Raw genomic sequence first — 121,896 nt, forward strand, 5'->3', positions numbered from 1 at the left:
GTAAGTTAAAGAAACTAAAAAATCAATGAAATAAAATAGTAGTGTGCATGTGACCTAGAGAGCCAGAGAGAGCATGGCTAAAGATAAAATAAGAGTGGACAGATCACGGACGATTACAAGTCTAATAAAAGTATGAACTTAATGGACAATAAAAGGGTATGTCTTTTTAAAATTTTAAGTGGGAGAGAAAAAGATAAAATTTACATTCAAAAAGGACACTCTGGCTACAACATGGAGGCTTGGGTTGGAGAGGTGGTGGACTGGGAACAGAGAGACCCGTTTGGAATCTATTTGAAGTAAACTAGTCAAGAGATCTTGGTGGCAGTATCATGTTGCAGTATTTTGAGAGGGACTTTTGAGAGACAAGATAATGGCAGTGGGGAGCTTGCAGGTAAGGAGGATGTCCTGGCTGGTCTTTCCAGTGGGTGGGGATGCCATTGAGTATAAACTAGGGAACACGGGGAAGGAGCAGGTGTCAAGGAAATGGTGAGGAACTGAGTCGTGGACACAAGGAGTTTAGGTTTCTCATCACGAAACTTTGCATCACATCCTGCTACAGGACATGCAGGTGTAGAGGTCCAGGAAGCCTCTGGATATGGGACTGGAGCCAAGGAGAAATATGTGAGCTAAAGATGTGGGGTAAGCAAGATGTAACTGAAGATGCGGAAGCGAGGCAGATTATGCAGCAAGGTAGTGTAGGGTGAGAAGAAGAAAGGCCCAGGGCAAAACCCTGAGGAGGGGAAAGCCGACACTGAAGGACTGGCAGGAGAAGAAGTACCAGCAAAGAATATCGGAAAGAGCATCTTGAGAAATGGGAGACGCAGAATGTTTTAGAAGACAAAAAATGGGGACTATTTCAAGAAAAAACAAAGCAGTTAAAAGCTGCTCGGAGATTAAGTGAGATAAGGACCTCAGGCTTGAGTGGCATTTAGCAACAAGCATATCACTAGGACTTGCTGAGAATAATTTCAATAAGGAAATAGAAAGGATGGAGGGAGAAAAGTGGGGGAGTGAAGGCCACACCTCTTAGGAATTTGTCCTGGAAGGAGAGGAGGGAGGAGGCAATTGTTGAGGAGAGATGTGAAACTGCGGAAGGGTTTTGAATGTTAAAGATGCAAGCATGTGAGTATCCTTAAAAGTGAAGAAAAGGCCCTGACTGGTGTGGCTCAGTTGACTGGGCAGCTATCCACAAAGCAAAAGGTTGCAGTTCGATGACCCATCGGGGCACATGCCTGGCCTGCAGGTTCGGTCCCTGGGTGGGGTGCGCAGGAGAAGCAACGGATCGATGTTTCTCTCTCTCTCCCTCCCTTCCCCTTTCTCTAAAACTAAATAAATAAAATATTTTATTTATAAATAAATAAATAAACAAACAAATAAATAAATGTGAAGGGAAGGAGACAATGTGGGGAAAGAGGGTAATAAACGGAATATGGCACAGGAAATGAACGCGATCCTGCATGCTGCTGGGCCACCCCGTGTGTTTCCCCATTGATGGTCTCTCGTGTGTTCCTAGTAGCCCTTTCAAACTGTTCTACTCTCCCAAAATTCTTGACCCCCCTACCCCGCCTCATTATCAACGANAACAAACAAACAAACAAATAAATAAATGTGAAGGGAAGGAGACAATGTGGGGAAAGAGGGTAATAAACGGAATATGGCACAGGAAATGAACGCGATCCTGCATGCTGCTGGGCCACCCCGTGTGTTTCCCCATTGATGGTCTCTCGTGTGTTCCTAGTAGCCCTTTCAAACTGTTCTACTCTCCCAAAATTCTTGACCCCCCTACCCCGCCTCATTATCAACGAGAAGTAGTTCTTCAAACTTCATCAAGAAAACAGAGCTATCAGGCCACAGCTCTCTGGACTTTCCGTATCCACACCCATGTTTCCTTCCTTTCGTCCCCATAGGTTGAAAGAGGTTCTCCAACTACTATTGAGGGCTATTGCCCCACTTGCCTCCTCCCTCATCCATTCACTTAACAGTTCACGTAGCCCCTGCTTTGTGCCACGTATGTACGTGAGACACAAAGTGGGAGACGTAGTCTTCCCCCTGAGAAGTTCAGCGCCTGTTGTTGAGAAAAATAGGTATTTTATTGTTTACTATAAAATAAATAATATTTCTAGTGCTGTGGTAGCAGTGTGAAGAGAATCCTGCATGGCCCCAAGGGGCTCTTTGAGGCTCTCAGATAGGAAATCCTGGTGTCTCCTAAACGTCCAAAGCCTAGGCCTTCTCAATTCACCAGTGCCAAACAGTCCCGGAGTGCCACGGTGGCCCCACAGAGAAACACCACATAGCATGGCAAAAGAAAACAAACACCCGCATTTTTGAGGTGCATTCGACTTAATGGAACAAAACTTTCTACTTTGAAATACAAATGCATTCAGTATATTTTCTTTAAGTGCTAAATAAACAAATCTCCCTATTCAATTTCAAGTGTTGTTATTTATTTCTCGGTAGCAGATCTTAATTGCCATGTGCCAAGAACAAGATTGTGGAACAATACAGGAAAATCCTCAACGTATATTCAGGCTTCCCTTGCTAAACACGATAGACAATATAATTACCAGCATATTGTGATTAATGTGCATTCATGTATGAATAACCGAAATGTATGAAATATTCAATTCGTATCTGTTAAAACATAACATTTGATATATGTAGTTTCCAATGGCTTCTCTCTCAACAATGAACAGTCACCACCTGGCCATCATCTATAAGACACAAGGACCCCTCCCCAAACACCCCATAGAATGAAACTCACTCTAGAGAATGAGATCAGTCGCTAAAACAGAAGGAAGGGACTGTGTGGCAGAGGTTATCACAGGCCCTCCAGTATCACTATTTTCCTCATCGTTTTTTAGTACTAGAAAACTCACTGAGTTTTAGCTGGGCGTTCAGCCATTCAGAGATTTTGCTTTGCAGATTCCCTGGAAAGTAGGTGTGGTTATGTGATGATGTTCTGGCCAATGGGATGAGGAACCTCTGGGAAGTTTCTTAAAGGGAAGCCGGTTGCCCCTGATTCCCTCTTTCCCCATTCCCTGGCGCTGGGAAGAGGATCTGACGCTTCTGTCCTGGCTTTGACTGTGTGGCTCAGGACCACAGTCCAAGGACAGGCAGAGCCACAGGGTGGAAGAGCCCAGTGACTACGAAAACTTCTAGAGAATGGCCAGCACCTAACCTGTGTCTAGAGAAAGCACCTGAGACCGGCCAGCAACTGAGTGTGACACTCACCCACAGCATGCCAGGCTTGTGAGTTCCTGCTACACTCAATGCCAGAGAAGCAGCTCATGATTTTCACCAGGTGTTTAAGGGAGAAGAAGGACCAGGTAAAGGGGGACTTCACCCATTGCTGCCATGCTCCAGCAGGCCATCGGCACAGACCGAAATCCAGCAGTGAAGGATTTTGCAAACAAAAACTACACAGAGCAGTTAAGGGGGAAAAGCCCTCTGTGCATGGAATGGTCAGCAATGGGCTACTATGTGTTCTAAGAGTCATTAGCATTGCACTCTCACACATGGCCACAGCTTGATATTTTTCCCAGCAGCATCCTCCACATTCTTTGCTATTATCCACTGAATGTTATACTAAATACATATTGAAATATAATTTTTTCTGAAACAAAGCTTCTGTTGCTAAATTGATCTGCCCAAACCTTTTCATTTTGTATGAGTTGAGGTTCGTCGTGGATTATAAACCCAATAAACAAGCATCCTTTTGTTGCCTCATTGACAATTACACAATATCTCTTCTCTCTTACCTACTGAGTTTTATGGAAACTATTTCAACAGAGTAGACATTTATCATCACAAGAGAAACTCCCATTTAGACATTAACTACCTTAGCTTTATTAGAAACTCATTTTCTGCAGATGTCCAGGCATGATTTGCTCCTCTTTATCAGGAAATAAATAATATCAGGTAATAGCTTCCTGTAGCAGAGGTTACATCTTTATTATACCCAGGGAAATAGATATCAACCAGGCAGAGAATAGCCAGATGGCTTACTCTTCTTATCAATAAAATTTAATTTTCACTAAGCCAATTCTAACCAAGCTTATTTCTAAATAGGAAGCAGACATTTAAGGTTCTTACAAGAAGCAGCAAATATGCCATTCACGAGAGTCTCAAATTAGCACTAACACAGATCCCGAGCCAGAAACCAAGGCGTCTTCCTCGGCACTAACCCAGTAATTCATTAAGTCCTGTTGGTTCTAACCCATATTATCACTCAAGTGTGTCTGCTCTTCGTGTGTCCAGCAACACCCCATGATTTAGTCCCCTCACCTCATACCCGGTCCACGGAAACAACTAAGTCGTGCCTGTCCCACCCTTCTTCATCCTCGCCATCACAACGGTCTTTCAATGAACAGGAATCTAAACAACAAAACAAACAAGCAAGCAAAATATGACCAATGACGCTCAAATACGGAACGGGCTTACAGGGTCCAGAGGGGAGAGGGGAGAGAATCACAGGGGAAAAGGGGATGGACTCACATGAACAAGTATAAAGGACACATGGACAATAACTAAGTTGGGGGGCGGAAATGGGAGGGAGGTGGGGAGCACTGGGGGGGGCAGGGCTAGGAATATAAGACAGAAAACTCTACTTGAACAAGAATTAAATTTTAAAAAAACACAATGGTCTTTCAAAATAGAAGCTCATCCGGTGTAGGATAGAACAAAATGTCGAAACACGATTTTACATTCTGCTGGATGGCTCCCTGGCTGGGTTTCCTGCCTCAGTGGCGGCTCCCTGCCCTCTCTATTTGTTACCTCTGAATCCTGAGTTCCGTTTACATGCCGACTACATGTCGTCCCCTCACATGAACAAAGTTCGCGTCACCTCTGTTTCCTTGCAAACCTCATCCATTTGCTGGAACGCCCTTCCCTCTGCCCTCCTAATTCCGCTTTATCCCAAAGTGAGTAGATAACTGCTATTGTCCTTCACACAGTCTTCCTAATGAAGATTTTCCTGGTCCATTAAGACAAAACTCGGGACCTTTCTTATATGTGTCCCCAGCACCTGAGTGAATTTTGATAAACTTTACTGACAATCAGCAACACTGTTGATATCAACTGGTTAGTCTGATGGGATCCTGCACAGATGATACATTTTGGGGGGGAGGGTGTTATAGGGCACAATTGTTACTCTGATTTCTGATTCAGAAACACATACCCCAAGCCCACTGAATCTAACAAACTCACCAGTATTGCTAAGTGCATCTATTAGGAACTGTAATACACTGCTCCTATCAAGCAACAGAAATAACAAAGGCTTTAAAAAATAGATGGTTATTGCTTTCTCACAGAAAGAAGACTCAAAAGACAGTCAGTCCCAGGCTGGAATGGCAGCAAATTTCCGTTTAGCTCCTCCACCATCTTCAGTGTGCGACTTCCACTCCCAAAGCTGCAAAATATCTCTGGGTGTCCAGACATGCCACCTGCATTCCAAATGAGGAAGAGGCGAAAGGGAAGGGGTCAGGGGGGACTCTCCCTGATGCCTTACCTTCCCTTCTGCTTATAGCACAGGGTGACCCCTGTACATGCGCACAAAAAGCATCGCAAAAGGGAGTCTTTTAGTTGAGCACGCTGGCGCCTCCAAGAACATCTCATCTAGAAAGAGGGGAAAAGCAGATCGTGGGTTTAAATAAGCTAGCACTTTATTCCACATTCAGAGTAGTTTTATAATCTATTCTTTAAGGAAATCATTGTTATGCTTCATAAATTCAAATTTCATGTAATCTAAATAGCAATTGTTTGGCAAAAAATCACAGCAGGAACTTTTAAAGCAGCACACTTCAAGTATGAAAGAGGCATAAAAAATTCAAATCACATACAGTCTTTCAGGCACACATCTCTTGTGCAGAAGAAGCACTATGCCCTCACGCAGAGAACTCACTTATTCACTCCTGTGGTGTCCATCATGAACTATTAATGAGCAACATTAAATATATTACCTTGTTTGCACCTCACTTTTTGAAGCGGGATGATTATTCCCACTTTGGAGATTAACACACGGAGGCACGTGGGAGTTCAGTGGTGTTGCTGGGGATGGCACCGGCATGGGCACCCGGGCCTGTCGAATGCCCTATGCTCTGTGCTACAGCTTCTGCACAAGTCCCCCCTCCACTCGGACTAATGATTCAGCCCAAGAACAGAATTTTCCTCTTACTGTGTTTGCAGTATTAAGGTTGAAGTGTATGTGTATGAATAACTGCAATGTGTGAAACATTCAAATGGTATCATTTTAAATATGACTGAGCCCATGCTGGTTTATCCTTAATGGAAAATATCAGGCATTTTATGTGTTTAAGCATTTAAGCACATGATGAGTAATTTAATTAGGTCACTCAGGGTCGTTAGGCTAGAAGGGTCTGGGCGGATCATCTAAAATCACTTTCCTCATTTTGAAAGGAGAAAACCATACTAAGTTAATTCGTGAGAGTCACATACCCAAGGCGTTCCACTGCCCTGGAGAGAGCCAGCCTCTAGCCCTTATTATTTCTAGGTTCTCTTCTCCTGCAGCATCCTTCAGCCTTCTCTTCCCCAAATCTTACAGCCAGAGGTCTTTACTGCATAGGTCTATTTTATTGGGTAGATATTAAGTCAGAGGTTTGTGCCTGATTCCAAAGTCTGGCTTAAACTCCATGGCTTCCTTAAGGCACTTCATGGTTTTCCTAATGAGGAGAGTCCTTTTGAATTTTACTAATTCTCTCTGCTTGTGTCCCATTCTGGATTATAAACCCTTTCAGGACTTACTTTTATAGCTTCCAAACCTGTAGTTTACTACTTTGTCTATACTAGGTGTTCGACATGTATTTAATAAATGAATGAGCAATCTAATAGTTCATAAGTGTTTCTTCAATTTAGGTATTTTCATCAAAACGTGTGTTGCCCCAGATTTGAATATAAATGAAACTGTGCTCATCCCTCTGCATCAGTACTTTCCACATTGGACTGTTTTTTTTTCTATTTACCCACTTAGAGTATCCTCCAGTAGGCCTCAAGGTCTGCACGAATAGGCTTTTTTACCTTTGCTCCCGTCCCTTCCCCAGCGCCATGTCTGATCTAGAGCCGACACTCAAGCACCCAATAAATGGCAGATCAATAAATGATCCTCCCCCTCCATTTCACAGAACCCATCAGATTCTTGCAGTTTTGATCCAAGTCTTTCAGAAGCATGAACCCACCAGAAGCAAACAACTCAGTTATTGCATTCTTTCAAAGAAATTGTTGTAGAATATGTGAGAACATCAAGTGGGCAGACACACACCATGTCGTAGAAAAAATGTAAGTGTGGTTGCTAAGAAGAAAGAATACAAGGATGAAGTCTTTAAAGCTATCTCATTGACTATTCCTGCAACAGTCCTGACTCCCAATCACAACACTTCAACGGAATACAACAAGAAGCAGCCGTTGCTCATGTCTCTGGGATGGTTGATTGGGCAACTCTGCTGATTTTGGCTGGGCTTGGCGGGGTAGTTCTCCTGGGCCCAGTTGCACACTCTCACGTGTAGAAAGGAGCACATCGATGGATGGGGGTCAGCTGGCATTCAGCTGACATAGAATGTCCTTGGCTGCAATGACTGGGCTAATTTGCCTCTGTCCCAAGTGTTTCTAATCACCCATCAGGCTAGGACAGACACTCTCTCGGCGTGAAGAGGGTAGGAATGAGAATAAGCCCAATGGCACAAGTGCTTTCGAGCCTGTAGTTACGTCACGCTTTCCAACAGTTCATTGGCCACAGCAAGTTTCAGGGTGAGCCCCATGCCACCTTGCTCCCGTGCAGGGCTGACAGGCACTGGCGCTGCTTCAGAGTGTGGAGACCCTGTCTCCGAGGAGGGTGTCACCAGGAAGTCCTCCTGTTCTCTCCGGGTCCTGGAAGCCTTGCCTCCTAAGAGGCAATTCCTGGGCTTCAGGAATCAGTGTATTTTGACAAGATATTTTTTTAATATCAATACTAATGAAATAAGGTTTCCTATAAGTAAGAGCACATTAAAGCAAGACCCTTGGGAAATGAAACCCAGTTCAGTGGCGGCTGCCCAGGTAGGGGTTCCACCTAGAGGGACCCACTCAAATCGGTTAGAGTGTGATTGTCAGAACACAGAAAGTCACCCTAGAACCTCACGCAGGCTGACATTTGATTCGGATGCTCTGGATTTTGACAGTTCTCTCTTTTCTGGCAACTCCTGTTCAGCCCCCTTTTAGATGGGGTAAGTACTACGATTACTAACACTACAAATAATAAGAACGATAGAGAAGCATGTAGTTACCACTTATTTGTGCTTGCTGAGTATGGCAGGTGAAATAATGATCCCCAGTCCCACTTCCAAAGATGTCCTAATCCTTGGAAACCATAAATGTTCAGAAACCATTGCTGCCTTACGATGACACAGGAGAATTAAGGCTACAGGCAGAATTAAGGTTTCTAATCAACTGACTTTGAAATAGGAAGATTATCCTGGATTATCTGCTAGGGCACGACATAACCACAAAGGTCCTCAAAAGCAGTAGAAGGAGGCAGAAAAGTCCTCATCAGAGTGGTGAGATGGGAAAAAGACACACCAGCCATGGCAGGCTTTAAAGACGGGGGGAAGGGGTTCCGGGAGCCAAGGGGCGCAGGCACCTCTAGAAGCTGGAAAAGGCAGGAAGGAGGGCAGCCTGCCAACACCTTGCTTTTTATCTTGAGACCTACCGGGACTTCTGACTTCCAGCACCATAAGTTAATAAGTATATCTTCTACAACATCAACTTTACGGTGATTTGTTGCAGCAACAATAGGGAACTAGTACACTGTGCCAAGCTTTGGGCAAAGTATTTTATGTCCAATTATCTCTAATCCTGACAAACCATGCAAGAAAAGCATACTCACCCCATTTATACAAGTGAAGAAACTGAGGCTCTAGATGTAAAAGGGCCTGCCAAGGTGCCAGTTAGTAAAATGAGGGGCTGAAATGCAATCCAGGTCTGTTTGGTTGCAAAACCCTTATCTCTTCTCTAGTCAAGACCGACCGTGTGAAATCAAACCCCGAACAACCTCAGCTCCTTGTCCAGATAAGCGTTAGTTACTCGGACTCCACCGTTAGACTGGCTCCAGAGAAACAGAACAACACACACACACACACAGTCAATTACCATTTAAAAATAGCTCCCTGTCCAAACGACCAAATTAAAGTATGATTTTAGCCTAATTGGTCCTCATCTATTCACTATGTAGGATTCTCCCCACGAAAGTGTAGAGCGAGCGGGGCAAGGGGCAACTTGTGAATGGAGCCTAAAAGCTTGGCGGAAAGCCCTTTGACTCAGTGAGCAAGCTAAGTGCTTTGGTCTGGGAAATTTACTATGGTTGGGTTTGAAATGCTTTTTGTTTTCACTTTTATCATTAATTACTGCGGATAGTGCTTTTTCTTGATATTTTATAATTAATTACCAAATATTGCTAGTAGCCGGCAACTTTTCATACATTGCTTAAACACACGGAGATAAGAAATCAGAACCGTAACTGGAGTGTGTGTTCATGGATTACTAAAATACTCACATAAGGATTACACGCTAATTCAACTACCGCAAAAAAAATTACACTGAAGAGCTTATTATATACTATTCCTTCCCTTTTTGAGAAACACTTTAGCAGAAGCCTAGCATGGTTACCATGGCAACTATAATGCAAAATTGTCAGTAACTTTATGAATTGCAAATTCCTCTAAGGGTGTTGGAGATTTTTTTTCTACTTCCATTTTTAACCATCTCATATGCATTATTCTAGCAATATGTTAAACAAGGTTTTTGAGAACTCATGCATCATTCTGAAACAAGCTATGTTTTAAACTCTCAAATTCCATCATTTTAACAAGATCAGACTAAACAGGGAACACCCGATTTACTGAATTTTAAATTGTCCATTGTTTTAAAGTGAGTTCTTAACACATTTACCACCTGCACCTTTTCAGAAGAAGAGCCAGTGAGTCGAATAAATGAAATCACTGTTTTCTTCATCATTGTCGGAATCTCTCTGAGAATGAAGAAAGGGAGTCGCCCCAGGTTAAAAAGCAAACCAAACCAAACCCCTCAATCCCACAATGTGGTGTTTTCTCCAAGTGACTTCCACTGCATTTGCAAAAAGCCTTTGGTCGAATGAAGGGTCGATTTTCAGTGTTTTCCTTTCTCAACCCCGTCGTTTCTCACTATCACATTAGAGCATGACAATGAGCCAGAGGAGGTCCCTGCTAACCAGTTTCCCCAGCACAGATGGTGCGCCTTGGGAGGCTAGGAACTGGCAAGGTGGCCCAAACTATCCTGCGACCATGTGAGTGCCTTTTAACTTACAAGTGCTTATAAAAAGAGGTGGGTTTACCCTAATAATCCCAACTGGTTCGGGTTCGAGCATGGCCATTTTCTAGCTAGGTGATTTTGGATGTGTCACTCATGCTCCGTGGGCTTCAACTCTCTCATCTAATAAAACAGGGATCTTTATTATTGCCCATCCATTTCACAAGTCTGTTGCAAGGGTCACATGAGACAATGCATTGGCAAGTTACTTTGTCCTATTAAAATAGTACTATCAAGTCTTCTGAAAGTTTCTTTCGGGTTATCAATACTAAGAATTTCTAAAATATGAATATTCGATATTTTCAGGATTTGGTATCAAGAAGACAGGTGCTAATTCATGGTTGGTGTGTCTCGGGGTTTAGAAAATAAATTGAAATAAAGACAAGAACAAACAGAGTAGAATTGAACCTTATTTTATAAAGGAAGACCTAAATTATTGCCTTCGCTCAGTTTCTAGTTGGGGAGACCTATGTATTCGCAGAACTGCACAGCGAACAGCTGCATTCGAAACCCGTCTCTACGGCAAGTGTCCATCTGTGTATGCTTCCCGAGCTCAGGGAGCAAGAGCGTTTTGAGAAGACATGAGAGTCTCCTGGTTTGTTCTTCTCTGTGCTGTTTCATAGCAAATTCCTGAAGTCAGAGGATCAATAGCTGTTTTTCTGTCCTTGGACAGTAGCCTCAACAAAGATGTAAGCATGGCAGGAGCCCCGATTGACATAAAATGATCACGTGCAGAATAATCAAAGAAGGATGGCGGAGAAGCTTCGAAAGGCCGAAACCCTGCTCGGTTTCCAACTCCTTTCTGTTTGTTCATTTATTCCTTTATTTGTGCGCTCAGCGAACATTTACTGAGAGCCAACTCTACTCTGCTCAGAAAAATACAAGAAAGCATCAGGCATGTTTTCACTCATGGAGAGCTCTCTGATTTACTGGAGGGGGATTACACACCCCTCCTGTCTAGTCCTAACTGCTTCTAAGGGCTGTGGGAACACAGAAATGGCTAAGACTGACCATACACGGGGCAGCCACAGCCCAGGGAGTGTGTTGTTTGAGCTGCACTGATTAGGAGCTTTCCAGATGGAGAAGAGGTGGCAGGAACTGGGCCGAGTAGACAGCACCAGGAAAGGATCAGCGTGATGAGACTGGAATGTTGGTGATGGGCTCCAAATGAGCACAGCCTGCCAAGAATGGGGACTAATGACCAAAGAATCTGGAGAAGTAGGTTCAAGGTTCAACTCACCAAGATGCCGTGAGTATACAAGCAATGAGGAGACCTGAACATGTTCAATGAGGGAGAAGATCTGGTTTTTATGCAGGCCCCTTAAAGAGTAGCAGAGTCAACCAAAACAAGTGGTCAAAGTCACTGACACGTCCAACACAGCAGACCTGAAACCCTGTGCCTTCAAGGGCATGGGACACCTGCAAGAGGAAGGCAGAATCCACCCGACTCCACAACTTCCTGAAGAGTGAGGAGAAGCTGGAAAATTATCAGCATTACCTCAGAAGGTGAGCGCACAGATTACATGGTGTTTCTACCTTCCCCGGCTTGGCCATAATACAAAAATGTGGTCGATTCCCTTCACTCTGAGTAACTCACACCAGATGCTGATGCCCCCATACTCTTCCACAGCTTCAGCCCCCCCAGATCATTTCTTTCCAGAGGTCAGGCATATGGAGCTCATTAAATCCCATAAGCCAGCATCTTAACTGTGTAAAACTTTATGTTTGCAGTGCAATTTAACGTTGAACTTGATTTACGAAGCACTGCGTATTTTTAGTCGTGGGATGACAGACGGCTCCTCTGTGAGCATAAAATATGGTTTGGGGCAATAAGGAGGACCTTTGACCAGAAGCTGGAATTGGAAATCTGGGCTTATGCTGATCATTTGTAAAGAGCCTCACATCTTAGAGAGGGTCTATCTGACCACCCTGTTCTACAGATGAGGAAACCAAGACCCAGAGAGTTAAATGAGAGGCTGGAAATTGGGACCCCTGGTGTTCAGTCCAATGACCTTTCTTCTCTTTCCCCTTTCTCCCTGAAGTTCAAAACACAAAAAAAGAAAAAAGAAAATAGAAAATAAAGAAAGAGAAAGGGGCCTTTCTTATACAGATGAAATCCCTTCGAACGTGAAAAAAATCACCCATGTATCATGTACTGGCACCTTTATCTCCCAGCAGAAAAATGAGAGAAAAATTTATGACATTTGTTTGAAAATTGTTTGTCGTCTGTTTGATTAGTATAAACTTACATAATATATCATACATGGCTCTGGGATCAGATCCGAAAGATTGAATAACTTGTTCAAAGTCACGTGGCGAGGACGTGTAAGTCGTTGGGGCTCCTCCATCTGTAAAATGGGCGCACTGGTATGTAACTCAAAGCTGGGGTTTTACTTAACTAACTGTTGAGAGAAATGCTTAAAAGAAAGGGGCTATTATCATATTTTAGGTATTTGGATTTGGAATCTATTAAAAATAGATTCCCTGGGGGACTCACCATGTATTTTTTCTCACAATGATATCATTGTTCAAAATATGTAGTGCATTTTTCTCTGGGAACTGCCTTCAGACCTGGTTTTTACATCTGAGGAGAAAATTATCCCCTGTGCCTCTCGTTTGTCCAGAAAGGGTGTGACTGAGTGTTATCAATTTCACCACTGTTAGCCATGAAGCACTTTTGTCCATACTTGGAAACAAAGACAAAAGTCCAAGTGTTGCCATGACCGAGGATATTTAAAAGAATTTGCTTCCTGTGTCAGGGGGGACACATTTTCTACTTGCTGGGTCCGGCCCAGAAACCTCGGGAAAGTCCTAAGTCACAGACCCAAACTCAGTTCCAGAGTTGAGAAGACAGAAAACAGGGGCATTGATGACGCAAGGTCAGCCCTTGGGAGGCTAGAATTTTCCGGAAGTTTTGAGAGAGAAATACTGCCTCCCAGAAAAAATTACACATGGACTCTCACAGGCAGAAAAGACCACTGTAGTGCTGGTGATGTTTAATTCTCATTCGGTGTGAGGGCTGGAAGGAGAAGGCTTGTGAGAGCCCTGAATGCTTGTGCCCTCGAAAGCAAAGCAGCCTGCGAAAAAACACAAGAGGAGCCCTGGGCCATTCCTAGCCCATTCTCACAGGAAACAAGGATTAATTTATCCCCTCCCTGGTCCCCTTGCCCCTAAGCCACACACACACACACACACACACACACACACACACACACAGAGTAGCCCCCCTGCTCCCGAAAATTTCAATCTGGGGTTAGCATCTTGCCTGAAACAAATGTGCACCTCAAACGTGCCCACTCTTCTCTTTGTTATCGTTATAACGCTATCATTACAATGCTGGTTAATCATAAATGAAACAATAAACAACCGAAAGCCTCCTTTCCCCGGGGAGCATGAGTAATTGCAGATGAACGCACCTTGTTTGGGCCCCTCACCGTGTAACGTTATACGCTATTATAAGCAGTACTGGAGGATGTTTTATTGTGAGAGATAATTTTTCTAATTGTCATGCTTATTCCCTTCAGATTCCAACCTGATCCTGAAGGCCCGACCAAGTCACCTAGAGGGAGTTTGCAGCTCTTGCCTGCAGTAATAATCCTAAAGTGAAAATGAGAAACCAAGCGGAACAGGGCAGGGATGTTTCTTTACCAGCTGCTGGGAGCGAAGGAGCGAGGGAAAGAAATCCCGGGGCTCCTCTGACAACGTAGCCCGAAGGTGGAGGCTTTTTCCCTCCGGGGGAAGCGCAGTAGGCTGGAAGCAGCTGGATTTTGTTCTCTCGCCCGCCCACCAGCCCTCACGCGGCCAGGATCTCCCAGGGATATACTGGAGCATTTGGGGACCCCGCTGGGCTATTAGAATAGCCTCGTATCAAGTATTAAAAAGTCTATCTACTGATACATTCTTGAAACAGTCGTCTCTCACCCAGTGTAAGGGTCACTTCTCTGGGCTCAGTCTCTTCTTTGGCTGTTGGTCTACCTTGTCCTTCTTGTCACTCATTCCCTGTGCTTGGTCTGGTGCTGTGGGGCCAGGATGGAGGGGCAGGGCAAGGGGTAAAGAGGACAGGTCTATTCACCAGTGACCTTGTATTCTGTGAAGGTGCCTTTTGTGTATAGGATGTGCAAATACTGGCTCCTTCTCACACGAAGGACCTATGGGGGTTCATAAGAGACCCCCAACTACTCACCCCCCTTCCACTAGCTGAACCTCTGACACCAGTGTCTCCGGCCCCCCCGCAGTCCTCCCCCACCCCACACAATGCACTCTCAGGCTGCCTGAGAAGACCCCACATGGCGTCTTTTTGCAGGTTTGATAGGAGCAAGTCCTCTAAGGCAGTGCCTTTCAGGATGGCTCAAACTTGCCCCCTTCTTTGTCATCCACTTAATCCACAAGAGACCTTGTGTGTCCCTGCCCTCGCCTCCGCGGTGAAGCCCAGCAGCCTGCAGCCCCCTTGCTCTGCCCTCTAGTTTCGCTCTGCTGCCAGCAGCAGCCCTAGGAAGCCTCCTGCCTTTGGGTTGTTCCAGGCGAGAGTCAGGATATGGTCTCCAGGCCCCAAATGTTCAAACAGTTCACATCAAGCTCTCAAAACACTTCTGAGTTGAGGTTTCTGAGTGTTGTCCCTCCATGAATTGTGGTGCTAGTCTCTGAGTGAACAATGACTCCAATCCAGCAGACCACCCTGCCTCTCCGCCCAGGGATGAAGCTACCCCCTACCCTTCCTCCATACACTGCCCTGCGTGGCAGGTGGCTCTAACTAGAATTTCAGATCATGTTTTTCTTGAGACTGTATCAGCCTTTGACTCGACTAAAAATTTCAAGCATAGCATCCTTCTCCGTCATCATTTTAGGCAATCTGTGGAGATAAATTTATGATTTCATATCTATAGCACATTCAGTATGGATTTTAAGGTTAATTTGAATATAAAATTCTCACATGTACAAGTTTATACTCATAAACAGTATTTCCACAATACTTGAGTCAAAGATGGTTCCCATATATACAGCAAAATTCTCTGATGAATTCAACTTAATCCTGAAAACTTTATCAACCGCCCATAGTGTATGGTACCGAATACATTCACAAATTCTTATGAAATGAATGAGTAGGTGGATGGATGGATAGATGGAGGAATGAGATATTTTTAAAGCACCGAATTTAGGAAGGGAGCGTGGAATTGGAGATGGAGTTGGCTTCTTGTTCTCCAATATAATAGTTGGGAACTTGGAAAATGCCATTTAACCTCTTTGTATCTCAATTTCCTCATCTGTAAATAGATCTAATAATCCCTGAGACCTGCTGTGAGCACCAGTCGAAGTCATCTTGGAACTCTGTCGCTACCTGCAGAGCAGAGAGGCGTGAGTGGGGTGGGGGCGGACACATTGCCCTGAACAATCTCCACATTTCTGTGACTCACATTCACGACCTGTAAAATGGACACTGAAGGGCTTTTCTCCAGTTTCCTTGGAAGGCAGTGCACACAGGGCATATAGGGGTCATCTGATTTCAAGCAGCAGACCTAACCAGCTGTGCAATCGTGGACCAGTCATGAAAATCTCTGTGCTACAGATGATCATGACTTCATAGGGTGATTGTGAGAATCAGATGTCTGAAAGTAGGGCACTGCCTAGGACACAGACAACAGTACTCAGACTGTACTATCATTAGAGTCAACAGTGTCCTGTGAGTGTCCAGGGGAAAGTACCGTGGGGTTACCTCTCCCTTTATTGCCTAGATGCGGTCATTTCTGAATAAGCTTAGTTGCTATGGTTACCTTCCAAAGACACCACATTTGAAAATGTGTTGGGAGATGGGGATTGATGGCAGGAGGCTTTAGTGGAGGACACAAAGCAACTTCGGCAAGTGAGACATTTTAATACATGTGAACTCTTTCCCTTGGAAACCAACGTCACATTTTTGCCAAAATGGAAATGAACTCAGGACGTGGAGTTTCAGAAGCTCCGCGTTTGGCCAGCCTCCTCCCCCCATCACCAGGACCTCAAAGACAGGTACACCTGGCCCTGCACCAGCTCCTGAGCGTCTCAGTTTCCTCCCGCAGGAGGATCTGGCCATCTGAAGGATGTCGGTTGCCAGACAGAATTCATCAGATTCACTTCCCAGATGCTATCGCTTCTGATGCCGAAAGAAAAATAGGTTGCCCAGAAATTGAGGTTGGAAAGGACGAATGTAGCTGAGAAATGCACAGTGACACACAAAACAATAAAGGACTATTCTTGTTAAACTCATTAGCATATATATTTGACTCTTCCAGGCGCCCTTACATCCCTCAAATCCCATTCTCAGTCCCTGGAGGGGCCAGCACTAATGTCCCAGGCTAAACTGTCCCCCACAGCGGTGTTATAAATGGTATTCGATCTGTCAAAATCAGTCATGGCTCCAACAGCGAATGAATAAAAGTTGGCCTGAACCCGCTTCCTGTTTCCAACTACAGCAAACCCAATACCCGATGGGGCCTCACGGGCAAGAGTATTGTATACTCAGTCGTACTCAAAAGACTCTTTCTTCCCGGTCACTTTTTCCCAGACGTCCCAGGGAGCTGTCCTGCTCTTATTTGAAATTCAAACCAGAGGGGAAGTCACCTCTAAAAATACTGGTTCCCACCTGCATTTTCACGATGATGCAGCGCCACCTAGGGGACATTTTCATTCATTTCTCACTATTCCTACTATAAAACACCTTTTCAAATGTTGCAACGTCCCACCCCGCAAACAACCACCTCCCTGTATCAACCTGAGGAAGTTATAGAAGCATCTGTGCACACCCTTTTCAAGATTCCACTCCAGACTTACCCTCAGCTGAAAACCTGGCTGATTAGCTTGTTACACAGTGTCCGCTGCCAAGTGTTGTGGTTCACATTTACAACCGTCATGGAAATCTTGCTTTACTATTATAAGAACTACCAGTTACTAAGCACCTACTACACAACAAGGCATAAAAACTCATTTCTAATGTACAAAATAGTCATTCAAATTGGATATTATCATCCATATTTTACAGACGAAGAAACCAAGGCTCTGGGACGTTGGAACTTACCCAAGATTTCAGAAGATGGTTTAGTTTTTCCCAATATGGAATGCTCTCACTTTACCCGATGTCGCACCTCTATAGAAATGAGGCTAGTCATTTTAATGACAGTAAGCCAGAACATTCAAATAAGTACTGTCTTTTGAAGACGTCACTTTGAAGTCTACACTGGTGTTCCAAGGACCATGCTCATAGCATTTCCAAGTGTCTGTTGTGGGAACGTCCTGCTGAGCTGTAAGCCCCAGAACACCACCCTGTACTCTAGATGCATGTGGCGTGTTCAACAGGAACGCGGTGGAGAGGCCACCATGTTGAGCAGTGTGATTTTTTCAGACCCCTCCTCTGCAGGTTTTGATTCAGAATATCTGGGACTAGGCCGGGAATTTGTAGTTTTGAGCACCCAAGTGACTCTAATCACAGGAAAGTTTTAGAAATCCTGGTGTCATTACACACACAGGAGTGAGAGGGTCAGAAGGACTTAGGCTTCATATCTAGCTCTGTCTTTCTTTTCTGATTGTGCATCCCTAGGTAAGGCATGTAATGCCTCTGAATATGTTTCCTGCTCTATAAAATGAACATTACTATTTATTAATAGCCACAAAACTGTTGTGGTGAGGACTGGATGAGATTATGGGTGTGAAATGCCAGTGCAGTGCCTGGCATAGAGTAGTAAATGGTCACTACTCTTGTTATTTCATCACCCCCTCAGTTTATCAGATTTGCCCTAGGCTGGTTTTTGCTGTTTCCAAAAATTAAATACATGATGAAAGGATCTGAGGACACGTAAATGTACTAAGGTAACATGTACTTATTTTAAAAATAAACAACTACAGATTCTTAGGAGAAGAGAAGACAGATAACCAATAAATACTTGGATAGAGATATAATCTTTAGGATAAAAAATGTTGCAGAAATGAGAAACTAATAAAACAGTTTGGCATTTAAGAGAATAACAAGTTTCTTGGGGGGAAAAAACACTCAGCACATTGACAGAAAAGGTGACAGCAACCCAAAGGCCCATGGATGAATGAATGAATGGATAGAAAAATGTGGTATACACAGTCGATAGGATATTATTCAGCTTTAAAAAGGAGGAAATCCTGCCCCACGCTACAACATGGATGAATCTGAGGTCATTGTGTTAATTAAGTGAAATAAGCCATCGCACCAAAGGACAAATACTGTGAGATTCCACCGACATGAGGCGTCTGGAGTAGTCAGATTCACAGAGACAGAAAGTCAATGGTGGTTGCAGGGGCTGGCGGGAAGTGACAGGGAGTGGTTGTTTCACCGGTGCGATTTCAGTTTTGTAAGATGAAGAGAGCTCGGGGGGGGGGGGGGGGGGCGGGGCACTGGCGATGGCCAAGCAGCAACGTGAATGTGCTCAATACACTGAACTGTACACTTAAAAAGTGGTTAAGGAGGATGGTAAATTTTATGTGCATTTTTATCACACCTTAAAATTTCTAAATAAAGAACTCCCACTGATATCAAAATCACAGGTGCATATGAGTTGGAGAGATGTCCCACTGGGTTTGTGCTTTGAGGACAAAGAAAGCCACGGTGAGACCCCATGGCTCAGAAATCTGTGTAGTCCATCCTTTCTATTCTAAAAATGAGCAAGTAAATTCAAAAGCACTTTTCCATCCACATTCTCCCAAATGTGGCCAGCACTGCCTTGGTCGCCTCTGTTTTTCTTTAGAGTTACATGTTTCCTGAAGATCACCCCCAAAGTACTGGAAACCTGTTCTGGTCGAACTTGCCTGGCCTGGGGGAGCGCTTGGAGAAAAAACGGCTGCGACGCGGAGCACCCTCAGGAAACACGGTGGAGCGGTGGGGCGGGGGAGGGGGGAAGCCCGAGTACTCTCAAAACACTGCGCCCTGCGCAGAGTCCCGCACCGGGCAGCTGGGTGGGCAGTGGGCATCGAAGGCACTGCCTGTGCATGGGACTCTGTGGGACCTGGTCTCAACGGTGGCCTATAGCAGGGCAACAGCTGGGCATGCAGCTTTCCTTGAACCTCAACCTGGCGAAGAGGGCATCGCCCCTCTGTTTCCATTCTCTTTCGTGGATTTTCTTCGAGGCCGGCATTTGATAAGAGTAATGAGATATTTTCTGAAGACTGTAAGCAACATCGAAGCACCTCAAAGTGTCCAAAATAGGAAAGTGTCGGCTTTTCGTCAAACTTAAAAGTTATGACAAAATGAAAGTCTTTGTCTGTTGAATAGATTCCATGTATTTCTCCACTCGCTACATTATTTTCCTAGTAAAAATTGATTTTCTGAGACAATTGGACAAAGTTTTGATGTTATTCTCCTTTCTCTCTTCAGGATGATGTGGGTCTTGGTGTAAAGACGTTGTGTGAGTTAGAACCGGCAGAGACGCAAAATGAGGAAGTGCAGTGAAAATGGGGTGCAGGGAGATCAGGTAGGGAACAAAGGCAGGTGGGCTGGCCTTGTTCTTCACCCACCAGCAAGGCTTTCCGCTGCCAGGGAAACTCCCAGGGTAAAACCAGCGGACGCTGTGCCTCACGGTTCTTAGTAACACCATGTGAGTTTCTAACCCTGAGTGCAACTCTTTGGAGGCAAATTCAGAAAGTTTTAGAGAAAGGTATCCTATTTTTTGGCTCCACAACATTGATAGATGTTAGATAGACAGATGATAGAAAGATAGGCAGATAAATGTAGGTTATCTTCAATAATCAGTAGTCGGATGACGGAAACCCTGTGGTTTAAACAGAATGTGCTTGGATGTTAACTTCTGGGCATCCACAGAAGCGCCTGCTCTCCCGGCCATGGGAAGGACTGAGGCAGCAGCCTGTAGTCTGACGTCCAGAGGTGACTCTCAGACCACCAGCGCAGAACTGGCTGTCCAGCAGAGCAGCTATTTCTGCTTATCGCCTGGAAACCCAAAAGTCATGACAACGCTGCCTCACGGCTGGCTCCAGAGCCACACTGCCTCAGCCACAATCACCACTCGCAAAACGAGTGCCCACCACACCACACCCAGGGACTTCTGTTATTGCTCTTTCAGAAGAACCAAGTGTTCCAAGATTGATGGCAGAATAGAAAAATATGGTCTCCATCTCAACTGGCCTTAATCTCAAGCACATACAGAGGAAGCTAGGTCACACCTGGAATTCAAGCTGCAAGGGGCCTCGGGAAATGTAGAGACTTCAGTTTTCTGGGCCCACCAGTGAGCCAAAGCACAACCATGCGCTACAAATGGGTTGCAGGTGTGTCAAGAGACACCTACCTCCTCGGCCTTCTGGGTAGCCACAAGGGGCTGGGCAGCCAAAGCCCACCTGGCCAGTAACCTCCTCACCTAGTTGCCCCTAGAAAGTAACCCAGAGTGGGATCTGATGGTTCACCCCTCAGCTCCTGCTGAGAAGGACTGTGGGAAGCATCTGTCCTTTGCTGCTCCGCTGTGACGTGCTGTGTGAAGCCAAGAAGGTACCCAGTCACCTGGGCAGCTACTTAAGAAACCTGCTGCTGAACAAGCCCTGGACCATCAGGAAGAGGGACAGTCTGGCTGCTGAATAATGTCATGATGAGGTGCGGTCAGCTGGGGCTCGGGGAAGGCTGGCTCCTCCCACGTGGAGCTCCAGGTAGTGGCCCAGATCTGTCTTATGCGTGCTTGTGTCTGTCTGCTTAGAGACAGCCAAGCTCTTACACCACAACACAACACACACACACACACACACACACACAGACTTTATAAATTAGAGCTTCATCATTATTTTAAAATATTTCCTTGATATGAAAAATTTCAACTGCCTTTGAGAAACCACGTGCATGATCACAAACCATATCAATGTCACATTTGTCGGTGACAAAACAAGGGCTGCCGGTCTCTAAACGCGATGTTGAATTTTTGAACGGTTTTACAAAGTAGCATGAAATTGATTTATCAGCTACTAATGTGTCAGCTACTTGTCAATGGTGACTACTAAGAATAAGAACCCTGACCAGTGTGGCTCAGCTGGTCGAGCATCGTCCTGCAACGTGAAAGGTCGCTGGTTCAATTCCTGTTCAGGGCACGTGCCTGGGTTGGGCCAGTCCCCGGCTGAGGCTCATGAGGAGATAACCAATCGGTGTGTCTCTCTCACACATCGATGTTTCTCTCTTTCTCCCTCCATACTCCTCTCTCTAAAAATAAACAAATAAAATCTTAAAAAAAAAATAATAATTTGGAGAATTCATCATTAAACTGTCTTGATCAAGAACAGCACATTAGCCATTTCAAGCCTATCACTTGATATTTAATACTTATGTCTAGAAAGTAAGATCAAGCTTCTCATTAAGGAATATTTTAATGTACTGGGGAATTTTGTACAAAATTAATATTTAAAATATTCTCTTACACTTTGTATTTAGCTAATTTTAGCTATTGTATCATATAAAGAAAATATAATGTTTTGTTCTACTAAGCTCCAAATTAATATTTAAAATACTCTCCAGCTTAGTGAGATGAAAACACTATAATTTTCTATGTGCACCATGACATATAAAAATAGGGCTTGGAATGCAGTAGAATTGACCAATTTGCAGGATATAACACAGTCTCACATACCCAACATATCATAGTAAATCTAAGCAAAGTATTTACGTCTCTACTTGTCCGTTAACATTCTAAGCAGAGGATGAGGCTCTTGGCTCCTTTCCTTTCAAAATTCGGTTGTCAGCCCTGGCTGCTGTGGTTCAGTAGATTGAGGGCCAGCCTGAGAACCAAAAGGTCGCCAGTCCGATTCCCAGTCAGGGCACATGCCTGGGTTGCCGGCCAGGTCTCCAGTTGGGGGTACATGAGAGGTAACCACACACAGCTGTTTCTCTCCCTCTCTCTAAAAATAAAGAAATGAAATCTTTAAAACAATAAAATAAAATTATCAGAATTTAATTACATGCACCATCCACCACCACTATTGTTCCAGCCCATAAAAAAAAAAAGAAATAATTTTCAGATCATATACTCTCTCCCTTTGTACGTTGCCAAATCATGTCTGTCCTTCCCTGCACCACTCTGAAGACCCAACCCCACAGACCCTTCTCTCTCTGGCCTCCTCTTATCCTCTGTCTCGGGCCTTGTCGCACATCAGGCTGTCTTCTGACACACAATAATGACATCTTGGCTTGTAAGCAACCTGAGAAGCTCCCTGGCTTAACTCCTTTACAACCTGCCCGCCGCCCCCCCACCCCGCACCCGTCCCCGTTTTGCATGTTCATTAGCCTCTTAGAGGTTTTCCCTAGTTGCTAAAACACTGTTCAGGGGATCAAACATTAGAAATGATTTGTTTTCCAATTTTAAGTGTAATAGATAGTAGTCATTCTTGAAAATATGAAAAATAAAATGTAAAGAAAGTTAAAATCCCTTGCAATTCCATTTTTTTTTTCAGAAATCCCACTCTCTACAGTTTTATCCCTTCCTTTTGATGCAACTCTGTGCACTCTTTAAACTGCACTTTCTACAAACAGACTTTGAATCCCAGTGGTCAGTGTTTGCTTTTCCATTTGATATGACTATAAAGTTTTCCCCTGTCATTAAGTAAATTATGGCCCACCCAGATTATATTTTACAAATATTAAAATTGTTTCCTAGAACAGTGCTTCTCAAATTTTAACGAGCATACGAATCACCTGGGATATTATTAAAATACAGGTTCCGTATCAGTAGGTCTGAGATGGGTCCCAAGATTCTGCGTTGCTAGCATCTGTCCAGGGTGAGGCAGGTACTGCTGGTCTGTGGACCACACTCTGCAGCATGGGCTTAGAAGACAGCTACATTCCATTGGTGATGGACATTTAAACAGCTTTCAGTGTTTGGCTCTTACGTGGTGAAATGCCATTACTGGCATTTCATCATTGGAGTGATAAGAACCCTTACACAGAATGTAGGAATAATACAAATATTTATCAAGTTATACTATGCATACAAACACAAAGATGATTAAAAATCTAATCACTGGTCAATGTCAATAGATATCAATATTTTCAAGACATTGGATGCACACAGACCAAGGACATTCCATAGCGACAGAAGATAGATTGGTGATTTCCGGGGAGCAAAAGGCAAAGAGGGAGGAAATTTGAGGAGTGGTGTATTTGATTCTTGATTGTGGTGATCTCTTCATATATACACATATATATATGCACATACATACATACACACATACATATATACACACAGGGGCCCACAGAAGGAATGCCTGCTTGACTGTAGTTGGCCGGTAATAAAAGAGGTGTAATAATTTATAGTTTTAATTTGAACACTCCAGCTAAAATGTCATACGGTGTGCTTGCGTGTGATATGGTTATGTTACAGAATCACATGCTTATGGTTTTGTAATAAAAAGGGGCGTTATTTGTGCCATACCTTCCATCTATCTATATATAAAATTGGTAAAAACTTATCAAATTGTATACTTTAAATATATGCAGTTGACCATTATATTTCAATAAAGCTATATTTTGAGAAGGGGACACAAGCCACAAAGTGCACTCCAGCAGGGTCGTGCTAATTCGCATCGCGCCAGCGGTATATGTGAGTGCCTGCCTCATCACATTCTGTTGGCACCACGATTCTTAAAGAAAAAAAGCCTGCTAATTTGAAAGGCAAAATCATCTCGTGTTTGAATGTGCACGTCTTTGATTACTAGTAGACTGAAATTTTTTTCATGTTGATCAGCTCTTTGCTCATTTGTCTTTGGCAATGTGTTTCTTATCAGTAATAGGAGCTCTTTATTTAGACATGTCATAAATACATCACTTATATTTCTCCCTTGACATTTGCCTTCGTGAGTACTTGATGTAATTATAATATACATTGACATTTTTAACAAGTTCGAGAATTGAAAAAATTCAACACTGCTCTAAATGTGTGTAAACAAAAAAAAGCTCATTTAAGTAAAAGACAGAATTACACCAAAAAAATGTAATTCTTCCACAGTCACCTAATTTCATAAGTGGATGACTCAGTATAAAACTACATCAGAAGCAAGCCATATATATATATATATATATATATATATATACATGATCAATTAATATCTTTTGTATTCACTCTTTTGGTTGGTTAACATACTAAAACTAAAAGGTTTCATCCTTTTGAAAATGGAGATAGTAAAAAGATATAAAATATTTGGTAATTTCAACAAGAGCAGTCAGAACTTGGATTTATAAACTCACACTTTTTGCTCATTATTGTCTTCTTGTGTGAGAAATGAACCCATAATTTGGGATTTTTTTTTAGTCAATTGAATAAATACCAGAAAAGGAGAATATTTCCCTGTTCTCCTGGAGTGAGGAGTAAATCCTTATTTATGTTAGTAATCCCGAGAAGACGTATATTGTTATTTAAACTGTGTTCTTGTCTCTGCCCCTGCCCCCCCCACCCCATTCTCTTAGACCCAGGAGCAATGGAGAGCGCTGATACCAGCGACAGCAGGGCGAGAGCAATGTCTTGTCTGGCAGGAATGCCCGTTGGCACAAATGCAGGAAAACTACTTCCACGAAAGGTAGTTACAAGTATTCACAAATTGGTCCAGTCCTTAAAGTATGAGTCATAATTAGCCATTAGAAGAAACAGATACATACTTAAAATTTAAAGAATGAATCTTAGTTTCTTTCTTCACAGAATATTTTCAACTCTTGTTCTGAAGTGGGTAAGGGTTAAATCACGTGGCCAAACTAGATGATGTCCAGCCTGGAACCAGAATCCAGATTTCCTGAGACACAAGCCAAAGAGCAGTAGAGGGAAAATGAAGTGGCCCTGAGCGATGTGGCTGAGGTTCCGGGAAAGTAAGTCTTTGAATTTTAACTTCCGCATCGACAAAATGAGGGGAGTGGACTGAATAATTGCTGTATTTCCTATCAGCACTAACCTTTGCTAAACGCAGGCTGGTTATGCAGCTAAGACCTCTGACAGGCGCAGTCACATTGCTGGAGAGTTTTTACTGGGGACCCTCGCCTACTTTTCTCTCTCATAAGCTGTCAGCTCAGGGTCAAACGTTAGCCCTGCCCAACTATCTGTGTAGCATTGGCAAAGAATTTATCCACATACTAGTGGTAAGGGAACGAGGGACCTAAGAGCAGCTGCATCTAAATGAGAATTCATTGTTATTAAGATCATGAAGAAAATACACATGACTATTTAGCAGTGCCTGGCGCAGAGCAAGATACCCAGTAATTGCATGTCTGCACGTTTAGGGTATTTCAGTCCATCCAGGCTGATACTAACAGAATGCTATAAGATTGGGTGGTTTATAAACAACAGAAATTTATTTCTACAACTATGGGAGTTAGAAAGTCCAAGGTCAAAGTTCTGGCAGATCTGGTGTCGGTGAGGGCCCCCTTCCTGAGTCATAGGCGATCACCTACTCACTGTCCTCACATGGCAGAAGCAAGAGGGAACTCCCTGAGTTCTAATCCAATGCATGAGGGCCCCACCGCATGAGCTAACCTCCTCCCAAAGCTCTCCCTCCAAATACCATCACACTGGGGGTCAGGGTTCAACCCATGAACTCTGGGGAGTGTAAATATCCCATCTTGTGCCCGGGGATAAAGTAATACTGACTTCATGGGGCCCAGGTTTCACTGTGAAACTTGCTGCATCCCCAGCCAGTCAAACACAAGTCAGTTGTGCAGCAAACTCAGACAAGTATTTCCACGAGCGAGCGAACAAACATAATTGAAAATGAGTCCTCAAGTCTGACATACAACACAGTTCAGCTACATACATATATATATATATTTAAAGATTTTTATTTTTAGAGAGGAAAGGCGGGAGAAACATCAGCGTGCCATTGCCTCTCACATGCCCACTGGGGAGCTGGGCCACACCCAGGCAGGTGCCCTGACTGGGAATCAAACCAGGAACCATTCAGTTTGCAGGCTAGCACTCAATCCACTGAGCCACACCAGCCAGGGCCACATATGTCATTTGAAACAGGGGTCCCTTACCCCTGGGCCACAACCTGTCCGGGTCTGTGGTCTGTTAGGAAATACCTCCTGATCCCCTCATCCCGACCTGAGTTTCACCTCCTGAACCACAACCTCCCATACCCCGCGCCATGGAAACTGGTCCCTGGTGCCAAAAAGGTTGGAGACCCATGATTTAAAAAGACTTTACAAAGTAGCAGGAAGGGGAAAGAGGAAGAGAGAGAAAGGAATGACCTCAATAATGGCAGGAGTCCTGGGGCTAACAGCCCACAGCCTATCAGTTTCAATAAACTTGAACTCTTGCCATCCCCGTTACCTCACCTGTGTTTCTCCTAGTGTGGCCCACGACCACCTCCACCTGGAACCTGAGAAATGCAGATGCCTGATCCTCACCGACTTCTAACCTGCTACCTCACTGATTCTCACAGTCTGCAATCTGAGAACTTGGTCCAATCGCTACGTGGCCACTGCTTGAAATGTGGTCAGTGTCCTCAAACAGCCCAGGTAATAACATTTGCCAGTGATAACATTTCTTCCATTCTTAAAATTAATTTTAATAGGAAAATAACACTTTCTGTTATGGTGATCAGTCAAGTAAACCCCATTTAGAGTTGAATTGTAGTTTTTATTAAAATTATTTTTACAAACTTATGTCTGTCTCCTAATACGAAAACGTTGTTTGTTACTTTAACATGTGCTTTGAAAATTAACATCAGCAGTAGAAGGGGTTTCAGTTGAAAAGATTTCAGACTTCAAAGACGTTACTGCGTCCTTCATCTCTAGTTTTTCCATCTCCCAATTGTTGACCTTGCCAAAGAAAGAGGGAAATAATCACTTTGCAAGAAAATGATGACACATAAAATAAAAGCTAGTTTCTAGACTCAAACATATTAAAGTAACATCAAGCTGACTGCTTTTTAAAAGGAAATGTTATAATTACACATATCTTAAAGACTTCGTTAGACTGTACTAGGGTAGAAGGCTCTAACGCTGAAAATTATAAAAACTTGAAAGGTCCTCTAAGGAATACAAAAATTCCTTTCTTGGGGTAATTACCCCTAGGCTCTATATTAACAGTCAATATGAAAAAAAGGTCTTAAATAGCCGCCCAATAAGAGAAAGGGGCAATCTCAACCCCCAAATGTACGTGCGATCCCTTTCTGAACAGTTAGGCACCGCAGTGAAGATCCGAGTGTTTACGCTTCACACTGTGTACAGGACCGAGAGGCCTTTGGACAGATCCCAACATTAACATGAACACAAATTTCCTCGTGAAGCTCTTGCTCCACACATCTGGAGGGGCTGTTCAAGAAAAGCAAAAAGGGAGGACTTGTGGACACGGACAACAGTGTGGGATTGCTGGGGGAAGAGGGGATATAAGGAGACTAAATGGCATGGTAAAAAAAATACAATGAAGATTAAATCAAGAAAAAAAGAAAGAGAAAAGCCATTGTGCTCAGAGTCAAAATGAAGCACACGGGGAGGAGGAAGACCCAACCTCTCACACCCGCCCAGCTGTTTCTGGGCTAAACACCCTAGAGCAGCCTCACACTGGCCCACAAGAACAAAACTTTAACAAAAAGGACTAAAGTGACCAAGGGTAGCATTTATGAACCCCTTAGTAAGAGACAGTAATCGTTTAATTAGAGGCCCAATCATGCACCAGGAAACAGTAACTAAAACACGTATTTCGATACCACCGACAATCCCTCTATGACCCTGGGAACCAACTTCAACGGCAACACCCCCAGCAGAACGCACGCACATCAGCGCGTCACTGAAGAATCTGTCATTCGCATTTTTTTCTTACCAAGATCACATGGAAGCCCATTGCTTTCAAATGACGCATCTTCATAGCAAGGAACCCTCTGGGGTGGGTTAAACCCAAACAGTAAGTAGATCTAGGAACACAGAGTACAGCTAACCTGAAAATGAAAACACACACACGCCAACAGTTACTACTGAGACCACCATTTACGGGCCTGCCCACTGCTGTTCTTCGGAGACGTCAGAGTTTCGCTCTCCACCGACCGCCGCCCTCGCCGGTCCCCGCTGCCTTAGTCCACTGCCTCGTCACCGGCTTCCGGAGATACTCCACCAGTACGCAGGCTGCTTCAGGAATCAAAAGCTTGTGAAAACGCTTCACACGCCTATCCCTCAATCATCTATTAGGGTGTCTACGGTCCCAATAAGGAAAAATTTCTAATATGAAAGCATCCATTTTAAGGCTTTGCTAATCTCTGAGCAAATATAATTATTTACGCCACTAGTAGAAATACTGATGTAGATAATACCAAATGGTAAATGCCCTTCTTGTACAGATTGTCTCCCAGGGAGACAGCACTTAAAAGACGGAATAGGGAGGCCGAATACACAAAAGAAAACACTGAAAGACAAGCCTGAAAGAGATACAATCTGCATGTGTAACAAAAATGTGGAATATGTAATGTGATGTTTCCATTGTTCTTGGCCTTTGGGGAGAAGACAAGACATTTGTATCCCCACTGCCTTCTGTTATACTCTGGCTGTTATCTGAGATAACAGATAAGAGGAAAAAATTTTATTTTTAAAGGGATGCTCAGATTCCTCACTTCTCAGTACCTTAGGCTGAAAGCTACTATGTCATGTGATTATGCCAAACCAGTGGAGACCCTGAAGGAGAAAAATGACCTCTCAGCGGCACTAGAGAGAAAGCCTTCGTGTGAAGGGAGACAGGCGCCGTGCACGGGAAGAGAGCGGGTGAGCGAGACGGAACCCACGGCGGGGGGCAGAGGGGAGAGCTGCGGGGCTGCCTGTGAGCGCAGACGGGCGGGCAGAGGGTGTGAATCCTCCCAGATTTTCTCTGTGCCTCTCTCTGCCATGTCGGAGCATGTCCTACAAAACCATACAGGACATAAGTGCACTGGGGTCGGGACCCAAATCTGACCCACACGTGTCCCACAGGGCCCGGAGGGACCTTCCCACAAAGGCTGCTGATCACCGGCCGTGCGCACCACGAGCACATGCACCTGCTTCAAAGAACTCTCATTTCCCCAGAGACGCCCAATTTGCAGCGTGTGGGTCAAGGAGACAACCGAGGACTGACTTCGACATGGCTTGACCCGTATACAACACAGCCTGATGAAAAAGCTGAAGTTTCTCTATCTTTACAAAAGTCTTCGTGGCAGAGAAAAATATTTACTGGGCACTTGATTTTTCACAGACGCCTGAATTCTTTATAATCACCATTGCATCATCTTGTCAAAAGTTTGCACTGCACAGATAGTTTCAATTGTGTGAACACTTGTTTTGAACTGTTCAGCTTTGAAACTTAATTTATAAAACTTGCCTACCTCATTAAATGGCCCAACTCCAGACCACTGTATTCAGCCACCGTGCCCACACTTAACACCTAAGGAGCAGATCAGTGACTGACAGGTCTCTTGGTGCGTTACAAGCTCCCCAGAAATACAAAGCCTTGTTACGACTATTTAATAGGAAGTCTTTGAGAATTAAGATTTAAAGTAGGGAAGCTCAGCAAATGAATAAATGTACGTAACCTTTGAATATCTGTAGCAGAAGTTACCACATTCACATCAGAAAGTGGAAGCACTTGACTCCTGTTAGAATCCATTCTGATTTCAAAATCTGAAAGAAAACAATTGACATTAATTTTTCAAACATTAGTCAAAGTGATTTTCTATTTCAAAAAGCCCTCCAATTACCAATAACGATAACGGCAGTAGCTAAAGTAGAGTGAGCTTACCAAGTGCCAGACCCTGGCCTGGATTTTACATGCACGATCCCACTTACTGGTCACAGGAACCCCGGGAGGGGGTGCTGTTGTTAGTGCCATTTTACACTTCAGCCAAGGGAGGCCGGGAAGTGGCCGAAGCCGCAGCACGGGCAGTGTGAGAACCCACGCCCCAGCAGCCCCCCTCCCGAGCCCGTCTGCACCACACTGAAATGCCACGGACAACTCCTTGTCTTTTGTCAGAAAGAGAAGAAAGCCAAATAAAACGGATGGAAATCACAGCAAGTCCCATACCAATGTAATAGTTATGTGGCAACTGTACGTTTTCTGAGAAGTTCCCCCTTCCCAGGAGGCTACTCAGCACCTCAGCCACCTTTGCACTTGGGTACAGCGGTGTGGACGGCGACGCTGGCAGTGCTAAGTCTACGGCCTTCTGGTGAGGAACATCATCGAGCTTTAGACAGGCGGCCAAAGTGTGGAGCTTGTGAACGTTCCTCTCCTTGTTATCTACAAGAAAAGAGAGAAAACGTGCACTGAAGAAAACACAGTGATGCCACAATTAGGAAACGGTTCGGTGCAGCTGCGTTTCCGTGGCCTGTTCATCAGGAGGGGTCGCTCTGCATGCCCTAGCTCCTGTGGTGCCCAGGTCCATACCCTGCATTTGACCCTGCTTTAAGGCTTAACATATCTTTCGAGGGGACTCAGCCACCTTCAATCAGGAGATGAAGAAATGCCCAGAAGGTTAAGACAGCTCATGATCAACTAAAGGCGAAGTCCACACCAGAAGCCAGGTCCCCCGCATTCCGCACTGCGCACCCCCAACGTCATAATCTGAACAATCTAAATGTGGTGTTCCTTCTTCTAAATTCAACTTCATAATTTCATACATTGTTTTTAAAAGAACTTAGACTAGCGTATTCTCAGACACATTGAATTTTGTACTCCTAGCCTGTTAGTCCTTTTCCTTGTTCAAAATCAACAATTTGGTTCCTACAGTAAATAATTCACTACTCCAGTAACTAGTTGGTTAACTGATCTAATAGACTATGCCTTTAGTACAGGCCATGAGAAACAACATATTTATAATTGAGAGAGTTGCCTTAAATTGGCTTCAGAGATGGCACCCAAGGGTGAGGAGATACAAACACCTCGGCTCAAGGCATAAGGTGTAAAGGAAAGGAACAATGATGATGTGCTTCTTGCTGCTGCTTCTGACCTCACCACCACTGCTGCTTCCCCAGCAGACTCTGTTCTACACCTTCTAACACTGCGCCAACTCAGCCCCATTCAGTCACACGGGAGCCAGGGGACCGCTCATTTCAGGCGCCGTCAGGCACTCACACCCCACCTGACTTCAGCAGCTCGTCGATGAGGTCCTGTTGGAGAAGCTGATGAATAGCAGCCAAGGGGAAATGGTTCATCAAGCAAAATGAACACACAGCATTCAACAGGTTTTCCGAGGAGATGTGGTGGAGACAGCCAGTCAGAGCGCTGGCCATGACGTTGAGGAACCTTCAGGGCAACAAAGAGAAGTCAGAGTTCAAGCGAAAAGGGGAGACATGGTTATGGTACAGCTGGTGCGGTGCCACAGCACCAATGGCTTTAAGGGTACCCCCCCCAAAAAAGATTCAAAACCAGGCTGGAAATAACTATTCACACATTTTTCAGGTCAGGTAGCTACCCCATAATATATGCATCTCAATAAAAGGTAGCTATCACTGTCTTGCACAGGGCAAATGTTTTACTCATTCAATTCCTATTAAAACTCTACGGGGTATATATTATTATTATCCTCATAATAAAGATGAGAATGCAGGCCCAGAGAGGCTGAGTGACTTCTCTGAGAAAACACAGCCAGGAAGTAGCAAGGATAGCACTGCAACCCAGGCAGTCAGGCTCCAGAGCCTCTAACCATTGGGCTAGACTTTTATCACGAGCGTGTCCACAAGGCCTGGACCACCACTGTGGTTTTATAACCAGTTCATATCTTCCAGCTATCAATATTCCGATCTCCAAAAAACCCTGTCTAATCCTATCACCCAGTGCAACAAAGCCATTATGCACAAAGAGAGGAAAGAGCAAAATCAGGGAAGGTCACTCATCTGGGGTGACACTGCTCCGCTGCTCATAAACAGCACCAATACCCCTGGAAACAGGCCTGTCTGACTCTCAGGGCATAAGCTGCACGTCCTCGAGGAAGACAAGCCTGAGCACACGCAAAGTGCTATGGCCGTGCAAGTAAACAGCTTGCTATGACAGGAAGTAAACAGCTTTGGGATGAGGAGGATTTCAGTAAGTGGCAAAGACAGGAAAGGGAAATCATATGAAAGCAGGCAAAGAACTGGAGAGCTGAGAGCGCACACTGTCTGTCCTGCGGTGAGTAAACAGCTAGGCTGAAGCGCAGACAGGTGACTCGCCAGCAGGGCCAAGTGGGCCCCGAAGGCAGCCCTTACTAACAATGAGGCTGTAAAGGACGGTGCCTGAGATCAACCGGGAGGTCCGTGGGTGGGAGCAAGGGTGAGGGAAGGGGGCAAGGCGGAGGCGAGCTAAGTAGGACTGCGGGCGGGGGGGGGGGGCGGTTTAACAATGAAATTGCTCAGGAGATACCAGANGTAAACAGCTAGGCTGAAGCGCAGACAGGTGACTCGCCAGCAGGGCCAAGTGGGCCCCGAAGGCAGCCCTTACTAACAATGAGGCTGTAAAGGACGGCGTCTGAAATCAACCGGGAGGTCCGTGGGTGGGAGCAAGGGTGAGGGAAGGGGGCAGGGCGGAGGTGAGCTAAGTAGGACTGCGGGCAGGGTGGGGGGGGCGGTTTAACAATGAAATTGCTCAGGAGATACCAGAGATGCAGCTCCTACTAACAAGAGGATTGAATTCGCAGCAAGAAAGGCTGCAGGTGGCTAAGTCTGGAGCCCCCGTGGTGACCACCTCTCCAGGCCCCTCTCGCTCTGCTCCTGATACCTCAGCACCACCAAAGCTCGTGTTGTTCTCTGCACGCGCTCTGCCGTCTCTTTCCTCCCTGACTTGAACATGGAGTCCTTCTACTTAGAAGTTCTATTCTGCTTATCTTCTAGGATGTGCTCAGGTACCTTCTCCTCTAGGCAGCACACTACTGGGCATCCACCTGGACCCTCCACTTTACCACGCTGGCTTCTGGGCGCATCCCTCCTCCGTGTCCCTATGTCCAATGCAAAACCCCAGAACTCCAATCTACCTGTCTGCACTACCAATTACACAGGATCCTCGGACGAGAAGGTTATATCTTATTCATCTTTGTACCTGAGTGCCTGGTACACGCTGTCTGACTAAATGAACAAATAAACTTAGATGAGGACAGGAGAAGAATGAGGCAAAAATGATGATCTAAAACCTCACCAGGTTGTACACATTAAATAAGTACAGTTTTTGACACATTAATAATACTTCAATAAAGTGGTTTAAAAATCGCTTTGCATGGTGGTTGGTAAATAGTAAATAACTGACAAAACAAAAAAGGAGGAGCTGACTTCCAGGGTCACTGACCACAAGACACCTGTGGGGCCCAGAGACCACTGCAGCCCACAGGGTGCCAGGTCCGGGAACACACAGACCACCGGAGATAAGCCCCGATCGAGAAATCAAAGGACTGAAATAAGAGTTAAAATGTTAAAGGCTTTCTCCCCTAGTTTTCAAACCCCGAAAGATACTCTGGATTTAACATGCTTTCCTTCCCCAAGGCCATCACATAACTGAATGATTCATGCACAACANACATTAATAATACTTCAATAAAGTGGTTTAAAAATCACTTTGCATGGTGGTTGGTAAATAGTAAATAACTGACAAAACAAAAAAGGAGGAGCTGACTTGCAGGGTCACTGACCACGAGACACCTGTGGGGCCCAGAGACCACTGCAGCCCACAGGGTGCCGGGTCCGGGAACACACAGACCACCGGAGATAAGCCCCGATCGAGAAATCAAAGGACTGAAATAAGAGTTAAAATGTTAAAGGCTTTCTCCCCTAGTTTTCAAACCCCGAAAGATACTCTGGATTTAACATGCCTTCCTTCCCCAAGGCCATCACATAACTGAATGATTCATGCACAACATGTGGACATACAATGTGTTCCACCAAATTTTCTACCCACTTCCTATCTTGTGCATTTCGGCTAGTCAACTCACTCCCCAGATGCTCTGAACCACCCTGCTTCTAAAACCTCTGTGATTCCAGCCTGAGGTGCCATCTCCCTCCCCCCTCCTCCTCAAAGAGTCGGCGTACTACCTGCCACTTCCCGCCTTCCTCAGTATGTGTGACACTTGCCTCCTTAACTGGACTAGGAGATGGAGAGGGGACACAAACTTCCTCTCTTCAAACAGTCTCCAGAATACCAAATTCAAGCAACTGCATGTTCATCAGCATTTGGAAAATTCTGACTGATTAATCTTGACCTGAGTGATAACTGCAGGGGTACCAGAAGGGGAAGAAGAAGAGAAACAAGTGGAAAAGTTATTTGAACTAATAACAAAGGAGAACTTCCCTAATCTGGCAAAGGAAATAGACTTCCAGGAAGTCCAAGAAGCTCAGAAAGTCCCAAAGAAGTTGGACCCAAGGAAGAACACACCAAGGCACATCATAATTATATTAGCCAAGATTAAAATGAAGAAGAGAATCCTAGAAGCAGCAAGAGATAAGGGGTCAGTCACCTACAAAGGAGTTCCCATCAGACTGTCAGCTGATTTCTCAAAAAGAGACCTTACAGGCAAGAAGGGGCTGGAAAGAGGTATTCCAAGTCATGAAAGGCAAGGACCTACATCCAAGATTGCTCTACCCAGCAAAGCTTTCCTTTAGAATGAAAGGGCAGGTAAAGTGCTTCTCAGATAAGGTCAAGTTCAAGGAATTCATCATCAGCAAGCCCTTATTATATGAAATGTTAAAGGGACTTATCTGAGAAAAGTAAGATAAAAAACATGAACAGTAAAAAGACAGCAAACTCACAGTTACTAACAACCACACCTAAAACAACAACAAACTAAGCAAAACAACTAGAACAGGAACAGAACCACAGAAATGGAGATCACATGGAGGGTTAGCAACAGGGGAGTGAGAGGAGAAGAGAGGGGAAAAGGTACAGAGAATAAGTAGCATAGACAGTAGGTAGAAAATAGAAAGGGGGAAGGCAGGAGTAGTGTGGAAAATGTAGAAGCTAAAGAACTTGTGACACATGGACATAAACTAAAGGGGGGGGAATGGGGGAGGGGGTATGCAGGGTGGAGGGAAATGAAGGGGGGCAAATGGGACAACTGTAATAGCATAATCAATAAAATATATTTAAAAAGTAAAGACGAAAGGGTTAATTACCGCTCAGGTTGATGGTGTTAGTCATGAAAGTATCAGGAGCACATGGAAGGCAGCCCCGTAAGAGCCAAGCTAGGGAGCAGAGGCAGGTCAAATCTGGGGACTCTGGCCCACCTTTGTTACCGTACACGCCTACCCTGTGCAGACCCCAAGCAAGTCAAGAGGAACAGAACCGGGGTCTGCCTCTACGGGGTTTCCAACCAAGGGGCAGAAGCAGACCTGCTGACGAAGGGTCACAGCCGGAAGGCAAGGCTTCACTGGGGACTTGGATGTGACAAGCCCAGGGGCTCTGATGACACAGTGTGGGGCACAGGAAGCGCAGTATAAACTGAGTCTCTCTCTCCCGTCGAGAGAGATGACCTGCTGCAAAGGAACAGGCATGTGACCCAAACTCAGCCAGATTTCCTCTCTGGGAAATCTGAATCTTGAGGGAAAGCCATGGGGACAGGAAATAGCGGAAGTCAAGTCACAGGAGGGCAGAGAGAAGGCGGCTGCAGGGCTCCTGCCACGGAGGCTCTCAGACCTGCCGCTGTGGGGCCCGCCCTGGCCTCTGCCGCCTGCACCCTTTTTCTTTTTTAACATGTAACATTACCGCGTGCCAGGAACTGTTTGAAGAACGTGACACGGGCTAACTCATTTAATCCTCACAGCGACCCAACGTGATCAGAAAGAAGCCTATTTCTCACCCCCATCAAACAGATGAAGAAACCGAGACAGAGACAAGTAACTTGCCCAAAGTGCAGTAGCTCAGGAACGGCAGAGCTAAGCAAAATGCCAGCCCTCTTTTAACAAATGACATTTCACACACATTTCTTGTTTCTAACAAGCCCTAACTGACCTAGAGAGGGAGGGGCGAGGTACTGGGCAGTACATTTGGGGAACTGCTGCATTTAATAGCAGAAATGCATGGCTGGGGGTAAACATGAAAATAGAAAGCCACAGTTTGGCACCAAATGAATTGTTAGGTTCAAAACGGAACTGTGAACTCAGCAGCTGAGGGAATAAGCTGGGAAAGTTTGAAATGATGACTCCCATTCATTATATCACAAATGCATCAGAAAGAACAAATGAATAAGCAAGAGAGAGAACACAAAAAAACACTTTGTAACTTCATAAATAAAAATACTATGTTTTCGTCCATGACATGGGCCATGGATATATTTGCCTGTAATAACTCACTGACCTCGTGATGATTTGTAATTTTTCCTACAAACATGTTATGTGCGATAAAAAAGTGAAAAGGCGAGCAGTACATACTCTTGGGTCTGGGACCTGTGCAGGTGATTCAGAGAAGAATACACATGAAGAATAGAGACAAGGCGCTTCACGTCCAGGAAGCCGGGTTCCTCCACTACTTTCTTCATGAACAAGTCCATCAAAGCAGCATGCCGAAAGGCAAGGTTTTCAAATAAAATGAGGAGAAAAAGAACCTTAAAAAAATGAATTGAGAAAGAACTTTAGATCTCAAAAAACTTAAACAGCAATAGAACTGGCCTGATTAAGGGAATATTCCCTAAAAAAGCAACAATTATCTTTTTTCTCACAAAATCTGTTTCAGTCATTTTTGAGTCAGGTGTTAAGTTAATAAGCAACCTCTTTTTATAAGCAGAAAACCAGAGGATACAATGGCTTCTGTGTTTCCATTTAATTAAAAATAGACCCTGTCCTACAGGCTTTTCATATAATATGCCCGAAGATTACTCCAAATATACCTTCTCTGAAGCTTTTCAAAGCGACCAACTTAGCAGTGAGCTGCTCCTCCTTCCAAACCTAGACACTTTCTGGAGTCTAACATCTAAGTGGTACCTGCAAACTTTCTATATTCCATAGGAATTTCTATAATGAGAACAGAGATGAAATAGTATGATTAAATTGAAATTTCCAGTTCACTTCTCAATTCCCTCTTGGTCCTTCTCATGATCAGTACTTCTCTTTCCAAAAATCACTGTCTATGGCAAACTCAGTGCGTTTCTCACCCTCCAAAGTAAACTAAACCTACTGACCTAATGGTTACCACGGCTTAATTGCAAGAAGTTTTTACCAGCTGCTTCATTCATGTTCATATTACTAACACAGCACCTGAATGTAAAGGCCCTTCCTCTAGAGGAAATAAACAAACACCCCATAAACAGAAAACAGACATGACCATTGAGTAATGGCATTTCATGCTTCAAAAAGCGAAGTATGTCACATGACTCAGATTTATTATTCTAAATCTAGCAAAAAAAATAAAATAAAATAAGGAGACAGAATTAATTTTAATTATGCAAAGTGCAATACAACCTTTTAAATAACAAATAGAAGAGCAAACACTGAGCAATATTAACTTTTATTTCAGACAGAAATAGTCAAAAGGTTGGGTGGCACATTAACAAGTGACTCCCCAAAATGATAGGGAGCGAATTTTTCAAAAGTCAACTTGGCGTTGGAATATTCTGGCATCTAATGCTAAATAAATAGATACGCTTTTTGAATTCGTTTCTGAGACTTATTCTAACCTATTAACATACTTACATGTTTCATCTTGCACATGTCAAAAGTTGCAGCCACATAATCTGCTATCCCATTGAAAAGATCCAAATTATGGTATCGGAGGTCTCTGCAAGACTGCACTATGTTGATCAACATTTTAATGGGACACCCATGGATATTACCTTTGGGAATGAGTTAAATAAACAAATAAAAATACCAGACCGTTTGTAATGCAAGATCCAAGATACTCAACACTCAATACTTGTGTTTCATTTTTTTAAAAAATAGCACAGTAATGTGTAGAAAAGAAGAAAACTACAGGCAAAAATAAAATTTAGATCGAACCATATCATCAGATAGTTTTCATATGTAATAGCAAAGTTCCTAAAACAAGCAAAACAAATCTAGTCCAGAGCAGTAGGTGAGATGCAAAAACTCACGAGAGAGGAAGTCCCCTTACCTACGACAGTCTTACTGCACTCGTTCAGAAGGGCAGCAGAACGGTGATCCATTGAGGCCAGCGCCTCAAACATGTGCTGGCTATTCAACACAGAAAAGTTGTCTAATTCCCTCACAGCTTTCATCTGAACAAAAACAAGATTGAATGTATCATTTGTGGTAAAATAACTTAAACGTTTATATTTAAATAAAAAAGATAAAGTTCAAGCAAAATGACTCAAATAGATATACAGATTAAATATATATTTATATACACAGATAAATATGAATCTACTTCTATTCTTTTCACTTTTACAATGTTATACAAAAGCATAACAATGTCCTCCTAAAAACTGACAGTAGGGAGTAAAGTCAAATCACAAGAAATATTTTTTCAAATCTCATCCACTGGAGAAAATTCAGGTCTTTACCTCCAGTTTCCTTTTAAGAGAAATCGGTGCATCTTTTCCAATACTTCTCATCACAGTCTGTAATGTGAAGACACGTTCTATTTTCCAAATTTGTTGATCAACTAGTATCCTGTAATCAAACACAGTAACTGTCGCAGACCTATAATCTTAAAACCAGAAGAGAAATCCCAAAAGTCGTTTGGTCCAGCTCCTACTTCTAGGCATGAAATATGAAGCCCATAGACATGACCTACTGGCTCAACATAGTAAGTATTTAGTGAAAGATCCACTAGCACCATTCTCCCTTCTGCTACTGCTGTGAATGAGCAAATCACATCAGACCATAGTAAGATCTCCCAATGCACAGTCAGTGAAAAAAGGAATTAAGTATTACTCTCACTGGACTATGACATTTGTATCAGTTGCATCAATTTTATAAATTATAAATCTCAAGCTCCTTTCTGAGCCAGGCCAGTGTCATGGACCCCCACACAGTGCCCACGTAACCATTAAGAACTGAATGCATGTCAACTCTCTCCCAGCTCACACCAGGACCGTATCTTAAACTTAGGTATCAGTGTTACCCACACCTTTCCTTCTTATGGTGGGCCCTAAAAGCAGCACTATTCCCACTTTTACCTGATCCAGAGTCAGAATTTTACATCTAATAAGGTTTTAAAGATTATAACCACCATCCAAGCCCCCCCCCCCAAAAAAGCAGTTCATTTTCAGCTGGGTTTTGTTTGAGAACTTAGAGAAACGGAGATTGCCACATGAAGAAAGCATGAGCGAGTCCTCACCTCAGTCCTGCTCGGAGAACATCCACATTCTTGCACGGCTCCATTGCCTCTAAAACAGCTGACAAAACTGACAGACATTTCTCATCACACTCATTGATACGTTCCTATGGAAATATAATTACAAGAACACTACAGATGATGAACCCACAGTAGACCACTGTCCCCACGCAAAACCACCGAACCGACACTTTCCACTGAGGGGTCAAATATGAAACCACCAGTTCATACAGAGTCAGTCCTAAATAAACAGCATCTTTGGGAGGTAAAATGTCGGACAGTGAATTTTCCAAACAATTTATACATACTCTTCTACACATCAAAACTCTTTACATTCACCATTATCACTGAATATCCATTTGATATTGATTATATTCCTCTGCTTCTGAAATAACTTTCATCCAACAGTATTTTTAGCTCTTCTTAGGACTCTAGGTCATGATGAAGACGACAACAAGAGCTTAAAAATAAATTATGTGGTTATTATCACTGAGTTTAGAAGTCTGAGATGTTCATTCTCAAAAGGCAAAGGATCACTTTCATAAGCGACCCCTCCCTCATCACACCTGGTAGAGTTGCAGTGACATCAAACAGGACACTGCCTCCTGTGTTTAAAGCAAAAAGTGGCTCCCCCACCAATCTACCCTCCTTCTGATCCACTCTCCACTCATACAGTGATCTACAACATGAATTTGAGCACCCCAACCCTTTGCTTAAAATACTTCAATGGATCCTCATTGCCTACAGGTTAAATCCAAACTCCTTAGCTAGACATGAAAGGCTCTGTGATTGCCCCCCCTTTTTCCAGCCTCATGTCTTGCCACCTCCCCACAACCCCTCCTCCACGACCACCACATTCACAATTTCCTCCCCATCCCCTCCAACACACAACCCCAACATTCTGTGCTTTGGCCACACTGAGCTACTCTCCTCTCCCCAAACTTGCCAAACTTCTGCTCTGAGATGAACATGCAATCTTCTCTGCTTGCAAAACCATCCTATTCACTCACAACCTCTCACAAACTGGGATTCGGCTTAGACATCATCCCCCACCAGACTTGAATCCTAGTTCCACAATGGACTAGGTGTCTGTTCACTCATTCAGGGTACATTTACCAAGTACCTACGAAAAGTGACATTAACAAATATATGACCTTGAGCAAGTTTTTTAACCTCTCTAAGCCTCTGTTTCCTTACTCATTGGTAAGATGAGAGTAATAGCACCTATTTTAAAAGGCTATACTGAGGATTACAGGAGGCAATTGTTTTCAAACACATCTCTGCCTCAAACACTAGTCCTGTATCCTTCTCCCCCTCTCCTTGCCATCCCGAAGGTCTTCCCCTGACTAGACTGGAAGCCCATTATACACTCTCATAAGACTCTGTATTTTTGTTTCACTGCACCGAAAGGTCTATATGGCCATGACTTTGTTCACAACCATAATCTCTTGTGCTCAGTACAATGCCTATAACATGGTTAATATATGACTCAAATGAATGTTGGTTATTTTTGTAATTGCCTACAAAATATCCATATACCCTCTAGATTGTAAGGGCAAGAATCATGTCTTCTCCACCCCTGGTTGGCATAGTTCAGTGGACTGAGCGCAGGCCTGCGAACCAAAGGATCACGGTTTGATTCCCAGTCAGGGCACATGCCTGGATTGCAGGCCAGTTTCCAGCAGGGGACACACAAGAGGCAACCATACATTGATATTTCTCTCCCCCTCTCCTTCCCTTCCCCTCTAAAGATAAATAAAATCTTTTAAAAAATTAAAAAATAAAAATAAAAAAGGATTCACTCTGAAATATTTAAAAAAATAGAAAAGAATCATGTCGTCTCTATCTTCCTACCCTTAAAGGTAAGCATAGTAACTGACACATAGTTGACACCCCATGTTTACAGCATGAATGAATCAACTAGTTGTATGACGTTAGCAAATTTGCTTAACATCACCAAGTTTGTTTCCCCACCTGCAAAACTTAGGTAACATCAACTTTGCAAAGCTGTTGAAAGGGTTCAATACAATTATGTAAGTAAAAGGTGTAATAATTCAATAAATATTAGTTCCCTTCCTTTTTTTCCTTCCATCAACCAAACAACATTCCTTATATATTTTATATCTCTCCTCATTTTAGCTTGTTACTATTACTCAACTCTGGAGAAGAAAAATGGGACAAGCTTTCATAAATTTCCACAGCAAAAGGAAAGAAAGACCTAGCTCACTGAAGGACTCTAAATCATATACATAGGAACAAATATAAAGGAAACCACCATTCCCCCAATAGTCTCTATTTCCCCTCATTATTTCATCATATGCAAAAACTACATTTCTATTTCCCTTCCTTCTTTCAAGATACGCCAACCGAGTAAAAGGATATGTAAGTCTCCTTTTGAACTCACCTGGGCCACCCTCAGCAAAGTCTGCACCAACAGCGTGTTCTGGGGAACACCAAGCTTCACTATGGCATGAAGACTGAACAACACGTGGTCATAGTACATGATCTTGGCTTCCCTCATCATTTGTTCACACAGCTGGGTAAATGCGGGGTGGTTAAACATCAGTTGTTTCTCAAAGCGTTTCTGGTCTTCAGACATCCTTTTGGCAATTGTCCACATAGCTGAGAAATAGTTACTACTAGGAAATGTCGGCGTTTCTGAAAACGTATCTAACACATCACTCAGGGAATTACACTCCTGAGACAGTTTTCTCCAGCTGACAGGGGTGTGTTTTGTTTCTTTGGTGCAAACAACTTCAACGGAGGCCTCATGATTAACGTTTATTTTCTTCAGTCCATCGTCACAGACAGGAGATTGTTTTGAGTCAAAGGACAGCCTTCTAGGACAAAGCAGCCCGCTGACTCTAAGGGTTGTTACAGCACCTACACCCTTTGTTTGAGAGTCATCTCCAGACTTAAAGAACAAGGCATCCTGAAAGAGATTTCTAACAGATGACTGCATTGGACCATCAAAGTGATTTAAGAGGTTTCTTGGGCTCCCATTTGAATAAACAATTTTTGGTCTGCAAAATTCCAAAGGATACAGCCTCACAATTCTGCTTCTTGGAGCTAAAGCACCGAATTGCCTGAGGTTCCATATAAAGGAACCTGCTCGGTTATTCATTTTGCTATCCACTGAAACCCGCTCCAACGGCTTTAAAGTTGGCAATATGATACACACATCGCTTCCATCAGTGAATAAGAACACATGCCTCTGGGGTTTTTTTCCCTGTAGGAGAAGAGGTTACAAAAGGAATGAAAATTAAAACAAAAATTTTACCTAAACAAATGAAATGCATTCAAGAGACTAAATGGGAACCTATGGAGACATGAAGGACTTACACTAAAACGGTAAAAATCCTCTACTATGGGCTTCCTCCACTTCTACCACAATGTGTGCATTCTCTAAGGGACCGGGTTATTTGGGAAGTAGTCGTTGTATATACGAGCTTAAATTTTCTTTCTTTTTCTTCTTTTTTAAGAAGTGGGTTTCTGGTGGAAAAGTATCTCCACAAGGCTTCCTCTGCACGGACGGATTTATGTTACCACTGCTTTGGACATGTCTTCAAAGAAAGTTAAAGGTTCAACGCTGATGGATACTTTTTAACATGAGAGGATTTAGCAACGACCGAAGCCAGACAGTTAAGAATATGAACAAAGTAGACCGACTCAGGAGGAAGAAGCAAACCAAACTGATGTTTGCATATGGCCTGCCTTTGGGAGGGAGACACAACCAGCCAGTCTCACCAGGTTTCAGAAAGTGCCAAGAATCCGTCCTTTCGTAACTAGCCCACTAGCCCACCTCCCGAAATTTAATGCTCGGTTCATTCCTGAGACAGTCCCCGAAAAGCAGTTAAGTCTGTAGTGTAGCACGACCCACAGCTCCGCCTACGAACCTCCCCAACTCACCGTAGACCTGGACCCCGTGGTTGTATTCAGGCACAGCCCAGACCGCGTCTCCGCAAGCTGCTCCTATCGCGAGATGTGAAGGATCCTCCGTAGGTCCAAAAGTGCTCGTTCGCGGCGATCTGCGGATTCACTTAGTGATATGAAAACCTACCGAAGAGAATGACTGAAATTTTTTTTATATGCGGAGTGAGGACCGGGGGAGCCCATAGAGCTTTTAAAGACAATGTATGATTATGTACTCCAACATTTAACTTTCTCCGCAGGGGCGCCAGACACCCCCACCCCCATCCCGCGCTCAGCTACAGAGTGCGCCTGCGCCTGGTCCAAGGCTGTGTGGTTGCCAGGAAACCGTGAAGACGCGGTTCCTGTCCCAGGATTGATTAGCTTCACCATGGCCAAATTCGTGCTTGCGGGTGAGTGATCGCTGCGTGAGCCGGCAGATCGCTCAAAATAGCGAAAATTGCTCGCCTTCTCTGGCCGCTTGGCGGTGATCTTCTTAACTGGCTTCTGTTGTAGCAACGTCAGCCTCCACAAGGACCACTTCAGGCTTTCTCATGCATGCATTCAAAGATGTTTATTGGGCGGTGACCCTGCGTAAAGTACTACCGGACACTGGAGGTGGAGTTGGGAAAGATATGGCCCTTCCTCGAGGAGCTTTCAGTCTAATGGGGTACAGAAGCATGTGAACAAGTAATTTTTGTACAGTGTGATTAATGCAATGAGGGGGAGGGACTCAGGACTTGGGGGTAGGGGCGTGACAGGAGTCAATTTGTCAAAGTTTAGAACAGGGAGTCCGTACCAGATAAAGACACAGAGGCTGCAAATCTCATGGCCTAATAGACGATATGGATCTGGAGGAAGTGAGTGGACTTGGGGCTAGAACAGCCTGGAAGCTGGAGCAGGATCCCCAAGTGCACCAAGCAAAGGCGTTTGAACTGTATCATGAAGTCGATAAGGAGCCATCGAAAAAATTTTAAACAGGAGAATTTCCTTGTCAGCAGTGGAGAGGAAGGATTGGAAATGACGACTGGCATCAAGAAAAGCACTGAAGAGGCTTTTAGTACAGTTCTATCATGCCTGCCTCCTTCCCTTCTCAGCAAGTTTCTTAAGAGAGTAGACTGCCCTTCTATCTCTAGGTTCTTCTTGCACTCAGTCTGGCTTCTACATCTGCCTCCTTTCCAAACTAATCCTCACAAAAGTCACCAATGACTTCAGAGAAGTTGTCCTGTCCTTGTCTTATTGGACCTCTTTGACAAAGTGACACAATTGGCACCTCTCCGAAAATCCATTTTGTTTGCTTCTTTATTCATTCAGAGGAATATTTCTGAGCACCGATGGACTGTACGGTGGGCAGGCAGTGGTAGAGGTGCACGGACTGCGGCACTTGTGGCAGCATTGGGGCAGGGTTCAGCAGTGGCTGTGGCGGAGGGCTTTATTTCCTCAGGGAGCTTCCCAGAGGGAGTGACTTTTAAGCAAAAACCTGAAAGATGTGAAAGAGCTGCTTGGCAGAGAGGAGGGAAGAGGGAAGAGAGTAATTTAGGCATGAGTAGCCGGATGTGGTGTTGGAAGGAGGAAAGTTAGCTTGATGATGATAGAGTATACAAGCAATAGAAAATTGAAATAGATTTAGTAGGACTGGAGCAAAGAGTACAAGGAACAGAGAATCATAGCCTGGGGCCAGAGTTAGGTAATGTAGATTCTTGTGAACCATGTTCATTATTTTAAACTTTACCCAAAGTACGTGGAAGATTTTTGGAAGGGGAGACATAATCAAATTTGCATTTTATCTGAGTGTTATCTCTGCAGTGTGAGAAGAGAAAGACTGGGTGGCAAGAGCCCAGGTAGGTGCTACAGTGCAGTGAGGGGATAATGGTGGCCTGACCTAGGATGGTAGACAACACACATGGAAAGAAGGAAGTGGATTGAAGAGATGTTCAGAAGGCAGAATCCATAGAACTAGTTGTCTAATTGGGTGGAGGAAGACAGGTAAGGGAAAGAAAGAGTTAAAATTATTCCCAAGCAGTGGTTTGGATGACTGGGTAGATGAGAGCTTATTGCAAAAAGGAGAAGAGCAGACTTAATACTCTGGATACTTTTAATACTCTTAGATAACTGGGTAAATGAACATAAAAAGAAAGAGCAGATTTAGTGGGGAAGTGGTGGCAAAATCTGTCATAGATATGCTGAGTGTCTACGGGTCATTCAGAAGGAGATGAAAAAATACTGGAAGGTATGGATGGGGTAATGAGATAGGTCGGAATTGGAAATAGATTGCTGCTTGAGACCAGGAGAGTGGAAGAGATTGGCCAGCAAGAACCCGTAGGGTATGAAGATAAGATAAGAAGCCTTGCAGAATGCTTACCTTTTAATGGACTGATAAAGGAATAAGAACCTACAAAGTATAGTGAGGAATGGCCAGAGAAGTAGAAGGAAATCCAGGAGAACGCCCAAGCATAATGGGTACTTCAAAAGTGTAGGAGGGGGCCAAATTCTGCCATGGGTCAATAAGAAAAGGATCAAAAAGTATCCATTAGTCCTGGCTGGTGTGGCTCAGAGGATTGAGTTCAGGCCGCTGACCCAAGGCTGCCAGTTGGATTTCCAATCAAGGCACATGCCTGGGTTGCAGGCCAGGTCAGGTCCCCCAGTAGGGGGCGTGCAAGAGGCTCCCACACATTGATGTTTCTCTCCCTCTCTCTCCCTCCTTTACCCTTTTTCTTTCTAAAATACATAAGTAATCAGAAAAAATTTAAGTATCCATTGGAGCTCTGGCTGGTGTGGCTCAGTTGATTAGAGCGTCATCCTGTAGACCAAAAGGTCATGGTGGTCAGGGCACGTATCCCAGTTGCAGGTTTGATCCCTACATGGGCACATACCAGAAGGCAATCAGTCAATGCCTGTCTGTCTGCCTATCTGTCTGCCGGTCTCTCTCTCAGCAATGAAAAATAATCCTTGGGTGAGGATTAAAAAAATAATAAAAGAAAGTACCCATTAGATTTAGTGACATGGAGGTCCTTGGTGACCTTCTAGACAATTATGGGAAAAGCCAGATTGCTGCAGGGTGAGAAATACATGGGAGAACTGAAGATGGCAAGTTAGAGAACGCTTCCAATTTTTTAATTAAAAAAAAGTTCTAATAGAAAGGTAAAGTTTAATAGAAAAGGTCACATGGAAGATAACAGAGTAACTACAGAGGCCATGGGCTTTTGGTTTTTAGTAGAAAAGAAACTTAAATATAATGAGTATATTTAAATACAAAGGAAAATGGTCATTAGAAACAGAGATAAGATGCCAGAAAGAAGGTATAACCAACGGAGCAGAATCAGTGGAAACTCTGAAGGCAGAACAGGGTAGTATTCAGAGCGTAAGTGGTAAGACTGGTCCTGGACCAAGGAGGCAGGATTCCTCTTCCATTGGACAGGAGAAAGAAGGAAAGGATGAGTCCGAATACAGACAGGCTTGGCTGGAGGTTGTGGGATTTCCCAACTGATGCCCTTTTCTATGAATTGCCTTTATTTTTGTAAAGTAGTGGGCAAAGTTGTCTCTTGGAGAGAAGGACGAGTTTTGAAGGAAGTGGACAAAGTCTGGAACAGCAGTTGTGGAGAAGAGAAGAGAGCGTTGCTAAGGGAAGCCAATCTTTAGGCAGATTTGAGGGACAGTTGAGGTTGGTGACCACGAATTTAATGGCACCTTTCTGCTCGGTTCTGCCACATTCCTCCAGGGTGCCTAGCAGACCTCAGCACAGAAAAGGCAGGTGAAGGGCTGTTAACCAGGCTGGTTTGTCAGAGCAGAGTGGCACAAGATAATTTAAGTCATAAGCCAGAGAGTGGTTTGAATTCGTGAACTATGGATTTGAACTAGATAGGGAGCCTACTAGATAGGAGGAGGTTGAGAGGGGTTTATGACTTAGAAGTCTCTGTGAGGTTGAAGGACTAGTGACTGGGGAAGAATGCTATCGAAAGACTTCTGCACTTGGCTCCTGCCTACTAGACACCCACTTCCACGCACATTGGTAGCTTTAATTTCCTGTGTCTTGATGGCTGCAAAAATCTACATCTTAAGCTCTTATGTGGGACTTGCACTTCACACTTACACATGTAGCCACACGCTGGTCACATCCACTAGGATATACTACATATACCTCCAACTGCACGTGTCTATAATTAATCTCGCCTGTGATTTCTCTCTACCAAGCCCCAGGTCATCCACACAAGCCAGCAAGTACAAGTTATTCCAGACTCTTCTCTCTTCCCCCAATTCTCCCTGCCACGTACATCAAATCCACATGTGATTCTACCACTCCTCACCTCACACTTTGTCTATTCATGGGTAGCAATGAATAGTTCATTGTTGGCAGTTCATGCTTAATTAATAGCATGGAAACCTCTGAGAGGAAGTGAATTCTAACATAATACTGGAGGAGAGTGAATATTTAATAGTTTTTTTTTCCTTTCCACATTTTGTTACTTAAATTCTGACTTTCTTTTTTGCCAATACCATAAAAATCAAAAGTTTATGTGGTGGCAACTTATACTATAACTCTGTTATAAAGTATAACCATATGATTAATTCTGTAATTACATAGCATATACTTATCATTGCATAGCTATTTTTGTATGATAAAAGAAAGCATTCCTAATTTGAACTCTTCTAGGTAGAGCGGATTGCCCATTTTATGCTAAAGCAGAAGTCCTGGCAGACTATTTACAGAAGAATCTTCCCGATTTTCAGATATATAAAATTACACAACATCCTCATGTCTGGGAGGTAAGTAGCCTTTCTAATCTGTTAAATCATCTCTCTCACACACACGAATGTGTTCCAATTTGATTTATATTAGCTAGTATATCAGATAGGCTTTCAGTAACTAATGTACATGTACTACTGATATTTTACTACTAAAAAAATAAATCTTCACTTATCAGTCTCAATGCATTATTTTCCCCCTAACATCTAGTAGAACAAACAAGGCCCTAACCAATAAATAGAGTAAATTTGGCTATTCCCCCCCCCAAAAAATCCAGGTAACTTATATTTGCAGTTTTAAACATTTCATCTATATTCACATTAGTTTCTAACGTGATGAGGTGCTTGTTGTTTGAAATACCCTTCTTTGGGACTGGGTTTCCCCAGAAACAGACTGACATGGTGTTTTAGGTGAAGGAATTTCCTGTACTGGTCAGGGAGTGGGGGGTGCTCTTGGCAGCAACATCCTGGGAAGGAATAAGGGCAGCAGCGCAGCAGCAGGCAATGGGGGGCATTGAATTGCCATCCAACTGCAACAGAGAACTCAACCTGCCCTACGGGGGAATCTGAGTCTGGGTCGGCCCTTCAGAGATATCCCCCAAACAGGGGAGAGGGCTGGGCTTTGTACTCCCCTAGTTAACAGTCTGTGGATGCTGGTTCCCCCAGGAACGGATTTCACTTAAGGCAAGGGAGCTTCCTTGGGCTAAGATCAGTTCCCGGAAGGAGACTCAGCTGAGGCGTTGAGTGTCTTGGTCATGAAGGGGAAACCTGGGCTGTGAGGACAGGACCTGGTGCACCTCACCAGTCAGGCCTGTGGGATCCATACGCTCTGTGTAATAGATTCCCATCAACGCCATGAACAGCCCTTTGAGGATTCTGGTTGGCCACGCCCCCTAGGGAAACTTTATAAGGAAATTAGTCAAATGAACTACAGTCTCCACGGCACATCTTCAGGGTTGTAACCAGCACTCATCATCTTTCTTCTCTGCCCTCCATTACAGATTCCCCTCACCTTCTGATGGCCGGGGTGCCTTATCAGTTGTAATGACCTACATCTGTATCTTTAAAGGCCCCGAGCCTTGGTCTCCATTCCCTTTCCGGGATGGGACTGCTGCATGTGTCCATTTGCTCGCAGAATTGAGCAAGATAGCAACAGAGATGCCCCATAAATCATCTAGAAAACAAATATTCTTTCCTGCCAGCATTGGGTAATAACTGCACTTTTTGCTCCTGGTCGTCAGGGCCAGTTACCTCTCTGGGACGGTAACTCCCTTCTTGGCCTGCAGGTCTCATTGGCACAGGTGCTCAGAGTGAGCAAGAGGCAGCTATAGCTCAAAGTTTAATGGGAGTCTCCTTGATAGAAGCATTCCCTACCTTGAGATTTAGAGCCTGCAGACCCACAGAGTCTAGGGAGAGTGGGGTTTCAGAAGCACAAATTCCCCACGTGGGTGACTGGAAGTGGTGGTAAGTAGGGTCACTCCTAATTTCACCCTTTGGTTTCTAGATTCACACATTCTACCTATTGGGGCAAAACACTATATTTATTGCATACTGAAAGATCTTTAGACAATTCTTTACCCAGAATATGGGTTGATTCAAATCCAGATGAATCATTGTCATGTCCAAGGTGGAAGGGGTCCAAATATAATCAACTTGCTACCAAATGGCTAGTTCATGTCTTCGAGGGATAATGCCATTATGAGAGGGTCAGCATTGGTCTCTGCTGCCACACATTGGACATTTAGTGGCAGCAAGACCTACATCAGCTTTGGTGAGTGGCAGCTTGGTCTCTAAGGTCACTGCATAACCTCTCTGTCTTCATGAGCCCACTGGGCCTTCAGCTGTCTAATCTGTCTTCCTGCTGGTTCGTTTAGTGATTCTTCCACAATAGACACGCTCTGGCGCGCACTGGCCCCTGGTTTGCCTTTCAAGATTCTATCATCCCGATGGCCTGGAGTCCAGCTCTGTAGAAGCAAGTCCTTTAACAGAGCTGCCCTGGCCCACAATGAACAGCCACACAGGGCTTCTCAGCAACACCAAGACCCCTTTTTGCCATGCATTCCTCATCGCTTTGGTGAACACAATAACCCGAAGCCCTTCCCGAGTACGTTTTTATCTAAGCTTTTTGATCCCTTCTTCCGCTGTCTTCCAAGGTAGTTCTGGCATTTCTATTTCATTTCACGTGAGCCACCACCTTCTCCGAGCTTAGGAGAAGCAGGGCGCGCCCTCTTGAATTGAAGAGGGGTGATTCATGCTGATACCTTCTCCCTTGTCCAACTCTGTGTCTCACTTTTGACTCAGCGCCCCAGGGGCCAGGCCTGGACATACTCTTGTGGCTCTCCCAGGATAGCAACATGCCCTTGGTGCTGAAGGTCCTTTGAGGTCAAGTCCCTTTCTTCGATAGACTCAGCATTTCACTGGTCAGGCTGTGTTGTGAATAGAGGGGCGGTGGTGGAATCCTCACCGAAGTACTGTTTGCTTTAAGGTGGGATAAAGGCAGAGAGATTTCAACATCAGAAGGGAAATTCAGTTCCAAGATTTTGTTGGTAATGTAGCCTCACTATACATTGCCTCCAAAGACAAGCGTGCTATCGTGTGCGTCACCCCTATGAAGGTTGCTGTCTATCTCTACTGAGCTCTTGTCTTAGGGAGGTCTGATCTACACAAACCAGATAATAATTGAAGGTTTTTCAAATAAACATTGTCAGAAATTCCCAGGTAACTTTTAGCTCATTAATTTAATCTGAATAATATAAACTATACTCAAAGATTTGGAAAGCAATATCAAATTTATATGGCCCTAAGACTGGAAATATCTCATATAAACAAACAAAGGAGAAATCAGTTGAATTTTTTTTTAAATCAGTTTACTTGGAACACTTGGTTCCTCTTTAACATAGTCTTCTCAGCAAAGAGAGCAACTTTCTGTACTTTTATTTGGTCAGCAAATTTAAAGAATATTTTTTCTTATTTGATTAATTTGTCACTTAACTCATCACCATTTTCTACACTTACAGTTTTACAGTTTAAGACATCTAAATTTTGCATACAGGGAGGGGAGGAAATTTCAGGGGAAATAGGGGAGGGATTTAGAGGAACAAATATAAAAGATACATGGACAACAACTAAGAAGGGTGGAAATGGGAGGGAGTGGGGGAGGATGGGGGGTGGGTTGGGATGGGAGTAATAGACAGAAAACTGTACTTGAAAAATAACTAAATAAATTATAAAAAATTAAAATGAATTTTACATACAAATAGTAAAAGTAAAAGCCAACCTACTATTTTAGTATTTGAATTCTAAATTGTTGAATATTGAGGCAGATTTACTGTGCAACTTCACTTGGAATATCTTTTAATAGGAGTGGCTGAAAGATTTGTGTGAAAAGAATAAATGGAACCACAAAAATTCCCCCATCATCTGGAGAGAGCTGTTGGACCGTGGAGGAAAGGGTTTGCTTTTGGGAGGATACAATGAGTTTCTGGAGCACGCTCAGGTATGTCGATGAAGTTGATTTAGCCGTTCGAAACATTACCATTCTCTCACATGGTTTTCTTTTCCCAGTGTCTTGCTTTCTAAAGTATTCTCGCAGCTTTCCATCCTGGCTTTAAACAAGGCCTTTCCATTATAGCCATTGTCAGCTGACTGTCTTTCCTCTACTGTTGACCTTTTCTTCTGCGATGTTTAGCTTTACTATGGTGTCACCTCTAGTATGACGACTGAGATGATGAAGGTAATTGCTGGAGAGAACCTGGAGGCACATATGAAAAAAGAGCTGGAGACAGAACCGCAGAAAGACCTCACTGAACCCTTGCAGGTCTGGATCACCAGGTGGGACGGTCAAACCCCAGGATTTGTGAGATAGGCTTGTTATGTTTAGAAAGGAGGAGGATGTGGAATTACATGCTAGAGGAATATCTGAATGTCAAGTTTGAGATTTGTATATCTAGATAGATAGATAGATAGATATGCATGTGTGTATCTCCCAATATAGCCCATGTATGATCGTTAGGTCATATATGTATTGAATATGTGTGTGCATATGTATACACACATATTAAATCTAAAAGCAACTTTATAGCAAATGTATTTATTCTGATAACACTGTCTCCAGCTCTCATCCCCTCCTTCTGTGTCTCTCATGCTGTCTCCTGCTCATTCTTGCTCTTACCTTGCCCTTGGTGCCTTTCCTCCCTCTCGCTTGCTTACTTTCCCCTCTCCCCGCTCCTCACCTCACTGACTGTTGCCCTCCACTTTCCTACCCACCAGAGCCGTCTCCACTCTCATCCTACACTCGTTCTCTGTATCCCCAGCCCCTCACTCTTGCTCCTTCTTTCCTTTTTCCTTGTCACCTTTGCTCCCGTTGTTCCCAGTCTTGGCCACTAGTAGTCTTTGTCATTGCTTTTTCCTCCCAGTGTCTCTGCACCCCGTCGCCCTCTCCCTGTCTCTCTTGCTGTCCATCATGCTTTGTCTCTCCCTTCCCGTTTCCTCTGTCCACCCCTCAAACTCTGCCTCACACTGCCCTTCTGACCACATGTGCCTATACCCTGATGGAGACATTCATTTAAAAATTAGGCTGATATGCAATATGTCAAATACAGAAAAGAACTGAGAATGATGTACTGAACCCTCATGAACCTAGCACCTAGATTTCATAAATGTTGTATCTGCTTTAGAATTTTTTAAAGGATTAAAATGGTACAGCTAGTCTTGAAACCCCATTGTACCCCTCCTCGAACCCACCGTGAAAACCAAAAATGCCCGGATGCATTTCCAAACTCCCTTCTAGACTCTCTACAGCTCTCAGTGGATGGCAGACCACACAGGCAAACCACACAGGGAGTGCCGGAGGGTTTCCTGAATTACAGGCACCGATCCCGAGACCTAGACTGTGTAAATCCCAGGCTTCTTTGTAAGGATTTAGAAGAGTCATCCTTTCCCAAAATTGCCATTGCTTCATAGATAAGGGCATGCCATACCAAAGAGCTATGGTTCAGAGAAACTCGTTATTTCTTTATCTTTCTTAGAGAAAATGTAAATGTGTAATTAGAATAGTATGAGTCCGTTCTCTGAAATTTTACTTTCTGCATATTCCATTTTAATTTGAAAAGCCTTATGAACAGATACATTTCTTTTTTCCTATTTATTTAATTGTTGTTCAAGTACAGTTTTCTGTCTTTTACTCCCATTCCAGTCCCCCACAGTGCTCCCCACCTCCCTCCCATTTCCACCCCTGTTAGTTGTTGTCCATGTGTCCTTTATACTGGTTCCTGTGAATCCTTCCCCTTTCCCCCTAAAATTTCCTCCCCTCTCCCCTCTGGTCCCTGTCAGCCTGTTCTGTATTTCAGTGTCTTTGGTTATATTTTGCTTGCTTGTTTGTTTTGTTGTTTAGGTTCCTGTTAAAGGTGAGATCGTATGGTATTTGTCTTTCACCGCCTGGCTTATTTCACTCAGCATAATGCTTTCCAGTTCCATCCATGTAAACAGATACATTTCTTATTTGGGTATTGTTTTCAGATGGTCAGGACAAGGGGTTGGTAGTGAGAATTTCGTTGTTCTGCTTTGGAATTTTAGCCTCCAAAATTGAGTGTTCTCATCAGAAAAGAGGTGTGTGTGAATATGTGAGGTAATGAACATGGTAATTAACCTGATGGGAAGAATCCTTTCACAATATATACATACACAAAATTATACACTTTAAATACCATACAATTTTATTTGTCAATTATACCTCTATAATGATAAATTTTTTAAGAAGAAGCAATAGCATGTATAAAATACGGAGAAATGTTCATACAGCTGTGTGTGCCTATTTAGAATTTTAAATCACCCTATTACCGCACCCGCAGAAATATCCATTATGGATAAAGGCTTAAAAGGACAAAAGATTTAACCATTCCTCATCAGGCTTCGCATTCTTCGCAGCGCCTCTGCCTCTGCCTGCTGCCACCTCATTCCCGTCCTGACCAGCGGTGAAGTGTTCGGAATGCACACGCAAATTAGCATAACTCTCTTTGACAAAAAGCAGGCAGAAGAAACTCTCCAAACCCTGGCAACAGAGACGCAGCACCTGGTGTCACCCTTCTTGCAGAGCGTGGCTGTCTGCACAAGGGCAGAGGAGGCCTTCCGCGGGGCCCACGTGGTCCTCATCCTGGACGACCCCGTGGACAGGGAGGTGCGCACGATGGAGGAGTACACCCGCAGCAGGGTGCCGCTGTGCAGGCTCCTCGGGCACCTGATCGAGAAGAACGCTCACGAATCTGTCAGGGTGATCGTAGGAGGGAAAACCTTCGTCAACCTTAAAACGGTGTTGCTGATCAGATACGCCCCAAAGGTGGCGCACAATATCATCGCTGTGGCGCTGGGGGTGGAAGGGCAAGCCAAAGCTGCCCTGGCCCGAAAACTGAAAACATCCCCCTCCTGTGAGTGAGCCCCTGTTTCTGGTTCTGTTTCTAAACACCATGATTTCAGACCCGCTAGGAAGAACACTGTACCTTCTGGGATCCTTCTGGAATCTGGATTAGAACGCCAGAGGCAGATACAAAGACCTCACTGTGTCATTTGACTACTGTGCCAGTATTTTTTAACTGTCTTTCATGACTACCTGGCTTTGTCCATCATTATAAAAATTAATAAGCAAATATAATACAAGGTTGCTTTGTACTCTTCCAGTAATAATTTGAAACCCAATATTCTGTTTTCTCCACGATAACAGTTAACTAAGGGAATCAGTGTTTTTTAAAAAATCATTGAGATCAGTGTACCAGCTGCTATTGTTGTGAGGGGAAAAAATAATTAAAAAATATTTACAGCCCTGGCTGGTGTAGCTCAGTGGATTGAGCGCTGGCCTGTGAACCAGAGGATCGCGGTTCGATTCCCAGTCAGGGCACATGCCTGGGTTGCAGGCCAGTTCCTGGCAGGGGACACAGAGAGGCAACCATACACTGATATTTCTTTCCTTCTCTCCTTCCCTTCCCCTCTAAAGATAAATAAATTAAATTAAAAAAATATTTACAATGAAACCCTATGTTAAAGTGGCTGCACCCCACTTCCTAATTGTGTGACTTTGGGCAATTCCTTAACCTGGCTGTGCCTCAGTTTCCTCACCCGTAAGATGAGAATGTTAGTAGCACCGAGAATTGATGTGAGGATTCAATGCGATAATATTTCTAAAGTGTTTAGGAAAACCCCTGGCATGTGGTCATCATATGCAAGGGCATTATACCTGCCCATGGGGTTATGATACCTGGTCAGTTTCTGCTCCTGTTAACCTTTGAACTAATAGATATCAGAATCATATGAAGGATGAGACTGGAGCAGAAAATGCATTGCTGTATTTAAAAGGAGGTTGCTATATTTAAAAAAATATTTGTTGTTCTGGCTGGTGTGGCTCAGTGAATTGAGCGCGGGCCTGCAAACCACACGATCCCGGTTTGATTTCCAGTCAGGGCACGTGCCTGGGTTGCCGGCCAGTTCCCAGCAGGGGACACACCAGAGGCAACCATACATTGACATTTCTCTCCCTCTCCCCTTCCCTTCCCCTCTAAAGATAAATAAANCTATTGTTGTGAGGGAAAAAAATAATTAAAAAATATTTACAGCCCTGGCTGGTGTAGCTCAGTGGACTGAGCGCGGGCCTGTGAACCAGAGGATCGCGGTTCGATTCCCAGCCAGGGCACATGCCTGGGTTGCAGGCCGGTTCCCTGCAGGCCAACTTCCAGCAGGGGATGCACGAAAGGCAACCATACATTGATGTTTCTCTCCCTCTCTCCTTCCCATCTAAAGATAAATACATATAAAAAAAATATTTACAGCCCTGGCTGGTGTAGCTCAGTGGATTGAGCGCGGGCCTGCGAACCAGACGATCGTGGTCCAATTCCCAGTCAGGGCACATGCCTGGGTTGCAGGCCAGTTCCTGGCAGGGGACACAGAGAGGCAACCATACATTGATACGTCTCTCCTTCTCTCCTTCCCTTACCCTCTAAAGATAAATAAATAAAATTTAAAAAATATTTACAGTGAAGCCCTATGTTAAAGTGGCTGCACCCCACTTCCTAATTGTGTGACTTTGGGCAATTCCTTAACCTTGCTGTGCCTCAGTTGCCTCACCCGTAAGATGAGAATGTTAGTAGCACCGAGAATTGATGTGAGGATTCAATGCGATAATATTTCTAAAGTGTTTAGGAAAACCCCTGGCATGTGGTCATCATATGCAAGGGCATTATACCTGCCCATGGGGTTATGATACCTGGTCAGTTTCTGCTCCTGTTAACCTTTGAACTAATAGATATCAGAATCATATGAAGGCTGAGACTGGAGCAGAAAATGCATTGCTGTATTTAAAAGGAGGTTGCTATATTTAAAAAAATATTTGTTGTTCTGGCTGGTGTGGCTCAGTGAATTGAGCGCGGGCCTGCAAACCACACGATCCCGGTTTGATTTCCAGTCAGGGCACGTGCCTGGGTTGCCGGCCAGTTCCCAGCAGGGGACACACCAGAGGCAACCATACATTGACATTTCTCTCCCTCTCCCCTTCCCTTCCCCTCTAAAGATAAATAAATAAAATCTTTTAAAAAATAAAATAAAATAAAGAATACTTGTCGTACTTGACAAACCTTAGCTATTTGTGGCCTTAGATGGAGCAGGCAGAGCAGGGTCCTTGGAGAATGCAGGGAGGTACAAGGCATTCCCTCCAGCATTGGGAAGATGCTGAGACATGAGCCCAGAGTGCTCCGAGTGGGCTGTAACGGACTTCAGTGGGTCCCTGATGTGTTACAGCAGGAGCTGAATTATCCGTTTCTTTACAGTGAGGCCCTGGAACCGTAACTTTTGGTGTTCTTGCATAAACACAGATCTTTAGTGTCTTGTACCCAGGGTCAGTGCTCACCTCAGCCAAATCGATACTAGAATTAGTCAGTAGGAGCGCAAAACATTTTCTAATCCTTTTATCTCTGTTGCCAACCAACCTCACATGCATATGTGCAGGTAATGATTTATCACAAAAGATCTATGATCTGCCAATGAAAATGTCGAGAAAAGCAGTGACACAAAATGGACAAGGAGGTGAGATGTGGGGTCGCAGGGGCTTTCAACCAGAAGGCTGCCCTCTTGTGGGTCTGCTGGTACCATATCCTAAGCCCTGCTGTACTCCAAGACAAGCATGCAAGAAGCAGAAAAGAGAAAAACAAACAACAGTTGGGAAAAGGGAAGAGAGACATGAAAGGGACAGTAGTAAAAGTAGAATTGTCAGTGGAGCAGCATAGCAAGGAGAAGCTCAGCAATGACAGAGACGGAGTTGATCAAACTGACTTGAAACACAAAAACCGTCAAGGAGAATCACTCAGGGAAAAATCCAGATGCCAAGAGGGTAGCAGACCTTTCCAGGATATCCCTGAGTTCACTTCACACATAATTCGGTCTCTCAGACTATGTGCTTTTGCTTAATTGGGACTCTTTCTGGTGCAGGTGACAGGACATCCTCTCAAAGTGACTAAAGTCAGACAGAGAACTATTTCACGCAACTGAAAAATGCCAGAGGTGGTTCTGATTTTAGGCACAGCTGGATGCTGGGGCTCAAGTGAGGATGTCAGGACTGGCTTGCCCTCTCTCTTGGCCTATGGCTCAGCTCCGCTTCCCTCAGAATTGGCTTGACTCACAGGCAGGCTCTCTAAGGAGCACCAAAACGATCCCTGGCATGCCTACTCTAACAGCTTTATAGCTTAGCTCCCCCAGTGGAAAGGTGGCACTGTCTCACTGTCTCTCGATTCTTTGAAGTAGCAGGATGATACCTCAGGCCTGGACCACAGGCCCATCTTTGAGATCAGTCATTGTGAGGAAGAATCTGGAATTTTGGTTTCATGCCTATTGATAAACCTAAGAGGTGAGGACAGCCTCACTCAAACCACATGGACTGGAGCTGGGGAACAGTGATTATTTAAATAAAAACCAGGATGATGCTAAAGGGAAAAAGTCAGAAGAGATGCTGGGATGAAAAAAGCAGATGTCTAGTATTATTTAGGGCACCAGAGCTATAAAAGGCCTGCAAGCTGATAAGAAAGACAATACCCATTGAGATTTAAAGGCTTTTTTAGACTTTAGAAACAAAGTATTCTTACTTCATGAGTCATTTTGATGAGAGACTCTCAGAGGAGCATGGTAGGCGAGATCCATTTCTCACCCTCTTCTCCCCCTGCCCTGTCTCTTGCTATAAAGTTTCAAAAGGCCACTCATTTTTTCAGCTTCTCTAGCATCTTGGGGTGGTCAAGTGATGTAGTCTACTTAAAGTCACTTGGAAAAGATATTTCACTCCCTGGGAAGGCAAAGGAGGAAGCCTCTATCTTGTCCTCTCCCCAACTGCCTGCCTTTGAACACAACTGTGAGAGTGCAACACCTGAGCTGCTGCAGCCATTTTAGCACCATGAGGGGAAGGCCAAGAGAATAGCAACTGGGAGCTGCTGAACAAGCACCAGGTTCACTGCTTACCTTGACATTTTGTTATCTGAGAAAAGAAAATTTCTTCTACTTTAGCCAAGTCAGCAAGATATCCTGCTACTTAAAGCCAATGGCAATCTTACCTCATACAGGAGAATAGGAAAGAATGTCATCTTTAGTATAGGAAGTGGTGTGGCCTTATAAGAGAATTGAATTTTGAAGCAAATATGCAAGTTAATAAATAATCAGTAAAAGTACTTATTTTCACTTTGGATACAGTAGTCCTAGAAAATTTACAATTATAGAATCATAATACCAATCCTTATTTCTCTGTAACTCTATCCTCTTATTTTTCTTTAAAGTCTGCATCACTTTGTACAGTAGTTGCTTTCGCGCCCACCCCCTTCCACCCCCAGAATGCTGTAGGGATTTCGGCTGATTGGCCTTCTGAGCCTACCACCTAGAAGTGCCTCACCCACAGAAGGTAATTCGCTAGGTGTGCATTGATTAAAATGTTCCTCAGGGCCCTCTTATTATAACACCCTCATCCTGCAGCAAACAAAACCCACCCAGGGAGTTAAGTGATTTGCCCAAATTTTTATTCCAGTCTAGAATTAAGTACTTTTTTTTTGTCAGAATCAAAGAGGATAAGGAGTTCTGTTACAGCAAGCAGAGTGAGGAAATTAGGACCAAGGCCAGTGGTATTCTCAGTTGCCGTTTCTTCAGGGAGCATTCGGTGTTCCTTGATATCAACTGTATGCCCACACCATTCGTGGATCACTAAGGACTGCCAGCCCCTGATTAAGGAGGTGACCGATCTGCATCCTTTGCGCACTTTCTGGCCCCGTACACTTCGATCTGTTTTACAGCGAAAGGACCAATCCTAAAACAAACACAGAAACAAAAAAATAGGCTGCAGACAATTTTTTATATTAACATTCCTTGTTATGTTAATTTTTATTTCTTTTCTTCACAGGCATCAAAGATGTGATAGTCTGGGGTAACATTAGTGGATGTGGCTACGTTGATCTGAGAAAGGCCAAGGTTTACAGATACGACAGTGCTGTCTGGGGGCCTCCTCACTTTGCACGCCCTGTTTTAAGTTTGATCTTTGATAGGTACTGTGCATTTCTAAGTGAGGCGTACTAACGATATTGAATATACATTTAATAAAGGGACAGTAGTAAAACGATCTTTTAAATGACCTGGAAAATCTGTGAGCAAAAATAACCTGACGCTCTTCACACTTACGTTTGTTCGCGCTCTCTGTTGAAGAAACAGAAATTTCCACAGGATTGCAACTAGTCAGCCCCCACCCCCAATGTATTTGCTTTTGAGATGAATTTTTATATTTTAGATCATCCTTAAAGTGACTCCATAGTCCATTAAAGATATCTTTAAAGCAAGCATATGTAAAGTGACTCTTACTAACTTGAAGACGGAGATATGTATCCCAGTTGAAATTAGTTGAACATTTTCAAGAACGGGGAGTGGAGGAGTGAGCCTCGTGGGGTGCCCCATCCCAGGAGAAGCAGAGTGGAGAAGTGTGAGGGGCACAGCCTAAGAACCAAGCCTCCTGAGCCGAGATCCTCACTGAGCCAATGCCACTCGGGACACGATACTTCCCCTCTCTATTGCCCCGTGTTTTCACCTACAAAGTAGAAATGATAACTTCGTAGGGGCCTTCTAGGGCACCTGGGAAGGCTAAATGCGTTAATGTTACAGGTCGAGCACTGAGAACGGTGCCCACCCCACCACCCTCAACACTCCCCCTGTGCGCAGGCAGAGGAAAGAAAGGGGCAGGGGCGCCTTTGAAGCACTTTCCTAACTTGGCAGCACCTCCCTTTCCAATGCCCCTCCCTTTCCTCCCTCAGACCTCAGGAACTCGGTCCACCCCTAGGAAGCACGTGTCTGCAGGTGCACCCTCTAGGAGCGTGACTCCCCAGCACTGGCCGCCGCTGGGCAGGCGCGGGCCCCGCGGAGCTGCGTCGGGGTGGCTGAGCAGGGCAGCAGTCCAGGGCTCACTCTAGTCCAGCTGGGCGCGTCCCTGACTCTCCACTTCAGATTACAAAACATGATTTCCCACGGTCTCAAGGTGAATAACTCATGCTTTATGATGTTAGTTTATTGATGAAGTGTACCACTGTTTCCAAGATAGTACCTACACAGCACACATTCTCTGTAAAGGAGGCATTCCTTCTGACAGCCTTTGACCATATGTATATATGTATATATGTCAGGCATTCGTTCTGACAGCTGGGGTCCATGTGTATAGCATCATGTTGAAACGTGGTGATTTCCTTCTGCTCTGTTGTATCACTTCTCAATCGACTTTTTATGGGATTGAAGAAGCTTGAAGAAAGGACCCAGGAAGTCACATCTCTATTTTGTGGAGGTGATTTCTTATGCTCAGATTCCCTGACCCAGGAAACAGTCTTCGTCATTTCCATTTCTCCCTCCACTGAAAAATGTTTTCCTTCTCTCCTTATAGTGAGTGGGTGAACAAAGAGTTTGTGGCAACTCTTAACGAGTGGATCGCCACAGGAAAACAATTTCGAGGCATCTTAGCTGCACACAGTATAGCCACTACCTTGAAATACTGGTACCACGGCTCACCGCCTGGGGAGATCGTGTCACTAGGAGTACTGAGTGAAGGTAAACCTGGTCTTTCACACCTGGCAATAGTGAAAAACCTGCGTGTGTGCCTTGTACTCCTACTTCTTTGTCCCCACCTGTTATCTCTTAACATGACCTGTAAGTTGTCTGGATTTTCCCAACTTCATAATTGTGTTCCCTGTATTTCTTGATTGTTAGTGGAACCACCATTCTCCCCAAATCAAGGAAATCTCCCCAAATCAAGGAAATCTCCCCAATTCCCCCAAGCCAGGTTAATCTCTGCCTGTCCTCCGCACTCCTAGAGCAGTGCGCCCCTCGGTCAGAAAGCTTGTCACCGTCACCGCCTGCCTTCGTTGAGGGTGTGGTTAGTGGTGGTGTTCCCTCCAGCAGAGCTCGTACACCCCGAGGGCAGGGCTTTGCCTGGCTCTTCTCCAGACACCGAGCCAGGAAGACACACAAGGAATCTTGAGCGAATTCAAATCAGTATGTTACCCTTTTAGTGGAACAGGCATTTTAAACCTTATCTTCATGTGTGGAAAATGTAGCTAATCTCTTTAGGAATTCAGCAACAAACAACACAATATTGGGGAAGAGGAGACAGTGCTCATTGTCTCCCTGAAGCTGCTCTAGGTAAACTCTCATGTGTTGTCCACTGGTAAAGATGGCTCTTTGCAGAGGAAATAGATAGAAAGTGAACAAATAGAGGACCTGGGATCCCCTCTGAGGACAAACAGATAGATCCTTTTTGGATCCTAGTTTCTGACAACCTGCACTGTGTGCCCTGGTGGCAACATTTTGATGACTAGCATGACAAGCATAATTTTCTTATTTGATTGAGGCACAAAAGGGGGGCAACTTTAGCTGAACGTTGCTCAGTCAGTAACAAGTATTGCCAGTCTTTTTATCCGGAGCACACCCAAACTGGGGACTGAGGGCTGGGACAGAATCACCCGCTTTCCTGCTCCCTCTCTTTCCCTTCCCAGCCCTCACACTTTAGCTCTGCCATAGTCCCCTAAAGAGCAGGACAGATTGGACAAAGGTCTGGGGCTCATGGGCTACGTAGGGGCGCAAGGAAAAGCCTCAGGTAGTAGACAAAAGAAATCAAACAAGATGGAGGAGAAAGACCGCAGCAGCCCTCCAGGCAGAAGTGGGGAGTGTGAACCCGGACAAAGGGGGTGAAGAAGAGGGAACGGTGGTGCTCCCTTCCAAGAGCAACACAGAAAGGGGACTGTCATCTTGGACAGACGCCCAATCAATGCTTCCAGAATGTTCCCTTTCTTCCTGGGAGGAATTGCCAGAAGTTTACTTCCGCTGTTATCACTACAAATCATGCACTAAGTCAGTTCCACAATGCTCAACAGGCGCGTGTGTCTCTTTCTGAGTGTTTTTTGTTTTGCTTTGCTTTGTGTTTGCGCACCGCAGGCCAGTTTGGTGTTGCTGAAGGGGTCGTCTTCTCCATGCCTGCCAAGTGTGAGAATGGAACGTGGGAGGTTCTCACAGATCTGGAAGACATTGAACTGGATAAACAAATACTGACCAGAATAACGAGAGACCTGATTCAGGTAGTATCAGAACAGGTACACGGCAACCGACTTAGATGATCATCTTCAACCCATCCCCTTATGCCAAGGCATACGTTTGTTTGGGGGGGTTCAGTTTGACTCTTATTCCTGAAAACGATAAGGAGCCAACACAAATTTGGAAAAAGTCAGCAGACATACTCTACTCACCTTGTTACATAATTTCTACCATGTTAAAAAATGTGTTGGTTATTTAAAAATCAAGAATAAAAGTGTTTTTCTATTAAAGAACGATTAAGTTTATAATTATGGTCATTTACTTCTCTGATTATAAAATTTTTCAACAGGAGATACTTGTTGCATTTGGAGATGTGAGATATTTTCAGCCACATCGATCAGGTACTTTTTTTAGATGTGATGTTTTATTGGACTGCTCTTAAAAGAGTATTAAAATATTTGTTGAAACTGAGTCACTTTAATATAAATAAATCTAACCCATATTTCATCATCTTTAAACCAGATTATTGATGAAACTGCCAAGTTTATTGTGTCCTTTGAAATAAAACATCTCCTAAGAATGCTAAAGAAACCATATCTTGGAAACATTACCACCTTATAAATGTTGGGCATACAACACATATTAGTTTCCTAGGGCTGCTACAGCCGATTACAACTGGCTGGATGGCTTAAAACAGCAGACATGTATTTTCGCTCATGCCCCTGGAGACTCAAAGACCTAAATGAAGGCATGGGCAGGGGTGTGCTTCCTCCGAAGGCTCTAGGGGAGATTCCTCCCCTGCCTCTTCTTGCACCCAGTGGCTGTGCTTGGCATTCCTGGCTTGTGGCTGCATCACTCAAATCTCAGCCTCTGTTTTCACATGCCTGTCTTCCCCTGTGTGTGTCTGTGTTTCCAAATTCAAGGACATGAGTCATAGCATTTAGGGCCCACCCTAATCCAGCATGACCCCATCTTAACTTGATTATATCTGCTTAAACCCTGTTTCCAAAGAAGATCACATTCGCAAGTACCGGGTGTTAGGGCTTTAACATATCTTTTGGGGAACACAGTTGAACCCCACAACACTGCATTTATTGTGGAGAGCTTTTAAAAAATAATTGCAATGGGCTTATTTTTCTTACTCCGATTTTCTCTAATTATAAACTCACAAGGAAATGCTATTAGCTTTTTTCTTTGCCTTAAGGAAAATATTATCTTAAATATGGAAATAGGAGTATAAAAATAAATTAATTTCTGCAAAGAGCTTTAATTAAATGCATTTGAAGGCCAGCATTCTTTTCTTCTACTAATATTTATGATATGCCAACTACAAACCAGTTCCAGGAGCTACAAACATGGGTGAGTAAGGCAAACCCCTTCTTGCCCTTTGGGAACCCACAGTCCACCCAGCATCACAAATTATACAGCGACTGCAGATTTAGTGAGTCTCAGGCATGAGAAGCACGGGGTGCTGTGTGGTGAGAGCTTGTGCCTGAGAATATAAGGAAAGAACTTAAGGCAGGAAAGCATCTATCAACTTATTCGAAAAACTAAAGAAAAGCTTGTGTGGGCAAAGTGTGAAGACATCAAGTTGGGAGACAGAGGCTTGGAAAACAGACTTGAGAGTGACAGAAGGCTCCTGCATGGAGAGTGACCTGATCAGGTTTGTGGGCAGGTTGGAAAGTAGGTTGCAACAAGGCTAGACTGTTTGCAGACAGGCTAGTAGGGGGAGGACGTGCAGTGACGCCGGGAAGAAGTGGTGGCAGCTGAGGCTATAGGCGGTAGAATTTGGAGAGATATTTGGGAGGTGGAATCACCCAGACCTGATGACAGATTGACTCTGGGGATGAACAGAGGACTCGGGCTCCTTCTGGTTGAGCAGTGGACAGATTGGCCGATGGGGAGGTTGGGGAGGGGAATAGCAATAGAACGTTACTTGAGAAAGAGAGAATATGTGTGTATGTTGGGTGGCAGAGGAGGGCACAGTGTCAGAGTAGAAGAAGAATGAGTTTAATTTCTTACATTGTGATTCTGAATTATCCTTGGGATATCTAAAATGGAAATGGTAAAGAACTGCATACTTCCTGGAGCTCAGAAAGATCTGGACTGCTCTTGTCAAACTGAGAGTTGTTACCTCATGAATAGAAATGAAGCCATAAGAGTGGTGGATATTGTCTAGAGAGAGTGTGTGGGGGGCAGGCCTGGAGGGACTTGGTCTTGATCAAGTAGAAAGGTGGACTGGAAGAAAGGGGTGGTCACAAAGAAAGGACATCCTCGGGAATCTAATATCTTAGGAGACCTAAAGGCAGAGAGTGTTTCAGCAACGAGGGTCAGTCTATACTGTCAGGCCTGAAAAATACCCAGTGGATACATGGCATAGAGGTCATGTGCCACTTTGATGAGAGCAACTGTGTGGAATGGAGAGGGTGGAGATGAGACCACAGTGGGAGGGGAGGACCCTAGCTCAGGGTCCACACTCTGGCTGTGGAGCTCATGTGCTGGGGGTTGTGGGCCAGAAAAGCATGCTGGGTGCTGAGAACACAGGGAAGGCCAGTGACATGGACTTTCTGGAGGAGGTGACATCTGAACCCAGTCACAAGAGAAAAGAAGGCATTGACTAAGCTAACTGGGAGGGGATTCCATTCAGAGAGAGCAACACACACAAGGGCATAAAAATAAGAACTTCTTACAAACTGCCCATTTATTTTTTTCCAGAAAGTAAATTGAGTTTAGAAATGAGTTTAGAAAGTAAGTGAGCCAGAGAGGTCACTTACCTTGGTAAAAGCAATGCAGCCCTTTAGGCAGTGAAGGGACAAGGGCAGATTCTAACTTCAGAATGATCACTCTGTTCATAATGGCAGGGATGAACTGGAGGGGAGAAATCAAAAGCAGTTGAGGGCAGTTGAAAGCAATAATATTGCAAGAATCTGAAGAGGATGTGTGAGCTCCAGGGAGTCAAGAATGCCCTGATGTTTTCGTCATCTGGACACATGGTAGTGTCACTCCCTGAGACAGAACTTCCCAAGCAGTCAGCCACAGATGGGTGGGGTAGGTGGAGCGGTTGATCTCCTTGGCCCTAGAGTCTGAGTCTGGGGCAGCTGGAGTCCCCAGGTTGGTTGTCTCTATTGTCCTCATCATTAGTCATGCATACCAAGTCATGAAAAAGATTAGAAAGCTGTGATTAAGGTAAGGAATATAGGAGGAGCAGGTATTCAAGAGGCAGCTAAGAGAAAATGTCTTGGGTGACAAATGTCTGGCTGGTGATGGGCATGCCTCCCTGGTTAATGTGCAGCAACCACTGGAGAGGGAGAGGGTGAAGCCGGAGGGGAGTGAGGAGAAAGATCCTTAGCGCAGCACTAGAAAACAAGCTCGGAAACGGGATCAGTTTCAAACAGGAAGTGCCTCACTGTGAAGGCCCAAGCAAAGGGAAGAGGTGGTGGCTTTGGATGGAGGGAAGCATGTCGGATTGTGAGTAAGGTAAACCCCTTCTTGCCCTTTTGGAACCCACAGTCCACCAAGCATCACAAATTATACAGTGACTGCAGATTTAGTGAGTCTCAGGCATGAGAAGCACGGGGTGCTGTGTGGTGAGAGCAATGCAGTGTGTTCCTCCAATCCAACACCCCTCCCCCAATCCAACAGAGCAACCAAGACCAGGTCCCCAAGACTAGGGGAAAGGCTAGCATTATAAGGGAAGAGGCATTCTAAGGAAAGGAAATAACTGTTCAAAGGAAAGGAAAAGAGGACAATGGAAAAACGCAGGATTTTTTTTGATCTGAGGACTCAGTAGAAGTTAGAAACCATGAATTTGTAGCAGCTCCAGTGTAGGGCTGTGTGATTTCCTACTAAGGTGCTCATCTACCTGGATGCAGGTGTGGAAACCCAGATGCAGGATTTGTAGTAAGACCTGAATTATTAGAATATACTGCTGCCCCTGCAGTCAGAATAATGCAATTAAAATAAAAAGAGCACTACACTGTGTTCCAACAAAATCCTGAATGTTTCCATGATGCCTTTATTTGGAATATCAAATCATTTCAGAAAAGTTTTTACTTTTCTCATATATTTATCTCAACTTTCTCTTGTTTTTTTTGGCACCATAAATGGGTACCGAGCTAATTTGGTCATTGGCATTGGACATAGAAAAGGAAAATAAGCAGTTTAGATAATTTACTTACCATTTTGGAAGGAAGGAGGTGAGTCAAAGAAGTTCAGGATAATTGCAAGAAAGCCATGAAATGATGAACTATAGGGGTCTAGATTGGATAAGAAGGAAGTAATAAATAGAAATAAAATTAAAAGCCCCAGGTGGGGATGGTATTGAGAACATTTAACAACTTGTATGGTGTAGATTCCAACCGAGTAAAACAGTCACTCCCTCTCAGAATGGATCGACCCGTTAGAACGAAAACTGGCAAGAGACAGGACAACTGCTGCCCTGAGTCCAGACCACCGAGTTCAGGGAGGTCAAAGGTCAAAGTACTGGAAGTGGGAGGAAGGGCAGAGAGGCTGCAGGGAAGAGAGACTGTAGCAGAGGGCGGGCTTTGGGGACTCAGTCTCAGTCTGGCTGGCGGGCGGGTCACCAGGAGCGGGCCGAACCAAACAGAGCCCAGAGGCAGTGCAGGGGCGGAGGGTACAGCCCTGAAAGTCTGATGAGCAGTTGATGTTAGGGCCAAAGCTTTTATTCTCAGAATTTAGAAGCCCTCTGTGTGGCTTCCTTCATTAGGGTGACTTCTAAAGCTGTAAATTCCTTCGTGATAATGGCTATAGAGCAGCCATTCTAAATTTGACTCCATCGACTGGTAGTTACTCCTAAATTTCCCATAATACTTGCATTACAGAGGGCTTTGTGAAAGAAAATGACCTGATTTTATGCTGTTTTTATTAACAAAGGTTAAGGTGTATATGGAGTTGATTGATCTCGACTCAGTCATCATTGGGCTTTGCCCAAAACACTGTTCCAGAGATTCCAAGATTAGAGCTTTGAAAATCATCAGAACTTTGCAGAGTTTGAGCAGCTCTGCTTATTGCCATGTCAATGAGATGATTCATGTAGAATTGTTTAATCTTTCCAATTAAGTTAATACTTAATTTTCTGACTTTCAGAAATTGAAAAGACCACCTCCGCTGACAAGAAAGACAACCAGGAAAGTCAGCAAGTCTCAGATGGTAGGTATATCAATTGGAATCATATTTAAAATCTATTAAAACCTTTGGAGGAAATTACCAGACATTTATTGAGCACCTCCTATGTGCTAGTCACTATGAGAGACGGGGACACAGTAAAGGGATGGTGGCCACACAAACACATCTTGGGGACAGGAGTCATGAGAACATGAAAAGGTAAATGCTAAGATATGCAATGAATGAAAAAGCTCAATGAAACTAAGGTCAAGACAGGTCAAAATGAAAGAACATCTATAATAAGTAATCTAGGAGCTTATAAGGAAAGGAAAGATACTTCTACTGTATGAAGGAGGAAATTTAATAATATCTTGAAATCTAGTTGTGGCCTGAAATGACTAAAGATAGTCAAAGGGGCTTTTATTCAGAAACTGTACCTGTTCATTCACAAAAGATGAAAAACTTTGGGAGATCTACTGTACAACAATGTGCATATAGTTAAAAATACTACATTGTACACCTAAAATTTTGTTCACAGATAGAGTTCATGTTACATATTTTTACTACAATAAAAAAAAACTGTGCTAGGTGCCAGGGACATAAACATAAATTAAACATCTCTCTTGTCCTCCAAGCGCTCACCATCTAACATGGGAAACAGCAAAACTACCTCACTGAGAAGTGTAATGATGCAGAGAGGCCCAGTGTGTAATGGGATCACAGAGGAGGCCTCCTGGTGCAGACTGGGAGTGGGATGGAAGGCTTTCCAGAAGAAGTGAAATGGGAGCTGAGTCTGGAAGAATGAGTAGGGATTACTCATGTAATTTAGTGAAAAGGAAGCGTGCAAGCGGGGGTTTGGCTTGGAAAGAGGTTGTAAAAGTTATCCCACCAGAGGGAAAAACATGGGCAAAGGAGACCTTTCAGGTGATCGAGGCCTGGCCAGAAACATGAACCTGAGACAATGTAAAATTGTATTCAGAAGACAGTAAGCTGGGTAGCTGAGCAAGAGCAGAAGATCCAAACAGGATGAGTACAGCTGGAAAGGGGAGGTAGGGGGCATCTGCTGTGGGGTTGTGCGGTTGGCTGGGAGCTCAGCAATATGGTGGATGGGTAGCAGGACAACGCATAAAATAGAGGGAGATCAGGCTTAGAGGACTACCCTGCTTATCACTTGCCCTCCAGAGCATGGCCATGCAGCCGAAACCACTGTCCAAAGGAGTGTGGTGCACTCCGTCCCAGACAGACTAGGCATCTTAAGAGCCTACTCAGATAATAGACAGTATCTCTAGGCATCAGGGTGGCAGCTCCACTGTGCCTGCGGGCCTAACTGGTGCTCTCCTCAGGAGACGGGAGCATCCTCAGGGAAAGGATGGGGGGCACTAAGGCTGTGGTGGGAGAGCCAAAGACACTGGGAGACCCATCAGGAAGAGGGCGACCAGCAGCTTCCCAGGACACAGGGAGACAAGCCAAACCGTAGAGTATGTGTTCCCTAGTTCCTGCATTGGAACAATTTAAGTCATTAATGAACATTTTGGGTTCTTAGACCCTCTAATAAATGATCGTCTTATGCAGATGAAAGAAAGTTAGTGCTGATAAAGTGGACGGGGTTGATTTCAGTTTGTTTGGGGGCTGTTGGTTGATGAGCATTAGAATGAAATATAGCATTATACGTCCCATACTATGGGTTAAGTGGGCTGTGAAAAAACTTAAGTGAGTCATGAAATAAGTTTCAGAACTAGCATTTGTTTTGAACTAGAATAAAATTGACAATAAAATGGTAAGGATACCAGAATGTTTTCCCAATGAACTAGAATTAAATAGACAGAAAAAGATAAGTGGAGAAGATAAGAAAAGGGTGAGAAGTTGGAAAAGGGAAAATCTTGTGTCACGTGGGTTTTGTTTTATTCTGTGCACATAAATGCATGTATGAGACTAGAAACACGTAAAATGCTTTTTTTTTTTTACTGCGAGTCATGGTCAACAAAGTTTGAGAATACTGACTTAAAACATCTCACAGGTTGTTGATTATATTCAAACCCAGCATGTTTTATCTCGTTTTGGTTAGAACACACAGCAAGCTCTCACTCTGACCTAAACCAAGAGGAAGAAAAAGCATTCGTTATGCTGCACGGTAAGTCCGTCGAGTTAGAAGCCATCTCTGGCGCTGAGAGTCACGTCTCAAGCGGCTCAGTCTTAGAGAGCGATGTCGTGGTCAGAAGAACATAGTTCAGTAACAAGTAGTTTTGTAATAAATTCATTTCTTCTCTTACACTTCACGAACACTTTGAAGGATTGATATAAATATCAACGGTTTTTTCAATTTCTCTGGTTTTAAAAATTTCATTCTTTTATTGGGTCTAGAGAGAGGGGAAGGGAGGGAGAAAGAGGGAGAGAGACATGGATGTGAGAGAGAAAGTCACCTTGGTAAGTCACTGTCGTGGGTTGAGACTCAAAGTGACCTGGCTGCCTGCAACTCCTGAAGAGAGCCAGACGTTCAGAGGAACTGGGACGGGAAGGAGCAGCGGCAGGAAAACTGAGGATAACCGCAAAAATCAACGTGCTTAAAATACTAAAAACTCTGTTCTTTTAATTCTCTGTGTACCACAGTGGATTTTTCAGATCTGATTCCCAAAATCAACTCTGAAAAACCCTTCACTCAAGTACCCATAAATGGTAGGTAGTGGGCAAAACAGTCAATAGTCTTTCCTTACTCTGTAAATGGAACTGGGTAGAAGAGATCAGGTCCCCATGACAGGGTTCTTTCCAAACCCTCCGACCTCCCACGTCCTGGGGGTCAGCCTTACTGACTCTCCTAGAACCCAGCTTCCCGCTTTATCACCAGGGCTATGAAAGCGACGACCCAATCCCTCCCTCGGAGTGAATGGGTAAGGAGGTGAATACAGAAACACCTGTGGGTCCAGATTTTCAAAGCAGATGACTGAGCTGTCCCCATACTTAAGGAAAGCCAAGTTGATGTAGGTTTCTTTGTGGTCAACTAATCAGGATATTCACTCACATCTAATTTTTATTTGAAGATATCAAATAAAATGAACTAATCTAGAACACCTTTCATTTGGAAAATGAACAGTAAAATGGGCTTTGGAGCGGGGCTCACTGTGGGGAATTAGAATTCACGCACAGAGGAGGAGCAGGACCAAGAGAGGAAATGGAGCTGACTGTGTAACCGCGAACAAAATTCAGAACGAGAGGCGAAAGAGCCAAGAGAGGCTAAACGTAATGGAAATAGATTGAGGTCAGCAAAGAGGGCAGAATTTAATTTTGTTAGATGGAAATATCTAATGATGGTCTTATGGTTTGATTCCCTCTTAGGATCCCCCTCACACACACACTCCCGCAGCTTCTGACTCTGATTGAATACGGAAATCCGGAAAACAGAGGAAAGGGGAGCACAGAAAAGGCTATGAAAACAAATGTTACTAGTGTATTTTTTAAATTGTTACATGTTTTCCTTTTTTCTTCCTTTTACAGACTATGAAGGCAGAACTGTGAAACAGTAACAGGTCAAATTAGACCAACAATGAAAGTATTTGGTGTCGTCATAAATACAGACAGACCCATGATGTCTGTGCTTAGGGAAGAATAATTTGGAAGATTTACTTCAGTCTTAGATAGTATTATGCCCGACAATTAAATAACAGTTTGACAGCACACACACACAAAAAGGGCAGAGGTCAATTATTTTGCCAATCCACTCATAGGTTTCTTTACGATTAATTTCTCACAAATAGTTTGGTGTCCATTGTTTTTTGAACTACAATAAAATAATTCATCACTGGTTGTGCCCTTGCCTGTACATCCTTCAGAGAGAACTGCTTCCTCCTGCAGGCTGGACCCATGACATGGGCCCGCCTTTGCTCAGATTCTCTTACCACATTCCCCTCAACTGATTGGGCCCAAATGGACACACCTCATTCAAGGAGAACCAATCAGATTTTCTCTTGCTCTTAAAAAAAAAAAAAAAAAACCCTGAACTGAGAAAAATGGGTAAGTTGGCGTTGAGTGGCGATGTGAACTGGAAAAGGCCACAGTATCCTGCCTTGCAGCCCTGCGAGCTGGTCGGGTTCACCGCCTCGGTAAGACCCGGGCTGTGTTGTCTTTCCTTGGATTTCCCTGGTTTAGTTTTATCTTCACAATAGATCACAGTTTCACTTTAGCTTAGGTCAAATGGGTTTCTGTTTTGTGACACCAGATGTGGCCTGAATGTTAAAAGAAAAGCCCACCATTTTTACCATATCATTACATGGTTTAAGGAAAAAGTACAGTCTTCTTTATTAAAGCAGCAGTAGTCAAAGCAATATGTTCAATATTTTCAAGCTAATGGGACACTTTACAAATGCCTATTAGGAACTTTTGAAAGCCCAGGAGTTACGTTAAAAACTGCTGATATCTGTGCTTTCCCTGTAGTTTCAAATAGTTCTTAAGATACAACTTACTTTCTGAAAATTCAGTGAAATTTCAAATGCTGCTACATTGCTTCTGACTACCACGATTCAAAACCATGACTAACGTTTGCTTCTTTTCATTCGATGTTACTGTGAAGAAATCTTAATGACTGTGTTGAGAACTTTGGGTGAGGTTTTGGGCCCTAATCCTACTATTTCCCCTGCCTCACCTGTGGGGACCTCAACCAAAGGACTGTGACCACGAGGGGTGGAAAGACACCTGGTGCTCTGTGCACAGGGGGGCATGTGGTGGTCGCCCCTCAACCTGCAGGGCTTCTTGGGGCCGTTGTAGCATTGAGCTAGACAGGAAAACGTGACTCACACAGAGAAATCGCAGCAGAGCGCCCTGTTCTGTTCCCTGTGAATGAGGCACGCCAATCACTTGTCAGCAGGACCCAGGTGGGAAAGCTGGAACAGAGAACACAGTCGTGAACACACATCACCTTCCAAGGCAGTGGCTCCACTGCTTAGAGATATTCTTTACAGTAGATGTCAAACTCTGACCAATCAGGTAAGCGGCTGCTTCTGGAGTAGGTGAACATCTAGGAAGAGAGATGCAGGCAGTCTCTCCTCTGTAGGGACTGTAGGAAACAGTGAGCCCATCCCCAGCGGGCTGTGCTTTCCAGGATGCGTATAAACTACCGTACCTTTGAACCTCTCTAGGATGATCAGGTTGCTCTAGCAAACACTCGCCGTTGGAGAACAGAGCAAACTGATTTAATCACTATACCTACTCCCACACATTTGTTCCAGGTTAATATAAAATACAGAATCACACGCAGAGGACAGAGCAGTCGTCACCCACATCCAGTTTTGTTTTCCAAAGTTTCAGTTACCCGTGGTCAATGCAGTCTGAAAGTATTAAGAGAAAAAACTCCAGAAATACACAATAAAACCTGAGCTTTAAATCGCATGCTGTTCTGAGAAGCGTGATGAAATCTCAAACCATCCCGCTGTGTCCCCCGAGGACATGAACTATTCGGTTTTCCATGATCTTCACCCGGTGTGCCCACTGCTCCCCCACCCCCCACCCTTGGGCACTTAGCGGTTTCTCATTTATCAGATCGACTGTGGAGGTGTCACAGTGCTTGTGTTCAAGTAACCCTCATTTTACTTAATAATGCCCCACATTATTGCAGGAGTAGTGATGTGGAGGAGCCACAGAGAAGCTGTAAAGTATTTTCTTTAAGTAAAAAGATGAGCAGGGAGTAAACTACAATAAGATAATTGCTGGGGGATGGGGAGAGACAGAGAGAGAGAGAGACCACAGGCACATAACTATTATTATAATTGTTCTATTATTTTTACTACCGATTCTTGATCCAAATAATCAACCAATGCCTGAAATATGCTCACCTCTCCACACGGCAGCATTCAGGAACACAGTCTGACCGCCCTCTGTGGCCAGCGCCTCCGCTCCATCTGGTGCGGATGTGACGGAATATAAAACTTCTAAACACGATTTCAACTTTGAGCCGCAGCTCTCAGGCATGCATTCATGTGAGATAGTCTCGCTCTCTTCCTACACTGCCTTATCCACTCCCAGAAAATCAATAGATTTATACAGAGAAAAACAATGGATTGTTTTGCCCCGTCCACTTGACCCCATTTTTGCCCCATTACTAATCAATTTTTATTTTTTTTAAAGTCCCAAGTTTGAGTTTCTAAGATACCAATACTGTGATGCCAATACTCTTCAAAAGCAAAGAATGGATTGCCTGTGTTTGGATATCGTACTCACTTTTCAAAGTAGATTTTTGGTATAGGGCATGGGGATTGGTGACCATTTATGACAATTGTATTCCTGCCCGGCCCCCACCCAGAGACCACAGGCTCCCAGACATTCTGGCTCTCAGGGCACTGCTCACGCCTGGGCTTTGGGCTCTAACTTCTATTAAAATCGACTCCCTACCTCCCTGGCAGCCTAAACACATTATTGTTAGAGTTCTGATGCGTTTGGTTCATGGGACAAGTTTTTATTTTTTAACCCTGTTAGGATTGGAATGTCCTTATTTTTAATCCACGTTTCTCTTAAAGCATATTATCAAATTATACCTAAAATTTAAGAGGAAGTGTGCCTTTGTAGAAAATTATTATTATCCTCTTGAAGGATAATAATTTTGCACTAGATTTGGTGCTTTTAAAAATATGCGTCCATACCTCTGTGTTTGTAAAAATTAATCAAATAAATTCGATGCCAGTCCTAGGACACTCTTGCCTGGGAGGGTCCAGGAGGCGGCTGCTGCCTGGCATGCAGGGCGCCCCTTGCTGTTCGCTCACCTCAACGCTCGCCGCTGCTCTCCAGAGCTCCCAGCAGACGTTTTACGTGCCTCTCCTACACTTGAAATTAATACGGAAATAGCCCCATGCAACCGAGAGCTTGGAGTGGCCATAAATTATTCAAGATCTTTATTACTAATGAATGCGCTCCGTGAGCCCTTAAAAACGGTGCAGCTTTGCGTGCAGTTGCTGGGCAGTCGGACAAAACACCCACGCTCCTTAGGAATGCCACATCTGGAAATCTGTTGTTACTCAGCTCTGCCCTCTTGCAAAACTGCCGAGTAACTTACGCAGAAGGTTTGCCCAAATGCTTCTCCAAGGAAACTAAGAAAGGTAAGGCCCGGGGCGGAGGCAGCAGTCATGTCTTCCGCGGTACTACTGCTGATGCGGCAAGAGGCCGGACCCTCTGCTCCCGCCCAGGGACTTTGGGAAGATCTGGGGGAGCATTTGTACACAGGCAGTTCTTACCTGATTTCACTTAATACGACTTTCAAAACAAATCTTCAGCGTATTTGAAACCTTCCTAGTGCTGGGAAATCTGCAACCATTATTACTACCATGATTTTAAAGAACTAATGTAGCCAGTTTCATCATTAGTTTCTCTTTTTCTAAAATATTACTTATCTGTCCAATAATTTGTCCTTAATTTATTCATTAGAAGGGAGGGAAGTACTATTTAAATTTAATTATCATGTTACTTTTTAAAAACACTTTCCAACTGCGTATGTAAATAAATGTGTTTTTCTAAGAACTGTGTAATGTTTTCTTATGGCATGACGCATTTTTTGTTAAAAGCAAACATACATGTGTATATATATATTGAGTTTAAACAATAGTTGCAATGTGAAACAACAGGTAGCTAATTTATTACTCTTTTCAAAATAAATATTAACTGAATTCTATATATAGAATTGTGTGTAATGAGGTGTTTAAATAAAATACTATTTGTCAGAAATTTAATACGTAGAATTGTTTAACATTGTGTTGTTAGAAATTTAAGCCCTGAAAAAAATTAAAGCATTGAGAGATTCCAATTTTGTCTTGCAAAATTACATTTTCTTGAAATAAGAATCCAGTTCACTCTTAAAATTGTAATGCCTCAAAAGTTCTAAGCAGTTGTGGTTTTAGTTTCAGGAGATGTTCTCTGTTTCAGAGATACAGATCTAAATTCCCAGAAGTGTAAAAAGCTCCTACCCCTACCTTCTTTAATTTTACCCTCCTGGGAGCCTGCAGAGTCACCCCAAACACCCCACGTTCTTGCTCCACAGGTGACACAACAGTTAGTGGCCTTTTGGTTCCCCACCCCCCATTCTTCTACTGCAGAACTTTCTGCGTAAGAGATCCGTTCATTTTCTGCCAGGAGGACTGTCCTGCCATCTGCCCCGCCAAGGAATTCCTGAAATGGACCCAGGCAAACAAGGTGGGTATTTTGTCAAGTTTCTGAGCACAGTTTGTAAACAAAAACTTAGGTATATATGTTGTATTTTCAAACTTCTGAATTGAAGCAGAGTGGCTATTTGGTGAACTCTTGGCCGAAAAAAAAAAAAAAACCAACTACTGGGTGATTTAAAAGACTTTTTCTTCTAAACAGAAATTTATGTAAGAGTATTTGCTCCATGGTCTCCAAAGCACCAGGATAATTTAGCAGAAGACTTGGTCTCAATATTAACTACATTTTAATTACAAGAAGTGGCTTGCTTTTAAATTATTCTCATAATTGACTGCTAAAATGACATTGCTGTAGATAGTTGAATGTCAGGGGTGAAGTTCACAGTAAATGTGGGCCCAAAGTTGTGAGGGAGATCTCACAGCGGTTGTTATATGAGTATTTGATAAAAGAGGGAACCAATTTCCCTTTCTTCTGATACATCTGAGTGCAGTCTTATTCCCCTCGCCAAAATCTAGATTGTTAACTTTACTTGATCTATATAAAACTCTGTAACAACTCAAGTTATTGATCTAAAACATTATGACTAATTCATATTATCTTTGGGTTTCCCAAATTTAGACCCTCATGTTAATACCTTAGCACACGACACTAGATAACACAGTCGAAGTCCAATTTTCTCTCCCTAAAGGTGTGGTTTTCAAATTTAGTGTGAGTCCGAATCACCCGCAGCCTTTGTTCAAGTGCCAGGCTTCACCTCCAGAGTTTGTGGCTCTGCTGGCCAAGGGTGGGGCCCAAGAATGTGCATTTCTACCAAGTTCACAAGCAACACCGAAGCTCTTCCCTTTGGACCACACTTTGACAACCACTGGCCTAAAACATCTATTTCTGGGTCATCCAACTAGATGGTGGACAGTTGAAAGAGATTTTATTACATTCTTCATATCTGTAGAAAATGACGCATATGGATTTGGCTGAAACAAAATTAAAAGTCATTTAAAGAGAAACGTGTTTCCCAGTCGAAATGCTCCCAGGAACAAGACCAGATGTTGCATGTGTTATTATTTCTTTACACATCTAAAGCTACTTTGTTCATAGCTTTGGGCCTGTTATATCCTGCAATTTCTTCCTTTCTTGCATTATGTCCCACCAGCAGGAAAAATAAAAAAGGGCCTTGAGGAAGCAGGGTTGGGGGTGAACCGCCTGGGATGCACATTCATTTTGCACGCTGCCCTGCATCACAGCTTGCCCTGTTCTGCTGCATAACCTCCTCAGATGACGCTGCAAATATAATTTGACAGGGGGGCGACGGGCCAGATGGTGGAGCAGCATCTGGGAACCTGCCGAGTCCCCAGTTTGCTGATTCTCTGTGTTCATTTGGTACATCTGAGAGGAACCAGGGCACAAAAATGGGCCGATTTCCAGAAGAAAAAAAAAGGAGTGGGCATTACACTTCAATTATTTCCAGACTAGTATCCTTATTCTCAAATTTGTTTTGCTCAGGACATAGGGCAGAGGTTTCTCTGGCTTCTCCCATACTCTAACTTTGAACTCTTATCTGAAAAGGAAATTTTTTTACAAATAAGGAAATACTCAATAACAAAAGATTTAGGATAAATTGTGGGGTTTTTGATGTACTTGTTCAAAAAAGAAGAACATGTGGAGGTTTTAAACAAATTACTTGTTCTGGTGGCATTTGTATGCACAGCCCACACTCACTTGAGGTGGGTGCTTCACCGTATAGTCATATATTGGTCGTGGAATCGGTACTTGTTCAGGGAGAGGCCTCTGCTGTGGTCTTACTCCTCCAGGAGGGGCCCGGCTGGGTTCAGCGCTACCGCCCGACCTGCAGTTAGCATAGTGCCTGGCACTCAGTACGCATGTGTGCAGCACTTAGGACTTCACCCCACAACATTTGAGGCCAAGAAACATCCCTTTCCAAACCAAAAATACTTTCGACATCACTGCTTGGTATGAAATTTACAATGAGTTCAGTCTGAGAAAAAGCCATCCCTTTGAGACAGACAGAAACCTCTACAGTTTTTATCCTGAACATCTGGTCTAAAATGTCATCATGACCACCCCTTGCCAGGTTCTGTGTCTTTGGCTGTGGGGGCCACTTGAAGACATGGGACTCCCTGTCAAGACTGGACACGGAAATCCTTGCCAAGCCTAGTGCCTGGTCTCCAAAGTTACATCGTGCAGTCATTCTCTCCACTCAGGAAACTGCCAGGAAGAACAGCCTTGGAAACAGCCCCAACACCCCAGCTCCAGACAGGCTTCTCCCAACCTCTCTGCCTCCAGGAAACAGACAGACCCATAACTGAAACAACACTGAAATCGAGACGGTTTTCAAAGGCAAGGGAGAGTCCAGTGTGTACACATGGGCCAGGGCCGAGGAGCCAGGAGATTCGATGAGGCAGAGGATTCAGGGAGTGGGGGATCCGGGTGGTATCTGAAGTGCCACAGACCCTCTCGGGGGGAAGCTGTTCCTCTGGCCACCCAGCACCGTTCGCCTTCCTTCTGATGAATCAGTGCCCAGTGTTGCTTCAGAAGAACAACTTCCCCCCGAATTCAGTCCACGAAATTCTAGCAGTGCTGTTTCCAACGCTCCCATTTCCATGGGTGGCATTAATTATTTGTCGGACTTTTTATAAGGAGGCCTGAGTAGGGTTGGTGTCAGGTGGCCCCTCAGACACAAAGAAGCTGCTAAATATCTCAAGGGTGTAAAAAGAGCCTAGATCTTGGAACACACACGGGAATGGTTATCAAAACACTGCCTTTTCATTCTTTCAATTCTCCCCCAGCTTCAAGAACAAGGAAGTGAGTGATGTGCCATAAATTATCCTGCTGTGCATGTTTAAACCAATAAAATTCACAGGGTAGTCCATCATTCATTTTTCTCAGGGCCTGCTTAGCAGAGTCTAAAGAGCTGACTGTGTTTCTCATCACAAATACTTCTTGAGCACACATACCACTCGCTCCCAGTGTTTTGAGTTTTATGGGTAAATCAGCTGACATTAAACTTGAAAATAGTTTTATTTTCTCCAAGACATCTTTCCTGCAGCATAAGAAACACAAGTAGGTCCTGGGCTGAAAACTTGCTTGGGTGTAAAACCTTGCCTCCGAGTAAGCGTTAGGCAAGTAAACTCTTATTTCATTGAGATTTGTTATCACAAGGTACACTAGAGATGCAAAGTTGCTCGGCAGCTCTTTCCCAAGTTGGCGACTGGTACCTCCTCTCACTTCCTGTTGTACCAATTCCAGATCTTCATTGCTGCCTCAGTGTTCTACTCTACCTCTTTCTCACTGCTCACTCTGTGTGAGCTTGGCCCCGACTTCCTGGAGAAAACAGAAGGCTTCAGACAAGCCCTCTTCCCCACACCCACTACCCCGTCCTTTTATTCTCCCGGGCACTGAGGGATGGGCTGCTGCCAAGGCTGATTCCTTCACGCGTGCGTCTTCCCCATCCATCCTGTGTACCTCAGGGATCGCACCAGTTAGCAATTCTTCAGTTGCTTGTGACAGAAAAAGCAACTCAAAGGACCTTTATTATCTTATGTTATTAATCACCCAAAGGAAGACTAGCTTGCCCTTGGCCCAGATAATGTAACTAAGGTGTGGTTCCTTTACATCTCCAAGTTTACCTCTGCTCCGCTTTGGATGCCACTTTCATTCTTAAGCTACACGCCCTGACTAGACAGGAATTGCTGCTCCCATCTATGGTTCCAAGTTTAAGTTTTCTGCCCTGATAACTGAACAAAGAGTCCCTGATTCAAGTTTCATCGGTGTATTCTTTGCTTGACCTTGGTTCTGTGCCCATGTCTAGGGAGGGCGATAACGCTCTCACTGATTGGCTAGGCCTGGGCCACACACCCTCCTTGGAAACTGGAGAGATGGAGTTAACACTAGTAGAAGTCCCCGGACTAAGATGGGGAAGAGGTGGTTCACCAGAAGAAAGGTGAATGGATGCTGGGTGGCTAAGGGAACAGGCTCCCAATGAAAAGGACTTTATTATACCAAATACTACCTAGATCCCCACTTCTTGCATCCTCAGCCTCATTCTTTGTCCTGGCTCTTCCTCCCTGACCCATACATACATTCTGGAATCTCTCTTTGAAAAATAATTTTGATTCTATGTGTTGTTCTATTTACGGCGCTCTCATCTGCTCTTCCAATTAGAGATCTTGCGAGAGTCCCCTCTTCTATGTTTTTCTTCCCCTTACATTTATTGGTTGATCCTGTGTAATTTGGTTTTGACCTTCATGACCACACTAAAATTGCTTTTGCAAAGCTTTCAATAAACAAGTTAATCATAAAAAAGTGGAGACTATATTTAGCCCATAGTTGATCTCCTTGTGGCTTTCAGATACTGAAGTATTGGCTTGTCTTGACCTTCTGAAACTCACCTTCCTTGGGCTTTTACCATTGTCATCTCTGTTTTCTTTGGCTTTCTATTCTCCTTCTTTCTCTTAAGTTTCTCTGCTTCCTCTGTTACTTAAATATTATGTTCTTCAAGAGTTCTGTTACTTAGCCCAATTTTCTCTTCACTTACAGCATTCTACTTAGCCAATCTAATAGGTTTGGCCCAAATCCAACACTAATGACCAAATCTCTCTCCCATCCCCAGGAGTGACCCCGATTTCCAGATGCATAATCAAAAGTTGGGGCAAAATGCTCTACGAACTCAGATCAACTTACCTTCTGTCCTCTCATTGCAGAGTCTCTTACACCTTCCAGCATACTGACCTCTGTAACCCTTGTGCACTGTGCCTTTGCACATGCTCTTCCCTGCACTTGCGACCTCATTTACCCAAACCTTTCATTCCACTTAATCCCTTGAAAGCTCCCCGCTTATCCTTCAAGAGCCAGCTCCTACTTCACCTCCCCTGGGAAATCTTCAGTATGCAGCCCTCGATGTTCAGCCCAGGGAGCTTGTCTCTCCCCTGACACTGAGAACTCCTGACTCACCTTCAAGTCCTCAGGACCCAGCATAGGGCCTGGGACCTAATGTGCGCTCAAGTCTTGGGTGGGGTGTGTATATGTGTAATTACTGAATAAATTAACACATATGAAAAGCTACTTTATGATGACTTAACTACAGACCTCTCTAGAAGCAACACCTGGTATTGTGGAAACTCAAGAGATATTTCCTAAACCTGCAGTTTTGAGAATTTTAAGTCTAGATAATGAAAGTCATGTGAGCTCCATGGTCAATGGCATTCTTTTGAATTTTACCTTTTCTGGATACAAAGACTAATCATTTCCATCTTAGTTGGCGAAAAGCTCTTTGTGAGATTGTTATAAATCTCTTAAACTAAATTAAAATCAAATTTGGAGGATCAACAAATTTAAATTATGGGAAATTCAGGGAAGAGAAATAATTTAGTAAGTATATTGTCTATATTTTCTTTTTTAAATCATGAAAATACCCTTGAAGAATGTATTATAACCCCTATTTATCTGATAAAGAGACTGAAGATCGAAAAATAAATTAAGCCCTGGCTGGGTTGCTCAGTTGGTTAGAGCATTATCCTGATACACCAAGGTTTCAGGTTCAATCCCCAGCCAGAGCACACACAAGTATCAACCAATGAATGCATAAATAAGTGGAGCAACAAATCAATGTTTCTCTCCCTCTATCCCTCTGAAATCAATAAAAAGTAAACTAATTTCCCCAAAGGAAAAAGGAATGGGGTGTGGCTCCAGAGTTGTCTCTCTTCCTCGAACTGTGAAATGGGCAAGTCAACACTCAGTGCCTGGTGAGTGCTCAGAAATGTTAGCTGTTGTTGCAGTGACGTCAGTAGTAGAAGCCCCCAAAAGAAGATACGTTAATAATTCTTTCTCAATTATAAAAATAACATATGCTTTTTGTTAAACATGTAGGTAATATCAACAAGTAGAAAAAATCACAGTGAACACTAAGAATGTAAGCACTCGGAATGCCCACTCTCACCAGCTTGGCAGACGCCACCAGAAGTCCAGCACCCGGGGCAGGGATTCCTCTTGTGTTAACTGCTATATTTCAAGGGCCAGGGATCGTGCCAGGGCCATATCGCAAAAGCCCAATAAATATCTGCTAAATGAATGAATAGATATATAGCTCTTGAGTTGCTTTTTATATACATAGAAACATATGTGCGTATAGATTACTAGCATATATTAACAAAATTGAGTTTATATTCTATTTGGAGTTTTTATTTTGTTTCTTTAATAAGGCCATTTTATTTTTATATTAAAAAAGTGGGCAAATTTGTCAATGAATCCTAACTTTTTGGTGGATTCCTTAGTTTGGTGGACTCAGAGGGTGTGTCTAGTGTTCCCTGCAACCTAAGATTCTGCCAGGGGTGTCCAACCTTTTGGCACCTCTGGGCCACACGTTAAATACACTGCGACATGCAATCACAAAAAAAAAACTCATAATGTTTTAAGTCAATTTACAATTTTGTGTTGGGCCGCATTCCCAGCCACCCTGAGTGGCACGCTGCCTACAGGCCACAGGTTGGACACCCTGATTCAGAGCATTACCATTTGTTCCCAGAAAGAAAAGAGAACTCCATCCAGACACTCATTTCCACACCTGCAAAATCAAGTGCAGCTACATGACCTCTAACTCCCTTCCAGTATGTGGGATTTATCTAAGGAGACAGTCATTTATCCATTATTTCATGGTTTTTTTGCAGATGCTCTTAACAGTACTGAGAATTCCATTTATAGAACAGCCTTCAAATTACGGTCTGTGCAAACCCTGTGTCAATGTAAGTAGAACTCTCTGAAACACTTGAAATAATCTGATCCTGAGTGCGATGGAAAAGCACAAAGAAAACAAAAACTCACGTAAGTGAGTGAGTGTCAGACTCCAGAGCTGGATTTGTGCATTTCCTCCATTTGTAACAGAAGACAAAGGTGGGTACGTGTGTGAGGGAGGGCAATGCCGTGTGCGGTCAACCTAAGGGCAGCTTCATTGACTGAAAGAGAATAATTTCTGGATGAAGATTTTTTAAAAAATTTTTCCTATTTGGTTTCTGCAAAAAAAAGTTTTCTTTTCAGGATACAAAGCAAAATAAAATTACAAAGTAAGTGAGTTTAGAATCTGTACTTGTAGATTCCAGTTTAAAATTTTTTAATTTCCTCTACCATACAAGGTTTTCATTTTTAAGTCGTACTTCTTATCTCTCTGAACATGCAGAAAAGTAGGTTCAGATGAATAATCCTTGGGCCATAAATTTTAAAACTATGTTGAGAATTCGCTGCAAACTTCTCTTTTGTGTTAAATTTATATCGAATTGAAAGCTCTAGTTTTCTTTTCCTATACTGTTATCTAAGCAAAATAAAAAGTAAACACTGTAAAAACATTTACCCTGTAAAAATTTTCCAGCACGAAATAAATTGGATCCTGGCTATGGAAAACAACAGACATTCTGCATGTTTACAATTATTGATTTCTAATAAGTCTGTATTATACTTTTAAAAAACCACTTAATGTGAAATGACTTATAACATTATCATATCAGACATGAAAAAAACCTGTGTTATATATACATGCCATTTTTTGTAAAGGTTGAATTCTTTTATATTTTGCTTTCTGCCTAATCAATGAGATAGACCAGGGAATTTCGAACTTTGCTCACAGTGTGTGTGTGGGTGTGACGTGGGACACAAAGCGTGGCAATGGAAGAAGCGGCAAGCCCAGGGAACTCAAAAACCTGCTCCTCAACCAGAACAACTCTGTGTTTCTCCGTTTTCCACGCTGCCTTGTCTTCTGAAGCAGGGATTCTCGACTTAACAAAAAACCTTTAAAAGATTACTAACAAAGACAAATAAACGGACTTGTAACTGTTATTCCAGGGATCAACAAAAGGCCGAGTAGGCACACTAAACTGCACACTCTCGGTTATGCTATTTTCCTGGAGAATTGCTCCCATTGAAGTGAGCGGCAAATATTTATGCAAGCCTCTCTCTCTCTACAGCCTGGGTGCAAACCGTGTCACCTGAGAATGTACCTTCTTGTATTTTCTATTAACCCTGGCCTCATAAAGAGTGAATATAAATAATACTCATGGGAAATATAAGACATGAAACTAGCAGTTGCAAAGTTCTACCTAGAGACACCATCCAAATAAAAATTTAGCCCTGGCTGGTGTCGCTCAGTGGATTGAGCGCGGGCCTGGGAACCAAAGGATCGTGGTTTGATTCCCAGTCAGGGCACATGCCTGGGTTGCAGGCCAGCTCCCAGGAGGGGACGCACAAGAGGCAACCATACACTGATATTTCTCTCCCTCTCTCCTTCCCTTCTCTTCTAAAGATAAATAAATAAAAGTCTTTAAAAAATTTGAAACTAAAAAATTCCCATACGCAGAGGTAAAGCATATTGTGAGTCCCAGGCAGCGGGATCTGGTGAGCATCGCTGCATAAATCTTGTGGTGAGATTAATGGATACCAGTATTATCTGTTTTGCTGTAATACAGAACTCTCAGCAGAAGTCACGAATGCCCTGCGTGCAGCATGCCAGGCTGAGATGATAGATTTTGCGATTGAGGAACGATAAAAGACCGCAGCCTCCGCCACCTGCAGCCAGGTTTTTATTAAAGTCACATCCCGGAACCTGCTCCTCACTTCTTTAGACTCTCCCCTTAAAAGCAGTACCAGAGAACAAATAAAAATTTTTATTAGACTTGCTAGATTTCTTATCTGTGAGATGGATTTACGAAGTAGGGAAAAGCACAGGGTTTCATCGTTGCCCGGGCTGAAGCGTTTTAAGTGCCAGCAGCTCCGGGTGCCTCTGACATCCCATCATTCACACGACACAACTGGGTGTTTATTAATTTTGTCTGTCATCCTCCATGTGTAAGAAGCCATAGGGTTGGTTCTATTTCATTCTTCCTCCTATTCATTGCCTTGTAAAATGTTTAGCAAGTGGTAAAAAAATATATATAGAAAATAAGCCGTTATTTTTTTGTAAGCAACTTTGGTTTTATTCAGTGCCTTCCTCAGATGATAATACTAACGGAACCAAGGTCAAAAAAAGAAATATTTCTGAGGCAAGGTGGGGCCTACAGAGCCTGATATTAAATTCAGTAACTGCTCTTGAAGAGAGATCACTGGGTTTTTTAACTAAGTCAATTGCATTTTGATACACAATATTGCTTCTGTAGCTGGGCTGCAGACAGGAAAAGCAATATTTGAACATGAACAGCAAATTTGCTCAATCGACTTCAAGAATATAAAAATGTTCTCCCCAACCTTTCACCAGAGTGCCTTAAATTCCTTGCAAGGCTATTCTTCAAGTTTTTCACTTTTTCTCCTTTCAATTTCATTCTATGAAACAACATCGTAGAGGTTATACTGAAAATAACATTACAACTGTGTCTTACTAACACATGTGCTTTTCCAGAATCAAATCGGCTGTCAGAATAGTAACATCTGAATTATACACAAGAGATATGTATCCAAACAGAGATCATATCTAATTTTCTTTGAAGGAAATGTCTGCCATAAAAAAAAGAGTTATTAAACACTAGGTGACATTTGTTTTATTTGAAGCCTTTTGCTCCCAGCAGAGAATCAGACTCATCTCTCCTCTTGCTTTCTACAGTGGACTTGATCGACAGCTCTCAGGTTCAGCACGTCCTACTACGTCAGAGTTCCTGGGAAGCAAGAGAGAGCCCCCTCTCCGTAAAGCATCTTTCCCAGGCCATCCAGGAGCTATTCCAGGGAGTAAGGACGCAAGAGCCAGGACAGGTGCACCCCAGAGCCTCGGAACTCACTCTGAGCCTTCTCACGACGATATATGACAGGTGAGGGCACAGAGGTGGCACTACAACCCCAGTGGCAGAGTTTTTTGCCACCGGTCACTGACCATTTGGTGTTGTGTAACGACTGCTTACAGTTGGATATATAAGGTGGCTTCTTTGTTTTCCACAAATGCATTATTCCTTCAGGAGGGGAATGAAGAAGATATGTTTATTACCTTCACTAATATAAAGGACTCGTGGATTGCAAAAAGGGAAAAAAGTTTCACATTATATTTTTCTGTACAAACGTATTTTCAGTCTAGAGACCACGTACACTGGCCTAGCTATGGCAATTATACATCTATGGTTGAGAAAATGTGCACTTCTCTCTTGAGTCCCTAGTAGCGTATTTCCTTGCTTATTTCTTTGTAACCAATTATTAGCTTTTGTTTTGTTTTGTTTCATATGTGAAGTTTGAATAACCTATGTGTGGATGGCTAACCTGTTGTTTAAGTCTGTTTGAGCTACTACAACACAAATTACCTAGACTAGGTTGTGGGGGCGACTTTGCCTGCAAAGTCCCCCCTGTCCACCACGGATGAAAGTGAAACTACCAAGACATGATCTACTTGGGAAGGAAAGGTGGCTGATCCCTCAAAGGAGAAGGGCTGAGAGCCCCTTCCTCAAGAGGCTTTTATTGGGTTCGTTTGCACAAGAATACAGGTAAGGATCAAACAATAGATAGCATTCAAAGAACTATGAGGGCTTATTCTCAGTCAGGGTCAGATAGCTAAAGAGCCATAAAACTTTGAGGAACAAACTTCTTGCTTGGACCCTTATCATTTAAATTAGAGCATTCTAAACAAAGCAGGTTTCACAGGATTTTTACATATTCTTTCTTAGGCCTCATCACCCTGGGAACCTGCCCTTTCCAGCACAGGGTTGCACCACCTTCCCCATCATAGGTTTTAGGCTTAAGTGGATCAGAGCCAGGAAGCGCTTCTCCCAGATGGAAATGGGGACTCAGGCTATGTCAGAATAGCCAGGTGGCAAGGGTCCACCACTCCCTCTTTGTCACAGCCCCCAGAGTCCTTCCATGACGGCCCCCCAAGTGATCAAGTCTGGCTTAGGTTGCCCCTCTCTGGGTGAGGAGTCTTACCCATCTCTGACTAGCCGACCATGCTTTGGGGGCAGGGAAGTAAGCTGAGGAAGCGTTTGCTACCAGAGACAAGCTTTGTCTTCTAAGTGGCTTGCATTCCTGAGGTCACTCACTCAATCTTAGCCATGGAGGGCAGTTACAACTCCTGAAACCAGGCAGAGCAGTTCCCAACACTAGGTGGCTTGAACAACAAACATTTATTTCTCACAGTTTTCAAGGCTGGGAAGTCCAAGGCCAAGGTGCTGGCCAGTGCCTGGTGAGGACATGCTTCCTGTTTCATAGAGGACCACCTACTTCTGTGTCCTCAAATGGCAAAAGGGGCTCTGAGGTTTCTTTTATAAGACCCCTAATCTAACTCTTGAGGACACTGTCCTTGTGATCTAATCATTGCCCAATGTCCTGCCTCCAAATTCCATGACATTGGGGGTTAGGATTTCAACGTAAGAATTGGAAGGCAGCAAACATTCAGTTCATCACACCTACAAACCCATTTAGACCATGTCAAAGGCTTGATTGTGCATGCCCTGGAGTCAGTGGTGCGTGTGTGCGTGCATGAGCGTGTGTGTTTCTCAGTGTCTTGCTGGCTCTGGGGCTTACCATTCTTCTGTCTCCTTTCATTCTGTTTACCTCATGTGGCTTGACCTGGCCAGCCTCGTCCTTTAGAATGGGCTTTTAAAAATTCATAGTGAATACAATAATTTGAAAAGTACAGGAAAGAGTACAGAAGAAGGAATGTCACCCAAAAGCGTGCCTCACAGAGGCAAGCACAGTTTAACTATTTGACAAATTCCTTACAGTGTTTCCTTTTCTAGTTTATTGTTTGTTTTTTTAATTGCACAGATAATGTATGAACATGTTTCCATGTTATCTTTTGATGACTTTAGCCTCCTTGAACATTAAGCTTTTGACAGTCACGCCTGATATCAGTGCCTGCCCCTGAAATGCCCTCGCTTTTAATACATTGTTTTGTAGGGGTGAAACCTGCACAGCCAGTGGGCAAAGGGTGGCCAGGCTCCAAGCGAGGGCCTGTGATTTCTTTATATATAAGCGTTTGTCCCTTTTGGTCCTTGTCTCTGTTGTTTGGTTGCCAGGCATGTGAGTCCCTAAAGAAGCGAGACCACCCAGTCTGCGAAGACTGGGTGGACCCCTCTGTCCCCGGTGCCTAGCACAGTGCTTAGCAACGAGGAGGCACCCAATAAATATGAGCTGAACACATAAATGAGTGATGGCATATTTTAATGTAGTTATTAGTCCTGTCAAATTCTAGATAGAGGAAAACAGACCACAAGAAGCTTGAACTTGTAACACCACATCAGAAACATCCATCAACAGTTACGTTTCTTAGAAGCCACTTCACCAAGAATAACCCTGCCTTTCCCATTCCTGTCTCTGTGCTTTGTTGCCATGCAGCATGGGAACGGGTTTTCTCAAGCTTGCAACTGCAGCCGCCGCCCTGATTGCTCTCTCAGGGGACAGCCCTCTTACAAAATACAGAGGTAAGAGATGCAGGGGTTTTGAGTGTGTGAAATGCAATGGCTTCTAAATCTCTAATGCATTATCTTCTTCACTCAGCCGTATATCCCAGCCATGTGGCTCTTATTCAGCATATACTCAGCATGACTTGGAATTTTCCAAGATGTTGAGCTGTGCTTTCTTCTTATTCACAACGTGGTTATCCTTGATAATCACTTATGTGAGGATTGTTCAGATGCCAGTGGTTATTACTCCTCTACAGGCTGGGACTCTCCTTCCATTGCTGTTTACCAACTTTCTGGTCTTCATTATCGATGCACTGAATTATCGGGAATTGAAATGGGAATTGGGTCTTCAGCAGTTATCAAATTATCTATTTTGGAAAGCCTTCACAATAGAAAGCAAAGAATCGAGTGGAGAACATTCTGCTTTCTTCCCTTTATACCCACAAATACACTGTTTAGAATTCAAAGCCTATCCTCTTCAAAGGTACATTGTAAGAGTTTAATTTAAAGATTTCTTTTCTCCCTTATGTGTCTAGCTCTTTTTCAGCTCTATGCAGAAAATCGCAGGGGAGGTTATGATTCTGGGGCACGCATGACTCGCAGGGTTTTGAGAAACCTACTAACAGATCTGCAGCAGGTAAATCTCTAATACTTAAGAGTTCTTAATTTGTTCCAGCTATTAGCCACATTTGTTATCAAAGACTCTAATTTTCACAGTGTCAATTATGCCTTAATATAATTCTCCACACAATGCCTCTGCTCTGTAGCCACTGCTATTATCTGAATATTGGTCTGATCTATTGCAATCACTTCCTAACTGGTTTTCTCAACTCAAGCCTCTTCCCTCTCCAGCTGTACCTCTGCACTGCAGCCAGTGACTTTTCCAAAATGCACATGTCACCCTATGCCTAAAATTCCTCACTGGCCGTTCACGGCTACAGAACGAAGCCCAAGTCCTTAGCATCACAAGCAAACTTGCATGATTTGAACCAATCCTTCTCTTTTCAAAAAGAGGTAAAATCATGATTCTCATGCAAATATCAAATGAACATGTGTCCAAAAATTTATTTTGCTTATTAATTAAAAGGAGGCACTGGTGAAAATATTATAGCTAGTTGAAGGAAATAACCAAAAAACAGCCACACTAAGGGATTGTGAACATTAAAATGAATTTGAAGCCAAAAGAAGATTGGCTTTGGGGAGAAGGGGAGGTTTGTTTGTTAAAGGAGAAGGAGACTTTATGCGCATGTTTATAGATAAGAATTCTTTGCAGTTAGGTAAGTTTTCCACAAGTTAACTTCCATCTCTACAGAGTTGTAGAATAGCCTAGACAAAGACAATGACACCTAGGTCTGTAGATTCACACCATCCCCATTAAAAAAGATCACTAGTGGTTTCTTTTGCTTCTTCCAGAGTGTTTAATTTTTCCTCACAGCCCTTCCGCACTTTTCATTTCTGCATTTCAAATCCCTGCTGTGCCACGGTGCCCCCAGTTCTCCAGGTCTGACCTCAGGCAGTTCCATCTCTCCGCAACGCCACTGCCTGTCCTTTCACTTGACAAATACTGTTCATCTTTCAAGGTCATTAAAATATTAGTCGTCTCCTCACTAAAAGCTTCTTTAACTCCCTGTGTATAACTATGTTATAGTACTTGTCATTTTTTAAAATTTATTTATTTTAATTGTTCAAGTACAGTTTTTGGGCTTTTACTCCCATCCCAGCTCACCCTCCCCAGTGCTCCCAACCTCCCTCCCATTTCCACCCCCCTAGTTTTTGTCCATGTGTCCTTTATACTTGTTCCTGTAAACCCTTCCGCCTTTCCCCTGAAATTCCCTCCCCTCTCCCCTCTGGTCCCTGCCAGCCTTTTCTGTATTTCAGTGTCTTTGGTTATATTTCACTTGTTTGATTGTTTTGTTGTTTAGGTTCTCGTTAAAGGTGAGATCATATGGTATTTGTCCTTCACCACCTGGCTTATTTCACTCAGCATAATGCTTTCTAGTTCCATCCATGCTGTTGCAAAAGGTAGGAGCTCCTTCTTTCTTTCTGCTGCATAGAATTCCATTGTGTAAATGTACCATAGTTTTCGGATCCATTCATTTACTGATGGGCACCTAGGTTGCTTCCAGCACTTGGCTATTGTCAATTGTACTGCTATGAACATTGGGGTACACAGGTTCTTTCGGATTGGTGTTTCAGGGTTCTTAGGATATAATCCTAGCAGTGAAATTGTTGGGTCAAAAGGCATGTTCAAGGCCCTGGCTGGTGTAGCTCAGTGGATTGAGTGCGGGCCTGCGAACCACACGATCACGGTTCGATTCCCAGTCAGGGCACATGCCTGGGTTGCAGGCTAGTTCCCGGTTCCAGTTCCCAGCAGCGGATGCATGAGAGGCAACCATACATTGATATTTCTCTCCCTCTCTCCTTCCCTTCCCCTCTAAACATAAATAAATAAAATCTTTAAAAAAAAGGCATGTTCATTTTTAGTTTTCTTAGAAAATTCCATACTGTTTTGCACAGTGGTTGTACTAGTCTGCAATCCCACCAACAGTGAACTGGGGCCCCCTTTTCTCCATAACCTCTCCGACACTTGTTGTTTGTTGCTTTGTTTATGATGGCCATTCTGACTGGTGTGAAGTGGTATCTCATTGTGGTTCTAATTTGCATCTCTCTGATAGCTAGTGATGTTGAGCATCTTTTCATGTGACTGTAGATCCTCTGTATGTCCTCCTTGGAGAAGTGTCTGTTCAAGTCCTTTACCCACTATTTAATTAGGCTGCTTGTCTTCTTAGAGTAGAGTCATGTAAGCTCTTTGTATATTTTGGAGATTAAACCCTTGTCTGAAGTATCACTGGAAAATATACTTTCCCATACAGTTGGTTCTCTTTTTATTTTAATATCTTTTTATAAAGATTTTATTTATTCATTTTTAGACAGAGTGGAAGGGAGGGAGAAAGAGAGAGAAACACTAATATGTGGTTGCCTCTCATGTGGCCCCCACTGGGGACCTGCCTGCAACCCAGGCATGTGCCCTGACTAGGAATTGACTGGCGACCCTTTGGTTCACAGCCCGCACTCAATCCACTGAGCTACAACAGCCAGGGCTTAATACTGTTTTCTTTAGCCATGCAGAAGCTTTTTATTTTGATGAGATCTTTGTTGTGATTTTTACCCAGACATATCCTTTCCCCACTAGACTGCTTCTTAAGGGCAAGGATTATAGCTCATTCATGTTTATTTAGCCACTGGTTTGAAAAGTGCCTGGTGCTAAGGCCTTCAACAAATGCTTAATGGAAGCATAAATAAAATGCAGTGCAGGCCTTGGCTGCTGTAGCTCAGTGGATTGAGCGCGGGCCTGCGAACCACATGATTGCGGTTCAATTCCCAGTCAAGGCACATGCCTGGGTTGCAGGCCAGTTCCCAGCAGGGGACTCACGAGAGGCAACCATACATTGATGTTTCTCTCCTTCTCTCCTTCCCTTCCTCTCTGAAGATAAATAAATAAAATCTTTATAAAAAATGCAATGCAGAATACTCAAATAGTTAAGATTTCCATGATTTCCTTTGCTTTAAGATGTACAATTTTAATATAGCTGTCTTTATTAGGCAAGGTAATTTAACCTCCTTAAAGCAAATATGTTAATTAAATGTTAAAATTATATACAATATTGTAGCCAAACAAGCATTTTTGCAAATAGGTTAAGCAGGCTCTGGATTGCCTTGTATGTACGTAGGGGCCATCCCACTCTATCTTTTACCCATTCAGAGCATGTCTCCATTCTTTGTCCAGTTCCTGTAACATCCCCACACTACACTTTCTGCACAGGTAAAGCCATACTAACTTTCTGTTATTTTTCTCCTGGGTGTAGGCTATAGGAGAGGGAAAGAAAATCTTTTCTTGTCTATCCATCTTAAGTCATCTGGCTTATGCCCTGTACATTAGACTGACAAAAGACAGGTTAACAAGAGAAGAACAAACAAGTTTATTAACATGTGCATGGTGCATCACACTGGAGCACCCAGTGATGAGTAACTCAAAGAGGTGATTAGAACTCTGGCTTTTGCACCATCCTACGCTAAACAAAAAAAAAGGAGATTCTGAGCCTCCAAGTGGGAGAGGAAAGTTATGAGAAGGTGACCAGGAAAAGTACAATGAACAAAGGTTGTTTAGTAAGGTTTGTTATTCAGGTTGAAGCCTACTTCTTATCTAATAATAAGCATTGTTAAGAGTTCATCTCTTCCTAGTAGGGAGAGGGAGATACCTTTGGTACATGGAAATTCCCTTTAAAAATTACACTTTCTTTACAAAAGAAAAACTTGTGCCCTATTTTTAGAGTTTTTCCTGCATCTACTGGTTCTCAGTAGATGGCCTTTAGCTCAAATAATTCTTATGCCAAAGAGGCATATTTTGGGGTGGTATATTCGGGTACCCTGCAGGACCAGGGATCTGAACTGGGATAGTGGTGATGGAGTGAGGGAGTGGGTGTTGAGGATGGTTTTCAGAACTCTAGGACAGAGTGCATGGTTTGGCAAACCTACCCCAAATTACCTCTGCTTTGCTTTGGTCTTAATATAAAATTTTATGTTCTTATTGATCACAATAATGAATGTTTAATTTATTCAAAAAATTCCAAACAACGTTTGAGATATTTATACTTCTCAAAAGTACAATAACTTTTTGTAAATCAATAAGGTTAAAACATCAAGCGTCATTATTCCAGAGCCATTCCGGTGGTTGTGGGAGCGCGTGGATCTTAATGCCAGTTTTCTGCTACCTCCCAGGCGTGTCTCAAGGAGCATCTGCAGCAGAGGTGCTGCTTCAACAATCCCCACGTCTCAGGACCCAAGCTGGTGGGGAACCAGAGAGTGGGAAAATCTGTCCATTCATTTACACAATCAGGCTTCTAAGACGGGCATGTGTAGATGTGCGTGATTTAAGATGAACTGAGGGGCATTTTCCTTCTTCTGTAGAAATCCTGTTCTTGCCTACTGACTGCTGGCCTCAGGCTAACACCCCATCCCACAGGCCCGAAAAATCTGCCCTTGTTTCAGGCTCAACTGAGGTCAATGAGCTGCTGAAATGGCAGCTCCCACAGAGCACTGCCTTCCCCCAACACGTTATTATGCTCCTGAGAAAGCTGTTAGGAAGAAAGAAATTTGCATAGCAAATTATGATCCCACTGACTTCCATTAAGAACTTAGAGATGGAGTCCTATATAAAATTCCAGGTCTCACTCTGCGATTCAAACCCCTCCCCCAAGAATTCTAATTATCATTTCAAGTGGCATCCTGACTGTGCCAGTGTGTCCTCTAGTCAGGTTTAACTCTTCCCCAGAACACCTGAAAGAAATTAGTCAAATGGGCAATTAATCCACAAAATCTTTGCGCTCCCACTTAGAGCCAAAAATATAGGTTAAAACCCACTACAGAAGTGACTTTCTCTTGGCTGGTGTCAGAATCCCGGAGATGGCAGGTCCATCCCATCTGAGGTACTTTCCTTATTTCACAAATTAGTTCAAACCCTTTCCCAGGGCTCATTGTGTCTAAACAAGTGGTCCAGTTAGTTCACCAGCATTGGGTAATGAGCTATTCTTTTCAGACAAAGGCTAAATAACATACAGGGTCCTTACTCCTGTTCAGCTGGTGTTGGGGTTATTATCAATTTAAAGTACAAGCCGGCTTGTCACTATTACGCAAATGTTTGTTGACTTCTGCCTGGCTAATTGTCAGCAAAGTGGTTCTAAGTGCCACTTTCCTGATTAGACGAATGTTTATTCGAGTTGATGGACTCAGCAGGAGGGTCTTGAAATTATTCCTGAGTTTACAGGCAGTGCCTGCTGACAGCCTGTGCTGTGGAAGATGTCAGACACAAAATTAGGACCCGCGACAAAAGGGGCATAAACGGAGGTGACAGGTAAATGTAAATGTGCATATCGATAATGTCAGATCCAAGTTCCTGGTCATCTTGGCGACCCAGAGGGGTCCTCAGTCCCTTGGCTAACTTCCTTATGGTGAATGTGATGGAAAGGCTACCCCATGAGTGGGTGTAGACTGAGCCATTTGAGTACACATAAGGTTGGAGTGTGACCAAGCTTTGTGAGAGCACCTCGCGGGAGCGAGGAGTCTTGGAGAGAGATCTCAATCCTGTGGCTGTAACTTTCTGTGTTTAACCTTGGGCAGAATATCAAACCTCAATTACTTCTTGTTTTAAACCAGGACAATGATCCCTGCCCTACCCTAGAAATTGGCATTTGTTAATATGAGATGATGTGAAAGTGTCTGAAACGGTTTATCTTAAACCTGCTCTGAACTTTCACACAGCGTCATTCTATGTAATACATAGGCAAACAAGAGCAAAAAAGGGTTACATAATTTGACTGAGATCATAAGCAACAGCGAAAGCCGTCCCTGTATTGCCCAATTGCCAGACCTTCTTCTCATCCTCTTTTCTCCTCCCAGCTTCCTGCTTATTCACCTTTTGTCTCTTCACACATTGCACAAAACCTACACATTCTCGTTTGCTTGCACTGAGACGGCGCAGCCCACCCCAGGCACCCAATTCCTGTGGCCCCATGGCTGTGCGCACCACTGATCAGGCATGCTGGTGCTCGTGTCCACGTATTCCTCCATTTCCTAACAGCTGACGTGGGGTTTCTTGCCTCTTGTAGATCCCAGCCGTCGTGGGCGAGAGTCGAGCTCTGGGCTCTGTGGAGAGTGCTGTACGCAGTTGCTTCCAAGGGGTGAGTGCCATGCAAATGTCCCTGGCAAGAAGAGGCTGGCACGTTTGCTGACCCGTTTAAACTACAGACCGAATCCTCCATTCAACCTCCCAGACAGACAACCTGCTTGAAGGGCTAGACTTGCCTCTGACTTTTCATGTGATGAACTTTTTTCAGCAGAGCTCGAAGAGGAAAATATATTTTCACCTATCCCGAAGACCAACATCATTTCTAGAAACACATCCAGGTGTGCCATTGTGTTTCAGGTGCTGAGCCCAGCAATCAAAGAAGAGAAATTCCTATCCTGGTTACAGTCCGAGCCTCCCCTCCTCCTGTGGCTCCCGACCTGCCACCAGCTGTCAGCCACTGAAATGGTCACTCACCCTGTCCGGTGTGGAGTATGCAGGGACTTCCCAATCACGGGACTGAGGTACAGTGGCTCACCAGTGCTGCGTGGACAGTCATTCCCAGACGGGTCCAGAGCCATAGCTGTGTCGCTCTAGATCCTCTCTGTGGTCCTTCTCGCACATCTGAGATTCAGTTAATTTGGGAGACAAATCACACTAATTTCCTCCACGAAGGATCCCGGTTGATGATAAGTGTTTCATCTTCTATAATTAATGGAATATTAAATTCTTCCACTGACTTATACGCGAACCAGTAGACACTTTTATTCCTCTAAGGGAAAAAATATTTTCTTTTGTCACACACACAAACAATCCTTCTAAATACCCTGGAGCCATCCATAATGCAAACAGTAATAATGGTTTGCCTTTATTAAGTGTTGAGTAACTGTTAGGTTGTATGGTTCACGTGGATTATTTCATTTACTCTTGTTCTAACTCTTTACAAAAGGTGGCGTTATTATCCCTGACTTCAGAGAAGCTAAACAACTTGCTTAGGGTCACGTGGTTAGCAGGCAGCAGAGGCTGGCGGTCTGAAGCCAGAATCCTCGCTTTGCAACCACGATGCTCTGCTGCCTCCCTGTGGAGGCAACTGAGAATGTCCCTTGGACCCGAATCCATGGCCAAGCTTTGTGGGAGCAGATTACACCACGTCTCTTCTCTGCCTAGAGAGAGGGCGTATTTGACAGCTGGGTTTGGAGGTAGGAGAGTCAGATCTTTAAGGACGACAGCCAAAAATCTCATCTTAGGGAAGGATGTTTTAGGCCTTCTATAAATAAAACAATAAAGAAGTGAAGTTAGAGTTATTAATAAAAAAGAAACCAACAGACCCGGGCTAGGCACGAGGGACGCCGCTGTCCTGGTCAGTGAACACACAGGTACAGGGAGGGGCAGGAGGTATGGAAGGGCAGAAGAGCTGGGACCACCAGGTAGCTTTGGGAACAGAAAAGCAATTTTTCTTCTACTTTTCTAAGTTGTTCCAGCTGGGCTAGTACTCAGATTAACATGAGACAGTTTAACAGGAGAAAATAACCCAAATTATTACAGAGGCACATATGGAGATTCCATGAGGATAAGAGACCCGAAGACACATTGGGCAGTTGCGGCTTACGTGCCTTTCTGGACCGGGGAGAGGGAGGCAGGGGTCTGAGGTTTCAAGGGAAAGCGGGCGATTCACAGGCAGGTGAGGAAGAGAAACGTGTGGAAAGCAATGCTCCGCCACCCAGACACAGTGGGACACACAGGGAATCTCACAAATAGGCTCGCTTGGGTCCCCCGGGTCTTGGTTCATGCCTTCGAAGGCAACTATGCTAAGGTTCCCTTCTCAAGGCAGGGTTTTCTATCTGAAATCCTTTAGGCAGGTAACAGGAAAGAAAAACAAAACCTTCTTAAACTTTAATTTTTTTTTAGCTCAAAATAGTCTGCGTGCCAGCTCGGCACATTCTAGGGAGACTTATTCTGGACCCCTGCACAGCCCAAAGCAAGTCAAGGAGGGGCCCCCGAGGGGCAGGAGGAGGAAGGATTCAGGCCCGGCCCCTGCTCCCTCTGCTTCTCGGCACTTTCAGACTTTTATTAGCCCCAAATCTTAAACGTGTTGGACCCTCTAAGAAACTGGGAAACTTGTTTTAATTTTGCTGAGAAAATAAATTGGGTTCGAAAAGAATTCTGACACAGTGAAACTTCACTCACGAAAAGCTCTTATCCCATAACTGAACTTAAAATAATAAAATATATAAATGAACAAGACTGTTGAAAACCGAGTAAGCCAAACCAAACAAATCTCCACATTACAATGAAAAATAAGCTCTTTTAATATTGGACAGTGGAGGAACATGCATATTATTAACTATGTTCTATGTATATTATAATCATTTAACCAATAAATAAGTATTAACTAAGCAGTTCCTATGTGTCCCACACTGGAGCACATACAGAATTCACTTTGCAATTATATAAAACACAGCTTTTACATTGAAAATTGTTTCAAAATTATTATGTGTAATGTATAGCAGATACAAGTATTCCTGTATTACGAAAGAGTTTCAAAGAGTTTGAATGATTTGCTCCAGTCACTCAAAGAACCGCAGAGGGAGAGGGCAACCAGTGCCACATTTTACCTTTTTAGATGATCTCCTATCTGTTCAGAACAGAAGGGCCTTCGTGGGAACCGACTTTCCTCCTGGACGTCCAAGGCCATGTTCAGTTCTCATACATGAGATAGCTGGGTGAGCTGGGCAAGGTCTGTAGCTTCTCTGGGCCTCAGTTTCTGTGGAAGCAAATTAAGGAAGGGGGTGGGGGGGTCAAATGATGGCACAAGCCTCCTGTAGCTGTGGCCTGCATCTTTTAGAAACTGCTGGAATGGGTTACTGTCCTGACCTTGAGTGTTACTGTCCCAGCCTTGCTCCTGTGTTTTTGGCTCTGCTGAACTCCAGCAATAGCCCCAGGCTCTTTGTTTCAGAGAAGTGTTATAGGATCTGGAGGTAGCAGGAAGAGGGTACGGGCCTTCTAAAGTAAGGGAAAGTACAAAAATTAAGGATTGTTCCTAAGTCAGCTGTTAAATTTTCACAGTACATGTCCCATTTCTGCTCCGTAATAGTCACTGAAGGTTGAAATGAGTTTGGGGAAAAAATTTAGTTCTCTGTTGGTAAAGGCATCAATGACAAACTAATCTCATCATGCACACTACACCCCCTCTCATAAATCTGCTGGTTGTTTCAGAGCATGGAGGAATTAATGCAAGGTCAGGGTCAACATAGTGTCCTAGGTGAGTTGACTGCAACCATACACAATGCTGGATAGAGCAGCCAGTATGGGTGTCTTATCAAATAATCCTTATCAAAATACTTTATTATATTATACATTGCATGTAAAAAGTGAAAGCCTTCCCATTTATGCATGCCGAATAATTTTCAAAGCTTTGTCAACATCTTGCAAGGCTGAGTGGGCAGGGTTTACCAGTTCCATTTTCCTGGTGAAGAAACTGTCATTCATTTGACTTCGTTCAACCAATGGTTATTGAAAACCTCAAATGGACTAGGCAGCCTCCAAAACAGTGAGTGTGCATTTCTACTTCAAGGTCATTGGAGTGGGGGTCTGAAGGGTCTGTCATAAAGTTTGTAGTACACAGTACCCTACATTTGTAAATATTTGAGGGCAGGGATGAATGAGATGTCTATACTGTAGTTTGTTGGATAAAACTATATGAATATAATGCCATATTTTTAAAATACCATCAAAGATTTCTTTGATTAGATAAACACATCAGAGCCATTCAGAATCCACCCCTGCAAAATCTGGGAGAAATGTCGCACGCACCTGGCAGCTCAGACATCTCCTGTGTGTTTCTGCTCAGTTTCCACCCGAATGTCATTTTCTTTGTTCGCCTACTAGTAGTAATGTCAGCCGCGCTTCCATTGTCATCGGCAGATACCGCTGTCTCAAGTGTCTCGACTTTGACATCTGCCAGCTGTGCTTCTTATCTGGTCTGCACAGCAAGTCCCACCGGACGTCTCATCCTGTGAGTGAGCACCGTGTCCAGGTAACACCTCCCTTAATGCAGCAAACTGTTCAAGAGTCGCATTAGTACCAGCTGCAGCAGTTGAAAAACTTTCCCTACACTGAAACCACAAATTCTGTTCCTTCCATGCTTGATAAATATCTAAGACTAAGGAAGTGGCAAAGGAAACCTTAAATATCTCTCAATATAACTTTTTAACATTGTAAATTTTAGTTAAACGTTTTGGAGGCAGGAAAAGGCTGACTGGAGGTGAGTCGGAAGCCGTCGGTCTCGGACTGTGTGGTAGAAAATATCTGAGGCGTAAGGCGGGGAGGCATGGGCAGTGGGCCCGGATTTAAAGGGAAAAGGCTCTGGTTGGGGAAGGTAAGGCAACAAGGCTCCTAGCTGCTAGTTCAGTGGGGGTGTTTTCCTTCTGAACATGATTTTTCCTGAGCCCAAGGCATCAGGTACTTTTTTCTCTAGGAAAAAAATCAAAGAGAAAGATAACTATCACCATCTTAAGTGGAACAGTATAAAACTAAAATGTTTCGAAGAAAAATTTCAATATTAAACAGGAGAATTCAGGTCTTTCTAAGAAGAAAGAGAAATGGGATAGTGACTGTTAAACAAAAAGCATTGAAGTTTGTTCAAAAAAGGACACTTTCTTCACATCACAAAGTTTCCGTGGACCAGTCTCTCTGTACAGATGACACCACCCTCAAGGACTGCAATAGTGAATGGAGTGTCTTGATGAACTAGCTTTTCAGGGAACCGTTTTCTCTCATTCTCCCCTTTAACGAGAGTGGCCCACAACAGTCAGGTGCCTGTGTCCTGCCAAGTAATTCCCAGTGGGCATTGCTTTACCAAACTACATTATTACCAAAATCCTTGGGTTCCTTGGCATGTGATCTTGCTGTTTCTAAGAGCCTGGGGAGAAACAGGGCTTAGCGGCGTTAGACTGACACCGTGTGGTCACTTGTTGTTACACTTCAGGTTTCAAGTGCTGAAAATCCATACCAACTCCTTGTATTCCTTCTTTGCCTTTTTGGGGGTGTAGGGGACAAAAGTTCTCAATGTGGGGTTGGTGGGCGGACTTTAAGGGGTCTGGGCATCCACTGAGGTTTTATACAGAATGAAATATATGAGCATTTTCCTGGAGATAAATCCACAGGTGATCTCCCCACTCTCAAAGGAATCCACAACCCAAATGTTAACAACCATGGACTTAGTCCTCCTTTTCCCCCCTGTTCTAGCTTTAAAATTCCACACTACTAGGTTGTGCTAAGGAAGAACAGTTATTGTAGAAGTTGAGGGGTATGTAATTCGGAAATGTATGCTGTATGTACACGTAGACAGAGAGGACGTGCAGAACTCCAGGCAGTAAGAAAGCAAAATGATTTTTCTGAGGACATAAATGTCAGACCTTTCGTGGCAGCCGGTCTGCCCGAGTAAGGGAAGAAGAGCATGTCCAGACTGACCGGACGCCCTTTGCAATGTTGGCTGTTCCAGGAGATGTCCACAAAGGAGAACACGAAGCTCCTCCTCAGGGCCGTCAGAAACAACCTGGTCCAAGTGGGCTGTCGGAGGAAGGAAGCTGCGAGAAGGCAGTGGCTGCGGGATCCGGTGAATCCGAAGGACACGAGGGACCACGCACAGGCCAGGTGGGCATGTGAGCGGCAGTCTGGTAGGGTGGCCACCTGGGGCCTGGGCACAGAGCAGCAGCTCTCATAATGCCGATGAGCCTGAGGGAGGCAGGCGGCAGGGGAGAAGGAAATGTGCTTTTCCCGTCTAGAGGTGAGTCTTCATCTAAAGTAGAGCCAGAGGCAAACACCCCTTCCAGCGCTCCATCCTAATATTGAGAGTTATTGCAACTAAAGGCATCAGACGCAGATTTTTACTATTAGGGTATTTGAATAGCTTTGTTTTCTATCCCTACCTTTTTAGTTGGTTTGCTTTTAAAGTTTAATTTAGAATTAATACTTCATTTTTATTAAAAAAAAAGAAAAGACACTCAGTATTCCATCACTCACAGATGAATGCTACTCATATTTTAGTAATCCAAAAAGGAATTATGTTCTGGATATAATTTTTTATTCTTCTTTTTACTTACATTAAATGGAGAGCATTTCCCATGTCATTAGCTTCCAAAATGTCATTTTAATGGCCTCGCTCTCATCCTGATAAGTAAGTGCCATAATTCACAAGCAATCCCTTATCTCATTGAAAATTTTAGTTATCTTCAAATTTTGTGCCCCCTAATTCTGTTTTTAATATTCCTACACACTTACCTTCCCATATTTTTAACATTTTATTAAGATAAATTTACTCAAGTAAAATCTTGGGTCAAAAGTTGTGAATTTTGTTAACCCTCAAAATTCAGAATGCCACACTGTGCTCCGGAAGGTGGACCCAAAACACACGGCACCCGAGGTGTATGAGACCCCATCACACACCTGACCGCCAGTCTAAAGATGGCTTCCAAAAAGTCTCTGTGACCTGAATTTTTGAAGTAACCCCGTCTTTATAGTCTAAAATTTCAGAGGGTAGAGAGAAGAGGTAGCACTTCCTACCTCTTATGATCATTAAACATTTGGGTGGAAAAAAACCAGAATATTTATTTACTCCCATTGTAAAAGATCCGTTTACATTGGTATTAATTTCTTCTGGAATTCTCTACTCTTTTCTCGGACACCCACCAGTGTATTTCTATCCCAGTCCCAGGCCTTATTTCTGTGGTTATTTTGTCACAGTATTATTTGGTATAATTTCAATACATTTATATAGCTCTTTAAATGAAAAAGTACATATGGGCTTCACAATTTGATGGCATTCATTATGTCTGTGTCACGTTTGCTAGAAGGTTGACATCAATATATCCTCATAAAATTTGTGAGTCATTCAGGTGTTTGATACAGAAGCAAAAACATCAGGTTCTAATTTATCTGTCTTCTTCAATCCATTTATTGCACCTTTCCCTAGCAGAATAATAATAACACATGTCAATTAGCCATCGGATTTATTGAATACTTGATATCTTGTCTAAATCCCTGCATTCTCTTGGTTAGAACACAAAGATCCGTATTCTGATTTGCATTCCTTTTGACCACTGAAGCCTGACTCAGGTTTTAAAAACACAGAAATGATCACATTCCTCACATGCTCATCTCCCCCAAACTCCCACGCCTTAAATTCCTCTGGTATCTTTCCATTGTTTTTAAGCTAAAAAGTAAAAATTGTAGCAGGACTCAGAGAAGTCCTGCATATGTGAGGCCCCGATAACCTGCTCCACCTCCCCAACCCCTATTTACATTCCTTCTGCTCCAGCCCTGGTACCTCCCTCTTCTCCTGAGGTTAAGCCTTCTCTTATAACTTAAATATGTTCTTTAGAGAATTGGTACCCACAACCACCTCTCTGAATGGCTTGATGCCTCACTTCCTAAAGATCCACAAAAGATCTTGGCTCAAAGGTGACCTTATCCTTAAGGCCTTTCCTGATCACCCACTTAACACTTCAGCCCCTGTCCCCACACGGGCACTCTCAATCCTCCTGCTTTGCTTTATTATTAGTTTGTAAAGCATTTCACCAGTCTGACATCTTATATAATATGGGGCATCAAACTCATTTTCACCATTATAATATGAGGTATCAACCTCATTTTCATTTAAAGGCCTTGCAGTTGCCTTCAAAGGGCCTAATGTAATTTTAGGACTGTATAAATTTAACTACTCTTGAACAATTAAGTGAGAGCTCAGCACTGCCACCAGGGAGAACCAAGGTGCCAGGCCAGATAAAACAAGGTGGAGGGCTGGATTTGGCCCATGGGCCTTGTGTTTGCCACCTGTGTTATACATGTCACTTTTTTTTTTTGCTATAATGAAAGCTCCATGTAGGGAGAACACTTTTATTGTTTTCAGTTGTATTTCCAGAATCTATAACAATGTCTGAGTATGATAAATGAACAATGAATATTTGTTGAATGACAGACTGGCCGACTCAATAATAAAATGAATGGATGCATGACGAATTGATGAAATTATCTGCCTACATGGAACTTTCATTATAGTGGGGAAAACAGACAATAGAAAATAGTCATATTAATGAATTGCTTACTATATTGGAAGCTATAAGTATTAAAGTACTAGAAAAAAAAGAAGAGCCAGGTGAAAGAGAGCAAGACTTAGGCAGAAATGGGTAGCAAATTTAAATAGGGTAATTATAGAGGCCTGGGTGGGTGGTGATACTTCAGCAAAGCCTGGAAGGAGCTAGGGAGTGAGCCACACCGCTGTCTGAGAAAACCGCTCTGCGAGTGGAGGAGACAGCAGCTGAAAGCAGGGGTGAGCTTGGCAGGTGCCGAGAACAGTGAGGAGGACAGTTCCCCTGAAAGGAATGAAGGGAGAGATGTTGGAAATCGACTAAAGGGAGCAAAAGTAGCTGCAAGACGAGGTAAATATTTCCCTAAGTTTTCCTCTAAAGCTTCTATTTTGAATTTGAATTTGAATTTGAATTTTCAATCCATTTGAAATTTAGTTTAGCAAGGGTCTAGCTTTGCTTTCTTTCAGATAGTCAGTCAATTATGTTATTTTTTCCCACTTAGTTAAAATACCAACTTTGCCACATATTAGGTCACACACTTAGATCAATTAATAGAATTTATATTCTCATCGTCAGATATATGGGTCAATTTTTGTATCTATGCTCAACTATGGTCACGGTGATGCTGTAGGAAGTAGAAGTAAAAAGTTGTATCATCTGAAAGGGGGAGACTGTAGTGTAGCAGGAGAGTACAGTGTAGGGTGGCAGATGTTTAGACTGTGATGTCTCCTAGACACCCATGTGGAGGTGTTGAGTAGGCAATTGACTATTCATGTCTGGAATTTGGGAGAAAGTCTATTGGAGATACAAAATTGGATGTCGTTGACACATAGCTTTGGAAGCCATGAGATCAAATTAGATCACTAAAGAGAGAGTGTAGATGAAAAGAGGAGAATTGAGGACTGAGCCCTGTGATAATTCACATTACAAAGTTGGTGAGAAGAAAAGCCAGCAAGGAATACTGAAAAAGAATGATGACCGAGGTAGGCGGAAAACCAAGAAAATGAGGGGTCCTCGAAGACAAGTGAAGAAAGTGTCCCAGTGGGGAGGGCATGTGTGGTCTACTGTGTCATGTGCTGCTGCTAGGTCAAGTAAAAGTCGACCTTTGGATTGAGCAATAAGAAAATGATCAATGACCTCTAAAAGAGCGTTGTGGGCAATGGCAGCATTAAAAAAAAAAAACAGACTAGAGGCAGTTTGAGAGAGAATGGGAGATGAGGAATTGAAGATACTACATGATAAACCTTTTCAGAATTTTTTAGTCTGCAGGAAGCAGAAAGATAGTCAGGTGACTCAAGTTAGGGGAAGGCTTTGTTAGATGGAAAAAGCAAAGCACATTAGTGTCCTGAAGAGAATGAGTCTTTGGAGAGAAAATGACGATTTGTTGCAAAAGGGGAGAATTGTTGGAGCAAAGCTTCTCAGCAGCCGGGGTGGGGTGGGGGGATCTAGGGCTCATGTAGAAGGATCAGCTGTAGAATAGTGGTATCTACTCAATAAAAATATACACAAGATTTGGCCCTTAATCTACTTTTCAAACTCTGTCCAATAGGAATGAAAACAACTCTACATAGTAGATAGCATTCCAGGACAGGGAAACAAACCGGAAACAACCCCCTGGTCCACTGGTAGAAAACTGATGGAACGTATATGATCCAGACATACAACAGAACATAATGAATCTACTTAGGAACAACTTCTAGCACCTATTTATTATACTAGAGGGCATTCACCATCATACATTAAGAGAAAAAACATAAGTGGCCAAATATTGTATATAAAACAATGCCATTGTTATTTTAAAAACAAACTCAATATGTATTTTGATGTTTGTGAATATTTGTATGAGTACAGAAAACGGTGTTGAATAGCTTCAAGGTACTAAAATGATCTCAGATGGGGTAGGAATAGAGTGTGTCACTCACAAGATGTGTGACAAAAAAGTTACAGGTTGTCCTGCTTTTCTACCCCCAAATGCCCACTCCTGAACAAAATAATTCAATGCACTGTAGAATAATGGCATCTGTTCCTATACCTTCCTTGTGTTCTGTGGAAAAAATCACATTACATCAAAAGATCATGATTGTATATTTGTCTGGTTATTAGATGTCAAGTCTCTGTGAACAGGGAGTTCCCCACTTTTCACTAACAATCTAAACTCAAGATGGTACGAGACTTTAAATGGTTTTTGAATAACGGAATGAAACCAGATGGAATTACATAAAATGGAACATACCTGACCTTAACCTGGTCTGCTCTATTCTATGTTCTTTCCAATACGGCACAGTCAACCCACAGCTGCGCCGAGAACCCCCAGTCTCCGGCCAGGACGCGGCGACCTGGGGGTTCTCTGAAGTCGTCCCCAACTTTCTCTGCATTCACATTTCTAAGTTGTCAGGAAGAGGGGGATGGAGTTTTCATGCCTATTATTGGCTAATTAGTATCAGCCGAGTAGTTGGAAAAGAGCACAGAGAAAAAAAGTTGGCCTATCCTATTACTATTGTTGGATATTAATTTTAATAACAGATTTAACGTTTTCTAAGACTCCACTCAATGTCCTACCTCACAATTATTGCAGTCTCTAAGAAAGCTCTCCATTCAATACAACAGCTCTAAAGCGCCGCCGACGTATGTAGGTCCAGTTGACCCAGGGGAAACGGCATCCACGCAGGCCCGCAAACGAGTGCGGCAAATGACACCTCGGGCTCCACCAACCTGCGACAGCAGCCCCTGTCCACAGGTGAGTCCAAAACGGAGAGGACGCATCGTGGTCACAGCCTGGGCCCTTTTGTAATGGTACAGTAGGAGTTGGTGACTCATTCCTTAGTTTGCAGAATGTTGTCAAGATGTTAATGGGATCAAGGAAGAATCTAGGCACATGTTTTAAAGTAACTTTTTAACTTCGGTCATAAAGTGCCATGTGTTAATTTTAGAAAACTTGGAAAAGTCAGAAAGGAGCAAAGACCAAAATTAAATACGTAATCAATCCATAATATAGCCATTATTAACATTTTTATATACTTTCTTCCCTGTTAACATTTTTAATATATATAATTTATATCATCCTGAAAAAGGTATTGATTACATAATTCTTTATCAATGTAAGTTTCATTGTGAGCATTTCCATCGCCATTACAATTCTTCAGAAATATCTTAATGGTTACATAAATTTTATTTAAGTAGACTTAACATTATTGAACCTTCTCTGTTATTAAATATTTGGATTGTTTCTGATTTTGCTATTATTTTCAATTTACTATTGAAATTCTTATACATTATTCTTTGTATGTGGTTACCCAATTATTTCATCAGAATGTTTCTTAAGGTGAAATCATTAAATGAGAGGAGTAACATTTTAAAAACTCTCCTTACTTATTACAAAATTGATGTTTAGAAAAGATATACCAAATCAGACTCCCAGATAACTTAAGTAACTATCTCACTGATCCTTCCTAATATTGACTATTATTACCATATTTTTAATTTGGTTCATTTTATGAGCAGAATATATTGTATTTGCCTTAATTTCCATCTCTCTCATTAAGAGTGAGACAAAACTTCTTTTCCACACATAGTTTAGGGGGCAGTTGGTTTTTGTCTTCTGTCAATATCATTTGCCAATTTTTACTGATGCATCTGTTTGATTTATTAATATATTTAAACTTAAAAAATTTTAAGGTTAACTATGGGAAGCCTGTCTTCATAGTTATTTTCTTTTAGTCTTATTTATAATTATAATTTACAATGTATTTCCAGCTAGACATTTTTAATTCTTATGAAAATACTGTCAGTCTTTTCCTCCCTTCTTGTATAGTTTCATGCTTAAAAAGTGTTTGCTATTAAGAAATTAAATGACTCTTTAGCTGTATTTGCTTTCACATGGTTTAACTATTTCTAACATCTACCTTTTGTTCTGATGCCTGATAGGAAGTCAGGGTGTCCCCCCTAGTTCTAGCTTTTACTTAAATAGCCTATTTTATCTAACCTTAAGTAAATCATTTTCTTTTTAAATTTCTGTGGAGTTGTTTCTTAAGTATAACCTAAATTGTTCATCGTTTTAGAATGTCTTTTACATCAAGAGGTCACTCACTATTTTGATACCAGGGACTGGAGTTTGGGGAACCCTGTTTTACTGTTATCTATTTACTTTCTTTTACTTTTATTTTTACATATGAATATTATTTTAATTATTCTAGCTTCATGGTACCATGAACATGTTATAGAACAACTTTTCTCTTTACTATTTTTTCTATTCAAACTGTATTTCAATATGATCTTTTACAGCGTCAATGTAGCTGGTAGGGGATTTTTTACAAAGTAATGCAATGTTGATAGTCTCCTTTATTGTTTGCTTTTTTTTTTCTGAGACAGAACTGACACACCACATTAGATTAGTTTCAGGTATACAACACGATTTGATACTTGTATATATTGCAAAATGCTTACCATAATAACTCTACTTAATATCCATTACTGCCCTAGTCACAATTTTTAGGATCTGCTCTATTAGCAACTTTCAAATACACAGTACAGTGTCACTAACGATAGCCACCATCCCAAGAACCCATTTATTTTTTAGAGAGAAGTATGTACCTTTTCACCACCTTTCCCAATTTCATCTCCCACACCCACCTCACATCTCTCACAACCACCAATATGATCTCTGTTATCTGAGAGCTCAGTTTTTTGTTTTATTTGGTTTTGCTTTTTGTTCCACATAAATGAGATTGTACAGTGTCTTTCTCTGTCTCAAATATTTCATTCAGCAAATGCCCTCAGAGTCCACCAACATTGTTGCAGATGGTAAGCTTTCCTTCCTTTTCATGGCTGAGTAATAGTTCATTCCAAATATGCTTCTACATCTCGGCTATTGTAATAATGCTGGAATGAACATAGGGGTGAATATATATTTTCCAAGTTACTGTCCTTGTTTCCTTTCCATACATACCCAAAAGTGGGAATGCTGAATCATATGATAGTTTGATTTTTGACTTTTTGAAGAACTTCCACACTGTTTTCCACAGTGGCTGTGCCAATTTACATTCCCACCAACAGTGCACAAGGGTTCCCTTTCCTCTCCACCCTCACCAGCACTTGTTACTTCCTGTGTTTTTGATCACGGCCATTTTAGCAAGTGTGAGGTAGTAACTCACTCTGGTTTTGATTGCCTTCCCCCGATGATTAGGGATGTTGAGCATCTTTTCATGTACCTGTTGGCTATTTGGATAAACTGTTTATTCAGACTTTCTGCTCATTTTTAAGATACATTATTCAGGGGTTTTTTTGCCATTGAGTTGTGAGGTGTGTGTGTGTGTGTGTGTGTGTGTGTGTGTTCCTGAATGAACTCTCAAACTTCAAGCTAGTTCTACCTGCTGTCTTTGTTCTCAGTGGCCCCGGGGCATCTCGAGCGTGGTGGGTCCTTTCAGCATTCCAACATTAGTTTACTTCCTATCATTCTATGTTTCTCACTAAGAGCTCCCTGGGCATTTCATGTTCATTGTTGCTATTGTGAATAAAGGCCTCCTCATTTGTAAGTTTTTCTTAATTATTGTGATGGCATATCAAAAAGTTATAGATCTTTGTATGGTTATCTTTTAAAAAGAAACTTTTTGGAACTCTCTCAATCGCTTTAAATATTGGTTTAGTTTGAATCTCTTGTTTCCAGGTAGACAAGTAAGTGGTCTGGGGAAAAGAGAAGGTATTCTCATGTCCTTCTTTACAATACTTAAACCTCTCATTTCTGTTTCATGTTTTCATTCCAGTAAGACTCCAGGGTTTTCAGAACAATATAAATAATGCAGGAGGTGATGGGGCATCTTATTTTATCTTAAATAGGATTATATTTAATGGAGGCATTTCCTTAGTGTTTCTCCATTAAATGTTATGGTGTTAGTTGTTGGTTTGGGATCTTTTCGATGAGAAAGAAGTCATTTTATTTTCCTATTTTTAAGTGTTTCAGTATTCAATCAGAAGTCATTGAATTTATTTACTTTAAATCCTTTTTTTAGCATCAGTTTAAAGTATCCCATGTTTTCCTGTATTGGAAGCACTGCATTAACGAATAAGAGTCCCTGATAATAAATACTAATCCCTGATAATAAATTGGCATTGCTGGAATTAAATACTATGCTTGTTTATAGTGGATTATGCTTTAAATCCACTTTCAATTTGATTCACTCATTTTTTTTGTTTAGATTTGCATCATATGGGTCAGAATTATCTTGTTCTCTCTCAATCCTTTGTCAGTTTTGAGCATTTGAGTTGTGGTAGTTACGTTAAGCAACTAGTTGTTTTTCACCTTCCTTGTCTTTAAAATGGTTTAGCTTACACAAGTACTATTTATTTAACAATTGCCAGAATTCAAGAGCAAAATTTTAGGACACTGGACCTTTTATAATATTTAAATAAATTTTTCTATTTCTCAAGCTTAATAGTCTCTTCACACTTTCTTCTATTAAGTTGGATAATTTCATTTTCTTGAGAAAATTATCTCTTTAAGATTTTTTAAAAATTAGTCAGAAAGTAAAAATTGTTTTATTTATTTAAAAAAAATTTTTAAGCTTCAAATTTCTACTTAATTCAACTCAAATATGCTCACCTTTTATTCCAAAAGAATAAAGTAACATTTGTATCAAAAGAATCAAACCAAATATCTGTTAAGAAAACCTATAATATTCTCAAACTACATACCCACCTGTCAATTTTGGGCTGATTTTGTATAATCAAGTGTATAGTGTTTTTTAAAGAGTAAGGTGGATCAGGTTTACCGGCTGTTTGCAGGGGTAAAGTGTGCTGGAAGTTTTCTGTTCAGCCAAGAACTATGAATTAATGGCAACAGTAGTACACAGAATTAATTATAGTATAATCCATACTGTTCATCTGAGGCATGTTTTAGAACTCAGTAGTGACCTCCTTAAGGAGACACCTAACCTGGCCTCATTTACATGTAACTGAGCAACATAAATTTTCTCTTACCTGTTGCCCCGAAAAAGTGGGCAATTTGAACCCCAACAACATATGCTACCTATGATCTGCAACCCATGAACTGTATTGTTCACTCACTGCCTTAGTGGTCGAAGTTGAGCTTGGAGGGGATGGTTCCCAGGTCTATCTCCAAAAGGTAAATTGCATGCCCCTTTGATATTTTCACGTCGTTCCAGGGTCTGTAGATATGAAGGCTCTACCCAAAACTTCTGAATAGAACTTCCAGGTAAAACACTCTTCTGTCCACGGGGTCTTAACTTGACAACTGAATGTCATAACATCAAGATTAGATGTTACTAAAAAGCAAGAGGAAAATTAATTATCTATAGATAAGAAAGATATTCAAGAATTTTATGAGGGCAGAGATGAGAGAGGAAGGTGAAAGAAAAAATAAGAAAGTAAACAAAACATCCCAATGAAGTGTTTTCATCGAAGGGATCAGAAACGTTTCTTGGCTGGTGGTTTCTTTTTTGTAAGTGCACATTCTACAAATGCTTTATCATGTTTCCAACCTGTTGTTTTTTCATCGTCCCATGCACACCTGCCCTTCCCTCCATCACTGTCATAATCCGTGCAGTCCGATCCTAAAGCAGGTCTTTAGGATGTGGTGGTCTATAATGCTTTCCAGTTACGCCCGAGAAACATGAGTTCCCACACTGCAGTTGTTCTGGGGGGGAGGTGGGCCTGGAGAGGAAGGCCTGTGACCACCCAGTAACCTGTGGCCTGGACTGTGGCCATGGGGTGTTCCTTCCTGTCTCTGTGCACTTCCACCCGTGACGGGAGCCACTCGGACACCCCTCCTTGCACAGCTAATGCTGCCTCGCACTCGAACTGGGGCCCTCGGCAGAGATGTAATTACGTGGGAGGACAGCTGAAAAGCTGCTCTATTTCCTGCCCCAAGGAAAGCCGTTTTCACAATGCACAATGTTTTCTCCCTTTAACGCGTATTTGTTCTGAGGGATGGAATTCAAAAGAGGTTTTGCTGTTTTGGCATTCTTCCTTTATTTTACTTGCCTTTTACTCCCTCACATCTCTTTTTCATTTTTAAAGTTGCTGCAGCCTATCCTGAGTAGGTGGTACATTTCTTTCTCTGATTTGAAAGAAACACATCAATAATAGTATAAACAAGACCTGCATATATGACAAAGTATTTGTAGGATTTGTACAGTTTAAATAAATCAAGAAGCATTTCTAATTCCTTTACTGAAAAAAATTTCATTGGGAGAAGGCCATGGAGTATAGCCACAGTTGCTTAGAGGAACAGAGTAATGAAATTCAATCTCCCATGCAGATGTGTGGGAGCCAAAGGCTGGTACACGGTGCCCCAGGAGCTGGAGCCGGGCTGGGTCAGGTCAGGATTTGCACCCGGGTTGCAGAGTGTGCTGAGAGACGAGATTTGGTGGGGAAATCCTGAATAAGAGCTGAGAGGACTATTATTCGTTCAAAGAGACGTGATGACTCTAAGTACACATTTAAGTAGGCATCCTTGGAAAGACAAAACAAAGCTTAAGAAGATGGAAGGTAGAAGTGAAAGGTGTTTTGGGCCAAGAGAAAGAAAGTGACCCAATGTTTTTATAGATGATTTTGGGGAAGGAGATGTTCTGGGCAGCAACTTCACTTGAGCAACAGATTATCATAACTTAATTTTAGAATCTAAAGCTCTTTTTTATGTTTAAATGTCTCTAAAGAAAACTGTTATGTAAAAATAAGATTACATGATGGTACTTGGAGCGTATGAATGAACATTTAGATGCATCACGTATATGTGGACACAGACCCAAATATTAGTCCCTTTTTGAAACAGGCTGGATCTTTTAAAATAGTATAATCATATTCTTAGGACGAATTTTTTTAAGTCTGGATTAAATTCAAACCCAAACTCACTTCCTCTCTTTCTTCCTTCTTTAGACCATTGCGGGCCTTCGGAGTGAGCTGGGGAGGACTCGTGAATGCATTAACACTCTCCAGAAGGAGAGAAGGTGGGAGCCACGTGTGTTCACAACTGCAACAGAAACAAAGCAATAGCATTTCTTTCTGCTTTTATAGAAAAAATGTCTACAGAGATTTTTACCATCTCCATAGACTTTTTTTTTAATTTAGAAGACATTTTTTAAACTGAGAAATCTTAGGATTCCGGCATGAAGGTACAGTCTCTATTTGAAGAGTAACGCATAAGTAACGAAAAATCATCTGGCTGATTAAATTAGGTTTCGAGTTTTGACGGCATTCCTTGAAAATTGGTGAAGCATTTTCAGTGACTTCTGATTCTGTGTGTGTCTTGTATGTGTGTTTTCCCTACTTCTAAAGAAACCAGGACACTTTCTCCAGAAGCATCCAGCTTCCTACCAGGTTTATCAGGTTTGTCGGAACTGCCTCCCATCCTACTGTGTCTCGGGGGGCTAAATATTTCCTCAGTTCCTGTCTCCTGTTGTCGTTCCTTTAGAAGACAGAATTTCTGACCCTCAATAAGAAGATTCCCCTGAGGGAAGACCTTTATTTTTAGGCGCAATGCTTCGTCTTTAGTAGATGCCTGATAAATTACTTATTATGTGTATATATGGATGATGAGATGTGCCTCATAATATAAGTGTAAAAAAATTTAGAAAATCTGTGATAATTCATGAAAAGAAGGTTAACATTTTCAACGTAGTTTAGTCATTCAAGTGTTAAAAGGAATTTTAATCTTTTTCATCACATATGAAAAAGAGATTAGACATAAAATTAAGGAAAGTAGTATAGCAATAAAAAGGCAATTTTGAAATTTAAAATGTAGAAAAAGGAAGGAAAATTTGAAATTTAATTCTTTAAAACTTAATTCTTAAAATGATTATTTCAAACTAATTATTTTAAGTTAATTAATTATTTTCTTTAATGTAATTCATACCTGCTACATGCATCTCTGGCTCCCTAGTTAGGTGTTTAGCAACATAAAGTATACTAACACGTGAGGCTGATTAGTGAATAAATATATGTGAAGGGTTTATCCTTGTTTCTGTCTGCATTATTATTTTTATCAGTGAATTGGATGAAATAGTAGAGGGCATGCTTCTCAAATGTGTGTAACACGACAAGAAAGTCACAGACAATAAGCTGAAGGACAACCTTGGATCACTAAGATGTGAACAGTCTGGAACACTGGAGCAATTAACAAAGACCACCTTTTAAAGGCTCACATGCAGGCCCTGCAATTACAGGCCCAGATTCAGAACGAATTGTGTGGAAAAAACCCGAGATACACAGTTTACTGTAAATTCAACAACAGCCAAAACGGTGTCACTGACTATTTAGAAGGCAACTCAGACTACATTAGAAGGAAGAGTATCATTCGATCATTACTTACCTACTCATCACTCTGAACTCGGCTGGGTGCTGAGGAGGGAAAGAAATGCCTCACTGCTCTCTGCGCCTTTCACCAGGCTCGGAGCGTTCATGCCCTGTTTGAAGGCCCACGCTCCTGAAGACCAGAAAGCAGAATTACAGATAAAGATTAAAAACAAGTTCAGAAAGGCAGATTCCAGATCATTTGAAAGGAACTATTTCTCAAGTAGTCTGAATTATTTGTTAACCATGGATGTCGCCTGGAAAGTGTTGTGCCACGAGTTGCAGGAAATCTTTTAACACCTGCTATCGCCTGGTATCAGGTGGATTATGTTCACCTGAAACTCCGAAGGGGCGTTTCTCCCTAAAAAAATAAAATAAAATAAAAACAGAGTCAGAAAAAAGAACTCTAGTTCTGACAGGGCTTTGGGAGAAAGAGAAACAAGTGGTCGTAACAAGTGCGACACTTTAAGTGTAGAAAATCATGTTAGGCCTGACGACAAGGTTTAATTGTCTGCAATATCAAATCCTTGGGCCAACTCCTTTCTGGAAAACTCACCAGAAAGATATACTTGAACCTTAATTATGATTTAGGGTTTTAGAGTCAGACCCCTGCTTCTCCCAGGAGTGACTGTCTGGAAGTTCGAGGGCTGGCCCACAGGAGTGCCTGCCTCGGATGGAAGTCCAGACTAAATTCCAAGACCTCTCCAAGGTCTACTGCAATTAGAATTTCAAAGGCTCCAACGTGGGAAAATGTTGCATTGGCCACCAGAGAGCCCGTTTCTGCAAATTCTGCAAACGTGCCCGCAGCACTGATCACGAAGTGAGATTGTGCTTCTGTGGCCACTTTTAACTGGGCACGGACTCTACAACAGGCACAATTTTAGGCCTTCATCTGAGGATATGGCAACGGGCAAAAGAGAAAAAACATTTGCCAGAGTAAAGAGACCATAAGCCCTTATTAAGTAATAAATGATATATAAATAAGATAATAAGTAAAACCAATTGTATGTCATGTCATGCAACCAGCCAGAAGTTTGAAGACCGGAGACTAAGTCAAAATCTAAGACACTCAGTAGCAATTAGAGCTCACAAAAAGCCATGGAGACACATACGGTGGGGGAGGGGAGGGCAGGTGCTGCAGCAGAGGTCGGGAGCTCTGCTTTGCCATTTCAAGTAGGGCAGTCAGGGAGGGCCTCTCCAAAAAGCATGATGGTGAGCTAGGCTTAAAGAGGAGGGAGGGAGCCAAGCAAGAACTTGAGGGAAAGAGTTCCAGGCAGAGGGGCCGAAGGAGCAGCGTCGGAGGGGAGAATGTGCCTAGTGTGTGTAAAGGGTGGCCGAGATCTCTGTGTGGCTGGAGGGCAGTGAGTGAGCTGGAGGAAGCAGAGAGGATGTCAAAGAGGGAAGGAGGGCCTTGAGCACCTTGTCTGCCTCTGTAAGACCTTTGCTTCTTCTAGATAAGTAAGGGAACCACTGGAGGGTTTTGAGCAGAGGAGTGACATCATCTGCCTTATGCATTGCCCTGACTACTCTGTTCCTTCTTTAAACCAACAAACAACTAGATTTAGGAAGAGGAGCCAAAACAGAGCCATAGTTTGTGAATTGCATCATTGCTTCTTCCCTGTGGTCTTGGTCAGCTGGTGGGTGTTTAGACATGACATGTGCACTGTCCCTCTACACGGAGTGTTTCTAGACAAAAGCATAATGAACCAAGGCAATAGCCACATTTGAGTGTATGGTGAAGGTATGCCTGATGCGTTTTCTAAAACTTCTGAAAGCCAGTGCAATTCTTCATGGAATCCTGTAACAGACACAAAGGGCAGTTGGACATGGTGAACAAACAGGTTCAAGTAGGATTGGTCAATGTTTGATAATAGTGGATCTTCTACACACGCGTCTACTTAGTCTGCTCACCTCTTAAGCCAGCTTTGTCTGCTGGCTTCCTGTCTTTTCGACTCACCTACCTGTCCTCTTTCCAGGCTCCTCAAAAAACAGTTAAACCGACACAAAGACAAGCTGCGAGCCATATATGCCTCCCAAGAAGAAAAAAGTTGCAGGTTTGAAATAAAGATTCATGAACTCACAGCCAGCCAGCACAGTCTGTGGACCAGGCTACAGCAAATGGGGCAGAATTTACAGGTATCAAAGGTGGGAGACCCTGGCCCTATGGACCCTCAGGAAGCCTGACCTCGGATCCTCTGGTCAAGGGAGGGTTGCAGCCTGAAACTTCGCATCTCACCTCGATCAGCCTCTTCCCTACCCTCTCCTCTTCAGTTGATTGTGTACCCCAATCAACTCCCACTTTTATTCTCCACACACTACATCCTCCCGCTTTGTGCAGGTAGTGCCCTTGGGAGAGAACAGTATTGGTACCATTGAGAAACAGTAGACCCAGGGCAAAGGGGTTCTTTACAACTTCGATTCATTTTTTTTTTTTTTACAACTTCGATTCTTAAAACTTTTGAGTCTCAGTATCTCTTTGACATTCTTTAAAAAATTTGAGAATCCCGTGGAGCTTTTGTGGGTTATAGCTCTCGCTATTCACTATAATCAAAACTAAAACTGAGACATGGTTTTAAAATAAATGGGTTAACTAATTTAAAAATGAAAATAATAATCTATTATATATGTAACATTTTAAACAGTGACTACGTAGTTTTTAGACTTAGAAGAGTGGTATCATTTTACAATTTCTATAAATCTCTAAGATCTGCCTTAAGAGCTGGATTTTCATGGCTGCTTCAGCATTCAATCTGCTGCAAGATGTTTTGGTTGAACTATATGAAGAAATCTGACCTCATGCTGACTTGCAGTTGAAAAGAGAGTAATTTAATAGATTTTCAGATAATTGGAGATCTTCTCTGATACTACACCGAAGCATGATAAAGGATTGTTTCTTAAATGATAGTTGCAATATTGAATTTGAAGCTACATATCTATTTTACACTCTGTGTTATTAAAACATAATGTTCTGTTCTCTTTGAATGAATCTTCTACCCATGCCTAATTCTGCAGCATCAGGCATTGGTCATTTGGAAGTTCACAGAGCTATGCTGAACTTTCTAATGCTCACCTATTTCATTATACAAGACAAAAAAAAAAAAGCCTCATTCATTAATATCGTCACTAATCTCACCAGAAATGTCTTTAAGAATTGGAAAGGTAGCAAGCTCGTGGTGGTGAATGTAAGTTTTCCAAAATCCTAATTTTTGCTTAAAATCTCAACAGCTAAAATTGACAACACATATTATTAACTGTTTTTCTTACTGTGACAGTCACATTTCATTTATTTTTGAGATGTTTGCCAAATACCCAAGCCTGAATAACACAGCATGTGAGTAGTTCTGCACAGAGCCAGTTTTTGTGTTTCAGTAAACATCAGAAGTGTTTTACACATACTTCCCACTTCATCACAGACAATATTAAAAAGATGTGTTTTATTATAAAGAAAATTCAAAAAATTTTTCTGTACTCTCAAGGATATTCTTAAGTGGAACTTCCTGTTTTTTTTTTAAGGGCAAGTGCATGATGACAAATACTATGATGACTAGCACTGTTCATTGATGCGACCTGGATTTCTACCAAGGCACGCACAGCTTTAGCTTTACTTACTCTTGATTTTGCACCTTCAGTATAAATAAGTATCACTGTGAAAGTAAGTTCAATATCATGGAGCTCTTTAAGGGTCTCAGGATCCTCCAGGAATCTGTGGACCACACTTTGTAGGGATCACACCCCCTATATTTTATACCTGTGGATTATCATGAAACCACAATATACCTGCCTAGTATATCATTATGAACATGTTTTTTAACAAGACTTTTTGACCTATTAATTCGATAGGCTGATGTTTTCAGACATTCCGAATGATGTATTTAGAACCTGAGTTTCTAGAACCTAGAATTTTTCAAACTTCTTGTAACTAATCCCTGTGATATTTTGATATCACAGCTGTTTTAACTTTTGTAGGCAGTTTTAGGTCGACATTGAATTAACAGCATAAAATAAAATCGTGATGAATTTAGAGAGCAGAAAGAAATCTTGCATTAAAATGTCTTCTTGGAACACTAAAATTTAATGCATTTATGAAAAATAGGGTGAATGTTAATTTGTCCACAAATAAAGCTTTCTTTCTCCAGGCAATGTTACAGCCACTCCATTCATCTTCTTCTCGTCAAAATATGGTTTCCAAGGGTGACCATGAAATGGGTGAACGGTTTTGGAAGGAAGGAGATTCTTCCAGGATCAAGAATGCCATTGAGGATGGTTCAGAATGGGAACCTCTTCCTAACCCCATCGTGGCTGACAGAAGTCAACAAAGTCAAACAAAAGTAAAGGATGCTTTACCAAAGTCAGAATCACCACAGGCCATTTTGCAGCCATCTTCAATGCAAAGCACCAGGGCACAAAGCCAAACACGAGAGATCACTAGCGAAATCTTTAGCTCCTCCTCCAGTTCCCAGGAGGGACCACTGCAGGACACCCTCCAGATTAATTCTGCTGAAATAAACAGTCCTACTCTGGCACCCATGGAAAGGAGAGAGACGGTTAACATCCAGGAGGAAAAGGATGAGCTGGAGGAGGAGGAACTGAAAGAATTGTTATCAAAACTTATGGATGCCTTCACTCTAGAAATGCCATCAGGTAAGATTTGCACAATCAATAGAAGTAGCGATGGCCTTTTACTCTGCCGTTTAAAACACTTGCTTTTATAACATTAGCTTAGCAGGTACAATTCATCTAGTAAGTACAACTCATCAACAATTCATCAACAGAGTCATGAATCTTTTGGATACCAGTAGCATCTCTGAACTTGATTTCTAGTATTGCCTAATTCATAGGGCTGCTGTGAGCATAAAATCCATGAGATTTTAGTATAGTACTGGCACTCACCATGAATTTAGTAAGTGCTCATTATCTTCTTCATAAGCTATGACTCACTGCTAAATTCTGAAGGCTCTCTGTTTAATCCTTTTATTATAGTTATTTCTTCTCTTTTGTCACAACATTGTCTTACTTATAGAGTGCTTTGTTATCTTAATATATGGATATTTATATCCACACCTATTTCTGTATGAGAAAGGCTCAGATCTTTTATGTGGGAGTAATCATCTAGAGATGTGATAGAACAGAGGATAATGTCCTTGTGTGTTCCTGAATCAAAGGAGGCCTCAAAATATTTCTGACTTGATATATTGGTTTGCTAGGGCTGCCATAACAAAGTACCACAGACTGGGTGGCTGTGGTATACACATAAATAATTTTTTTTTAGCCCTGGCTGGCTTAGCTCAGTGGATTGAGCGTGGGTCTGAGAACCACATGATCGCAGTTCGATTCCCAGTCAGGGCACATGCCTGGGTTGCAGGCCAGTTCCCAGCAGGGGACAATGAGAGGCAACCATACATTGATATTTCTCTCTTTCTCTCCTTCCCTTCCTCTCTAAAGATAAATAAATAAATAAATAAAAATTAATAAACTTTTTAAAAAATAATTTTTTAAGAGTCCTGAAGCCTAAAGTCTGAGATCAAGATGTCAGCAACATTGGTGTTTTCTGAGGTCTCTCTCTAGCTTGTAGATGGCTGTCTTCTCCTTGTGTTTTCATGCCATTTTCTCTTTGTTTGTCCCTACTCAAATTTCCTTTTTTCATAAGGACACTACATATATTGGATTAGGACCAACCCATATAACTTCATTTTACTGTAATTAACTCTTTAAAAATTCTGTCTCTAAATAGAATCACATTCTGAGGTAGTGAGGGTTAGGACTTCAGTATATGAATTTGGAGAGGGAAGCACAACACAGCCCATAACAATTGGTAAACTGTAGAATGGGTGCATAATGTCAGTTGGATATTGAACTTGGTAGAGTCAATGAATTCATTATTTGGTGATTCTAAAAATCTCTACTGTGGAAGGAGTTGGAGTTAAAATTCTTGCATCAGAGAAAACAAGATCACAAAGATCCCAGAAGCATGCCCAGACTCCCTGAGACCAAGATGGCTTGGGAACTCCTTGTGCCTGGTTCTTAGGCTGACACAAGATTCCACCCACTGTACCTCCATCTAAATAAACATCAGTGGGATCATGATAAGCATTCAAAGCAAAGTCAATATCCACTTGACCTTTTTAGCAAAACTTCACATAAAAGTTTGGCTTTATTCTAGAAATTCATTTAGTATTTTAAATCTTTATCTCATTTTTATTTTTTGTTTTTGTTTCTCCAATTGAGCTTCTGAAAGCTGCTGATTTCTAAAATGTTGTGTTGGGTTACCCATCAACAATATAGTTGGCTGTCTTGCACATTTCAGATTCCTAATAAAGGAGGTTTCCTACACATATTTGAAAGACAATATCCCAACACTGTGTTCAGTTTGATACCTCAAGATGAGAGACTTATGCATATGTTAAATGATTTTATCAAGGTTTACCATTAAAGGAAAATCATGAAAAAGTAAAGTTTGTTTCTCAATCAGGTAATGTAATAATGTCTAAAGATGCAATTAGCGTTATTCAATATTATAGAAAATATAAAAATACACCTGAAAAAATTTCAGGGCAAAAATTATGCATACCAAACTTTAGTAACTGCCAAATTGTAGGTCTTTCTACAGCACAGCCTTTACAATGAATTATAGAGGACCAATCAAACTATGAATTAATAATTATAGAGCCAGGGTTCTCAAAGTATAGTTTCTAGACCATCAGGATAACCTAGGAACTTACTAGAAATGCAATTTTTTGTGCTCCATTCTTGATATACTATGGGATATAATAGATATATTGTTAGATGGATGGCTAGATAGATAGATAGATAGACAGACAGACAGATGGATAGATAGATGTAGGTTTTGTTTCTTCAGTTGAGCTTAAGAAAGCTGCTAATTTCTAAACTGTATTGTGTCGGCATACATATATATATACACACACACACACACCACATACATATAGAGAGAAAGATATTTATTTTAAAGAAGTGGCCACATGATTATGGAGCCGACAAGTCCCAACACCTGCCCTAGCAAGCTAGAGACCCAGAAGAGCCAATGAGTAGTTTCAGGGCAAAGCTGGCGGACTCGAGACTTAGAAAGAGCTGGTGTTTCATTGTGAGTTCCAAGTTAGAAGAACACTGGTGTCCCAGCTGGAAGGCAGTCAGACAGAAGAAAGGCTCTCACCCAGACTTTGTTCCACTCAAGCCTTCAGTTGACTGGATGAGGTCCATCCACATTAGGGAGGGCAATCTGCTTCATTCAGTCTGCTTATTCGTTGTCCACCTCGTTCAGAAACACCCACACAGACACACCTGGAGTAACATTTGATCAAGTATCTGGGCACATTAGTGCCATCAGGTGACACATTAAATTGACCATCATGTATACCAGGGGTGTCCAACCTTTTGGTGTCTCTGGGCCACACTGTAAGGAAAAGAGTTGTCTTGGGCCACACATTAAATACATTGCAACATGTAAACACTAAAAAATCTCATAATGTTTTAAATAAATTTACGGTTTTGTGTTGGGCCACATTTATAGCCATCCTGGGCCACATGTACACATGGTATATTGAATCAGAACTCTCGGTAGGAACTAGCAGTGTTTTTTTTAACACTCCCCAGGTGATTCTAATGTACACCAGGATTTGGAAAGCACTGCTCTAGAGTGAGTGGGCTTTCTGACTCCTGAGATTTCTGCTTGGAGTCATGGGAAAATGCCTTTTAAGAACACACAACCTCGTTGGGTTAGAAACTGATCCCGGTAAACAAAAGTCATCTCATTTGCTAGCTGGTTTAGAGAAAGGGCGTTGTCATCTGGAACTGAGGAGAGGCGGATTCTGTCCCTCCCTGTCCTAGAGCTTTATCATGATCAGCTTCAGAACCTACGGGTACCTTCTCTGAAGGACTCCTCTGTTTCTTGATTTCAGACCCACAGTCGTCAGTAACTACGGACCTGTATTGTGGAGCTGAGCGAGTAGGCAGGGCCTTCTCTGCGCTTGTTGATCAAATCACCTTGGCAAACTTGAAGTGAGAAGGAGTCCAGTCGCAAAGGCCCCTTGGGGTGATAACAACACGTATTTTCAAAATCTGTACTGAAAGAACTAAGCCTTCTACCCCCTATCTCAATAGTCTGGTGTGAAGCCTGAAGAAAAGTTTAATTTTCAATCCCCTTACTCATGTGTCTCAGTTCTTCACAGGAAAACCTTTGGGAGCAAAGGGTGGTTGAGGGAAATGGAAAGAAGAAGCCAGATCACACCCAGATGTGCCGAGTTTCCAGTAGAAAGCCATTCTTACTTTGAAAACCATGGAAGTCATACTCAAGTGTGTGACCTATATGAACTTGTGCAACTACTTTCTTCAATATTATTTAAATGACTTAATTAGTGACCTAATTTTCTATCTGGTTGGTCTTGCTCGAGAATAAACTTACAAATACACACACACAATTGAATGCATGCAGAACTGGTGAACTCTCAATAAACTGTGGATTGTACCAATTTTCTGGTTGTGTTATTATACTATAGTTTGCAAGAGGTTGTCATTGACAGAGACTGGATGCTGTATAGGATATC

General features: G+C 42.8%; 3 protein-coding genes across 4 annotated transcripts; 2 read left to right on the plus strand and 1 right to left on the minus strand.

The window, feature by feature from the left end:
* Positions 1-26,986: 26,986 nt before the first annotated feature.
* On the minus strand, positions 26,987-43,530 carry FASTKD2 (FAST kinase domains 2). The gene is made up of 12 exons (XM_037043495.1): positions 43,395-43,530; positions 41,890-42,714; positions 39,489-39,592; positions 38,710-38,818; positions 38,301-38,424; positions 37,883-38,022; positions 36,626-36,798; positions 31,381-31,544; positions 30,327-30,539; positions 29,839-29,926; positions 28,110-28,224; positions 26,987-27,106 (listed from the first exon to the last, which is right to left on the minus strand). The coding sequence occupies exons 2-12, from the start codon at positions 42,607-42,609 to the stop codon at positions 26,987-26,989; spliced, it is 2,070 nt and encodes a 689-aa protein (XP_036899390.1). The 5' UTR covers positions 42,610-42,714; positions 43,395-43,530.
* Positions 43,531-43,739: 209 nt separating this feature from the next.
* Positions 43,740-72,036, plus strand: MDH1B (malate dehydrogenase 1B). Of its 2 annotated transcripts, XM_037043496.1 has the most exons (13): positions 43,740-43,807; positions 48,046-48,158; positions 51,499-51,633; positions 51,826-51,968; positions 54,063-54,559; positions 59,545-59,686; positions 61,060-61,223; positions 62,607-62,746; positions 63,052-63,103; positions 67,809-67,871; positions 69,892-69,957; positions 70,434-70,499; positions 71,316-72,036. In XM_037043496.1, exons 1-13 carry the CDS (start codon positions 43,786-43,788, stop codon positions 71,342-71,344), a joined length of 1,632 nt encoding a protein of 543 aa, XP_036899391.1. In that variant the 5' UTR covers positions 43,740-43,785; the 3' UTR covers positions 71,345-72,036. The 2 variants fall into 2 exon arrangements, with proteins under 2 accessions (XP_036899391.1, XP_036899392.1); XM_037043497.1 differs by lacking the exon at positions 70,434-70,499 and having other exon boundaries at positions 71,316-72,035.
* Positions 72,037-75,970: 3,934 nt separating this feature from the next.
* Positions 75,971-121,613, plus strand: DYTN (dystrotelin). The gene is made up of 12 exons (XM_037043498.1): positions 75,971-75,989; positions 82,640-82,714; positions 85,552-85,753; positions 88,260-88,345; positions 88,864-88,964; positions 94,993-95,064; positions 95,310-95,473; positions 98,874-98,985; positions 100,456-100,604; positions 115,315-115,474; positions 117,475-117,979; positions 121,252-121,613. Exons 1-12 carry the CDS (start codon positions 75,971-75,973, stop codon positions 121,353-121,355), a joined length of 1,749 nt encoding a protein of 582 aa, XP_036899393.1. The 3' UTR covers positions 121,356-121,613.
* Positions 121,614-121,896: the final 283 nt, after the last annotated feature.

Source organism: Sturnira hondurensis, unplaced genomic scaffold (assembly GCF_014824575.4).
Source record: "Sturnira hondurensis isolate 20B ecotype Veracruz unplaced genomic scaffold, ASM1482457v3 Scaffold0004136, whole genome shotgun sequence".
NCBI classification, from domain to species: Eukaryota; Metazoa; Chordata; class Mammalia; order Chiroptera; family Phyllostomidae; genus Sturnira; species Sturnira hondurensis.

Bases quoted from the DNA above. Each gene is read 5' to 3' on its own strand.
- FASTKD2 (XM_037043495.1), bottom strand. From the start codon at position 42,609: ATGAATAACCGAGCAGGTTCCTTTATATGGAACCTCAGGCAATTCGGT. The intron at 38,425-38,709 runs GTAAAGACCTGA...GTTTTTGTTCAG, and splicing joins CTCTTAAAAGGAAACTGGAG to ATGAAAGCTGTGAGGGAATT. The intron at 27,107-28,109 runs GTAAGAAAAAAA...TTCTTTGGCAAG, and splicing joins TGGGCTTCCATGTGATCTTG to GTCAACAATTGGGAGATGGA.
- MDH1B (XM_037043496.1), top strand. From the start codon at position 43,786: ATGGCCAAATTCGTGCTTGCGG. The intron at 43,808-48,045 runs GTGAGTGATCGC...GAACTCTTCTAG, and splicing joins GGCCAAATTCGTGCTTGCGG to GTAGAGCGGATTGCCCATTT. The intron at 51,634-51,825 runs GTATGTCGATGA...TGCGATGTTTAG, and splicing joins AGTTTCTGGAGCACGCTCAG to CTTTACTATGGTGTCACCTC.
- DYTN (XM_037043498.1), top strand. The intron at 98,986-100,455 runs GTAACACCTCCC...CTGTTCCAGGAG, and splicing joins TGAGTGAGCACCGTGTCCAG to ATGTCCACAAAGGAGAACAC. The intron at 115,475-117,474 runs GTATCAAAGGTG...TTCTTTCTCCAG, and splicing joins AAATGGGGCAGAATTTACAG to GCAATGTTACAGCCACTCCA.